Source organism: Euleptes europaea, chromosome 9 (genome assembly GCF_029931775.1).
Source record: "Euleptes europaea isolate rEulEur1 chromosome 9, rEulEur1.hap1, whole genome shotgun sequence".
Classification (NCBI taxonomy): Eukaryota; Metazoa; Chordata; class Lepidosauria; order Squamata; family Sphaerodactylidae; genus Euleptes; species Euleptes europaea.
The window spans coordinates 66,471,459-66,615,637 of NC_079320.1; the positions used below are offsets into that span (position 1 = coordinate 66,471,459).

General features: G+C 43.5%; 1 protein-coding gene across 1 annotated transcript; it reads right to left on the reverse strand.

Annotated features, from left to right (window-relative positions):
- Nucleotides 1-10,935: 10,935 nt before the first annotated feature.
- Nucleotides 10,936-104,481, reverse strand: KIT (KIT proto-oncogene, receptor tyrosine kinase). Its single transcript, XM_056855085.1, has 22 exons — nucleotides 104,459-104,481; nucleotides 100,208-100,533; nucleotides 66,347-66,595; nucleotides 54,432-54,710; nucleotides 53,754-53,890; nucleotides 50,355-50,514; nucleotides 46,001-46,190; nucleotides 45,187-45,302; nucleotides 33,799-33,913; nucleotides 30,797-30,990; nucleotides 29,009-29,115; nucleotides 28,700-28,826; nucleotides 26,881-26,985; nucleotides 25,951-26,061; nucleotides 24,819-24,960; nucleotides 23,710-23,798; nucleotides 23,215-23,342; nucleotides 20,235-20,357; nucleotides 16,052-16,163; nucleotides 15,867-15,966; nucleotides 12,845-12,950; nucleotides 10,936-11,096 (listed from the first exon to the last, which is right to left on the reverse strand). The coding sequence occupies exons 1-22, from the start codon at nucleotides 104,479-104,481 to the stop codon at nucleotides 10,971-10,973; spliced, it is 3,165 nt and encodes a 1,054-aa protein (XP_056711063.1). The 3' UTR covers nucleotides 10,936-10,970.
- Between the last annotated feature and the right edge of the window lie 39,698 nt (nucleotides 104,482-144,179).

The following is a 144,179-nucleotide window of genomic DNA, read 5'->3' on the forward strand; positions in this document are numbered from 1 at the left end:
TACGGTTGCCAACCTCCAGGTACTGAATTGGACAATACTGTTGCAAGATAAAAAAAGTGTAATAGGTATGAAAAACATGCATATAACACGTAAGTGTATATAAATAAATAACATCACATAGTATACATAACAGTCAATCCAAGGTTGATGTCGTCAAAGAAGAAAAGGTGAAAAGGGATACGATCGTTTCAAGTCTTCCTCAGTCCCGTTTAGTTAGTATCTTAACATGTATACTTGTTTAAATTGGAGCTTCTTGAGCAAGCTATATCAATCTCCCATAGGGATGAAAAAGGCACACCATGTAGAATTATTTCATAAATTCCTGAACTAGGATATCCATTCACCAATACATGGTAGCGCAGACAAATTCAACAAGTAACAACGTTCCGGAGCCAGATACAATCAGTAGCAGTCTGCACTTGCTTTCTAACCTTAGGTAGTGGTACAGAGGTGTTATTTTTTGATTGCTTAACCTCCAGGTACTGGCTGGAGATCTCCTGCTATTACAACTGATCTCCAGCCGATAGAGATCAGTTCACCTGGAGAAAATGGCTGCTTTGGCCACTGGACTCTATGGCATTGAAGTTCCTCCCCTCCCGAAATCCCACCCTCCCCAGGCTCCACCCCAAAAACCTCCCACCGGTGGCAAAGAGGGACCTGGCAACCCTAGTTCCCAATACTACCTTGACAAATGCTGGGAGATTTGGGAGGTGGTGTCTGGGAAAAGCAGAGTTTGGGAAGGATGTGATGTCCCTTCTGGGTGAGGATATTTCTAGAGAACTATTATGTGAAGGTTATTTTTTTTTCTCCTGCTCCTCAGTTTCTCAGAGGTAGGAAATTGGGGCTGGGGGTTGGGGACTGGTGATTCCCCACCCTGGGGGAGGGCAATAATTGGAAGGCCTAATTCCCATGCCTGACATTCTTGGGAAGTATGGCTGGCCTCTGCCCTTATTGTTAAATGTTTCCAGAATACTGATAAGTGATCTGGCCCAGCCATTCAGCTCTTCACCCTTGAATCCGGGATGGTGTGAGAAGTAAGGTTGCCTCCTTCCTTACATAGTGGTCAAGGGCCATTGCTTCCAGATATCCAGGCTGCCTTTACTGGGCCTTTACATTTAACAGAGATGAAAAAGCTAATTCTGGAGGACTGACTACAATGAAGTTGAAAAGCTCCCACTATAAAAGATCATGTCTTAAACCTTTGCTTCTGTTCCATATTTCAAGGCCATTCTCTGGTGCACATATTTGAAAGCTAGAATACAGGCTGTCGGAAGTGAGCCTACATGGATGCACCCACACCATGTACATGTCACGTCTGGTGGCCCAGAAGCAAACAGGCAAAGAAGACTAGGCTGGTCTAGAATGTCTTGGTTTGTTGAAGTGATGTTCTTAAGAAGTTAAACAGGAGTCAGCAGCTTTGTGGGACCAGATGGAACACGATTGGCTGCTTGGGTGCCCTGATCCTGCTGAACTGATAGCTGCAGTAGTAGAAGAAGAGTTGGTTTTTATACCTCCGTTTTCTCTACCTTTAAGGAGTCTCAGACCGGCTTACAATTGCCTTCCCTTCCTCTCCCCACAACATACACTTTGCGAGGTAGGTGGAGCTGAGAGAGCTCTGAGAGAACTGTGACTAGCCCAAGGATACCCAGCAGGCTTCATGTGGGCTAGTGGGGAAACCAACCCGGTTCACCAGATTAGCATCTGCCACTCACATGGAGGAGTGGGGAATCAAACCCGTTTCTCCAGATCAGAGTCCACCACTCTTAACCACTGCACCATACTGGCTTTCCAGTACCAGTCTTGTCATCTGCGGTTGTGGTGCTGCAAGACAGCAGAGGACAGACTCCATCCAACAAGCTTCCAGAGCAGGCTGAGAGTAAGGCACAAGGGCGGCACTGCTAGTGTGGCTGCATTTGCTGCAGTTGGCATGATGTACATAAGTGAGTTAATTCCTACTGTCAAATATTATGGCGTGTAGCTATGTGAAGACAGCAAGACTGTGAACCTGGCTGTATTTGGAGGTGTGGGAGTATACGTGGTCAGTTCTATGGTTATGGATCCAACGTTGTTGTCAACAGTAGTGATTGCACTGATGGTTCTGGCATGGGGTTTATACTAGCTTTTTCTCCAGCCAGAAGTGGATGCATGAAGTGGCCCTGTGACATGTCCATGCAAATACATTCATACATACGTAGGCCCATTTCCCACAAAAATGGAAATCCAGAGTATTGTGCACGTATGATCTAGTGAGGTGTAATGGTTTGAGTGTCAGGCTGGGACCTGGGAGACTCAGGTTCAAATCCCCACTCTGCCATGGAAATTTGCTGAGTGACCTTGGGGCCAGTCACACACTCTCGGGCTAATCCACCTCACAGGGTTGTTGTGAGGATAAAATGGAGGAGAGGAGAACGCTGGACAATCCTTTGGGTCTCCGTTGGGGGAAAAGACATGGGTTTACATTAAGCGAATAAATAAATAGAATAATTAAGCTGTGTTTCAATTTATCACATAGCTACATTAGGCAATGTGACCCACTGCAGTATTTCTGCCTCATGTCTGTGACTAGTTCTGAGTCCAGTTACTCCATGAGCCAAACACAATTTTATACACAATTTTTTTCTTTTCCTTTTTTAGTTTACTTTTTACTTTTTAAAACTAGGAGATAATTTCTGAAGATTGTCCGGCACAAAACTGAAATCAGGAACATCCTCTGCAGCTCCTAATTGCTGAAGTCCCCTGGAAATTGCTTTCTAGCATCTCAGTGGGTTTCCATAATAGCACCGTTTCTACTTCTTTTAGAGTTGTGAGATTGGAACATTTCTGCCTAACTATTGCTTTGAAAGAACAATAGAGGCATTTCTGATTTAAGAACAATTGATTCCTAGGGAAAAGCTCATTTAGTTGAATCCATATAGATGGTCAAAGGAACTACGTTCAGTACGCTCATGCAGTAATTCCAATGGAAACATGTACAGGGTCAGAAAGAGGGAGCAATCATGTTTGTCATCTACAGCAAAGGAAAATCGAGAATAGTTCAGTGTGATGCTCAAATGTTTTTCTACAGACATTCAAATCCTATTATGTGCCCATGTTTAGACTGGGAAAAAACTCCCATTAAGCAATGGGGAGATTAAGCAGAAATGATAAATTATCTATCGTCTGGGCATAGCCTCCTCCCAACCTTGTTGTTTTGCTAGTCTCTTGCAGTGCAATCCTAAGAAGAGTTATACCCTTCTAAATCCATTAAAGTCAATGAGCTTAGAAGGGCGTTAATTTTGTTTAGGATTGCACTGTTGGCTATTAATCTTCTAATATGGTGCCTTCTGTCTCCTCCACAAGAATGTTTTGAAACCCAAATGTCTTGTTCCCGCTTTTCACCTGAAAGTTGCTGTCTAGCTGAATGTCTAGCTGAAATACTTGGTAAGTGGCTTGACCTAGTTTTAGCAGATTAGTATTAAATACGTGCTAAATTAATGGTGATAATTGATTGCCAGTAATAGCCCCCAACATCACTGGGATATTAACAGGCATCTGAATTAGCAGAGTTGCAGTCTGAATTTCCCGAAATTTCGAATAGCTGCATTTGAAACTCAGGGTGGGATGTCAGGAAACCTGGGCTACCACTCAGAGCCGAACTACAACACGATTCTTTCTCAAAACGAATCTGAAGTTATTCTAGCAGAGTACATCCCAAATTATGGAGAGAGTTGTTTTACCATTTTAAAACTGGATCTGAAAAAAATGGGCTCCGGGTCAGTTTAAAGGTAAAGGTCCCCTGTGCAAGCACCGGGAAATTCCTGACCCATGGGGTGACATCACATCCCAACATTTCCTAGGGAGATTTTGTTTACGGGGTGGTTTGCCATCGCGTTCCCCAGTCATCTTCCTTTTACCCCCAGCAAGCTGGGTACTCATTTGACCGACCTTGGAAGGATGGAAGGCTGAGTCGACCTTGAGCCGGCTACCTGAAACCGACTTCTGTCGGGATCGAACACAGGTCATGAGCAGAGCTTGGACTGCAGCACTGCCGCTTACCACTCTGCACCACGGGGCTCCTCCGAGTCAGTTTATACCACAGTAAATTATCCTTTAAGGTGCCAAAAGTCTCATTGACTACTTCCAAAGCGGCGCTTCTGCCGTTGCTTTCAAACACCCCCCACCCACTTTTAGCATGCCCATGGTGTTATCCTTTAACTGTCCACTTTCTAGGTTTTCTTCGTTTTCCTCCAATTTTTCTCTGATTTTTGCTTGGATATTTGCTCCAATTTTCCCTAAGCCTGCTTTGCTGCAAAGTTTTTTTTTTTTTGACAGAAAGCAGCCCAAGTGAGTTTGTACACCACCTAGTCAGGAAGGTGCACATTTCTAAAGTTCCGACCCACGTCAGTGCCATTCTTCTTCCATCAGCACCTCATTTTCTCTGCCATGCCCCTGGAGGGCTTTTAGTTAAAAAATCCCTAATTGCTATTGTGCAAAAATCTTGTAATAATCTATTGCCACAATCTACTAGTTCCTCTGAGTTCCCGACATTCATTTTTTAAAAAGTAAGCCTCTAGACATTTTTATTGCAGAGATATAAGGGGAAAGGTACAGGCAGTTTTCATCCCGATTGCCTGGAAAGGAAGGGAAACTGCAAGGCAGCTGGAGTGGTCTTGGAATCCATTGGTCAACCAATCTTGGAGATGCTCTATGGCAGAGTGAAACCAGAATAGAGAATGGTTGTCATGCAGATGCAGCCCTGATTGCTTTTGCAGCTTAATGCAAGTGGCACAGAATTTTCAAGTTCAGCTGGATAGGCTGAATATTAAATATTAAAAATCATGGCAATTGTGACAAGACATACCAGACAACAGAAAGCTTAGTTCCTATTCTTATAACCTACAGACTACAAACTTTGTTCTTCTCCATCATGACCTGAAAAATCTGTTTCTTCCGACCGTTTTATCTCTCCCCCCGCTTTTTTTTGTACTGACCATCCTAAAATCCCTGGAGGATTTTAAAGTTTGCACACAGTTTTGTGACATTTTGATTGGTCGAAATGAAAAGTACTCCGTGACTTTTCTTTTTGCCATTGTGGACAACCTACAGTCTTATTAACCTGCAAAGGGTGATACAGCTCACTCGAGAGAACAGAAACCAACGGCTAAATTTGGATGCTACCAAAATGGAACGGCTGAATACAGGAAAGAGCAAACACGTCCCGGTCTCCACTGTCTCTGATTGCTGATATAACCTTCTTCACCTCCAGCAAATGTCAGCTGATGTCTGTCGGGGGGGGGGGGGAAGAAGCCTCTCTTGTCAAGTCTGACTCTGCTGTGGTTCTGGGCTGAGCCAACTTTGAAAAGCTTCTGGAAAAAGAGGAGGCCGGCTGGGAAGCTGCAAAACCCCCAGCCGCCTGGAGGCATCGCAACGGCATCAATCAGGATAATCTTCTACAAAGCCTGGGAAAAGATCACGAGGGTGGAATAAAAACGCTAAGGGGAACCTCCATATTTATCGTTACCAAATCTCTCTATTCAGAAGATAAAACATAATTTCTCCACTCCTTTGAGCTCTCCCCCTTCAGTTTTTGGTGTGACACCATTTGGCCTACATGGGGCTGCAGCAAGTACCCCTCTCACCAGTGAATGAGGTGCCATATCCAGTCCCCAGGGTTACCAACTTCCAGGTACTAGCTGGGGATCTGCTGTTACAACTGATCTCCAACTGATAGAGATCAGATCACCTGGAGAAAATGGCCGCTTTGGCAATTGGACTCTATGGCACTGAAGTCCCCTCCCCAAACCCCGCCCTCCTCAAGCTCTGCCCCCAAAACCTCCCGCCGGTGGTGAAGAGGGACCTGGCAACCCTACCAGTCCATATGGAGTAAACTCACAAGGTGTCCCACCTAAGCACCTTTGAATATTCTCCCACACCCATCCCATTATAGAAAGCTTCACGGCTCACAGTGCCATGAGTGCATGAACTTTCCAGGAGTTGCTCATGAATAGCACCAGGCGCATACCCATTGCTGCCGTGATGGTTTGTTGGAAGAGTGCACATCTGCAGCTACACTTCTGTAGACCACTGTAACTTCTAAAGCCCTAACAGTGTGGGACCATGTTACAGGTGGTCTCATCCCACAGAGATCTGCTCCAGCACTAAGACCATCATCAGAAATACGGTAGCTGGAGAGCCAGCAAGGTGGAGTGGTTAAGAGTAGTGGACTATAATCTGGAGAACCGGGTTTGATTTCCCACTTCTTTACGTGAGCGACTCTAATCTGATGAACTGGGTTGGTTTTCCCCCTCCTATACATGAAGCCTGCTGGGTGACCTTGGGCTAGTCACAGTTCTCTATGAATTTTTTCAGCCCCACTTACCTCACAAGGTCCCTGTTGTGGGAACAAGGGAAGGTGGTTGTAAGCCGTTTTGAGACTCCTTAAAGATAGATATAAAAACCAGCTCTTCTTCTCCAGAGCAGCGCATGGTCTCTGGAACCTTCTCCTAGGAACAGCTATTTTCATCCTGTCCTTGATGCCATTCTGTTGTATGCTTTTTGGCGAAATGTGAGGGTTATGCCCTGATTCTGAGTTCAACTGGTTAAAGACTTTATGACATTGAATAATACTGGTTTTTAATTTAGGCTAGGTATTTTTAAATCAATGTTTTATAATGTTTTTCATTTAATGTAAATAGAATTTACAGAAGTTGTAAGCAGATCAAAGAAAAAACTACCATGTTAAGAGACATATGGCCTTATTTTAGCAGAGTTTCTCATTCCAAAAAGAAAAAGAGACTACTCTTTCACAAACTTATCAGAATAACCGCTTGTTCATCCTTCTGCCTACTTAAGTTAATTTTGTAGGTAAAATGATGTTCCAAACATGCGTGATCCCTTTATGCTTTTCTAATGAACTACTATACATTGTCTAGTGGCTACAATTGAACTAACAACCAGTTCTAAATCATCTTTATAACTAAGTTGCAGAAGTCACTCGTTTTAGCAGTCTGAGGAATGGATACAAGACAAGCTGGAATTTTGAAATATAGGCTGGTCAAGGTAGACTCCACTCCATTTCACCTCATTACCTGGTCCTCAGCTTGCATTCTTCCACAGGGTATGCTAAGGTTTTAGAACACTTCCCCGTCAGTTTCTCCAACCTATCCTGAACTGGGGGCTCAGAATATGCTAAGGTTTTAGAATACTTCCCCGTTGGTTTCTCCGACCTATCCTGAACTGGGGGCTCAGTTGCTTAGTTTCCCGTTTCATAAAGTGGTGCACATCCCTGGCATTTATGGCCCAACTCAGGATATCCAGAACCAAACAGGTCATCTTCATCTTGCCCATTATCTCCATGAAAAGAACTGCTCTCCTCTCAGCTTGGAATCTGAGGAGCTTTGTTTCCAGTAAAGAGGGTGACCTATCTGGGGTCCAGAGCCTCCCATGTTCTGATCAAGGTATCCTCATTGCTTTATCGCAACAGGTAGTTTTGGTGGATGGTGCTCAGAAAAGCCACAAGTGGCATGCTGAAGAACCACATGTGCCTCCTGAGACCTACATGGTGGCGGGTGGAAAAGTGCCATCAAGTTGCAGCTCTAAGGTTTTCAAGGCAAGAGATGAGCAGAGGTAGTTTGCCATTGCCTGCCTTTGAGTAGCAGCCCTGGATTTCCCTGGTGATCTCCCATCCATGTACTAACCAGGACCAACCTTGCTTAGCTTCTGAGATCTGACAAGATCAGGCTAGCCAGGGTCATCCAGGTAGGGCAAGGCCCCCCTAGAAGAGTACTGACTGATGCATCTTCCAATCAACACAAAATAAAGCATGTTGATACTACAAAGTTAGTTCTCCAGCAGACAAAGCAGCCCCAATTTTTATGTTAGTTTGTATCAGCCTAGATGACTTCAATCACCTCATATCCTAAACATATGGCTTGGAAATCCCTTTGGGTTTTGATGGAATTTACTTCCATCTAAGGAACATTTTATGTATAGAGTCTGGGTTCCCTTGACCTGAATGAGGCAATCACGTGTCAGATGCGGGCCAATTCATTTCTCAAGTGCCTGGGACCCTGTTTTGGAAAATGAAGCCCATTCTCCCCACCCCCACACACGCTGCATTTAAAAGCAGGCCGATTCCAGGATAGAGGGCGGGATATAAATCTAAGGGGGGAAACCCTCAACTGATATATTCCCTGGGGCCAGTATTCAATTTGCAAGGCACAAAAGTGTTGTTAGTTCCTCCTCTTCCACCAAATATAAACAAGGTGTATCACACAAGCTCCCACTTACATGGCATGCTCAGTTCAGAGCAGATGTTACCTGCACAATGGAAGGTAGTGACTCAGGTCTTATCAGCACCATGCAAACATTGTGATGGTTCCAGGAAACAGAAGAACTGGATATGGCTAGTGAAAGTATATGACAGTAAGACCTATGAATATTTACACTTTTATTCAATCTCCTCAACAATGCAACTTTCAAACATCCACATATTTATACATACAGTCGCTGCATACATATATATATATTTATAAAAATATCTTTTAAGACTCAAGAACCAAAGGGAGTTCAGAAGACATTATTGCTACATCTCAGCATTTACATGAACCAACAGTATGAACAATAAAATAATCTAAAAATATCAAGCTGCTGCCAAGCTAACTTTTCAACCAAAAATTATAAAAATATAACTTTTGAGAATATTAAAAGGAAAAAAAACTTTCATTCCAAGTGCCCATGAAGTACCGCTGTGTCTACAATTATTACAACAATTTAGTCTACAAAAGCCAAGAAGTGTTTTTATTATCATAGCTAGGAGGGGAGGGGTAGATGTTAAGAGAGTGACCTCAATCCAGTGTGCATAGTCCGATGTGCACACGATGCTCAGCGCATGCAGGGACTTCCCCATTCTCAGAGGAGGGGATGATCTGTATTGTGCAATAAAACCTGGTACATGAATAGAACATTTCCCTTCACAGAAGAGAATGGAGACCCTCCCTCACATGTGGGGCTGGATCCAACTGTTCGCCTCAAACCCCACAGGCTTTGGAAAAGGTGCAACAGCATTAAATAACTCCAGTGCAAGTGTCTACTTTTAAACGACTGGCTAACAAATTTCTGTAGCTATAAACCCAAGCAACACGGTAGGAAAAAAAAAAGAATACCTATAGATCAGATATACAGCAAATTCGGTGTAACCTGGGGAGAACTCTGCCAATCTATTTAACAGTATTTGCATGTACAAATGTAAACTCAGTGAAGGAGGCTGGTATGTTAAGGCTAAACAATCAGGCACCGACATACTCATGTGCGCAGCGCAATGAAACAGACACTTCAGCGTTATCACCCCAAACGCCTCTTGTCGCTCACTGATGGGGAACGGAACAAACAAATGTATCTTTTTAGAAAACCAAGGGATCCTTAGGACTTTCTGCCACCTTTTTTTGTACTGAGGGCCAGCGAAGGTGTCTTTCAAAACAACAACTACGACGAAGATGTAGCATTTCTGTCTCTACACGCTTGCCAATATTCCACTTGGCTATGACATGAACATTCGCAAATTTTGAATCTTTTGAATACTTTAGTTTTCTTAACAGGGCTGCCTTCCCCTGCAATATCACAAGGGATGAAGTTCTACTCAGGCTGTGGCATGAGGGGCCCTCTCTAAAAAAACTGCGTCAGTCGAGCCAGGGAAATGAATGCAAGAGATGCTTTGGGGAGAACAAGAAAACGATCAGGCTGGTTTAGGAAACAAACAAACAAGTGAAAAACAAGCCTGTCCTTTGGAAGGAATGTAGCTTGTACCAAGAGACACTTTGTCTATCTGATCAAACTACGAGCGTAAGGAACATATGATTGTCCGTTTTTAACACAACTGTATGTATTGTTCCTTCCAGAACTAGATGATAGCATTTTCTTACACGCTGATCCAGATGGGAATGTATTTTGGCTGCATGGAAACAGCCACAACAAATGGCCCACTGCACACTTTGGGAAATGGATTCACAGACTGGCTTCCAGTGCGGATAACAGAAAACATGCACTAGGGCCGGTAATTGTATATGAATGTGAACCTCTGCATAAAATAAAAGCAACATGGGAACTGGTCTCGAACTTCTTCCCACCCTGTTCAGCCTAGAATGAAAGACACTGAAACCTGAATTGGTGTACAGGCGGAGGCAGAACTGCCATATGCTCTGGTCTCCCCTACAAGGTGGCCAATCATCTTTGATGATCACACTGAGATACTATTCAGGATCTCTCTGTTCCAGGATCTCTCTGTTTCTACTGGTACGTTCCACTCTAAACACTGTCTTATGCATGCATTTCAAAATTAACCAGTAATGGTAATTTGTGGGAAATATGGTTAACTGCATTTATTTATTTCCAAACACTAACATCATCTTTCCAGAATCCAAGAGTGCAACTAGATTAGCCATGGGAGATCTGTGATGAGGTCTTTAACTGCATTTAAAAGCAACCATGGAGCTTACTACACTGACAGAGTGTGCATGTGCTAAAGTCCCACCTCTCCTCGCACCTTGGCTCCAATCCACAGGATTCCCAAATGACTGCCTCTACACAACATTAAAGATATATTCAGTCCAGTCATGGGTCTCACATGTTTTGTCTAGTTGCTTCTGGGGCTCTCAAAATCCATTTAAAAAACTGTCATAAACACAACACTCAAGTTTTATTATGGTTATTTCTCCCTCCCAGATCCGGTCCCATGCTATAAATGCATATAACACAGCAACTATACACAGATTCTAGCAAACACAGCAACGACGACACTATAACTATGATGGGTAAATCGGCTTTTGCTTCTAAGCAGTATGTGATTTAAAATTAAAACAGAAAGAAAAGTGAAGTACTATGGTATTCCTTCTATCCTTGGTTGAGTAGTATATAAAATGAGAACAACAAGTAGTCATTGTGTGAAAAATGCCTAAAGTAACAGTAGATTCTCCATCCAGGCTAGCAGTCTGTCTTCAAGCTTCCTCGTGCATAAGTAGGGGCTGATTGGATGAAGCACTGCTGCCCACCGAGTTAATTCTCACCGAGTGATCTGTGCCACTTCCTTGACTGCAAATGTTACTTGTAACATTTGAATAACTCTGGAAAAATAAACAAGAGTTAATACTGAATGACTGCGCCCAACACCAAAACCAACTATCAATGCTTTTGTATTTATTCCAGGAGAGTTATGTGCAGGGGGAGACCTTGCTAGCTGTGGAAGCAGAGTTGATTTTTATACGCCGACTTTCTCTACCACTTAAGAAAGAATCAAACCGGCTTACGATCACCTTTTCCCTCCCCCTACAACAGACACCCTGTGAGGTAGGTGGGGCGGAGAGAGTGTGACTAGTCCAACGTCACCCAGCTGGCTTCATGTGTAGGAGCGGGGAAACAAATCCAGTTCACCAGATTAGCCTCTGCTGCTCATGTGGAGGAGTGGGGAATCAAACCCGGTTCTCCAGATCAGAGTCCACTGCTCCAAACCACTGCTCTTAACCACTACACCAAACCTGGCTGAGCTTGTTTCTCCTCTGCTACAGGTAGTTAAACCATGGGCATGCCCAGAGGTGTGAGCCAAAGGGTTGTAAAGGAGCTAGAAGGAAGATCCACTAGCAGAGAGAGAGGGGGGGGGGGAAAGGGAGACCTGTGCTGAATTCAGAAGCCTCTCCCTGCTCAAGTTTGTTTCCACTGTATTTTAATTGGGTTCATACTGGGGAGAAAAGTGAGAGGAACTACTAGCCATGAGGATTTAATGATTAATCTACACAGCAAAAGATATATTCAGAAGCTGGTTCTACCCCCCTCCTCCCAAAATCCACCCACTTATAATGAAGCACAAGATATAGCTTGGATCCAGCCAACTTTTTAGCTCTATCTTGGCCATTTCCCCACTTTATCCCAGCCTCTACACCACATGTCTTTTGTCCATGCAGGTTCCATGATGCCCAGCAGAGGCTTTTTGGTAGCCAAAGGGGACCTTTTCCTCCCTTTTAACCAGTGGAAAAGATGGCTGGACACAACCTGTAGCTTTTCTGAAAATTGTGATGGAATAGATTTTTCAGAAGAGCATCTCCGAAGTGGAAAAGTCAAATAAGGTGGGCTACTTTACATGGTAAAATAATAACAGTTGGAAGAGTAATATACACCATGTCCTGGAGAATGCTTAACTCCTTAGTGCCCCATAAATGATCTCCGCATAGAAGAAAGTTCCTGTGCATCAATTACTTTGCTTAATCCAAAAAGGTACTGTAAAGGGTAAGAACCTCCCATCCGCCGTTCAGTGCTCTTTGCTCCAAGATCTTTGCTGAAGCTATCTGCATTAGATGCCTGATGTAGTCAGAATTCTGACAGAACTCATTAGTTTATGGAAGATAGAGGATTAAATCCTTTGCTCCTAAGAGGTTACTGGAATAATCAAACCTGTTATCATCAACCCTCTTTTGGGGGAGTACAGCATAAGGGCAGTATGTGCATAAAGATCTGACATTTTGCATGGTAAACGACACCATGACAAAATGACAATACTATTTAAAATCACAATTAAAGGCACATGCCATCTAGCTTAATTCTGATTGTTCCCTCTACTTGTAAATAGCTAATGATGAGACCGTGCTCAGAAAAGCTTCTTAAATTGGGAGGTAATCTATCTCTGCAGCAAGAAGGGCAGAAATGTACCCAAGCGGTCTTTAAAGATCGCTTCATTTCATTTAAAAGTTTTATGCAACCAGGAAAGATATACAATGCAGATGGAACTGGAGAAGGAACATTTTACAGCGCATAACTGCATTACACAGGACACCCAACACTCCTCCCCTTCGGAAAGCCTGCCCGAAAGCTCAATGCTTACATGGTTTGTGGTATCTGAAATCTGCTGTTCGATCAGCTGCACGATTTGCTTAAAGGTTGGCCTCTTCACAGGATCCACATCCCAGCAACTCTTCATTATCTCATACCTGCAAATAAGGTTAGGGTTGATCAACTAAGGCATCACCGGGAGGTAAAACTTAACACTTGTATCAAAACACAGATGTTAATGAAATTCAAACCTAGGCTATTTTACTGCCTTCTGAACCTTTGTTTTCAAACAAGCCATGAACTAGCTCTTGGGAATTGCAAACACGAGGCTTTCAGGCAGGTGGGCCTCACCCTGCCCAAAAATTGTGGATGCCGTGGGTCAGGGTACACTCATAAGGGGCTGCCCTGCTAAACTGGGTAAAATTCTCTCCATTTCCACTGGGGGAGGAAGCTCAATGGCTCAAGCTCTCTTCTCCCTCTGGTCAACTTTTCAGGTGTCACGGAGAAGGGAGGAGGGAACAAGAGATCTGCCTTAACCTCTTGAGTCAGAATGACTAACAAACACTGGCCTGAGTCCTAGAAAGGAAGGGGGGTATAATGAAGTGAACCCCTCCCCCCACACACAAATCATTACAAATTTCCCAAGAATTCTTATTCTGCACGCACGAAGCTTTGTATAACTGCAACCATGGTAAATAGTTCTTACAGATAAGCACACAGGAGCACTTGGACCTCGTGCTTTTTCCATCAATGGAAATCCCACCTATAAACATCTCGTCTTCTTTTTTTTTTTTTTAAACCCCTCCCTAAAATCCATCTTTTGAGGGCTACCGCCACCCCTCACCTTTTTGGATCTTAGACTGCGCTTGTGATCAGTGGGTCCATCTCATTCATTCATTTAGATTCTATACCGCCCTTCCAAAGCTCAGGGCGGTGTACAAACCAATAAATATCACAACAATAATCAAAATTAAAAACCAACACCTATCCCAGTATTACAGTATTCAGCATTATGAGTCAGAGGAATTAAATTGGCCAACAGTTGTATTTGTAAAGTGCCATCAAGTCGCAGCCAACTTATGGCGACCCCTTTTTGGGGTTTCCAAGGCAAGAGACTAACAGAGGTGGTTTGCCAATGCCTTCCTCTGCACAGCAACCCTGGTATTCCTTGGTGGTCTCCCATCCAAATACTAACCACGGCTGACCCTGCTTAGCTTCTGAGATCTGACGAGATCAGGCTAGCCTGGGCCATCCAGGTCAGGGCGGCCAGCAGTTACACTGAGGGAAACAGACCAAGCTAGTGGCCTAAACATGGAGGAACGCCAGTTGGAAGAGCTCTGTTTTGCAGGCCCTGCGGAACTGAGATAAATCCGACAAGGCACGGATCTCCCTCGGCACAGCATTCCACCAGGAAGGAGCTGCCTCCAAAAAATGCTCTAGACCTGGTGGAAGACAGATGGACTTCCCGGAGTCCCAGCACCCTGAATAAACTGCTTGACGAAGAGCGGAGAGACCGCAGGGGAATACACGGTCCTTACCTTATTCCCACCCTCAGGGTTTTATCAAGCGCATCCTGTCCTTTTACATCTGTCCCTGACTGGTCAGGGACGGTGCCACGACTATGTGTATGTGTTTACAGTGCCTACCACACTGTTGGCGGTAAATAAACATTACAAGCTAGGAGAACATCCGGTTCAAAGACACAAGATCAAGTGATTGTTTATTATACAGAGCTACCGGGCTATGCCATCAAAGATCAGATTTACTCTGGGGGAATTCAAACTGGAACCAGCTAAACCTGGAATATAAAATTGCATCAAGCTATTATTTCTTTGTTCTGCATGAGATCACGATTTCCTTCACACAGACCAGAAAGAACCATGCATTTATTCTGCAATCATATGCGGCAGCTCAAAATCTGGTAATGGATATAAGTTTCTAATCCATATGGGTCTGCAAAGGTAGGGCAATGAGTGTGTGTGTGCGATGCCTGCTGAAATTTCAAATAATGGTGCTCCTTGTTTGAGGAGGGCTATCAGTAGTTGGGATGAAGAACAGAGGTGGAAAAGCTTTCCATCCCTGTACTTTCAAGCCGATGTATGTTCAACTCTCTGGGACCAGCCAAAGCAGACTTGAGCAAAATAAGCAAATATATGTAATTATTAAGGGGGAGGGCATAACTCAACTGAAACCTCAGATTCAATCTGAGCATCTCCAGTTAAAACTATGTCAGGTAAGCAGCGCTGCCAAGGCCTTCTTGGCCTGAGACTGCAGAGAGATTCTGCCAGCCGGAGAAAAGCACCCTCAGCTAGAGGGGCCAAATCTCTGTTGCCGTAAAAGGCAGCTTCCTGTGTTCATCTGCAAATAGGCTTAAGTGACACATTTTATACAGACCACTGTGCCATCGGCTGTATTGGCCAGGCATTATTGCCGAATCCCAAAAGATCAATGTTTTTGTATCTGTGGAATGGCTGCTCTGGAGGACTTAGGCCACCACCTATTTGAATGCCCTCTATATGTAGAACCCAGGGCTAAATTTCTTGCCGGGCTGGTTTCTGGCCTAATCATTTGTCCTAGTGCTGAGGAACTAGTATTTTTGTTAACAGATTCTGATAGGTTTGTTTTGTATGGGACCTCCCTGTATGCTCTGGCGGCAAAGAAAATAAGGTCCAATATGGTTGCTAGGAGAGCTGACCCTTTGAGTTGATTTTAATGGTTGCTTGGTCTTACTGGCCGATTGGGACTCCGCTGCAATTTTTAGTCATTATTATCTCAATTTATCATAGCTTCATTATGCATATTTATTACTAATCTAGCATTTTATTAACCTAGTATTTTTCCTTTTGTTTTATATTTGTGGCATTGTTGATATGTTTGTAATGGCCTAAGGCTATATGCAAATAAACCATTCATACAGACCATTGAATGTATCTTGTCTTGGTGCGGGATCCAGGTCACTCTGTTGCCAAATTTTGGTTTTGTTTAATTTGTTTTGTTCATGGAGAATATAACCTCCCCTTTAAACCCCCCCCCCCCAAGCTATAAATTAGAATTATCTAGTTTTTTTCTCTCACATTTCAGCAGGTGCAAATTCTGGGCTGAACATTCTGTATCCTTCCTTAATTCTTTTATAGAACTTGGAATCCACAGGCATGCCAGGGTAGGGGCTGCTTCCTGTGAAGGCAGAAGCTCTCTGTTAATAGATCATATCTCCCCCCCACCAAAAAAAGAAGACAAAAAGACTGCTCAAACGTCTTACCTAGCGAAAACAGCTCCCAAAGCAGTATTCCATAGGACCAGACGTCACTCTCAAATGTATACACACACTCAAAAATGCTTTCCGGTGCCATCCACTTCACAGGAAGCCGGGCCTTTGTAGACAAAGGAAGAGAAGATTAAACGTAAAAGATCCTACCATGTAAAATGTGAAATAAGCCAATTACTGGGGTTGTTTATTTTATCAACAACTGAACCCAGAAGCAAACTGAGAGATACCGCAACCTTGAAAACACTGTACTTAGATGCTGGCTGTACAGAATATCAGCCAACATCCTGACCCCTGCATTTTGCACTAGCTGAAATCCTCAAAGGCAGCCCCACGAAGAGCAGTAATCTGACCTGGATGTTATCAAGACATGTGTGACTGCAGTCAGGTCTATTTTCTCTAGGAACGGCAACTGTTGGCGAACCAGCTTAAGCGGGTTATAACTGATTAACCAATTACCTTTTACCAAAGAGTAGGTGCCTTTCAGGCAGCAGCAAATCATTTACAATTTAGATTGTAAGGTCCTACTTAGTATTTTCTTTTCCATTCTCAATTGTAGTAACAGTGTTTAATTTGAAGCTTTGCCCATGAAAACTGGTCTTCTCTGATTAACTGATTAAAGCTTAAGTTGATTAATATACCAATCAAGTCAGTTCTAATTAGTGCATAACCCAGTGAAAAAGTAATTTCTATTAGGGTACAAAAAATCTGTTTCTAAATATAATTCAAAACCCAGTAAAATCCAAATAAAACTGATCCAGTGTCCTAAAAACCTTGGTGACAGTGAAAATAAGTAGGAAACGCTAAGGAAGGCAAGAAGGCAACATAAAACCTGTCATCTCAGAACACTATAGAGATGTGCCATTACAGGTGTTAAATATAAGGGGTCTCAGAAAAGAGCAAAACCTTACAATAGCACTTTCCTCCCCAGTGCCGAGAAATTGGTTGCACATGATCTTGAACAAGGGGAAACGCAAGGGGTGATACAATATGTTTGACATAGCGCAAATGGCTACCATAATTTTTTTTGTGTGTTCCTGCTTGTGTAAGAACCCTAGCGCAAGCAGAATTTTTGGATCTAATCCATTGTGTGGATAGCCATATTATTACATTTAAAAATTAGTAGTGGTAGAGGTATTAATGACACCAGCGTTATCCCATAATGCTTATGTTTGAATATATTTTAAAAACTGTAATCCCTTTTCGACAACCACAGAGGAAAATTGGTTACAAATATAATTTAAAGCCTGCTAAAATCCAAACAAAATGAGGCTAGTATATAAAAAATCACACAACTAATTTTTTGTGCATTTTGAGAATAGCGCTAGTTAGTTCTGAAACAGAGGAGACTTTCAAAAAATGGCTTGTGATATAATATGAAGATTTCTTGTTCAAAGGAAAAAAATGTCATCACATTCTTCTTTGGTCTCACCCTTAAAACAGTCCCTACAATATTTGCTATGCTTTTAATGTTGTGTATATAGTTACTAGGCCCTGACCTGGATGGCCCAGGCTAGCCTGATCTCATCAGATCTCAGAAGCTAAGCAGGGTCAGCCCTGGTTAGTATTTGGATGGGAGACCACCAAGGAATACCAGGGTTGCTGTGCAGAGGAAGGCACTGGCAAACCACCTCTGTTAGTCTCTTGCCATGAAAACCCCAAAAAGGGGTCGCCATAAGTCGGCTGAGACTTGAAGGCACTTTACACACACACGCACATATAATTACTAAATGACCAGTTTAGATTTCAGATCAGTATACAATTCATGTTATGTAGCTACTTGATAAATACTCATAGCTGGTTTTGACAGACAGACTACTGGAAGGGAGCCCCCTCCAGACCCCATAACTCTGGACCCCTGACCCAGTCCTCACCAAACTTGGGGGTTCTTGCAAGGAGGGTCCCCTCAAGCCACTCTGAAAGTTTGGGACCTCTACCTGCAAAAATGCCCCCCAGGAGCTGTTCAAAAAAATAAAAAACTCCAACATGCAAAAAAAAAAAAAAAAAAAAACCCTCCATGCAACCCAATCTTGGGGGGGAAAATAGGGAAGGTTAATTAGAGTGACCTAGTTCTCAGGCTAGGTGTGAAAAAGGTGTGAAAAGAAAAAGAAGTCAATGCTAGGTTTTTTCCCACAGCTCTTGGGGGGGGGCATTTTTTGGGGTAGAGGTCCCAAACTTCCAGGGTAGCTTGGAGGGACCCTCCTTGCAAGAACCCCCAGTTTGGCGAGGATTGGGTCTGAGGAAGGGGGCAACCCCCCTTCTCCATTAAAACCAATGCAAAAAGTATGTATTCTGCATTACTGCTTTACTTAAGAATATGGCACAAAAGGCTTGGATTAGAATGCTTTAATGCCAAATAAAGGTGTGATTTGATTAGAATGCTAAAACTGCTATCTTTGGTCACCCAAGGGTGATCAAAGCGCTCTTGTTGTAGACTGAGGCAACGGCTTGCTATCACTTTCCAACACTATCAGAGCTCCCTTAGCATCTGATTTGAGAGTATGCCAGACACGATTAAGGGACATCTTCTGCCCTCAGTTCCTGACAGCTGCAGTCGATTCCTCTTCTGACTCTTCGAGGATTAGGCAACATCAGGCAACTAAGGACACCGAAACCCCCTAATCTAGACAAATGGAATGTAATTACTTAGTGCCCACCTGCAAGCTGTTGTCCTGACTTTAAAAATGCAGACCTTTAGCCTGAGAATTAAACCAGATCTGTTGCTTTTGTTTCTTTGCCTGCGCAGTTGCTATAAAGGGACTTTTGGTCACTAGTTTACATGAGTCATTACACTATAGCAATATACCTACTAGGTAAAGGTCCCCCGTGCAAGCACCGGGTCATTCCGTTTACTAGGCAGACTTTGTTTTACGGGGTGGTTTGCCAGTCGTCTTCCCTTTACCCCCACCAAGCTGGGTATTCATTTACCGACCTCGGAAGGATGGAAGGCTGAGTCAACCTTGAGCCGGCTACCTGAAACCAACTGCTGTCGGGATCGAACTGAGGTAGTGAGCAGAGCTTGGACTGCAGCTTACCACTCTGTGCCATGGGGCTCTTAATATACCTACTACTGATCTTTTAAAAGCTGGCAAAAAGCACTCTGGTGGTGAGGGGTGGATGGTGGATGCAAGGGGATACCACGGGAAATACCACCCCACTGGAACCTCCATTGCTGCTGCATTTGCCTCTGCATTTTTAGCAGCAACCAAACAACCGCAGGGAATCAACCCTCCCTGTGCAGAAGCAACTAAGGTTTAATATACTGGATTTTATCTGATTTTACATGGTTATTAGATACTGTGATTTATTTATTTTTAATTTGTAAACTGCTTTAGAACATAAGAACATAAGAAAGGGCATGCTGGATCAGACCAAGGCCCATCACATCTAGCAGTCTGTTCACACAATGGCCAACCAGGTGCCTCTAGGAAGCCCACAAACAAGACAACTGCAGCAGCATTGTCCTGCCTGTGTTCCAAAGCACCTAATATAATAGGCATGCTCCTCTGATCCTGGAAATAATAGGTATGCATCATGACTAGTATCCATTTTTACTAGTAGCCATGAATAGCCCCCTCCTCCATGAACATGTCTACTCCCCTCTGAAAGCCTTCCAAGTTGGCAGTCATCACATCATCCTGGAGCAGGGAGTTCCACATTTAACTATGCCCCCTTTCCCTAAAAGCTAATTTGAGGTTTTAGGGAAAAGGGACATAAAAATATCTTTAGTCGTTCCACAGTTCTGCTGGCCTACTTTTGCTCATGCCTCAGCAGGCAGCACCCCACATTCAACTTTGCAAGAAAAAAAAGTAGTGGAGGCCGTCAGAGGAAGGAACGCAGCCTTCTTTGCTTGAGCCTTGGATCCTTATCCTCTCAAGAGGGCGCTTCGATGAGTAGGTTCCAGCACACAGGAAGAGATTACAGATTTAATCAAGGGATTCAGTCAAAAGGAAGTTCACTTAAGGGGAAGTGTTTTGCAGTGACGGAGAGAACCCTTCCTTGTATCTTCCATCTGGAAGTCCAGCCCAGTTTGTTTCCACTCTTCACCTCCACCCCTAGTCTAAGCTGAGGCATGACTTACTGGGCAGAAGGTTGAGGTGTGATCCAGTGTTTAAGAGCTCAGAAAAGCTCTTCCCTATTGTTTGTGGAGACACAGGTGGCACTCAACTATACTTACATTTCCTTTGACCACGTAATTTGAGTCATTCCTGATATCTCTTGCAAGGCCAAAGTCACAGATTTTTGTTACGCGGCCATGAGTAAGGAGGATGTTCCTTGCTGCCAGGTCCCTATGAATGCACTGAAAAACAAAACAAATACACAGATGTACGCGAAATAAAGGATGATACAAAACAACTGTTGAGTGTCTTTGTTATTTTTCACTTGTTACGCATAACTGCTGATCTGTTGCAAAGGGGGAACCTTGTCTTAATTTAGTTGCCAAGGGGGAACCTTGTCTTAATTTATTTGCCAAAGTCCCAGTAAAATAGCAGGTAGGACTTTGAGGATAGGCACAAAGAACTGATTGGGCCAAGGTAACTACATCAGGATCCCACGGCCAGGAAGGCTACCTGAGTTCAGTCTCTCTACTACAATTTCTGACCTGGATGGCCCAGGCTAGCCTGATCTCATCAGATCTCAGAAGCTAAGCAGGGTCAGCCCTGGTTAGTATTTGGATGGGAGACCACCAAGGAATACCAGGGTTGCTGTGCAGAGGAAGGCACTGGCCAAACCACCTCTGTTAGTCTCTTGCCATGAAAACCCCCAAAAGGGGTCGCCATAAATCGGCTGCGATCTGAAGGAACTTTACACACACACACACTACAATTTAAGGAAGATTTACACAGAAAGAAGTTCTACTGAAACTAAGGGAATCTACTTCCAAGTAATGTCTTCTGAACTGGCGTGTCTTGATTACCTTTTTCTACTCTTAATTATCTTCTGTAGCATTATCTTCTGTAGCACTGCTGAGCTACACAGAAGAGGTTTTTTCCCCCTACAGATGTGAAGGCCCAGAAAAAAAAACCCTGAAAGGGTTTTTTTCCCATTTCCGTTTTTTTCAAGGGCTGTTTTCCAATTTTCCCAATGGCTAAATTATGTAAGAATATAAGGAGACTAATAAGGGGAAAGGTGCAGACTGTTTTTGTTCCCAATTGCCTGGAAAGGAATGTGGAGGGGAAGGTGCAAGACAGATGGAGAGATACCATTTGTATTTCGATAGTGTGCTTTAACACATGCGTGAAGAAAAAAACAAAACAACCTAGCAGCCTTGACAACCACACTCCTGAGAGTCAGTGTAGAGTAGAGCATGTGTGAAAGGGAAAATTCCTTTTGTGGGATCTCTATTGCCACTGCACATGTCTCTGCATTTGCTGCAGCTATGAAAGCAGCACCAAGAATTGTCACTGTTTGGAAGCAGCCGTACGTACCAAATCAAGAAACAAGCTTATGCACAGAAGAGTGGCTTCCATCTGAGCAAAATGTCAGCTCTCTGAAGCCCGTGGATATACAAATAAATGTTTCCAAATCACAAGTTCGCTCTTTCAGCAAGTGATTTGGATTTGAGAAAGACACTTGAGATAGTAGTATTTTGAAGGACATTCAAACAACATCTAGCTAATTTGTCCATAGTTACTTTGACACAGTATATGACAATGATACAGTATTATAATAAGGTTGAAAAATTAACATTGCTAAAAAATTTCACTCAGTGCGTTAGATCCAGCCAGCTTTCCAGCTGGTTAAAAAGGGAGGAATTGCCTTTGGCCACCAAAATGGTTATGCTGGGGTTCAGAGGAACTGACTGGACAAAAGCCGTGTGGGACAGGGGTCTGTAGTAAGGAGGGGAATTAGGTGAGATTGAGTGGGGAAAAGCTGGCTGGATCCAAGTATATAGCCAGCTTTAACAATGGTGTTTAACAGTGTGACCAACCAGACCGGAGGTGGGTAAAAGTTTCCTTTACAGAGTTGTAAGCAATTTGAAAAAAGTTTCACTGCTAATAGTTCATATACTAATTCCGTTGTCACATCTAGTAAGCAACCGATGCGGGCTTTTCAGGGCCATCCTAAGCAGAGTTACTCCTTTGAAGCCCACTGACTTCAGCAGACACAGAAGGGGGTAAACTGCTCAGGATCACACTGTTATAGCGCATTCCTGAGGTTTCGGCGTGGGGGAACGGCAGGGAGGAGGCACAGTAGTGGCACCTCCTAACCCGTTTCCCCAGCACCAAAAACTGGGGGAAAAAAGCCTTTTAGAGGCTTTTTAAAGTTTAAACAAGGCTTTTCGCCCCATAGAGAAAAGCAGGCGCAGCCTTGCTCTTCTCGGCGCCAGCGTTCTGGGGCGAAAGGGGACAGGAAGCTAAAACCAGCTCCTCCCCTTGGCCTGCCCTGGGAACACTTTCCGGGATGCCAGGACACCTCCCGGGATGCTGGTGCAGGCCTTTACGCCGGTGGGACGCCATCAGAAGCCCCCATCAGTGTCCTGGGGTGGCGCTGCTGCGGCAGCCCCAGAGACCGGCATCCGGGCCCTTAGAGCTCAGGAATGTGCTGTTAGGGAGTAATCTTAAGCAGTGGTTCTTGTAGGTTATCTGGGCTGTGTAACCGTGGTCTTGGCATTTTCTTTCCTGACGTTTCGCCAGCAGCTGTGGCAGGCATCTTCAGAGGAGTAACACTGAAGGACAGTGTCTCTCAGTGTCAAGTGTGTAGGAAGAGTAATATATAGTCAGAAGGGGGTTGGATTTGAGCTGACTCAAACCCAACCCCCTTCTGACTATATATTACTCTTCCTACACACTTGACACTGAGAGACACTGTCCTTCAGTGTTACTCCTCTGAAGATGCCTGCCACAGCTGCTGGCGAAACGTCAGGAAAGAAAATACCAAGACCACGGTTACACAGCCTGGATAACCTACAAGAACCAATGAACTCTGACCGTGAAAGCCTTCGACAATAATCTTAAGCAAGTCTACTCAGAGGCTAATCACATTTTCAACAGGGATTGCGGCCTTATTTTACAGCACAGTCCTAAGAACACTTTCCCAGGAATAAACCCCACTGAATAGTCTGGAGTATGATTCTGAGTACACCTGTTTAGGATTGCACTGTTAACATCACTCTTTATGAAGAAAGCATTTTCTGCCTTCAATTTCCAACTTACATTTTTAGCGGCAAGGAATCTCATGCCTGTTGCAACCTGGTAAGAAAAACTTAACAGATCTTCAATATCCAGAGCCAGTTCATCATCTTCTAAAATGGCAACAGTGATGTCCTGATTAGCAAATGATCCTAAGCAACAGAAGTGGCAACAATATCATAAAAGGGTTAATTATGGCTGTTTGGGAAGACCACAGGTATTCCATTAGTAGAGACTGATGCTGAATTAACACACACAAACATAAAATCTGTTATCAAAATGAAGTAATTCTGACCATATTGCAGCTATCCAACAGAAAAATAATTTTAAACTGCTGTATACATAGTTAAAAGTTTTGTGCCACCAAATTAGGTTTTATAATTGGTCATGTCTGGCTGGTACAGGCAATTTTAAAATTGAATCCCTTCCTTCCTTCCTTCCTCCCTCCCTCCCTCCCTCCCTCCCTCCCTCCCTCCCTCCCTCCTTATTTCTTATCAGCATTTTGGGATGTACACTCACCTGGCCTCCCTGGATGTCTTGAGGTTGTTTTGGCATGGATGATCTGAGATACTCCTGGCTTCATGTCCATGTATTCATTGATGCCATCACTGAAGGGAAGGAGAGGTTACTTAATATATGGGACACAACCAAGAACTGGCATTTACAAAGGAGTTGCCTATGTAGAAGACTCCAAAAGTGTCCAGGTAGTAAATAATTTTACTTTTTAAAGGAATAGAATATGACAAGATATGTCTGTTGTCAGGAAAATTGGGGAGAGAAAGCCTTGGGGGTTGGATTATTTCAATTGACTTCGACTTCTTTTAGTAGCACTTGGGCATAGCAGACAGAAACCATCCAAAACCACAACTTACTGAACTGATGGACAGATTTTTCAATCTAGAAGGTTCTACCATCAACTAGGGCATTAGGCATAGCTGATGGCATGAGAGGAAGTTCTTGATTGGGTGGGTAAGAGAACCTAGAATTGCCATTTTTCCTGTGAAAGGGAGTTATCCATCCAGATTTCCAATTATTCCTCAGTCTGAGACAAGTGAATTGTGACATGTCCTGAAGCATCCTGGCCTGAGAAATGGCAAACGAGTGAGCTTCATTTGACCCCACAAAATCTGGTTACTTGAGCAGCACAGAACCTAGTGAGGTAGTTAAGCTGGAATAGATGTCTAATTGGTTGTAGGATCCCTAAATAGAATTATAACCTTTATTAAAGGGTCCTTTCTAACAACAAGCTAAACCATAGGAGACAGAGACTTAGTCAAAAGCTTGTGGGCTTGGTCTTAAAAGAGAGCTATTTTATGTGATGGATATAGCACTATAGTTGAACCACAACGTTCAGTAATCAAAAGTTCACATGGCTGCAATGCAATGCTGGATAGTATTGGGCAAGGCCTCATCTTTCTTGCCAGCCTACCTCACAAGCATCCTGTGAAGCTAAAAAGAACAGCCTTATATCTACATACAGCCCTGAATTCCTTAAAGGAAGAATGAAATATATCAATAAAAGGATTTTCCCCCCTCACAAAATCAGTATAGATCTATAAAATACAAAAATACACAAAAGGTGCACTGTAGTTTCTTGGCAATGACAGCTAACATTGGCACATCTTTACCACATGCGTTCTTTTTGATAAAGCAGGTTCTTGTAAACAGCTGTTTCTTCGTGCTTTGGGAAAATAAAGGAATCACGTTTCCTTCTCAGAAAATTCAAAAGGTCACCATAGCAGCAGTATTCCGTGATGACCAAAGTGGGACCTGCAGATGCGGAGGAAGTCAGAAACGGTGGGTGAATTTTGAATCCTGGCTCAGGCATTTTTTAAAAAATAAAAAGGGGCCATTTCAAACAGTACTGTAGAGCAGTGTTTTTGGCTTGAAAAACTCGCAGTGAAATTACATCAGCAGCTCCTCTATTCAGAAGCTAGGCCCTACTTCCAATTAAAACGATGTCATTCCCAATTAATTATTTCAACACCCAATAGTACTGCACTGTTAAAAAACAAAGAAAACCATGAATTAAATAAAGCCTTGTGATAATGGCGCAAACCAGACACATCTGTTTCATTTTGGAACCCTTCCTGAAGGAAGTTATCTGTTCCAAATGTAAGCTTCTCACATTAATCCCTTTGATTCACTCCTGTTTACAGTAGGACTTCTCGCTCTTACAGTAATGTTTTGAAAACGATGTAAAATATTATACTCCTCAGCGTAATAGGAAAAACCATCCAGACAGAACGGCCTACTGAGACAGAAAGCTAGATGCTCAAGACCTTTTATACTAATAAAAATGAAATTCGAAAATGGAATCAAGCCGCCTTTGGTACGAATGTTTTGAGATCAAATATGCCTTTTCTGAACGCCTGGCTGCCTCTAAGTCATTTGAATATGTAATAACGCTGCGTGGTATTTCAATTATGGGATTCTGTACCAGTACTCTTTAATGTGGGTAGCTTTTTCACCCTTGGTTCACCAACTACATTTTTTTAACAGCAAAAAAATACGCTTAAGTTTATGCCAAGTGGGAATTACAACATGAGCCTAGACCCACTGCAGGAGCATGTAGGCATGCATAGCTTAATGAGGGGCTTAATGATTTGAGGACTCCCAATGGCTGAACTGCCAGCATGGAAGGAAGTGTCCTGTGGGAAACAGTCTTTGCTGCTCTCAAGACCCTGTGAAACCCTTGAAATAAAAAGAGACTCTACAGGTGTGCACACCCAAACTCGAGGGACATTCTGAAAACTGTACCTCCAACAGTGCAAGCTCCAAGCAGATTCACGATGTTAATATGGTTGCCAAGGTAACTTAACACTTTTAGTTCTGACATCAGGGCTTCTCTTTCAGTGAAATGGGCACTGGCTGGAAAGAGACAGAAGGGACACAGTCATGGTGGTATAGAGTTGAAGAAGAACCTGAAAGATCCAGAATGAAGCTTACTGGGAGACCTGTCACAATCTCTCAGTCTAACTAACTTCCCAGGGTTCTTCTGAGGAAAAAATGGCATAGAATGGCTGCCCTGAGCTCATTGAAGGAAAGCCAAGACTAAAAATGTATAGATATGCAGAAGTATGGCGACTGAAGCTGTGAGCAGAAGGAAGCTGTTAATTAGCATACAGTCAGATGCCTTCAGATTGCCCCATCCCATGCTGACCTCCAGCTTCTTTAAGCTCTTCCAACAAAGCCCTGCTGAAGAGTTCCTGGGCACACTGAAAATGACACTTCATAGTACAACTCACTCCCAAAGGAGGCCTGCTTGGCTCACTTTGAACACATGAAGCTGCCTTATACTGAAGCACACTCTTGGTCAATCAAATTCAGTATTGTCTACCCTGACCAGCAGCGGTTCTCCAGGGTCTCAGGTAGAGGTCTTTCACATCACGTACTTGCCTAGTCCCTTTCACTGGAGATGCTGGGGATTGAACCTGGGACCTTCTGCATGCCAAGCAGATGCTCTACCACTGAGCCACACCCCCTCCTTTTCAGACAGGAAGTGGCTGTTTAAGATGGACTGCAGAACCTATGCTGTAGTTTGCTGTGATGGTAACTTGTCTTTTGCTATTGTTATGTTACTGCTTGGTTTTTAATCTACTCGTAAGCTGTTCTGGGACCCTTTTGGACATCAGTGTTAAGAGACAAATGTTTAAAATAAGCAAATGAAACAGAAATCCAGGGACTCACGTTTGAGCATTTTTACAGCAACTCTGATTGCCCCATCTGGTTTGGACAAACCGTAGGCGGTCGCTTCAACGACTTTCCCAAAAGCTCCAGCTCCAAGGATTTTACCTAAAGCATTTCCATAAAGTATAAAAAGAATAAGCACAACAGACCGGCAATGTGATTCGTGATGTAAGAAAGTCCATTTTTTTTTTGAAGTAATCTAAAACTGGGATAACTAAGGTAAGAACCACAGGCACGGTCCTACCCACTAAGAGGCCATTTCCTCCATCATGAACGGGATAACAAAGTTGTGCCAATTTATGACAATGTGATTCGTGATGTAAGAAAGTCCATTTTAATTTTTTTTGAAGTAATCTAAAACTGGGATAACTAAGGTAAGAACCACAGGCAGGGTCCTACCCACTAAGAGGCCATTTCCTCCATCATGAACGGGATAACAAAGTTGTGCCAATTTATGACAAGAAAGGAGAGTGTTTATTTGTCTAGAACTATCATGTAGCACATTGTTATTTGAGGCTGGGGTATACATGCCCGTCGATACCGCTTCTTTTCACATCACCTCCCATTTTAGTCTTTACCCACTGTACAACAACTTGCCACTCTGCTGTCCCCACGTCCTGTTTATCTGATATCTGTCCCATGTAAATAAGCAGTTATATATTACAGGTATCTACAACGCCATGCTACTTTTAAATATCATGGCTCTGGAGCATCATGGTCTGTGGGACATACTTTAGAAGGGGTGTTTAACCGGAGGGGCAGATTTTGGTGAAGAGTGTTATCTTTAATGTGGATTTTCTGCCTTTTTTTCCTAATCTGTGGGTAGCAACAGTGAAGCACTATGACATCCAAGACTAGTTCAGGGATGACACAGCTCCGGTGAAAGGCTGTCTGGTCTAGGATTCCCTCTAGGAAGAAACCTAGCTTAGCCTGACCCTGCCTTAATACTGCCAGAAACAGAGGAAACAGAATCCTTAAACTCTGGCACCAGAATGCGTTATTCACACATATTATGGTGAACATAGTGGTCAGGGAGAAGGAGGAGGAGAAGGAAGAGAAGGAAGAGCAGAAGGAGACAGAGGAGAAGGAGAAGAAGGAAGAGCAGGAGGAGGAACAGAAGGAGAAGGAGGAGAAGGAAGAGGAGAAGAGTTGGTTTTTTATATGCCAACTTTCTCTACCTTTAAAGGAGAATCAAACTGGCTTACAATCGCCTTCCATTCCCCTCCCCACAACAGACACCTTGGGAGGTAGGTGAGGCAGAGAGAGTTCAGAGAGAGCTGTGACTAGCCCAAGATCACTCAGCTGGCTTAATGTGGAGGAGTAGGGAAACAAACCCGATTTACCAGATTAGAGACCGCCAGATTGGAGCCAGCATGGTGTAGTGGTTAAGAGCGGTGGTTTGGAGCGGTGGAGTCTCATCTGGAGAACCGGGTATGATTCCCCACTCCTCCACACGAGCGGCAGAGGCTAATCTGGTGAACTGGATTTGTTTCCCCACTCCTACACATGAAGCCAGCTGGGTAACCTTGAGCAAGTCACATTCTCTCAGTTTCACCTACCTCACAGGGTGTCTGTTGTGGGGAGGGGAAGGGAAGGTGATTGTAAGCTGGTTTGAGTCTCCCTTAAGTGGTAGAGAAAGTTAGCATATAAAAACCAACTCCTCTTCTTCTTCACTCATGTGGAGGAGTGGGGAATCAAACCCAGTTCTCCACATTAGAGTCCACCGCTCTTAACCACTACACCAACACTCTGCCTGTTGATTCCTTTTCATTCACAAGTGAAATTTTTATACATATATTTCAAGAGTACGCAAACTAACCCAAGCTTAGCCGGTTTCTAGGAAACTCCCACTTGTCATCATACGGAAGCTGTGTAGGGTCTATGTAAACATAGTTGTTTCCATTTATTTCGTCAACCACTTTCCACTGAATTTCATACTTGGGTTTCTGAAAAACAGGTCAAACAAATCTGAGTGCTAAAACTGGGCAAAACGAAAACAGTTGCTACAGGGGTGTCCCCAGTGGGGTGGGGTTCACAAAACAGCACATGATTCAGCCTGGAATGAGAGTGAATTCCACAGAAGAAAGGCAGGACAGCAATGTAACAACAGTGAATGCTTGAGTCTTACCTGGAGATATTTGTACATGAGAACCATAACGGTGATGCACATGATTCCTGCTGCTACCCCAAAGCCAATTAACAAGGGAGTGAAAAGGGTGTGGGTACTGATTTGCTCTAGAAAAAAGAGAGACAAGAAACGCCCCATGTAAAATGCTGTGCAAGAAAAACCTAAAATCAGCCTGCCCTTTTATTGTTTTTTTAGTTTGGAAATTAAAGCACTGAACTGGTAAGCGTAGATGTTCTTGCAGAGGTTGGAACTTCTGACAGGGCACAAATGCTATTTAGTGATCAAAAGAATATTCCACTGGCAGTAGAAATCATAACGTCGCTCTCAATTTCCTTTCTATTGATGTCAGTGCACTTTTACAAAGCAATGTGAACACTGCTTGTGGGTAAAATTGTAGAAAAGCAGCAAAGAAATGGCAAAAGAAACTGTAATAAAAGGGTTAGATCCTATGTTGCACATGGAGTCAGAAATTACACAAGGGGGGGGGGGAGAACAGGGAGAAACCTCTGATAGAAGACAAAGAAAAAATGTGCAAAGCACCAGAGGTTACAAGGCGTTTATCTAATAACTTGTAGCTACTCCCAAAAATTTCAAAATAGTAGTAACAACAAAGATTCAAATAAAATGCAAAACATATATTACTGTATACAAATAATCAGCAAACGCAAAAAGCAAAAGTGTTGATAATATAACATAGAACCACAACAGTGACAGGTCTTCCGGCTAGTATCCCGTTTCAATATCCTTCTTCGGACTGTAACCTTGAAATTCAACAACAAACAGAAGTAGAACTAGTACAAATGTCACACAATAATTACATATGCAATTATTGTGTGGTATTTGTATTAGTTATACTTCTGTTTGTGGTTGCATTTCAAGGTTACAGTCCGAAGAAGGATATTGAAATGGGAAACTAGCCAGCAGACCTGTCACTGTTGTGTGTTTCCAAAGCACCTAATAGAACAGGCATGCTCCTCTGATCCTGGAGAGAATAGGTATGCATCATGACTGGTATTCATTTTTATTAGTAGATTGTGCATCTTCCCCTTCTCCCTCAGATTTCCCCCCTTCTCACTCCAGAAACGTTTCTTAGTGGGGTTGAGGGACTTGTGTGCATTAATAAACTGGGCAAGTCAGGCAGCTGCAGTGACAAAGAGGAAGAGGGGTGAAATGGTTTCCTTTCTCATCTGTGAGTGCAGGAACCAAGCCAAAAATGAATTAGAGAAAGGCTGTTACCGCACTAGGTATTCCCAGCGATGTATTAAGAGTGTGAAAATGTTATAAAAAACATTGCTTTAAAAGGGTTTTTGGAGGCCACAGCTAAAAAATGGTTGGAAGACGTCTTCACAGCTAAAGGGGCCAAACAAAGTGCGAACAGTATTTTTTATAACAGTTTCCAACTCTTAATACGTCGGTGGGAATACATAGAAAGTGTGAACAGTATTTTTTATAACATTTTCAAACTCTTGATGCATCGCTGGGAATACCTAGTGCGGTAACAGCCATTATCTAACATAGGAGGCATCACAGTGAAGAAAGTAAAACATAACATCTTTCCATTCAGACTTATTTCTCTATACATCTACATGGCTCTTTTCAAACTCTTTCTTTCCCAAAGAGCTTTCAGTATACATTTCAACAAATGAGGTATGAAAGGTAAACAGAGAATGGGGGAGCTGCAGCAGGTGAACCAGGATTAATACCATGCTGTCAGTCAGGCAGCATAGTTGAACAGATCAAAGCATTAAAGGCCCTGCACCCAGTTTCAAAGATTACGCTGGCCCATACCTTTAATTGCAAAGTTGAAAAAAGTCGAGCTGCTGGCAAAGTCGTTGGAAGCATCACATTTGATGGTGCCATTGTTCTTGAACGGGCTGGCATCCAGGGTGCTTTCAACCAGTATATTTCCAAAGGAAAGGAGGGGAGGAGCACTATAATTGAGCTTCACATCCACTGGAGACATTTTGGCCGAATCTGAACATCTGGATGAAACAAAACACACTTGGATAAAACCTCATTTGGTGGATGACTATGTAATGTGTCGTAGAATCATAGAGTGTTGATGTCTCCTAAGGTTACTGCCTTGTACTGTCTATGCTGCCAATGTACGGGGGGAGTGATTTCTACTGATACTCCACCCCTTCACACTGCAGACCTCCATTTTGTCCCCTATGCTGTTCGTGGGGGGGTCTGTGGATTTCCAGGAACAAAACTGGCAGTGGACTGCAAATGGAGAGAGATGCAAGGAAGTCCCGCTTCATGAGCTCCACTCTACTTGAAGATCTCATAGGATAGAAGGAGTGTTTTTACACAATAGACCACATATTTTAAAACCTTACTTTTCATATCGTAGCTTGTGGAAAAGTACGACATCAGGGTTTGCTGTCTTATCCTATGTCTGTTTTAAATATTCTACACTGCAATGGTAAGCAGAGTTACACCCTTCTAAGTCCATTTACATCAGTGGGATTCCAAGGGTGTAACTCTGCTTAGGATGGCATGGTTATTGACCTATCATGGTTATTGACCTATCACTCTGCTTAGGACGGTATGGTTATTGGCCTATCATACTTAACAAGGAAAATGGTCAACAAGGAAATGCTCGCTGCCTATTCTAACAAGTTATAATGATTTTTTTACAATGGTCCAAAGATTCCTATACTTAAGGACAGACCCCAGGGTAGCATCTATCCGGGATGACCCACCCCCCACCATTCTTTAGGTCAAGTCCTACTTTCAACCAAAATAACAATGGTGCAATTTACCTGGAGGATCTCCTTCCCAAGGAAGTCTCATCAACATTTTGCAACAATTCAGCCAGCTTAAAAGGGCTGCATGAAACACCTTGCACACACACAACAAAAAAGGTTGCATAGAACCAGCTGCTAAGCCTGGAGTCCCTGATCTGTTGCAAAACGGAGTCTTTATTTTCTTGGGGGGGAGGGAAGGAGGAGGAGGAGAAAGAAGAAAAAGAGTTGGTTTTTATATGCCAACTTTCTCTACTACTTAAGGAAGAATCAAACCGGCTTACAATCACCTTCTCTTCCCCACACCAGACACCCTGCGAGGTAGGTGGGGCTGAGAGAGCTCCAAGAGAGCTGTGACTAGCCCAAGGTTACCCAGCTGGCTTCATTTGGAGCCGGGGAAACCAATCCGGTTCGCCAGATTAGCCTCTGCCGCTCATGTGGAGGAGTGGCGAATCAAACCAGGTTCTTCATATCAGAGTCCACCGCTACAAACCACCACTCTTAACCACTATACCATGCTGGCAGCAGCACCATACAAGGAGGTAATTTGGGGTTAGAGTCACTAAGAAACACAGCACGGGATCCACAAGGGCAGTTTCATTTCCCTTACATCAGTACACACTCACGTAAGTAAAAAGGAAATTGGAGGAGTTGAGAGAGAGACATAGAAGGAGGGAGAGTTGGTTCTACTTTATTACCATCCACAATAACACTTTTGGGCACCCACTAGAATCTGGGGGTGGGCAAGATTGGCCTCCCTCTATTAAATGCAGTTCCTGTTGCAGATGAATTTTTGGACTTGTATTAACAAAGCTCTATGTTCAATTTTCACTTCATTTCATTACGACAACTCGAAATCACTTTTGGATGAGGTGTATTTCCTGATTTTAGCTGCTTTGCCGCTGCTGATGAAAAATGCATTTTTCAAAAGAAAACTCAGAGGGGAAAAAATAACTTTTGAAAAATGATTCAGAGAGAAAATGTATTATCTTCCAGCAATAATGCCTGGAATGCTGACAAAATAAGTGAGTATTTTATACTCCTTGTTTACAAATCCTCTACCTGCATGAAAGGACATACAATCTTCTTAGAAACTTGGTAATTACCTTTGTAGTTAATTTCCCACCCCCAAGCTTACAAGACACATTTACCATATAATCTAGTGTGTATAAATGGAAATCTAATTATCCTGAGTCCTGGAAAATTGTGTTATTACATGATAAATCCAAGAGATAATAGCCATACACAGAAGCTATTCTGTAATTGTCATTCTACAGGGTTCAATAATTAGGGCCAAGAACAGCCTAGTTGTAAGTAGGTGTAAGTCTTTTGAAGTGCAATTTGGCCCTTAATGCCTAGTCATAAATTATAGTGGCTATTTTTTTTTTTAAGAGAGAGTAAACAACAGAAAACCCCACTGTAAGTAAGCCTACTTACGTAGTAGAAGTTAATAACTGGAGGCCCTGGAAGTTAATAACTGGGGACAAAATTAGCCCCTGGAAGAAATCCAGCTGCCCCCTGGCAGTGAACAGCTGCAGGCAAAAAGAGGTGTGGGGAACAAAGCATCGAAACTTGCGGGCAGCCCATTTGAGAGGGGGTGGAGAGTAGAGGCATTGGCCTATCACCTCCCCCATGCTCTCTTTTAAAGTAGCCTCCAGGAAACCTACTTTGCCGACCAGGACTGCAGATAATATAAAATGTATGCACAGCTTGAAAATTAAGTGGCTCGTTTTATTAATGTTGCTGTAACTAACATCTTGTGTGTGTAAAGTGCCGTCGAGTCGCAGCTGACTTATGGCTACCCCTTATGGGGTTTTCAAGGCAAGAGACCGTGGTTTGCCATTGCCTGCCTCTGCATAGCAACCCTAGTATTCCTTGGTGGTCTCCCATCCAAATACTAATCAGGACTGACCCTGCTTAGCTTCTGAGATCTGACAAGATCAAACTATACCATGCTGCCTTCCCTCCCAACTAACTAAAAATTAACTAACTAACATCTTACTCAATGTTAAAGTACATGCCAAAAATTGATCCCCCACTCACCTTGGCTCAGCTGGCGGGCAAAAGTACCAGTCTATTGTAGGTGCAGGATACCCAGCTGCTACGCAGTGGAACATGCCATTGCTAAGTCTGTCCAAAGACAGAATCTCTGGTTTGGCTGAAAACAAACACATGGGAACATCGTCATTGCCCCCCAGTTTATTCATTATTGCACATTCCTACTTTGCTCCCATTTCAGCCCGGATACTTGAAACAAGTTGACTGGTGTAGGCCAGAATGGAGGAAGCTGCTCAAGCAAAACCGAGAACTAACATCCATTTTTGTAATTCTTAGCATGTTCATAAAAACCATTTCACACACTTTGCCTCACCAAATCTTGTTAATAATCATTTACGGCTGGAACCACAATCCACAGCTGCCTCATGCGCTGAAACCCCAACCGCTGCTTCTCTTCAGCAAAACCGTCAGCAGCAGGGAACGATTTGTAGAGAAGAGGCATCAGACAGAGGAGGGGTACGAAACCATTCTATCATCTACTGCTTACCCCTGCAGCTTCAAATTTTCCTCCAGCCAGGCAGCAAACTTGTGCCTAGAAGTCTCGCTTTAAAAAAAAATAAGGAGGAGTTGCAGGGCAAAAATACCAAGGAAGTGACGAAGCGCCTCTCCTACTAATTCTGGGCTGCAAATCACCCTTTCTTTGTACAAATCTGGTATCTGTGGCCTCAGTAAATGAAGCGGCTGCAGAACACGTAGATCCAGCTTAAAGTATCATTATACCCATGTTACAGATGTAACCGAATAACAGTAATTTGGCTAAGATCACCAAGTATGTAGAAACTTAGGGGTTATATCTTATCGTTCCACTCAGCCTTCTCAAGGCACAAGTCTCCCACTGGAGGAAGAACCTATTCTGCTTGCGGTAAGCTCCTTGTGCCAGCAGAAAAGTCTACGCTTAGCTGAACTTGAGTGATACAATGCATCCCCATAACCCTTCCGATCAGTTTCATACTATGTTCACTTCTTATCTGCTTGAATTACCAAAACTGGGGATTCAGGTGGACCCCAAGACCTGCTTGTTCTGCTCACCTTGTAGCATGAATTGAGGAAATGTAAAACAATTGTAAAAAAGAGGGGAGTGGACATGTTCATGGAGGAGACGGCTATCCATGGCTACTAATCATGATGCATACCTATTCTCTCCAGGATGAGAGGAGCATGCCTATTCTATAAGGTGCTGTGGAACACAGGCAGGACAATGCTGCTGCAGTCGTATTGTTTGGGGGCTTCCTAGGGGCACCTGGTTGACCACTGGGTGAACAGACTGCTGGACTTGATGGGGCTTGGTCTGATCCAGCAGGGCTTTTCTGATGTTCTTAAATATCAGGGAAATTATTAAAACGCCATTTTTAAAAAGAGGTTCTCCTTAAAGTGAAATGAAGATTAATGGCTGTCTTCTCTGTTACATGGCTAAAATACACATCTCTAGTATTCGGTTTCCTTTTCCAAGACATTATGCTTTGTTTTATTACATTTGTTTTAAGAAACTGCTTCACTGCTGTGTATAAAGATTAGTATCTGAGCCCAAGGGAAGACAGCAGCAATAAATAGGATTTACAGACATTTATTCTAGCTGACTTTGATAAAGCATTCAGAAGAACAGGTATACCAAGGAAAGAATTCTGACAAACTTTTCTATAACATCCTGAAAGGATTTATTTAATGGAAGAGTTGGACAGCTTTAGTAGGAACGGAAGCCAAGACAGGTTAAAAAAATATGCCTTGACATTCAGATCCATTCCAAATCCGGAATTACAAAAAAAAAAAAAAAGGGGGAAAAATCTAGTGTAACATAGTGGTAACAGTACAATATACAAGCCAGGAAATCTCCAGTCCAAACCTTACATCAATCATGATTTCAATGAATGGCCTTAAAAGAGTTTGGGTTCCTTTCTGCTTTGTAATCTGGGCATATATTTGCCTGCTTTGTAGGTCTGTTGTAAAGATTACTAACAATGTAATCTACACCAAGGAAGTCTGCTTAGGACTGCATTGTGTGTGCGCACATGCGTGTTTGTGAAATTCTTGAGCATTACCACTAGGCGTTATAACTATATCTGTGGCTATTACAAACTCATAACCACATCTGAAGTATTATTAAATATGGAAGCAAAGGCTTTATGAAGCTCCAAATGACTCAGGTGATGTTTACTTCCTGAAATGGTGTGCGGACGCAGTGGATCCTCTACATATCTCCCCCCCTCAACTGTCCACAACCAGACTGTGTTACAGGAACTGAAAATATGAATGTAGGGTATCAGTCAAAACATCAAACCAACCAACCTCTTTGCAAAAGGGGCAGGACTGATTTACAACATGACTCAACTGAGTATCAAATGCAACAATCAAACACACCCTAGTCAAAGGGAGAGTAAAAAAAAAAAAAAAACAGTTGAAAATTCTTTTATTTATTTAACTTTCCAACAGCACTCACTAACTTCCCTCAATAACTTTGACTGTCAAGTGACTCTTGCAGCCTAATCTTACACAACTGCAGATTCAAAAGGTTTCATGCAAAAGCTAAACCTGGTGACCGACACAAAATGCAATGAGCAGAGTTGTGAATACTCCTGGTTAGCCCCTTGACAATGGCACAGAACTCTGGGTGGGTGCAGAATGCTAAGTCACTTCAACCTGTTTTATCACACCTTTTGAATTCCAGAAGCACCTCAGACAAAATAAGATGAGAAGACACAAGCTGGAACTGGAAGAACTAGTGAAGCGGGGAGACCAAGTTTTACATTGGCACACAGCTATGAGGAGGAGGAGATGAAGAAGACGACGAAGGACTTTCTCTACCACTTAAGGGAGAATCAGACCGGCAATCACCTTCCCTTCCTCTCCCCACAGCAGACACCCTGTGAGGTAGGTGGGGCTGAGAGAGCTGTGACTAGCCCAAGGTTTCGCAGCTGGTCTTATGTGTAGGAATGGGGAAACCAACCCAGTTCTCCAGATTAGTGTCCTCCGCTCATGTGGCGGAGTGGGGAATCAAACCTGGTTCTCCAGATTAGAATCCACCGCTCCAAACCACCGCTCTTAACCACTACACCATGCTGGCTCTCCTAACAAACACAACAGGAATGCATGCTACCTGCAATCCTCCTGATATACATGGTCACCATTTTGTGTGAAGAGAGACAAAGTGCCTATTTTTATGCACACGTTTTCCCTTTTCACACAATATGGTAACCATGCTTGTTGGGAGGACTGCGGGTAGCACTTGCTCCCATTGCCCATGGCTGGAGCACCAAAACTGACCATCCAGATATTAATAGTCTTAATATTCTCTCTCACTCAGAATAACCCACACCACAGGGAGCTGTAAGGAAAAGAAGAAGAAAACAGTAAAAGCTGCACTGAGTTCTTTGAAGGAAGGCTTCAATAAAAATGTAATAGATAAATCATTCCTGTGTTGATGAGTATTTTCGACTATTGAGTCCAAAGATGACCAAATGGAAGCCTATTCACAATGCCTATTCTCCAGGTTTGTGATGACCCTACCAAATGGTAATCAACACGTGAGCAAGCTTCTGCCTGCTGTTTCACATATAAAGGGGAGAGACACATTTTCAAGTGGTATCCCACACTTGAACTCTATCCCACACTTCGACTTCCTTCTCCCATATGAACCTACCTGTTCACTCTGGGCATCTCTGGAGGCCCTGCTTTGGTGGCCCTCGCCCTCTGAGGATAGATGGGTGGCAACCCAAGAGAGGGCTTCCTTGGTTGCGGCACCAAAACCTGGGAACTCCAGCACCAAGGAGATTAGTCTGTCTCCCTCTATCAGCTTCTTCTGCCAGCAGATGAAGACTTTGGGGGTTACCGCACTTTGTATTCCCAGGGATGTATTAAGAGTTTGAAAATATTATAAACAATACTGTTTGCACTTTCTATGTATTCCCAGTGATGTATTAAGAGTTTGAAAATGATATAAAAAATACTGTTCGCACTTTGTTTGGCCCCCTTTAGCTGTGAAGACGTCTTCCAACCATTTATAAGCCGTAATATCAAAAACCCCTTTTAAAGCAATGTTTTTTATAACGTTTTCAAACTCTTAATACATCGCTGGGAATACAAAGTGCGGTAACCCCCATTGTTTTGTCTGGGCAATAACAGTTATCGGCTCTCCTCTCTAGTTCTAGTATTGTATGTTGATCTGTTTTTATTGAATTATTTTATAATTTTTAAAAAATTGTTCAAATGTCATCATGTTTGCCACTTTGGGGACCGTGATCGGGTGGAAAGGTGGCATAAAATGTTTTAAACAAACAAAAGAATCTGTTTGGATTTTATACAAAATGCTCTGATCATGCCAGAGTGGATGCTTTCTTAATTTGTGAAACATTTACTACCAACGGATTACCAAGTTTATTCCTGGAGCCTGACTAAGAGGAAGCTGAGCTGTGTGGAAAAACACCCTTCCAGAGAATAGTGAGCCCAAAGGTGGGCCATAGTGAGCCCAAAGGTGGGCTATCCATGGACTTATCTATCACGATTTCCCCGTTCTGAGAATTCTACTTCAATACAAATAATTTTAGAATGTATACTGTTAGATCCCTCCAGGGCTAAATTTATTTCATTCTGTCTTACAATCGCCTTACACTCTGCAGAACAACACAGTGAAAGGATTTTTTTTTAAGCAACGTGGAAGGAAATAATTAATGTCGCATGCATTTTGCAAAGAGGGAACCGCTGTTGTAGATGCACCTGAAGTGCCAGGATTCCCAAAAAATGTTTGTAGGAATGGGTACGCATGGGATCTGATGCAGTGAACCAGGCTTAGGAGAAGCACCAGATTGGGGGGGGGGGGAAGCAGAGGCGCACCGTTGCAAGCAGTTTTGTGGAACACTTCTCCCAAGAACACCACCACCCTGGTTTGCTATATCGACCAGCAGCAATCACAGTGGTGCATTAGGTATCACAGGGATTGCAGGCGTCCATGCATCTTAATCCCCACGTACATTCCGCAGGACTAAACTGATTTGAATCCAAGTGCACTTGCCTTTACCTGGCTTTGGAAGTACACTTACAGTGCAATCCTATGCAGTTACTCCAGTCTAAGCCCACTGAAATGAATGGGCTTAGACTGCAGTAACTCTCCTTAGAATTGCACTATTAATAAGATAAAACGCCAGTTTTTATTTATTTGTTTACTTCAATTTATGCCCTGCCTTTCTTTCCCCAATGGGGGCCCAAAGCAGGTTGTATTGTTCTCCTTTACTCCATTTTATCCTCACAACAACCTAGTGAGGTAGGTTGAGAGTTTTTGACTGGGCCAAGGTCCTCCAGAAAACTTCCATGGCAGAGTAGAGATCTGAACCCGGCTCTCCCAGATCCTGGCCTGACAATCTAACCAGTACACCACACTGGCTTAACTAAGACGAAATTGTACCCAATGCTGCATTTTTACCCACTGTGCATCAGCAGAGTTTTTTATACACGGGGTCACCCTAATTAATTTGTTTGGGAAATATAATATAAATCTAAAAAAACCCCAATCATTAGGTTCTACCAAACATACATGCACATATGAACAAACTATCTCCATTAACAAGTTTAACTAGCCAATGCTACAATACAAAAGAAAAGAAAAACTCAGTTGTAGCCATTCTCTAAGGCACTTTGCATAAAGATTGAGAGCCAAGTGCTAACTGTTCTGTTTATGAAACTGTCACTGAAGTTAATGAGAGTTTTGCATATATATTCCCAGGATACCATTTCTAATATTTATTCATCTGGCAGCAGGTACCTAAATCACATAACAGAACCGGAAGGCTTCTCACGGGGAAAAGTCTTCCTTAACTTAGAATAGAATTTTTACATGTTACATTCAAACCATTTATTGAACAACCACCCCTTCATCATCGCTGATCCTAGGATGAAAGCAGAAAGACAAGAGTGGTTTGTCAAAAAAAGATTCCTTCAACTCACTGATTCCTGAATGTGCAAATAAATCGGAGGTTGTCATCCCAGATCAATTGGTCATGTAAGAAAACCGTCTGTCTTGAAGTGGAAAGGAACATTGGCACTGACCATGAGGGTTCCTTATGCTCTGAAGAAGGGAAAGCATCTTTACATGAGTGATTCCCATCAAGTAGGCAGGACTAAAATTCTTCTAGACTATCTCCTGGGTGGAGACAACCACTTTCCTCAGTTCAGTAACTCCCAAAACAGTATTTTTTACTAAAAATACGAAGTAAATCATTCAATGTTTTAGGAAAGATGGAACATGTTGGGACAGGAAGTGAGAAGGCAATAAACTGGGGAAATGACAGTTTATCAACCCCCAACTTTAAATCAGGGTGGGACAAGAGGATCCCTTACTCAGAGCAGAAGAAACCCTTGTGGTAAATGCCAATTTCCTTTCTCGCTCTGAGTGGGAAGGCATCTTGATGTCCAAAAGCAGTTGTATCCCGTATTGGGTGGGGAAACTGGTCCACCTGCCCACTCACTGTAACACCCTCCTTCCGAAGACTGCATCAGTTAAGACGAGGGTGTTCATTGTGTAGTCTCTTCTGGACAAGAAGTCTGGAAGAATTTTACTAATGCCTCCTTGATGGACAAATGGGAATCACCCATGTCAAGATGCCCTCCCGCTCAGAGAGAGAACAAAGAAGCAAGTTGTGCAGTAGTGGGATCTACATGATGGAAAATCCCAAGATTCATGGCAGCATATTAGGACAGGGAGTACTACTCACACCAATGACCCTGATTTGCACGTTACATGTTCTCTAAGATACTCAGGTTAATCTGTTATAGCAAAACCATTCAAGTGCCCAGAGGCACCTTATCTGAGGGACCGCCTCCCCCCCTATGCTCCGCCACGACAACTTCTACTCATTGGACCAGGGCCACCTGCAGGTGCCACCCTGAAAATGGGCAAAATCAGCAACTACCCATAGATGTGCATTCTGTTGCGGCCCTCCTTATGGAACAGCCTGGCTGATGAAGTCAGGAAGGCTCCTGCTCTCTGGGATTCCTGCAAACTATGGAAAACTGAATTATTTGGGGGGCTTTTTTACCCAGGTAATAGAGCTATACTGTAACAAAATGGTTCAGAAAGATGCTTTGTTAAAGTTACAGGGGCTGTGGACTATACTACTGTGTAGTATGTACTGTCTGTTGCTGTACAAACGATCCTACTATGTGATTTCTGCACTGCTTAATGTGTCACGTTAATGCTTAAGCCTTGTTTCAGCTCAGTTTTCAGATTTCTGCTTGTTTTCAGATTTCTGTTATCAAAACCTTATTGCTTTGTTTACTGGATGTCTCATCCTGTCAGTTGTATTTGCCTTACTCTGTGTAATCCAGTTTGAGCCTCAGTGAAAAAGGCAGACTATAAATAACATAAATAAAATAAATAAAGACTAATACATTTACAAGCTTTTAAGGGCCCACTTGACCAGATGCAATCATGGTAAATGATGGTAAATAATGGTAGGTAATACATCCTTGGCCACTGGTTTTTGTTTTTTTTTAACCAAGATTTTATACAAGACCAAGAAACGCTAGGGACAAGAACAGGATAATGTGGTGTAGTAATTTGAGTGCAGGACCAGGATGACAAGACCTGGGTCATTAGGTGAGCTCAGGACAGTCACTTTTTCTCAGCCTAACAGGGGAGTTGAGGGGGCAAAACAGAGGAAGGAAGAACCATGGACACCACCTGAGTTCCTTTAAGACAGGGGTGGGGAACTTTTTTTCCGCCAAGGGCCATTTGGATATTTATAACATCATTTGCGGGCCATACAAAACTATCAACTTAAAAATTAGCCGACCAAGCCCCAAGCAGGCAGCTGCCCTGGCTGACACCCCCCCGGGGGCGCGGGCAAGCAGGCAGGCATCCAATCAGTGGCGCCAGTCTTAGATCCTTTTGAGCTAGAGATCTGCCAGGACCCACGAAGGGCCAGACCAAATGATTTCGCGGGCCTTAAATGGCCCCCGGGCTTGACGTTCCCCACCCCTGCTTTAAGAAAAGACAGGACAAGCAAATGCAACTGGTTGGTGTGTCATAATTCTGTGCAGAGCACAAAGGAATCTAGAAGCACTGTAGTGGCGGACTAGTAATCTGGAATCTTAGGTTCTAATCCCCACTTGTGCCATGGAAGTTCTCTGGGAGACCCTGGGCCAGTCACACTGTCTCAGCCTAACCTACCTCACAGGATTGTTGTGAGGATACAATGTAGGAGAGGAGAATTATGTAAGCTGCTTTGAGTCACCAATGGAGAGAAAAGGAGGGCATGAATAAAATATAAAATAAAATATAAGACTAACCAAAGTTGACTGCAGAAGCTACAAATGCAGCAAAAGTTACAGAAGATTCCACACATGGTTGTCATGCAAGATTAAAAAATTCTGGAGCAAAGTTCATACTGAACTTAAAAAAATGTTAAAAATTAAACTTGCAATGGATCCTAAAAATATGTTGCTAGGAATAGTGCTAACTGCTATGGTGAAATCTTCGAAAGAGTTGTTCAGATTTATGACCACAGAAGCAAGAGTGGTGCTTGCTACAAAGTGGAAGACAGAAGATTGTCTGGATAGAGAAAAACGGAAAGCTAAATTAGCAGAGTATGCAGTGATGGCCAAGTTGACAAATCAAGTGAATAAAAGACCCAGCGAAGAGTTCCAAAAGAATTGGAAATTGTATTATTTTGCTGTTTCGTAAAATGTGTATAAGCAAAATTGAAAATGGTTAGATATAATTTTATACTGAAGAAGTAAACAACAGCAATTAATGTTTAAAGATAAGCTAGCACTATTGTTAAAATCAGATCAATATTTAGTGAGGCAAGCTTTATTATGTAATTGAAAAAGTATTAATATTATAGAGAATGAATGAGTAAGCAAAAAGTAGCATATCTATTAAGAAGCTAGAACAGTGTATAATAAAGGGAAATTATTGAAATGGTATCAAAATTCTATATGTTCACCCAGAAAATGTTTATTTTTTCTATTTTTCTGTTTCATGTTTGTATTGTATGATACTGTTTATTGCTTTTCGGTGTACTTTATTTTTGTTTGTATTCTTATTGAAAGAAATAACTAAAAAAAGTTGTTACAGGAAGAAATGTAAGCAATATAACTTTCTGAACCTAAAAATACGCATGGGGCAGAAACACACATAGTTAATAGTAGACCTACAGTGGATCCTTTTTTTTTTTTTTTTTTTTTTAAAGTCTTATATTCCTCCCTTCTTCCAGCCAGAGATGGGCTCAGGGCGGCTAACACCAGATAAAACAGCATAAAACATAACAAAAACATATGAATTTCCCCAATTAAAACCAAACAATCTCTAAAGTAAAGGCAGAAGCTGCTCATTTCCGGCACACAGGGGCCAAACCAGGCCCGGAAAGCAGTCAGGGACCCCTACTCCAGAGCTAATAAAGAACAGCAAGGGGAATAGGGAGGGAGGCCAGCTATGTTGGAAAACTGTTGCTACTCTCAACCTTAGGCTAGGGGGAACATCTCAGTCTTTCAGGCCCTGCGGAACTGTGTTAAATCCCACAGGGCCCTGGTCTCATTGGAGAGGGAGTTCCACCAGGCTGGGGCCGGGGCCAAAAAACCCATGGCCCTAGTTGAGGACAGCTGGACACTCTTCGGGCCAGGGACCACCAGCAAGTGCATGAGGGAAGTGGGCCAAGTCCACCATGCTTGCCCCAACTTCTTTGTATAGCTGAAATCTCTCTTTCTAATGGGCTTTGAGGCGGTGCAATGGCATGCCAGTCCTACTGCCTATGACGCATCTATTCACTGCTCACTTTTGGGCCCCATGCAAATGTGTAATGCCCTTTCTGTTCCATATCAAACAACAACTGCTTCTAATGCAACAACTTGCATCTCTGGCTCAGTGATATCAACTGTGGTAACAGTGCCACAACTAGCCCTTGTATCCAAGCCGCACACTTAAAATTACGGCAGTGCATGCGTTTGGGTTTTGGGGTGACAGTTTCCTCTCCAGGGGATGCTAGTGACGAACATTCATATCACCACAGCCTCATCTTAAATATTCATTTGCCTCTAGTAATTAGGAGGGAAAAGAAACTAGTAATAAAAGTAACGCAAATTGTCTCCATAGAGCTAAAGTGAAGACCATTGAGATGTTGAAGAGGGAAAGTGACTTCTTCAGGCTCTCTTTAAGCATGCCTGGAATCTGTCTTGATAGTAGCTCCACAGCACTTAATAAACTAATGAAATTACAGATTTAAAGCACTTAGTGGCTGATTATTGACAAGAGGATGGAACTATGCAAAACAGCTTAATGAAACGTTCAATAATTAATTTGTTGTCGCTGGAGCAGTGAGCAATATATACAGCCATTAGTATCTTTTTTTTCTGATTTTGGGCATAATGAAAAACACTGGTGTGCATCAAGCCAGCCCCTATAAAACAGCTCCCAGGATGAGTTTTGGAACAGAAATCAGTACCCAAGCTAGTTAGTGCTGGGATACATTTGAATCAATTATTTTATACAGTCCTCTGAATACTGATGAAGATGTCACCAGGAGAAGAAGCGGAAGAAAGCGGCTTAATAAACAGAGTGCTGGACTTGGACCAGGGAGACCTACATTCAAAACTCCACTCACGGATGAGCGTAAGAATGTAACAGGTAGGCTGCTGAAGCAGAACAGTGGTCTATCTAATCCAGCATTATGTTTCATGGAGTGGCCAACAAACAGAAGAAGAAGAGTTGGTTTTTATATGCCGACTTTCTCTACCACTTAAGGAAGAATCAAACCGGTTTACAATCTCCTTTCCTTCCCCTCACTACAACAGACACTTTGTGAGGTAGGTGGGGCTGAGAGAGTTCCAAGAACTGTGACTAGCCCAAGGTTACCCAGCTGGTTTCATGTGGAGGAGTGGGGAAACCAATCCGGTTCACCAGATTAGAGTCCACCGCTCTTAACCACTACACCACATTGGTTCTCAGAGGGCGAGGGGCTACTGTCCCCTGCTCCACACTGTTATCAAGAGCTGAAACAGTGGTACCCAGCAGGATTCCCCCCCCCCAGTGACATTTATAAAAGTTTAAAAAGCTCCAAAATAGTGCTGTGACCACTTGTGGACTCAGGAACACAGTATCATCTAGTTAGCGCTAAGCCATAGCTAACTCCAAGACAAGAATTGAAAGGGAGGGAAAGGAGTGCATGTCTTCAAGACTACCCCCAATTTCTAAATTCTGATGGGGGTCATATCATATCATAGAATCATAGAGTTGGAAGGGAGCATACAGGCCATCTAGTCCAACCCTCTTCTCAATGCAGGTTTCATTTGTTTCGGCAATGAGGTGCTGTGATAAGTTCCATATGTGTTTTGTTTTCATAAAACACAACAATTTCTGCAATGAAAAAAGCACTGCTCTTTTCTACTCACTCTTCACATAGACATTAAATGCTACAGATGAGGTGGCATCTGAATTAGACACCAAAAATGTGTAAACACCTCCTTCTGTTCCCTTTAGTCGAGTAAGGTGAAGTTCGCTGGAATACCTACAGAATAAGAAGAAGAAACAAATTCAGTTCTGTTACTCATGTTATCCACAACATATGCTGATCTGGAGAACCGGGTTGGATTCCCCACTCCTCCACATGAGCGGTGGAGGCTAATCTGGTGAACCGGGTTGTTCTCCCACTCCTGCACATGAAGCCAGCTGCCTGATCTTGAGCTAGTCACAGTTCTCTTAGAGCTCTCTCAGCCCCACCTACCTCACAGGGTGTCTGTTGTGGGAAGGGGAAGGTGATTGTAAGTCGGTTTGATTCTCTCTTATGTGGTAGAGAAAGTTGGCATATAAAAACCAATTCTTATTTTTTTAATAAACTTTTTTTTTCTATCCCACCCTCTCCTGGCAATGCTGGGCTCAGGGCAGCTAACATCATAATTAAAATCCAATAAATACATTTAATCGTAAACAATAAATACTATAACAAACACTGAATCACAAATTTACTCTGATTTAATCTAACCTAAAGAGCCAAAGTAGTTCCCTGCAGGGAGAGATGTCCCTACAGCGACCGTTAGCTAACAAATATCATGCTACAAGAGGAGAAGGTGGACCACAAGCTAACAGTTTAGGTTGGAAACATGTCCAAGAAAGAGAAGGGCATAAGGAACCGATGGGGAACAGTTAAAGAAACAAAGGTAGAACCAGCCATCCCAAAGCTCATTTGGATGTACTGTTCTATATTACCTGTTTTTGCCTATGCTGGTCATGCGGACAAAATGGTCAGATGAATTTTGCAGCGTTTTATTCATATACATCCATACTTCTTCTTCCGGTTTTGGATATGCTTCATACTCCACTGTTAAATCCAGATTTTCTCCATCGTTGACAGTTACCGTCGTGTTCGTTGTAGATGATAAAATGACATATCCTTTACCTGGTTGGTTGCAACATGAAAAGTTTAAAAAGTATTTCACCTGTAGGCTTTCCAGTTTTTTTCTGTTGTTTTGTGTCTCTGTGTATATGTGTGTAGATTATCTGTGCGTAATTAAATCAAGGTCAATGGGATAAGGAAACTTTACCGATAAAGCAGATTATAAATTTCCACCTGCAGAAAACTGATTTTATCAGTTAAATGAAAATCTGTGAGTGCCCAGTGACATTTTACTGAGTGAGGTGAGCAATAACTCTGTGCTGGATAATGGATCTGGATCTAGCCATTCATTCCAGGGAAAGATTTATATTAAAATGGAAAAGTGTAGATGTTTCACTGGATTTACATCTGATTTTTTGGGGGGGTCTGTATCAGAAGGCAGTTCACAATGGAAAAAACAACCATAAAATACAATAAACAGACCTATAAACAGAGAGTTAACAATAAAATCAGCTCTGCAGAAGCACCCTCAAATTAATCTAGGCCGTTTGGGGCTACTAATATTTAAGGACTAGCACCTTGATTTGCACCAGACAGCTAGCAGCCAATGGAATTTTTTTCACACCGATATCACACGTTTCTATAGTGTTTTGGGGACTCTGCCCATAGTATTGACAGGTGATAATAAATGCAGTCCAATACAAGAAGAAGAAGAATAGAATCATGAAGAATCATAGAGTTGGAAGGGAGCACCAGGGTCATCTAGTCCAACCCCCTGCACAATGCAGGAAATTTATAACTACCTCCCCCCACACCCCCAGTGACCCCTACTACAAGCCCAGAAGATGGCCAAGATGCCTTCCCTCTCATCATCTGCCTAAGGTTATAGAATCAGCATTGCTGACAGATGGCCATCTAACCTCTTCTTGAAAACCTCCAGGGAAGGAGAGCTTACCACCTCCCAAGGAAGCCTGTTCCACTCAGGAACTGCTCTAACTGTTAGAAAATTCTTCCTAATATCTAAACGGAAACTCTTTTGATTTAATTTCAACCCATTGTTTCTGGTACGACCTTCTGGGGCAACAGAAAGCAACTTGGCACCATCCTCTATATGACACCCCTTCAAGTACTTGAAGATGGCTGGTTTTTATATGCTGACTTTCTCTACCACTTAAGGGAGACTCAAACCGGCTTACAATCACCTTACCTTCCCCACAACAGACACCCTGTGAGGTAGGTGGGACTGAGAGAGAGTGACTTGCCCAAGGTCACCCAGCTCCTCAAGAGAGGAGGAGGAACCTGTTGATTTAAACACCCTTCCCCTCCCAACCTGAAATTAACAAAGGGGAAGAGGAGTCTCAGCCCTTCTCGGGAGGTTACTCTAAGACCCCCTCCTGCATTCTCTGGTCCTGATCCAGCTGCAACTTGGTGTCCTCCTCATGGACCTACATCATCTAGAAATGCTGCAATGTAGCAGCTAGGCTGATTTTATTCCTCTCTTATGTGTAATAATGCCATCTATGAAGCAGAACGATAGGGGGAAAAACTTTTTTTTCCTATTACGTATAGACATGTTCAGAATACTTCGGCTAATTACAGTACATGAATATGCTCCTAATCAGTTTAGCACTTATGGTAATTTTAATATTTTAAAAGTACTACATGTTACAGAAATCCAACACTCTGTTTTTTTTTTTTCCAGGGAAGCATGTTAATAAACAGGGCAACGTAAGCACTTTGGAAAGCTCTTGCTGGGACTAATCTGTGGAGCGCGAGAGACACAACGCGACAAGCTTTCCTGTGGAACCTGGAAAATAAAGCTGTCCTATGCTAATGTTCTCTTTTGGCTCAGTGCAGCACATTTTAGGGAGCAGCTTCTCCCAAATGTTCCTCCCATGTTTAAGTTAGCATTTAATGCATTCCATCTACTTTCCATGAATCATGCAAGGAGAGGAAAATGCATGAAAATGCGCAGTGCCTTTTAGTTGTTCAATTTAACTGGTTCGCCGCCCCAAAGATGCCCACCAAACCCTGCCCTTGTATGCTGTTCTTTATAATGATTTTCTGAAAGGCTTTTGAATGTTAGTATATTTTCTTAGTGGTTTTTTATTCATATTACCATGGGCACTGTCTCAGCAGGGAGATGATCTTCACTGCTTTTTGTTGTTGTTAATATACGTTTTTATTCTGCTTGTTGTTTTAATGTTCTTACAAATTATTTTCTTTTTAAGGACTGCTTGTAGGTATGACACCATGAACATTTGGGGCGGGGGACAACTTTAAATATTTATCAATAAGTAAACCAAACAGGAGATTTCCACTACAGCCTTTATACTTTGACATGTCATCTTCTTTCCATATCAATTTACATGATTTCGCCAAGAATCGGTACCTTCCTGCAAGGGGGCCATTCTATCAGAAAGTCTCCTATTATTATATTGTCGAAGGCTTTCACGGTCAGAGTTCATTGGTTCTTGTAGGTTATCCGGGCTGTGTGACCGTGGTCTTGGTATTTTCTTTCCTGATGTTTCGCCAGCAGCTGTGGCAAGCATCTTCAGAGGAGTAACACTGAAGCACAGTGTCTCTCAGTGTCAAGTGTGTAGGAAGAGTAATATATAGTCAGAAAGGGGTTGGGTTTGAGCTGAATCATTGCCCTTCAAAAAGTATCAAAGGTAATGTGCTAATCATTGTCCTGTAAGTATCAAGATAATGTGCTAATGAGGGTGTGGTAAGTTAATATGGAACCATTGTATCCTGAAGTGATCTGTTAACATGTGAAATCCAAAGCTAATCCGCATGGCTATTGTGGACTGTAGTCTTTGTTAGTCTGGAGGTTTTCAGGACAGGAAGCCAAGTCTTATTCATTCTTAAACTCTCTTCTTTTCTGTTAAAGTTGTACTGATGTTTATGAATTTCAATGTCTTCTCTGTGCAATCTGACAAAATAGTTGGTAGAATTGTCCAGTATTTCAGTGTCTTGGAATAAGACCCTGTGTCCTGTTTGTGTCAGTCCATGTTCAGCCACTGCTGATTTCTCAGGTTGGCCAAGTCTGCAGTATCTTTCATGTTCTTTTATCCTTGTTTGTATGCTGCGTTGTGTGGTCCCGATGTAAACTTGTCCACAACTGCAAGGTATACGATATACTCCTACAGAGGTGAGGGGGTCTCTTTTGTCTTTTGCTGATCGTAGCATCTGTTGTATTTTCTTGGTGGGTTTAAACACTGTTTGTAGGTTATGTTTTTTCAAAAGTTTTTCCATCCTATCAGTGACTCCTTTAATAAATGGCAAGAATACCTTTCTTATGGGAGACTGTTTTTCCTGAGTTTTGTGATTTTTGTTTGGTTTAATGGCCCTTCTGATTTCATTTCTGGAATAGCAGTTTGCTAGCAGTGTGTGATTTAGATTATTAATTTATTCCTTGAGAAACTGTGGTTCACAGATCCGTCTTGCACGGTCCATTAATGTTTTGATTATTCCTCTTTTCTGTCGGGGGTGGTGGTTGGAGTTTTTGTGTAAGTAGCGATCTGTGTGAGTTGGTTTCTGGTAGACCTTGTGACCTAATTGAAAGTTTGTTTTACGGATGACGAGGGTATCATCTCCTATTATTGGCCCTGCCAAGGTAGTCATGTTATTTATACACATGTATTCTGTGCAGTGCCCTGACCTGGATGGCCCAGGCTAGCCTGATCTTGTCAGATCTCAGAAGCTAAGCAGGGTCAGCCCTGGTTAGTATTTGGATGGGAAACCACCAAGGAATACCAGGGTTGCTGTGCAGAGGAAGGCACTGGCAAACCACCTCTGTTAGTCTCTTGCCATGAAAACCTCAAAAAGGGATCGCCATAAGTCGGCTGCGACTTGACGGCACTTTACACACACATGCATTCTGTGCAGTAGTTATTTCATATAGGTACACTGTGAGACAGCATAGTGCGTTTACATTGACAGTATCATATAAATATGGCATGACCATCATCACCTTTATTATGGACTGCTGTGCTATTTCATATACAGAAAACCCAAATAAAGGTTCTTTAGCCCAGAGGGATCTTGTGTTTTCTGAGATAAATTTATACAGGTTGCAAACCTGGGATTTGACTTTTCAGCAGAACATTTTGAATTTACTACACATGTTTCAAATCCCCCCTCCTCTGCACTGGGGAACAAAGTTCATGCAGGTATCTACCCCATGACTGTGAAATCTTACACAAGTTAACTATTACTATTTACCTACTACTTTCAAGGTTATAGTGGCATTGGATGTTCCAAACTGGTTTCTTCCTTGGCACAGGAACACTCCAGAATCATTAACTCCCACTGAACGGATGCTCAACGTTAATTTTCGTTCATATTCAAAATCCCCCATATTCTTGCTTTTCCTTGCAACATTCTGTCGGCAAGGGAGAGAAAAAAATTAACATCTAAGATACAGCGTACACAGCATCTTTCTCAGAGAAATTAAAAATAGACGTAATTATAACTCCGCCGTATTAATATTCATAACTTAAAACCAGGATAATAAGCCATCGTGACAAACCTGTCACTGGAACCTCTCCATACAAAACAGCAATATTCTCAGGGCTCAGTTTAGAAAAAAAAGAAAAGAAACGTCCTTCCCAGAGCTGTACTCACTTCCCTTCTGTGTTTTTTTTTCTCTCTCTCTAATTTCCTTTCTTTGGATACTCTCCTACATTCTTGGCCTGCTGCCTTCTATTCCAGGAATAACTAGAAAATCAGGAGACGTGTCCTGCTTAAGGGCTGTGACGTTTCAGGGCATTTTCCTACATTACCTCAGCAGTGTGGAAGACGCTTTTCTGCATCAGAAGACTTGGGTCATGTGAGAGGAACAAGACAGCCACAACCTCATGACAGCACCGCTTCCCCTGCCATCACAGAACAGGAAAGCCTAGTTTATGAAGCAGCCGGGTCACTGGCTCCTCCCACACAATATCAAATTTCTGATGCTACTGAATAGGCGCAAGAATGAAGGCTTGCGCGCCACTAAGATAACGTAGGAAAGGTTAGTTTCAGGTGGGTAACCCTGGTCTGCTAGATTTGAGCTCAGTCGCACCTTAAAGACCAGCACGATTTCCTTCCCTTCGTCAGATCACGACGATGAAAAAGGGAGATTTGACTCTCCAAAGCTTACAACCCTGGAAATCTTGCTGGTCATCAAGGCACCGTTGGAAGAGTTAGGATTCTAATTTCAAACTAACCAAAACAGATCAGCAAGAAAACAAAGTTCCCACTTAATGGGAGTTTCTTAATTAATTCAGCCTAAGGGCACCCAGTTCGCTTAACTGTGGTTGAGCGTTAGTGCTGATGATCTGCTTGGGGAGGGGGAGAGGAAAAACATTTCCAGGAAGGGAAGGGGCAACAGGGAGGACGAGCACATGTACCTGGGGCTGGCACCCGATTTGCTAACCGCGGTTAGCAAGGAGCCACCATTGTGTCTGCAAAGGTCCCCTTTGCAAGCACTGGGTCATTCCTGACCCATGGGGTGACGTCACATCCCGACGTTTCCTAGGCAGACTTTGTTTACGGAGTGGTTTGCCAATGCCTTCCCCAGTCATCTTCTCTTTACCCCCAGCAAGCTGGGTACTCATATTACTGACCTCGGAAGGATGGAAGGCTGAGTCAACCTTGAGCCGGCTACCTGAAACTGACTTCAGTCGGGATCGAACTCAGGTCGTGAGCAGAGCTTGGACTGCAGTACTGCAGCTTACCACTCTGCGCCACTCTGTACCAGCCCATTAAATACGTATCCTAACAACAGCAAGATACGTTTTTTATGTCTCACTTTCAAATTTAGCAGATTGCTGCTAATGATATTTTGAAAAACGGAGATGAAAGTATTTTAGTAGCTTTTTTATTCTTACATCCAGCATGAAAACAAAGTTTTCAGATTTTTTTAAAAAAATTGTGTGACCTTGGAACAGTCCCAAAAGCACCATCTCCAGGCCCCAGAGTTGACCGCATGCTATTGAGACTGGCTTCACGTTGGTGAGGGGGTGAAAACAATTTGCCAACAGAGAAGCACTTAAGAGGCAGAAGCTCTGATGCTACCAATGGATTAGCTGGGAAAGGCATCTCTCTCCAGGGGCCCCAGGGAGAGATTACCAAGGACGTATTTGTTCAAGAGCGTATGATTTATCTAGCACTGCATGGCCACACAGCTCCTTTCTCTGTGCACACATGAACTGCTAATTATATATTCCAAACGCTGCCATTAACAAGAGAGGACTTGTCAATTAACAGTGGGATTGCGCTCAACAAGGTTAGAAGCACCTTATTGAGAGTTCTTCCTACACAGGTCAATTTAAAACCAGGTCACTGCAAAGTTCTAAGCCACCAGCGATTCAGGGCTCCATAACGCTTACTGTGTTGCATCTGAATCCCTTGGGTGGATCTTTCTGGCCCTGGTTTAGTGCCTCTGCACCTCATTGTGTCCTTCTCCCATCTGTTGCTTGCTGAACAGCTGCAAGAGGTTGGGACCACTTAAGAAACCTCCTGAGAAATCCAGCTTCGCAACAGAAATCGCATCCCTTGCAGTCAGCGGTGTTGCTGATGTAGGGCTCCAAGATGCTCTAGTGCGTTCGGCTCTCTATGCCAGCTTCCCTTCAAGAATCCTGCCTATATTTCTGCCTGACCTGCTTCCATGCCTGGTTTCCTCTTCAGGAGAGCCAAAATCAAGTGCAGCAAGCAGCTTCCTGGAATTGTGGTCATGGCTTGCTTGCCTAGGGCTCTTGAATACATGAACACACACAAAGCTGCCTTGTACTGAATCAGCCCCTTGGTTCATCAAAGTCAGTACTGTCTACTCAAACCAGCAGTGGCTCTCCAGGGTCTCAGGCAGAGGTCTTTCACATCACCTACTTGCCTAGAACTGGAGATGTCAGGGACTGAACCTGGGACCTTCTGCATGCCAAGCAGATGCTCTACCACTAAGCCACAGCCCCCCAAATGCAAAAAGATTAGCTAGGGAGCTCAGGTTCCATGTTTGGGGCTAGCTGTGGCTCATGATGCTGTGAGAGTGAATGCCTCTGGCATGTGAACATCTGGATTAGTGTCCCATTCAGTCAGCAATGCAAACAAGCACTCCATGAATGAATGAATGAATGAACGAATGAATGAATGAACGAACAAGAAGACACTGACAAGAACCATGAGACAGTCAGGAGAGAATCAAAGAGAATCAAAGCAGGAGATGAATGAGGATAACACAGGGAAGACAAACTGGAGCCTAGAACTGCAAACAGCTGAGGTGTCTGCTTAGCTGCTCTAGACTTCTGATGAATGATGTTAACTGAAATGAGTAATGGGATGTAGGTAAGAAGTCATGTGGGTGGAATCCACTAGGTCTCTCAATCGGAGGGGAAAATGGTGTTTGATGACATTTCATATAGGCTGTTGCTGAGGAGAGTGCGTGGGGCAGAAAAGCTAGCAATCCACAGAGGCACCACCCATTTGAGGCTTGTCAAGGTTCCTGCTCTTGATAATGACACTTCTCAGGAAAAATGTTTTGTCACAATTAATGAAGTATACACCCCCAATGCGATCCTGTGGGGTTTTTTATTGTCTTTTCTTCCAAGTACATTAGTTAAGACTGATGGGGTATAATGAACTCACCGCATTGCCTTGAAAAATCCAATTAGCGTGCAGAGTGCTATCTACATCCCTGATTGTACACGTGACTTTAAATTCTTCACCTTCTTTGAGAAGCTGGTTTGCTTTGGATAAGGTGATGACTGGAAGGGATTTGTGAACTGGAAAACAATTTAGATGTGCATTATTTTACATTACATGCAGGGCCTCTGGGAGGGGGGGAGAGAGGGAATCAACAGTTATTAACCTCCCAATAAATATCAGTCTTCCTAGAGGTACCTTAAACCTCTGCAAATGTATAAGGTTGTGGTTTGATGCACAGTACATTTCTTTAGTAAGAGTACAAAAACATTTACTAGTGCTGCATAACATGCACAGATGAGCCTGCACAATATTTAATTAGGTGACAATGAAAGTACAATCAGGAAACTCATTCCATGACAATGACTGTAAGGTTATGACCCATGGCATGGGCATCCTGTTATGGAAACTGAGTGTACTATTAGGGAAAAAAATAATTACCTAATTATTTTACTCTTGTTAATGGGCAAACCTATGGAAAAGCATAGAAGTAATACTAGCTGCCTATGCCATAGGGGGCTGGGGGAGGGGGTAGTGACGGAAGCAGAAATCTGATGCGACAATAGGGGCAGTTGTTATGACTTTGCTAGGTATGCTGGTGCAAATGAAGGTGTCTGTTACCTGCTCTCACAGACAGATAAATGAATTCCGATGTTCTCTCAACTCCATTTTGCAGTGCCACACACTGGTAACAGCCATGAAACGACCTTTGCACATTTTTTATTGCGATCCCTTTCTGAAGATCTGGAACTATCACCATATTCTCAGGCAGAGGCGTTCCATGACATTTCTTCAAAGTAAAATTTAAAACGCTTGGATCAGTCACTGCGCAAGGAATAAGCGTATCGTCATCTTCCTTCGCAAAGACGAGAGACTCGAAAAGGAACAGGTGCTGCGGGTCTGTAAAGAAAACAAAAAAATCATTTCTTGAAGATTTTTATATTAACGTGTCAGTATTCGCATTAGTGTCTGAAAAAAAGGTAACAAGAAATAGTGAATAATCCTTTAACCTGTTCCGCAGGACAGAGTGACATATTTAACTGTACCCAATCCACTCCCTACAATTCCTCCATGTTCTCACAAACAAGTGTAAACCATGTTTGCTTAGGCATGCAGAAGGTCTCAGGTTCAATCCCCAGCATCTCCAGTTAAAGGGACTAGGCAAGTAGGTGATGTGAAAGACCTCTGCCAGAGACCCTGGAGAGCAGCTGCCGGTCTGAGTAGACAATACTGACTTTGATGGACCAAGGGTCTGATTCAGTATAAAGTAGCTTCATGTGTTCATGTTAAGAGCAACTGAGGCAGAGGTGGGGGGGGGAAGAGGAGAGGCGCACGGAGCCAACCCGGGAACGCGAGCTAAGGAGAGCTGCCCAGCATACCCTCTCCCTCTCCAGCGGGGACACACCGCATGGAGCCACAGCCAACAGGAGCAGCAGTCTGCCACCCACCTCTGCATGCCGCCGTGGGCAGGTGCCTCCCTTTGCCCCCCCCCAGATCTAGCCTAGATTAAGCCCTTTTTTAGATATCACAATAGATTGAAAGTGAGCGCTACCGATAATCCTCTGGATATGTTTGGTTGCTATGTGGTATGAACAGGGGCAATATATTTACTATGTGTGTATGGCCTCAGTATGCATGAAAATAAGGCCTGAAAAAGCCATTGGTTATCTTGCACGTACTGGCAATGTACTTACATATTAAATACATGCTCTGTGCCCCTGTTCATACAATATGGCACCTGTGCATATCGGGAGGATCTACGTACAGTTAGTAGGCTCCCAGAACGTGAGACTATGACGGATTTACTCTGCAGGAATCTTTCCAGTGGTGTGTCTGACCTGCATCTAGCTCACCCTAGCTCACTCAACTAGCCAACAAAGGTTCCTCGGGGAAAATCACAAGCATAACATGAAGACCTCACAGGCCTTCTGCTGTTGTTGGTCCCCAGTATCTGATATTCAGGGGTGCATTACTTCCGAATGTGGAGCATCACACAGTATATAGCTTGTAGTGTCCAGTCATCTGAGGTAACTATGCATCTTTATTATTGTTGTTGCTATTACAGTTCTTGTTAGAGGCCTAACATTCAGATCTATAATCTGTTAGTGAATATTCCTGTTTTGGGGGTGGATTTCTGGTCAATGCAAAACTACAATTCTATGAGCTGTTAGTGACAATATGGACCTTTCTCAGTTCAACAGAGCTAATGTGATATGCTCCCACTGGTGTCGAATTTTACAACACTACGGAGATGACTTTTTGTTTTCAAATTTAGGCAATTAAGAGCTCAGCACAAAACAATTCATCAATTTTTAATCATTATAATCCCTTGTCTGATTGAAAACTAAGAGGGAAAAAACCAACGAGATGTTTCTCGGTGCCTGTCACCAAAATATTATACATTTCTACTTCAAGCATACCATGGATATTGTGCCTCGAAAAAAGAGTGGAAGAACTCTGTGAGTGGACTAGCAAATGGCTTACCAACTGGACACACTCTAGGCCTCAATGAGCCTTCCTGCATTCTTCTCCTCTACATTGAAATCCAGTGTGTTGCAACGGTTGGAGTATTGAACTAGGGTCTCAGAGACTCAGGTTGAGTCTCTGCTCTGCCATGGAAGTTTGCTGGGTGATCTTGAGCCAGTCAAACACTCTCAGCCTTACCTACCTCCAAAGATGTTGTTGTGAGTATAAAATGGAGGAGAGATTAACAATATTGTAAGCCGCCCTGGGGTCTCATAGGGAAGAAAAGTGGGATATAAATATCCAAATAAATAAATATAACTTTCCCCTCTTGTAATCTTCTGTTGGGTTTTCTGATCTTTCTGGCACCCCTTGATCAGTTTTTGTGTTACAGGGTAGTTTCAGTGGTTAGCCATGTTGGTCTGCAGTAGAACAATTCCAGGTCCAGCAGCACCCCAGAGACAAACATGAGTTTCAGGGTATAAACCTTTGACAGTCAAAACTCCCTTCGTCAGACACAAGTACAATTAGAGATCTCTGAGTCTTTTTATCTCAGACAGAAGGTGGAAGGGGTATTGTAAAGAATGTCACTCTGACAACACAATAACCAGACCTAACAACACCAGCCATATCACCTCAGGTTTATTCACTTGTCCATCTTCCAACGTTATGTCATCAAATTCCAGCAACGCCTTCCACTCTCTACATTGAACAAACAGGTGAGTCCCAAAGCAAAAGAATAAATGGACATAAATCCAACATTAACAACTACAACACTAAAAAAACAGTGGGATAATATTTTAATCTTCCAGATCTTTCCACTGCTGACCTAAGAGTGGCAGCCCTCAAACAAACAAACAAAAATTGAAGGGGAAATTACAACGTGAGATTGCTGAACTTGAGTTAATTCATAAGTTCAGAACAATGGACTCCCCCAGGGCTGAATAGGGACCTGGGATTCTTATCTTACTACAGGTGCTAATTTTCTCCTCCCAAGCATTTCCCCTCTGCTCTAATCAAGCTGATTATAATATAAATTGTACTTTTTAATCCTTTACAAGCATTCTTTACAACACCCCTCCCAACTTCTGACTGAAATAAAAAGACTCAGAGATCTCTATTCATACTCGTGTCTCATGAAGAGAGCATTGACTCTCAAAAGCTTATAACCTGAAATTTCTATTGGTCTCTTAAGGTGCTACTGGACTCGATTCTAAACGTTACAGCATGTTCATGCTATTCTTGCAAGCAAGTCAGTTTCTGGGGCCCAGGATTAAGCCAAAGGAACAGCCTGTTCAGCGCAGTTACTTGGATGTCAGATGCGCTCCCAGATAGCTGACTGCTTCATGGAAATATGAATCGTCTTTCCATGGAGAACTTTTGCTAATAGTGCCAAGTATTGTGTTTATGACATGGATTTACAAAAGATACTATCAATAGGGAAATATTGTGTTTTTTACCCAAAAGAGACCAAGGGGGGGGACGGACATCACAGAATTCTTACTTTAGTTCCACTTTCATTTGCTGAAATCTAAGTATGAAATGTAGCCTTCAGAATTAGATTTGCATATTAAACTCATTGCAAGTATTAACTTTCCCCCATCTTTTTTCTCAAAGAGGATTCTTTTGGAACTTGTTCTGTGATCAGATGTTTAATCCTCTTTAACAAAACAGAACTTTAATAGAAGTTCTTAATTGGTAACACAGGCTTATTCGAGCTGTTTCAGTCCTTAAAATTTTATCTTCAAAATTCTATTAACACACTACACCTTAATCCACATCCATGAGTGCATTCTGATGAGCACATACAGTTTCTGGGGAAGCACTATTCTCCAGAGGCAAAAAGTAAAGCTGTCTCCTTCACTAATGACAAAGTCATCTCATGTAAGAGGCCCTTTGTGTTGGCATTAGGATACTTGTAATTAAAAGGAATCTCTGGATCAGGGCATTTCTCTAGAATAATCTCAGTAAGGTAAAGCAGACTGGGAAAGGACTGATTCCTGTGCTAAAGGCGTGGCATAACTGACCCTTCCCCATGTATAGTTCTGTCTCACAACACCTCAGCATTGCAGAGATGATGGAATCATGGCGAGTGGCAGATAGTGCAAGAGGTTCACACACCACTGCATGAAACGAGGTGAACAGGAACATCCCACATGATCTTCCCTGGTTAGTTCAGCCACAGCTAAGTAGTATCAGTAACCAGGTCTCATGAATACGGTCGAGACTAAAGCAGATGATCTATGAGATTTACAGTTTTACACAAATGCAACTCCACTTGCCCTTCATGGTCCTCCAGAACCAGACTACAGCTCAAGACTACTGCAAAACAACAAACACACAGCTTCATGAATGAGAGCAACTCCCAGACACCAGTGGAGAGTACTGGTAGGTTTTGGTGCACATGGCTTTACAGAGTGGAAGTAATTCAAAGACAACCACCCAGTAGATGGAGCATGATGGAAGAAGATCGGCTCAGATCTTTAACAGTTCTACAGAGAATACACGACTGATCATCATAACACATGGCAGAAAAGACAACCTCTGGGTGGCCATACAAGTGAGCAGAAATGAAATGCCAGAAATCTTAAAATAGATGAATATTCTTTGCTAGATTTAAGTGTGGTTCACATGTGCATGTTCATCACTTGGTGACACATCTGTGAATGAAGCACCACAAAGGACCACCAAAAGACCTTCCAAACTACACAGCGCCAAAACAAAACTTTCCTGTGGGGGAATTCATTTAATTGCCAATTGTCTACTGTTGAGAAGTCATGAGAAATCAAGTGTGCTTTACATGTGTGAACCTGCCCAATGAAGTTACTAACAAAAGACAATGGAAGTTCTGGCAAAATATACAATTGGCTTCTCTTAATGCTTCCAAAATCCCTTTGGTATGATGAAAAGTCCACAAAACAGCCATCTTTGTCACCAGAGGACCCATTAAAAACCCATCCTGCAACTCACTTTATTTCATGTACCTCTCAAGGGAGGATCTGTCCTCACAGAGACATCTTTCCCATCTACTCAGGGAGCTCAGCAACAGGGATACTCATGTCTCAGAGGGATTTCTTTAGAGCCATGTTGCCTGATGCCAATCCCATTGGTAATGTTCCAACAGAGGTACCAGAGCCCAGCTCTATCTAGAAGCCTTATTCTGACTCAGAGTTCTGCTTCCAACCTCAGATATGCAGTGGCCGGCTAGGGTTACCCAGGTTCAAAAAAAGAAAGCACGTGCTCAGGGGCACTTTTGACGTTGCTGTTAATTCTTTAATGCTGGAACTCAACCCTATGATTCAAAAAAGGTACCAGGCTTCACATGTCAGAGCCATCAGGCTAACTGAGCAGTTATTAGCTGAATCTGGCTGCTGGTTCACATATGCCTGTTGTGTGTATTATTCATTTCTTTATTTATAGTCCCCCTTTCTCACTGCGACTCAAGGTGAAATCACACAGTGTAAGTCAAATACAATCAACATGATGAGACATCCAAATAAACAAAGCAATATGGTTTGGATTTCAGAAATGGGAGAACAAGAAGAAATTTGGAAACGGAGCTAAGACAAAGCATAAGTATTAACATGACACATTAAACAATGCGGAAATCACACAGTAGGATCATACTGACAGCAACAGACAGTTAGTACTACACACAGCAGTATAGTTTACAATCCCTATACCTTTATCAAAACAACTTTCAGAAACATTTTGTTCTGGCACAGCCCTAATTGCCTGTATAAAAAGCCCTCCTGAATCATTGTTTTGCATAGTCTAAAGAAAGCCAACAGGGTGGGAGTCTTCCTAACCTCATCAGCCGGGCCATTCCATAATGTGGGGGCCACAACAGAGAAAGCACATGTACAGGCAGTTGTTGATTTTGCCCATTTGCAAGGTGGTACCTGCAGGAGGCCCTGGTCCATTGAGCAAAAGAGTCCTGGCAAAGCATAGGGGGAGAGGTGGTCCCACGGCTATGAGAGGCAAAGAAACTGAAGGGCTTTGTATATAACTGTCAGTACCTTGAACTGAGCCTGGTAACTCATGGGCAGCCCATGGAATGACTGCAAGATGGGAGTAGTATGCTTGCCCCACCTAGCTCCTGATAATAACCAAGCTGCAGCTTTCTACCCCACCTAAATTCTCCAAGCTGACCTCTGTTTGATCTCTGTAGAGTCCATTACAGTAGTCTAGGCTTGATGTTACCATGACAGGGATCCAAGATGCCTGATTGGCAGGGTCATGATAGGAGGCCATCTTCCAGACTAGACTGAGTTGGAAGAATGCATTTATTTTTTTTTGGCTGGGGCTGCTGTTGCATTGACTTGTTTCACCAACAGCAATGTTGCATCCAGTATAATTCCCAGTCTTAACTGAGTCAGAAAACATCAGCTGAACCCCATTAAAAGCAGGACACACAAGTGTCCAATATTTCCACCTTTCCAACCAGCACCACTTCTGTCTTGTCTGGGTTCAGTTTCAACTTGTCCATTTTGAGCCATTTAACCACAGCTGTCTACCATATCACCAAAGGATTTGGACATATTAATGACATTCAGTTTCAAAGGTATGAATTATTTCTCCTAAAGGCTTTAAATAGAGGTTGAATAATGTGGGGGGGGGGATAAAACTGCACCATGTGGAACCCCACACTGAAGTTACGTAGGTCTCCAACCCTCTGAGGCAGGTCCATGAGGAACAACTTAAACCGGTCCAAGGCACATCCCGATACCTTCTTCTGCTTTCAAATGCCTCAACAGAATGGCATGATCTACTGCAGAGGTGTCGAACTCATTTGTTAGGAGGGCTGGATATGACATAAATGATACTTTATCCGTCAGGGCCATGTGTACCAAAATCAATCAATCAAACAAACAAACATCACAAAATGTAATGCCGGGTACTGAAGATGCAAACTTTATAGGAGACACAGGCAAAGTCAATTAAAGGCATTATTATTTTTTACTTAAAATACAAACAAGCATACAGTGATAACACTCTTACAGTATTTTCCTTTAATTACCATTCTTTGATAAACTGACACCTCTTTGCTCTGAACTACTGCATCAAAATCTGGAGTCAAAGTCTGTGCTATAGCAATTTTGAGTGGGTACTTTCTCTGCAGTGGCACCCAAACAATGGAGGTACTACTCAAGGGAAGTTCACTCTGACACAGTTGTTGCTAGCCTCAGATTCAAAAGAAAAAGAAGTCCTATGCCATCAGACAACTGGTATCTGAAACATGTCTGGTAGTTGCTCTCTGCTTGGTTTTCAGCTGTTTGGGCTAGCTGATCCATCCTTTTACTTATTATATATTTTTCTGGTTTTTATGAGGACTTTATTTTATTTTGTGGATTTTATCTGGTTGTGAGCTGCCTTAATAAACAAATACTGTTCTGGTCAAAATATCTTTTCCTACGAACCACTGAGATAGTAAGTCCTCTGTAGAATTTGACTGCTACAAAAATAGAAGCAAATATCCAACTGGATTACTTCAAACAACTAGTGAAATTAAAAAAAAAAAAAATAACATCTTTTCCACTTTTTGACCCACACAGTTACACAAACTGGGTTACCATAAAGTTAAAATTGTGCAAGCTAAATTGTATAACTATCATTAATAAGTATCATACGGAAAAAACCCAACTCCCTTTAAGACCCAATCCAAAATCGAACAAATTGCAGCCAAGGAAAGAAAAGGGAACCCATCAACACTCAAAGTTCAGCCATAAGAAACAGTTGACCACAAAAAAGCCTCTGAAACAGAATGTAAAAACAGCCATCTGACAATTAAGATTTATTTTTTTCCCAGCTTTGAAAATGAAGAGCAGCTGGACTGTTTGAATTAAAAGAATAAAAGGGAAATAATGTGTTTGTTGAGCGTCAACGGCACTACTGCTCCTCTATGTTTTATTGTCTTTAAGCTATATATGAAAAGCAGAATCTACCAGGCAAAAACCTCAAATGGGGAGCGGGGGAGGCCATGCAGAGTAGAGTCCGCATCAAGGCTGTCTCTTTCCCCCTCCTCTGTGAGCACAACGAAGTTCATCTCAGGCTGAACTGCAATAGCATTCCATCTTTATTATTACAGCCCAAGGCCGGCATAAAATACAAAATATATATCCTATGATAAAACTATACCGGTCCTACTTACAGCATCACATCCGTGCTGATTAATCTGAAGATTTACCCATAAATCCTTTATTGCTGAATGGCAACAAGCAGCAGGACCGGGGCGCCTGGACCGCCCCCAGCAGGGGCATGGCAGCGCGGTGTGAGAAAAAGGAACACTAGAAGGGCACAAAACTTGAAGCCTGCAGTGGATTTGCTGTGGCAGAAACTTTGGTGGCCGGCTGGATTGCAGGAGCTTCTGCCACAACCCAGACACCTGGTCTTTCAGGCTTCTGACCGGGGGGGGGGGGGATGGGATAGGGCGTACGGACCAAAGAGCATGAGAGGGGTCTGCCACCAAGAAAGCAAAAGCGATGCCGTGATTAAAAAGAAGGGGAGGGGGGAAGGCGAAATTCAGAGAGACTTCGAAGTGCAGAGACCAGGGCGAGGCACGGCTCAAAAGCCAGAAGAGGTGGGATGCCTCACTCTGCACCGAGGAGGTCGAAGCTACCCAAAAGCTGTGGCTGGGCACACGCAGGTGTCCCTCTCCCTCCAAGCGCCTCTGTGTGGTAGTTTGTGCCCCACGCCTCTGTGCATGCTGCTCATGCCAGCAGAAAAGTTGGTTGGATCCAACCCTGTGTCTTGGATCCAATGATGCTGAAGCAGAGACAGACTTAGCGCAGTTCTGCTTGCACAAGATTTTGTGCAACACATAGCACTTTCTTCCGTAAATATTACAGTGCCCAGAAACTGGTTGCAAAAGATCTTTCACCAAGTGTAAACACAAGTGGAGATACATTAACTTAGTGCAAGTGGTTACCAATATCTTTTTCTTGAATTTCTGGTTTCCCAAGAGCTCTACTGCAAGTATAAATTGTGTGCTGGGCCCACCCTATGACTGCAACGCCAACCAATTGCTTGTGTGTGTGTATAGGCCATCATTGATTTAACACTAAGGTAAAGGTCCCCTGTGCAAGCACCGGGTCATTCCTGACCCGTGAGGTGAGGTCACATCCCAACGTTTACTAGGCAGACTATGTTTTTACAGGGTGGTTTGCCAGTGCCTTCCCCAGTCATCTTCCCTTTACCCCCAGCAAGCTGGGTACTCATTTGACCGACCTCGGAAGGATGGAAGGCTGAGTCAACCTTCAGCTGGCTACCTGAAACCAACTTCCGTCGAGATCGAACTCAGGTCATGAGCAAAGCTTTGGACTGCAGTACTGCAGCTTACCACTCTGTGCCACGGGGCTCCGATGTAACACTAGACATATGAAAATTCTATTAGCCAATATCCCTTCAAATGCAATGCCTTTCAGTAGAGTTAGTTTATACATCCAGATGCCTGTTGTCAAATGTCAGGCTTGTCAGATCAGGAATAAACAGCAGAGATGCAAAGGGTTCTACTCAAAACGGGAGGTTGTTATATCTCAAGGAACATCTCTGATCTCTCTGTTAGGGAGAGTTTCATCGCTTATTCTTGACCCAACTGCTTATATCTGAACATGGACTGCCAGTTAAAATCACATCTGAGGCTCTGCTACGTGTGTATATTCTGATGTAAGGTGGGTGGAGGCCAGGGACAGGCCCTTCTCTGCACGGAATGCCTTTTGTACAGTCTGCAGCCTGGCCGTTTTAAGTCTTAGGCCCCAGGTAAAATCCTTTTTATTTGTTCAGGCACTTTGTTAATGTTATTTCTGTACATGTGTTATTTCTGTACATGTGTTTATCATCTAACTGGTTTTATTGATGCTCCATTTAACTCAGTGGTTTTCAAACTTTTTCCGACTGCGGCCCCCTTCCAACCTTGTTTCCTTCCTTTGGCCCCCCGTCCTACTGGTAGAAAGGTGGCTATTTAAACGTTTTGTTTGTAAATAGCCATGGAACAAAGAAGCATAAACAGCCACACAAAACGCACACCTGCAGTTCTTATTGGGAGACTGAAATTTACAAAACAAATACCCCACAGAAAAGGAATACAACCTGCTAATAAGCAACAATGTTCACATACAAGGGAGAACAAAGCCTCTACCACTGTTTTCTATTTTCTTCACTTCTGTTTTCTTTTTTCTTTTCTGCTTTCTTTTCTCGGTCACTTCTGTTTTCTTCACTTCTCACTTCCCTCTGTGGCACCCCTAGTCTTGTGCCGTGCCCCCCCCCCCCATTTACACAATTTTCACTTTGTGGCCCTGTGAAATATCCTGGGGAGCCCCGGGGGGGGGGGGCATATGGCCCCAGGTTGAGAACCACTGATTTAACGGATTTCACTGACTGCTCTGATTAATGGTTTTAATGCTACTTGAGTGACTTGAGTGTATTGATTTTATTGCATATCGATTCTTAGCAGCTTTGTAACAAATTGTTGTCAGGGATGTTGATCTCACTGTAAACTGCTTTGCTCAGTGACCACTCAGCTGAACAGAACTGAGACTCAGCAGCACCAAGCATCTGGACAACCTCTAGTTCCCCTGCTGGTCCATCCTGCTGGCCAATGCCAAGTACATCACATGGCAGCCCGGTGGCACACAAAGTAATTCAGATCATCCATCCGCAGAGCATGGATGCACAGAATTTTAAAAGCTCTGTCTTTTCCAATGCCGAAAATAGGAAATGGAACATTTTGAAAAAGGTGCCCCATGTTGCACTGGATGGGGAAAGCATGTGGCTTCCAGAGGACAGGAGCAATGAATTTGCACATCCAAGAACCATTAAAAGCCCCATGAACATGTAAGAGGAGGAAAAAGAAGGAGGAGGAAGAGTTGGTTTTTATATGTCAACTTTCTCAATCACTTAAGGAAGAATCAATCTAGCTTACAATCTCCTTCCCTCCCCCTTCCCACAACAGACACCCTGTAAGGTAGGTGGGGCTGAGAGAGCCCTAAGAGCTGTGACTAGCCCAAGATCACCCAGCTGTCTTCATGTGTAGGAGTGAGGAAATAAATCCAGTTCACCAGATTAGCCTCCGCCGCACATGTGGAGTGGGCAATCAAACCCGGTTCTCCAGATCAGAGTCCACCGCTCCAAACCACCGCTCTTAACCATTACACCACACTGGCTCTCAGGACGACTGGCGTATTATGAGGTAATCGCCTGACCACCCTAAGATACTAGCTTTCCCTTCATAGCTGTTTCCTAAAACTCAGGAGACCTTTACCACAGGGTAAAAGAGACACCAGCTTGAGCTGAAGGAAGCATTAATGGTTTTTCGCCTGTAAATGTTTCTGGTTATATGAGCTCTTTTTAATCACTAGGTTGTTGCTACTCTGTCATCATCTGAACCTACTCTTTGGAATTTCCCTTTACAATTCTTAAAGGCATGGATAGGCAGGTCAAGATTAGCCTTTTTCTTTCCTACCCTGTATCTCTTATTAAGGGCGTCTTCATATGCTACATTTTCCAGTAGGTTAGCATGTTTCTCTGAGAAGGTGACTTCCAAAAATCATTCAAAAGTGAAGACTAGCCCAATGATGGCCAAGTGTGAAGGTCCCATTGCATGTGGTAGATTCTGTACAGCTTTAAAAGCTGCCCAAGATTTGCTACTCTATAAAGCTTTCCCCACTTGTATGTTTTTTTTTAAAAGGAGTAATGAAGGAATGAAATGCTTCTGAGAGTGCTTTCAAAAGGGATTGCTTGAAAATGGTGCCACCTTCAATCAAACTTCTCACCAATCTAGAGCAATTGCTCTTGGAAGTATGAATGTACACCACCCCCTTTTGGGCACAGGTATGCTCCACCACACTGCTTGTGACATTAAATGGTGCCCTCCTAAACATTTATGCAGGCATCACATCTATCCTGTGATATCCACCACCACGGTGGGATAGAGCTGATCTGAAGGAACACTTTTTTATGTTGCTTAGCACGCAAAGAGTTTTACATAAGTACGCAGTATGAACCACCACCTCAAGCCAGGCTACATTTTAGAGAATGTCCTCTCAGAGTAAGAAGGGGAGAAAACAAAAGTTTACCTTTAACATAAACATAAATGGAGCTGTTCAAGCTCTCTCTGTTTTTGCACGTATATGTTCCTGTGTCTTTGGCTCTTGCACTGGGTATGTATAGCTCCTTATTTTTTGAACTCTTTGGGAATCCCGATGGGTCCGTGTTCTGAAAATCCCAGGTCACCGGGCCATCATCATTACACAACAACTTTAATTCTTCCCCACTATTCACAACTAAAGTTGACGTCGTGGGGATAATAGAAGGTTTTGTGCCACCTGTCAAAAATAAAATGTGGTGGTTAGTGTGAGTTCATATCCTTTGTTCTTCTTTCTAAAATATCATACTATATATTCTTTTTTTTAATGTATTTGTTTAGAATATTTCTACACCCACCCTTCTTCCAAGCACCTACGTACCAAGGTGGGTCCTTTTACTAGTTTCCTAATTCCCTGGCTGCTAACTAAATTTTCTTGGCTAGTTTGTTATTTGAATTTATTATTTATTTACAAAATGTATACCCTGCCTTTCTGCTCTCATCTGGGCCACCAAGGCAGCTAACAGATTAAAAGCACGCATAATAAAAACATATCTTAAAAACTAGTAAAGCCAAACAAAAACACATAATTAAAACTATTAAAACCATAGCTAAAGTGCACACAAAAAACCATAAAAACAACAATTAAAACACAGGGCAAGGAGGAGGGATCACTGAGCAAATGCCAGACAAAACAAAACAAATCTTCACCCACTGGTTGAAGATGGCAACAGAAGGGGACAGATGAGTCTCCCTGGTGAGAAAGTTCCAGGGTTTTGGTACTATGACCGAGAAGGTCCCAACTTATCTCAGAAGGCGGAAGCACCCAGAGCAGGGCTTTAGAAGATGACCTCAGTGGATAAGTAGGTTCATAAGGAAATATGTGGTCCTTCAGGTATGCTGGTCCCAAGCCATATATGGCTTTAAAGATCAACAGCACCTTGAATCGTGCCTGGAAACAGATGGGAAGCTGATGTAGATGAGCCACAACGAGAGTGATATGTTCCCTATGACCCGCTCCAGATGTAACCAGGGCATGCACCAAGGGGCTGAGCAGCAGCCCCCTAGCACCATCTTCTAAATTCAACCCTCCAGGAATTTTTATTATTATTACAATTATTACTCCAGTCATGTCACAGTCCCTCTGAGCTCTGTGTGCACACAAATACACACACACACACACACACACACACACACGACTATTATGGAGCCATTTTAGGCCTGCCAATAGCCCAGAGAAAAAAAAGGCCCTACCCCTTTAACAGAGACTTGATGGGATGTTATTTTCCAGGTGATGTTGTTTACCTCCATGATATGAAAAGCGTCGCCTGCCCACTTCTATACATTAAGCCTCTGTTAAAGGGACACATTTTTTCCCACCAAGTTGTTGGCAACCCTAGCCCATTAGAATCTGATGGTAGACCTGACTAATTCTACATAAGTCTGATATTAAAGATCAGCATGGTGGCCTTAATCCAGAAAAAGTTAGTCATGCCCAAGTCTCACTGAAATCAAAATTAGCTGTCTCATCTTTGGATTTCAAGTGCCTACTGGGTTTTACCACATTTAAGTCACGCATACATAAGTTGCACATACAGAATGCTGACTGCATTCTGGAAAGTGATTTTAAGCCATAACAACTTAAATATTATGGTTTGCTTTGCATATATAGTCTGACAGTAAGGTCTCACAAGCCAGGTTCATTTACTGTCCACGCTTCAGTTGCATGAATCACAACCTCATTATCTCATACTGTGTTTATACCAATTACCACTCCGACAGAAATGAAAAATTATGCAAGGGCAACCAGACTTGGCTTAAAATGTGCTAATCTGATGGAGATGGTAATAATATGTCAATTAATTATTTCTTTTCAAAATTGCTATTTCTCTTGCTATTAGAGGCAATCTCACCCAGCTCAGTCTACAAACAAAGTTTGCATAGATTATTACGCAGTCTCAAATTTAGTTATCTCCCTACGTCAGTGGCTCTTAGAAACACAAAACTGCATTAAGATTATGTCAGGTAAACATTCCAGTTACTGACAAATCAAAAGTGTAACAGGATGAGGCAAAGAGGGAAGTTTCTCCAGAGAGTCAAATCAAGCTAAACTGTAGAGAGCCAGCCAAATCGATAAGCTGCAAGTGTGCAGGACTCGTATACAGAGACCTAGATTCGAATCCCATCCCCTTGCAGAACCACCCATTCATTGCATTCCTGAATGCACGCATAAAATTATCTCACGTAAAGCAGCCATATGGAAGAAGTAATGCCAGATCACAGGGTGAATCTGGCCACAGTTAGTTGGATCCAACCAGATTTTCTGCTGTTGAAAAAGGGAGACTAAAAGGGATGACCAAAAAGTCTATGCTGGATCCAACTCATAATTATCCCCTTTAAAGAAACCCATCTTATATGTTACTTCCCTAAGCAACTTCAGCAAGGTATGAAGCCTGGTAACCTTGGGTCTGTTCTCAATTTAACCCACCTGACAAAGTCATCATGAGTCATTAAAAAAAACGCACCTCAAGCTCATGAACACCTTGAACTCCTTGGAGGATTCAAATGTGATTACTTATAACTCTTGTCTATTCACACTGCACACATGAAGCTGCTTGAGAAGACTGATTCATCTAGCTCAGTAGGGCCTATTCTTGCTGATAAGGACACTCCATGTGAGGGGTCCCCAAGTGTAGCAACCATGAGCACCATGGTGCCTGCTCATACCTTTCCTGGCACCCACCAAGCAACCACCAGGGCTTCTGACTGGCCACTGGAGATCTGAATGGCTGAACAGATTGAAAAGTGTCCTATTAAACAGAGCTTCTGCCTGAAATTATCAAGACTTGCCATTAGCATTATGCAACCCCATTCCCTAACATTTTGTGGGGGGCTCTGTCTCCTGCATAAGCCATTATGTGGTTACATCAACCACCCTATGTCAGAATTCCAAAGGTGTCCACAAGCTCAAAAGAGAACCTTGGATACTCGCTGTGAAGGTTTCTTCTGCTCTGGGGTAAGGAGAGCATCTTGAATCTGGGTTATTCCCTCCCAGCTGCTCAGGGAGGCAGGGCTAACTAGTCATTTCCTGTCTCCCACGGAGGAAACCCTAGAGCTCAGTTTGAGTACTTCCCAAGCTAGATCAATGACAGGAAGAATATAACAAACACAGAACATCAACAAGAACAATAACGAGAACAGGTGGAAACACTGTTATAACGTAGAAAGGTTTTGGATGACAGGGAAGAAGGAACTGATCTTGGGTTAAGGTTAGGCATGTCACCTGTCTTCCTTTATGCCTGGTAGCCTGAGACAATTATTATTATTGGTTGATAACACTTCGCCATTTTCCCTGTCCTGCAACTGCTTGAAGCTGTATTCCTTCTCTCTCTTATTCTCTTTTCTTTTTTTCGGGGTGCATGTGTAAGATGCCCTCCTTTCCTCAGAACAGAAGAAACCCTCACGGTGAGTATCCAAGTTTCCATTCTTGCTCTGAGGAGGAGGGCATCTTGAATCTGGGACTCCCAATAGCAGTGGCCCTCAGCCTGGGTGGGCATTATTCATCATACACCACCTGTTGAAGCACCCTGCGTCCAAAGACAGCATTAGCTAAGGAGAAGGAGTTGTGCTTGTAGTACCTGACAAAGGTCGATATGTAGGAACATGTGGCTGCCTTACATATTTCTTCCACTGAGGCTTGATGGTCAAATGCTTCATTGGTAGCTGTTCTTTGTACTGAGTGCGCTGTGATGCCTGGTGGAATCAGAACGTTGCTGGCCTTGTAGCCCTGGCAAATACATTGTCTGATGTTGTAGCTGATTGCTCACCTGGACATCTTCCATCCCTTAATCTGCGCCATTAAGGAAATGAATAAACAGTCCATTTTTTTCTTATTTAATGTAACAAATGTATATCCTGAGGGCCCTCCGCAAATCCAATGTTTGCCAAACCTTTTCTTTGGCACGATTGGGCCGTGGACAAAATAATGGTAAGTGAATCTCTTGACTTCTATGAAAGAGGGGAACAAACCTTTGGAATGAAGGTGGGATCCAGCCAGAGCACCACTTGGCCTTGTAAAAATGCATAGTCCTTTCCTGGCTATTAAGACTCCGATTTCTGAAAACCTTCTAGCAGAAGTCACTGCAGTTAAGAACAAGGTCTTCATGTGAACCCATTTGAGAGGCTCTTCCCTCAAGGGCTGCAATGGTGCTGTGGTAAGAGCTGATAGCACTACATGTAATCTCCATGAAGGAAATCTGTGAATCACGGGGGGGGGGGGGCTGGTCTGAACCACCCCTTTGAGGAATTGAACAAAGTGGTGGTGCCTAGTTAGGGAGACTCCTGCTATCTGGGGAGCCGCTACCTGGTGATACAGAGTAGATGCCTTCAGTTGTTGACAGACTCCATCCTGTAGGAAAGACAGGTACAGCCCAATACTAACAGGGGGTGTGTGAAAGCAGGAGCTGGCATGACCTCTGCACTGGCGTTAGTGCCACTTGCACCGGCTAAAGCGGCACTAACACAAGCTTCGGGGAGCCATGTGGCACCACCATGCTTGGGAGGAAGCACAGCCTCACCAGCAGTGTTTTCCCGGGGCTGGGGCTCATGCCAGCGTCAAAGGGAATGTTCCCTAAGCCCTTTCAGCCTGGGAACACATCTTTTTGCAGCAGCCGAGTTACGCCTACCAAAAGGTGTAACTATATGGAACTATACGGAGAGTTCTATGCGGTTTTCCTAAAAATTACTTATTCGTCTTGGTGTACTTGGCAGCAAGCCACTCTGGAGGTGGTGCCATCCTCGGGCACTCGTTAACCTCCCCTCCTTAGGAATGGGCTGTAACTGTCCCAATCCCAGGTTTAGTCGGTTGACATGCATATGCTGGCACCATCTTGTGAAGGCTTTCCAGGTAAAATTGTATATATGTCTGGTGGACATTTTCCTGGAAGCCATGATGGTTACTGTTACCTCTGATGAGTAACCTAGTTCGAGGAGCCTTTCCCTTTTAACAGCCATGTGGTTAGACGAAGCCAATCTGGATCCCGATGCCACACTGGGCGCTGCTGGAGCAGATTTTGGCTCACTGGAATATGCTATGGCGCTTGTAGGGATAATTCCATCAGAGATGGGAACCACAGTCTGCAGGGCCAGAGGATACTCGATGCTGATCTGGTGGCCGTTGGAGCTGATAATCCTCATGGGACCCTTTTCATGCCATTTTTGGGCTGTGCAGTTTGGCGCTTTCGTTTTAGCAACACTGCTTTTTCCTACATCTCTCTCCTCTCTGCCCTTCGCATGCTCCCCTCTAGCCGTGGAAGACAGCAGCATTAGGCCTGCATCCTCTTCCAAGAGGAATCCATCTCCGCAGAGTTTCTCCTGAGCTTCAAGGTCCTCCAGGAAGGGGGAAGGAGGTAAGAGAGAAGGCGCAAAAGCACACAAAAGTAAAAGAGCTTCAAGGAGCAGAAGTGGGAGCGAGAGGAGACTTCTAAACCTGAAGCAGAAGTGAAGGTTAGAAGTAAAGTTTTTTAATAGCTGGTGAAGAAAAGAGTATAACTGCTCAGGAGAAGCTTTCTTCATGTGCTCCCTATCTAGGCAGGAAACAAACTGAGCTCTAGGGTTTCCCACACAGGAGACAGTAAATGACTACTTAGCTCTGCCTTCCTGAACAGCTGGTAGAAATAACCCAGATTCAAGATGCCCTCCTCCTCAGAGTGAGAAAGGTTGAGGACCCTTGCTCTAGGTTCTCAAGCAAAGAAAGGTCTTCCTCAATATCTGTTACCTGAGATTCTTCAACTGGGGATTCCAATTATGGAACCTGGAACTTATTGCAGACAAACCAAGGGCTTTCATACAGAGCCAAAGCCCCTCCAAAATGTGTTTATTACATTCTCCCATTCTTTAGAGGAAGTTTAATATTTGTTTGCAGGGGTTCTAGGCCATTTCCGAGCTACTTTCCAGCAAGCATGCATGCTATAAAAAACGATTAAGTCTACTTATGGTTCAACACATACATATCTTGAATTTACTGCTTTGACATCTACAGGGAACAATAGCCTTCTTCATTCTGCACACCCATGTAATTGCTAACTCATACATTCAAAGGTTACCATTCTACTTACAATGGATCTTCTTGTTTAACACACCATGCAGAGTACTCAGTATACAAGCATGTCCCCTAACTAAGTCACAGGGTGTTTGCAACTAGACATGTGTCCATTTATACTCTCCAAAAAGGGAAAACTGACAAAGAACACTGAAGAACTATAAAGCAACCAGCTGAATTACCTGTTTATGTAGTGAAAGTCATGAAGTCTGAAAGATAGACATATGTCAGAAAGCACACCGAGAACTTAGCCAGTCGTGCCAATTGTGTAGGCTAATTCATGAGTTATAAAGTCTTCCTATCCCTCATGTGTCCACCACAGTTTCTGACAATGGGCGAAAACGCATGGTTGCTTTAGCTTCCTTTAATCCTTGTTTAAGCCAGGATCGAACGCATGCGTTTTGCCTAATGTGCGTTCGATCCTGGCTAAAACAGGGATTAAAGGAGGATAAAGCAACCGTGCGTTTTCGCCCAATCAGACATACTCCAGGAACTGCTATTTGCCCAATTGGAGAAACTTACACGCTACTCATCAGTTTCCCCAACAGAGCACACAACAACTCCCCAGGACATTTCCCACAGGGAGGAAAGCCTAACCCTCCTCCCCACACTCTGTAGCCCTGATGCAAATTAGGCCCACCTGTGCCTTGGCTATAAGTTCTGAGCATGGAACTCCCAGATCGCATCTTTTAACTAGACACATGGGGGGCACACACAATCCCTTCCTCTCCCCATGGCACCTTGTGAGGTAGGTGGGGCTGAGAGAGTTCGAAGAGAACTGTGACCAGCCCAATGTCATCCAACAGGCTTCATGTGGAGGAGTGGAGAATCAAACTTGGTTCTCCAGATTAGAGTCTGCCACTCTTAACCACTACACCAAAACAGCTAGTAACAATTATTTTTGTGGTCTAAGAACTTCTGTGGGCTTCCTTGCACGGCTAGTTTACTGAATATTTTCAGATACGAATTCCCTCCCCACATTTTCAATGGCCAATAGAGGAAAAAATATGGTGGATCTATCCCATCAGGGTGGGTTCCAGGTTTTGAGGGGGCCTGGGCAGGACCAAAAAGGCCCTGGCCCTGGTCGAGGACAGCTGCACATCTCTCGGGACGGGGACCACCAACAGATTTTTATCAATGGAGTGTAATGCTCTTCGTTTAGTCCTCTATAAAATAGCTAGACTGTCATTGTGGAATGTTGTCCTTTCCCTTCCTTGATTATAAGATTTTCCATTTTATTTACAGTTCGTAACCATAGCTCGTCTAGGTTCATTGTATCACCATTTTTCTGATGTGTTGTTAACTTAATTAATACATATATTTCTTCTACTTTAACCAACCATTCCTCTATCTTTGGAGTCGTTTTTTGTTTCCAATGTCTGGCAAAAGTCATTTTAGCAGCAGTTATCATGTTTAACCCCATAGGCATCATTTATCTTTAGTTAGGTTAGGGGCTAAATTTAACAAAAGTATCTCAGGTTTACATGGGATATCAATCTCCATTCCAACAGACAGATATTTCACTATTTCAGTCCAGAACGTTATAGCTCTCTCACACTTCCACCACATATGAATGAAGTCTGCTTGTTTTTTTATCGCAGTACCAGCGACTATCGTTCATTGATTTGTAGATTTTACTTATTCTAATTGGAGTTAAATGCCACATATATACCATCTTAATTAGATTTTCTCTTATTTGCAAGCTAATTGAGAAATCCAATCCCTTTGAAAAAATATATTCCCATTCTTGATCACTCAATGGTTTAACTAAGTAAATGTTCCATTTGTCCCTATAGCCTAATGTTTAATTTAAATTTTCTTTTACTAAAATTGCGTACATTTTTGAAGTTGAAACTTTATCTTGAAGCATTAATTTCTCAAACTCAGATTTTTCTCTAATTTTAGTTAATTCTTTTTCTTTTAAATTATTCCAATACTTTTTCATTTGTAAATATTCTATAAAGGTAATATTAACTTCTTTCTTATCCAAAACTTTTTCTAGAGGTTCTAAATTGTTATTATTATTATTAATCTAATAATGATAATCATTCTGTTTATCTGTCTTTATTCTCCGAGGGAGTTGGGATTCTGGATTCTCGGCTAAGATGTTCCAAAGGAAGGAAGACAGTGGGGGTTTTAATGCTTTGATTGATTAATATGACTTTTATATTCTGTAAGCCGCTCTGAGCCTGGCTTTGGCCGGGAAGAACGGGGTAAATGGAAATAATAAACAAACAAACAAACAAATAAATAATACAGATGTTTCGTGGCTCAGCGGCACCAGTAGCATTCAATTGCACTGGTGTCATTCAACAGTATTTATGAGTCCTGCAACTTAATACTGGCATCTTTGCTTTGCATTAGAAACCCACCTGTGCTACATTTTGTTGTGTCTTTACACATGACTAGCCAAGGATAATGTTATCAGAGGTAGTTATCACCTGCATTTATCATTACACCCAAGAAGGTGCTTTTGAAACATCGGGTACCTGATGTTCCCTTTTACACTCTCAGCACAGTTCTCGGTATCAGAGGACAAGGGAAAGAACGACCACAATATCTATTCACTGTTTACTGTGGCATATACCTGGAAAGGTTTTCACAAGGAAGCTTCCTTTCTTCACTGAAAACAAAGTAACTTTGTTGCCACAATTAAACACAACTGACATCACAGGCTAGCAAGGTTGATTAAAACAGGTCAATTATCCTTCGCCATTGTGGTTCCTGAGCAAACCATCCTAACACTCCGCAGATCAATAATAGTTTCTTGGAAGCTCTAAAGCAGGAGGAAGATAAAGGGACAGGATTAACAAAGGCTCCGCTGTTTACCAAACGGGACACTCACACCATCTGTGAAGTTAATGTGATAATGATAATCTCTCTCTCTCTCTCTCTCTCTCTAAGCATTAATCTCTTTATCTTCAAAATTCTGAAAAGCAACAAGCCAACATGCAAAGGCAAAAAGCGGAGGTTCTTCCTTGACGGCTCAAATTTGAAAAAATAAACAAAAGTATTAATAAAACATTAACCTAGGGCATGGTTTATCGATGTGGCCAATGGAGGTTTTACACACAACCATGAAGGCGCAGTGGTGGAACAGGCAGGAAAAAGAGGCCTTGAGAACTGAGATATAGCCAAGTAGCAGGAATGACACCAGGGCTGCTTTAAGACATCACTAAGACATGTGCACAAACCCTGTTTGTTCCTGGGATGGAGAAATAATGATTAGAAACTAATTTCAGCTAGCCATCATGTACAAATGCAGGAACACTGAGTTAACTGGCAGGACTGACACCAGCTAACTGGCATTAATTCCCCCACCTCCAAAAGCAGGGTTCTAAGCCTGGATAAAACTGGTTTAGAATCTCAGTTTATGGGGGTGGGAAAGAGCTAACTTTGGTTATCATGTGCACCTGCCTTTGTGTGTCTCAGGTAACCACAGTTTCGAACCAGGATTCTTTCATCACTCTCCACATATGCAGGTAAAAGGGAGGACTAACGGATCTGTATGGGAATGGCAGCATGCTAGGTTCCATGTGCATGATGATTTAATATTGGATTATCTATTTAGGAATTTTTTTCACCCTGCTTTTCTCCTCCATGGGGAGCTTTGAAAAATACACTTCAAATCAACAAACAGAAAAGGGACAATAAACTACATTCTGGGCTCGCCCTGGGACCGTTGTACCAGCTCCCTTAAGCCCACAGGTTGGGTGCTATGGGCTATTGGGTGCTATGGGCTAAGATCCAAGGGCCAAGAGCACTTTGGCTCTTGCTTTTTGGCTCTGGCCAAAAGGCTCATGCCTCTGTCCATGCGCATTTGTAAAGTGCTGTCAAATCACAACCAATTCATGGCAACCCCAGGAAGGAGCTTTCAAGGCAAGTTGCAAGCAGAGGCGGTTTGCCTTTGCCTTCTTCTGCAGATGCTTCCTTGGTGGTCTCCCACTCAAGGACTGACCCTGGTTAGCTTCCGAGATTTGTCAAGATCGGGCTATACCATGCCACCTCCCCTCCCCTCTGGCCATGGCCAAGCTTAAATACTTCCCAAAAAAGGAAGGAAAACAGAAGCTCAGTCTAGATATTATGCTGGCAGAGATGTTCTTAAAAACTGTAACATCTGAATAAGGCCCATATGGCTGCAACAGGGAGAAGCAAGAGCAAGAAAGAAGCCAGGAAGCAGGGGTCCAAAATCCACATTCAGCCTGCAGTGAAAATGAATGACACGTCTCTCATGAAAATAACTGCATTGGATGTAATGTAAAATGTTATGAAAATTCTGTATGAACTTCAATGGCCCAGTAGAATACACCAACAATTATTCATCAGCCAATCAGCAATTATCTCTAAGTTGTAGTTAAGACACACCTCCACAGCGACAGGAGCATTATACTTTAATTCGGTATTCAGTGAAACTGACACAAGACATCAAATGCAGCTGTTTAAAACTTCATGTACCACACAGCCTTGATAATATATAACTCTCTAGCTTAAAAAAAGACTACATGTGAAGGCTAGGGCTGCACAGTTCTTTAGCACATTCCCATAAAATGAGAAGTGTTGAATGCAACACGCAATGGCCCATAGCGGCCCCCTATGCTCCTTCCTGGTTAAACCAGAAAGTGCCAAAGCAGGATTACAGCTGAACATCAAGAAGACAAAAGTAATGACTACAGGGGAATTACACAGTTTTAAGGTTGACGATGAAGAAACTGATATTGGTAAAGACTTTCTATTTCGTGGCTCCATCATCAACCAAAAGCTAGACTGCAACCAAGAAATCAGGAGATTGAGAATGGAAGGGCAGCCATGAAGGAACTAGACAAGATTCTTAAGTGTAAGGATGTGTCACTGGCAATCAAGTTCGGACATTGATCCCCAACCCCTAACTAGTACTCTGGCCTTTACAAGCACTTAACTTTGGGAGGACCGCACCCGTCCAATTTTACTCAAGTAAATAATGCTTACTGAAAATATCTGTTAAGTAGACTTTGAATAAATGTACTAACCTAATGCTGCTTTCTAGGATGTACATATTCTTCTTCTGCTTTAACAAGCTGCTAATCATCTAATTATTCCCCACAGTTAAAATTTTTTGCAACCATTATACATTTAAATATACTAGATATGAAATAATTAAATCAGAACAATTAAAATGGATCAAAACACACAGTAATGGAAAATTCATTATTCTAACAGGTTGGAAGTTTTATTTCCTCCATTCAAAATAACTTTTACTGGACAATTTGCTTAATGGCTTAGAATCCCCTCCCTAACTCTTCCACAACTCATGTTTGGAAGTACAGTAACTTTTCTGTTGTTGTTACCCAGCTTTCATTTTAAAGAAATATCTTACATAACATGCATTGAGGATGTGAGCTGATGTTTTCTATATTTCTGTAAGAAAGCAGCCCTGCTAAAAGATGCACAAGGAACACACATAGAGTTCTTCTCTAACACTCCGATCTGAATCAGTTTAGAAAATACCAAACTGAATAAAAAAATGTCGCTTTCTTGGTAATATGAATGCTAATTATTTCAAAGTCTGGAAGCAATTCAATCAAGAGACTGAAATTTCATTAAATATATCCTGATAGTCACCTAAATAAAGGCTACAGAAAGGGGGGGGGACAGCAATAACGGCATAATTTATTCTACTGTTGCTGTTTTGTTATCTGGAGTTTTCTCCCCTCTTAATATCTTATTTCAAGAAAAATGCAACAATGAATAAAACATGCAGATTAAAATAATCTGTGCCACTAAACTGAGGACAAAAGAATGCTAATGCTCTGGAGTCGATAATGGCTGGCCTGAAAGGGGGTTTCTGCTCACATACCTGTTCTCGCAGCCTGACTGAGACCACAAAAAGAGTGGGGAGAGGACATCCAACACATGGCTGGTAGACTTCATTCAGTTTAGTGGGTCACCAAGTCGAACACACTTGACTTATACGTTTTGGGACTGAGTAGCATAATGATAATTTGACCCATATTTATTAGTCAATTCCGCTATGATTTCTTTTGTAAACAAACTTATCATTTTTAAACAAAATACCAGTCTCGTCTAGCAACACTAAATTCTCTGTAGTCTGAACGTGAGAAAGGCCATGCCGGATCAGACCAAGGCCCATCAAGTCCAGCAGTCTGTTCACACAGTGGCCAACCAGGAAGCTACCAACAAGCAAGTGCAGCAGCACCATCCTGCCTGTGTTCCACAGCACCCAATAGAATAGACATGCTCCTCTGATCCTGGAGAGAATAGGTATGAATCATGACTGTAGTAACCATTGGACTCACAGATCTAGCTACTTGGGTGGGGGGGAACTATCATCTGTCTGGAAACAGTTCTGTCTCTTATGTAACTAAAAAAATGGTGGACTTGACATCAATCCATATGCTGTGAGCACAAATACACAGAAACCAGTTTTGTTTCAAAGCTCTGGCCGTGGATTTGCTTTGGAATCATGGAGATCAGAATCCAGCCTGTTTCTGAAGTTGAACTGTTTAAAATATAACGAATTTAAATGCTCTTTGAGCTAGCCACTGAGGACATCTTTGTAGCAAGTGTCCATTTGATTTGTTCCTGTGACACAGTCAAAAGGCACTACTATTCTTTTAGTTTCAGAAACTGGCAAGTCGTTACTTTGGGGAACGGACATGCAATTCATGTCTCCTTCTCAACCTCACCTGCAAACTGTAACTCAGTACTTTGCACAACTCTGTGGACAGTACAGTTTTGTGGGCTTCAACTAAAGTAAATCTGGAACATCCCTATGAAAAACTTCTCCAGATATGCCTCGGCTTGCAGCCGTGATACAAAAGAACTGCTAGATAGTGGGTGCAAAGGACATTTTCCAAGCTTGTACTTGTTACAGAGTCCCCAAACTACCCAACTTCTGGAAGAGGTCAATCCAAATTAATACAATGGTCCCAATTAAAGATAAGGAGAAATGCTTGGTTTCCCTCCCCAAAGGTCCAATGGAAAATTGATAACTCCACTGTACTCTGCCCAAATACACAAACTGCCTCTTTTTCTTTTGCACACCCCAAGGCTTGCAGCACGATAGAGAATAAATGAAATCACTGGCCCCTTGCCAGGCCTGCAAATATCCAGTGTAACATGGGGAAGTTTGTTATCACCGACCTTTTGGCACAACAAAGAACTTACAACATGCAAGGTAGAAACTTCCCTGGGATGATCCTAGGCCACACTGGGCCCTTAATTTACTTGCTATTTCCAAAATATGTCCAGTACTTGCAATTTATCACCTAGAACAGGGGTGGGGAACCTTCAGCCTGCAAGCCGTTTTAAGGCCCGTGACGTCATCTAGCGCAGCCCACAGACTCTCCTGCGGAAGCCGCCGCCATTGCCACCGCATGGTCGGTGAGCGCATGAGTGTGTGTGAGGGGGAAGCCAGCAAGGCTTCCCCCGAGATTGTCTGTGTGGAGGGGGGGAAGCCGGCACGTGCGTGTGAGTGAGGTGGAAACTGGCAAGGCTGTCTGTGCGTGTGTGTGTGTGGGGGAAGCTGGGAAGGTGCCACCTGGAGAGTGTGTGTGTGTGTGTGTGTGTGGAAGGGGGGAAGCCAGCAAGGCTTCCCCCAATCCCCGGTGTGTGGGTGAGTGTGTGTGTATGTATGGCATGGGGGGGAGGCCTCTGCATAGCCTCTCCTAGGGTTGCCAACCTCCAGGTGGTGGCTGGAGACCTGGCAACCCTAGCCTCTCCCCCCCCCACCGCCAGGAGATCTATACCTGGTATGCCCCCCAAATGATGTGATAAATTTGCAAATGGCCTTTGGCGGGGACAAGGTTCCCCACCCCTGGCCTAGAAGACCCAGGAAAAGACTGAGAAAAGATCTGCTCTGCCCTGTTGTTCTTTTAAAGCTTTCAATTAATAGGAATTTTCTTTGTGCTGCTTGGCTGAGAGCTTCATTTATGTATCATTATGTGCTCTTCCTGGTCTATGTTCTTTTTCTAGACAAAACCAAGCTTAGTAACATACTGGGGGGGGGGCGGTAGCTTGAGATATATTTCATTACTCAGAAGTGGTTCATATTAAAGAAAAGGATGGTGACCACTGATCTAATAAATCCTTGGCTCCATTCCAGAAAGGGTCCTGTTTCCATTACAGTCCAGGAATCTCCGGGGGGGAATTAACCTAAACGCCCTAAGATATTAGTAAGTCTAGCTAAGGGCTATGCAGGGTCCCAGATAAGCTCCTCCCACCTCTTGCTGGTCTCATGACACTTCAGTGGCCTCAACAACTGGCTTGACAGTTGAAGCAGAGCAGTTACCATTCAACTACCCCATAAAGGTACTTCAGGTAGTGTTTAGGTGACAATTGAATACCCTATTGGGGTAACCTTGGTGGGTTGTTAAAAGCAAATGTTTGATGTTAAAAGCAAAGTCGGCATTTCTTTCTTCCATAATAAGGTGAAATGTTGAGGAGCAGGAAGCCCCAAGATCCTGTGCTATATAAAGACTGCACATGGAGGAAGCATTCACTAGGTAGAAGAATATGCAATCGATATTAACAGTGAGATACATGAACTTTCAATACATTCTGTCCTTTCCATCCAAATTCTTAAACCCTATGACTTTCTCAACAGTTGCTTTTGAAATAGCCAGATGGTACTTTGCCATCAAATTAACGCTGCTCTACTTACATTTCAGTTTATCTGAACTTTTCATTTCCTCGAAAAAGATTTCTTGAAAAGCCACCTCTAAGTGTGCTTTGCAGAAGATGTTTAAGGTTTGATTTAAACATAAGGCTGGTCGAGGCCAAAGAAAGACAGCACTCACACAGTGTCTGGTTTAAACTGGACCTTATGTGTGTAAAGCTGCTCTGTGTGGGTAGCAGCTCAACTTAAACTAGATATTGTGCGAATGCCATCCCACAGGTGGATACCTTTGACTCAGCCAAGCTCCCCTTTAAAACAGGTCAGCAATTAGGACCAACAGTGCCTTATCCCTTGGGCTTTATGTTTCTAGCTGGTCTTTGTTTCCCAGAGCTCACTTAACGCCCTGAGGAAGATATAGTCTCGGTTGGTTGTATTTTGCCAAGCTGAAACTCCTTCTTGCAGGAAAGAAATGCACATCCAAACTGCTTTGTTGTCTCTCCTTCCAACTAGTGCAATTAAATTGTCTTGCTTCCAAGGGGAAACATCCCACTAGCGTGAATGTTGAAAAACTTCAAAATTTCAGAACAGATACAGTTCAGAACTAGATTCTTGCAGATCAGAACTAGATTCTTGCACTCAACATCCAAATAAGTCAGAATTTAGAGTAGTTTTCATTCTGTCTTCTTTTAATGTCCACTATTCAGTGTTATAAGTATGGCTCTGAGGTTTGCTTAATGAAAATTTTCAATGGTTGAGCAGTTTAAATAAGTGAATTAAAAAAAAAAAACTCCAAAAACAGAAAGCCGGCATAAACACACGCAAACATTCTATGAAACTCCAGTTCCCATATTCTCAGTAGTTACATGATTAATTATGTATTCAGGTGATAAATGCAACACTAATCATAGGGGAAAACGCCAACTCGAAAACACATGCGGCTGATTATGTTACTGACAGAACATAATCAGTTACGCTGATAATCAGTTTATCTAAATCGTTATAGTAAAATCACTACAAAGTTAAGCATAGAACTACATGTTCTTTGTACCTGAATCTTAAAAAGTTAAAATATTTCTTTCAAAAGAACATTTATAAAGAATCAACATAATTGCTTTGGGGGGGGAATACTCAGATTTGGCATCTATTTTACAACCTGTTCTGGTACAACCCAGAAGAGACAATTATTCTCAGGAATTGCATTCTTATCTTGAACATTATCAAGTGATTGCAGTTGACCTTACTTCCAAATGACATATGCTTAAAATCAGGATGTCAACAGTTTATTCCCACATTATGTTTCACCAAAATAAACCACCCAAAAAAAACAAAACTGGGATTCTGGTCAAACCCTCGGTTCCATCTTGGTAAGATGATGGATTGGATCCAGACTAAAATTTCCACTAATTAGAGTTATTTCTATCTGCAGAACTTTCTTCCCCTGCCCCTCACTGCAGCCCACTGATCTCCCTGAAATGCTGCCTCAGGAATGGCATGAGAGATAAATTGGGGGTCTGCAACAGGAAGAGGGGAATTTGTGGAAATTACCCCACCTATTCTGTTCATGGAATATTTTTTATGGATCCAGCCCTACATATAGAATACAAGGGGGGAAATGAACCACCTTTCATATGAAGAAATACAGTTTGGGATTTTCTTTAAAACTTGAAAGAAAAGACAGGCATGGGGAATCACAAATTGCAGAAAACTATAATATTGTAAGTTATGCAGAACCTCAAACATGAGAAACTATTCTCTTACTGTTACAATACAAAGTTATCCATGAAAATTGGTACATTGAAGTTTTAGTTGAAAATACATCCAATACATCCAATGCGGGTCGACCCTAGCGGAACACTGACGGACCCATTCCCAGTCCAAAAGGGGGTAAGACAGGGATGCTTGCTTGCTCCCTCCCTGTTTAACATCTTTATCAATGATTTGGTGCCTCGCCTCAAGAAGGGAGCTAAACACACCCCTATCTGGCTGGCCATTCCATACCACTTTTACTATATGCGGATGATGCGGTTTTGTTGGCGACATCCGAAGTGGGATTGAGGTCTACTGTTAATCTCTTCTTGGAATATTGTGACCAAGAAGAACTTACTGTGAACTATGCCAAGTCAAAGGTTCTTCGCTTTTCTGCCACCAGAAGAGGTTCTCAGTTTTTCAAGGTTAAAAATGGACAGCTAGAATGGGTTTCCACCTTCCGCTACTTGGGCATTGTCTTCAGTTATAATCTATCTTGGTCTGCCCACCTGGATCATGTGAAGAAGACATCAAGATCCACTACTGCAATGGTGACGTTTTTTCAAACCAAGGGGGCCAAACATATTCCATCCGTCATTGAAGTGTTTAATGTGAAGGTGGTCTCCCAAATTCTGTACCGAGCAGACATTTGGATTTCCGGTGTTGATGAGAAATTAGACTCCCACTTGAACAACTTTCTCAGGAGAATTACTGGAACTCCCAGGTGTGTTGCTGGGACAGCCCTCCGCATGGAATTGGCCCAACCCTCGATTGAGGCATGTGCGTGGAGGAGAGCAATTGAGCTTAGGTTCAAGTTGTCTGACGCTAACCTTCCGTCCCAGGCGGGGTTTCTCCATCTTATTCTCAAGGATCCGGCCCCCAACCCTTGGCTGACTCTTCTAGCGCAAAAATTAAAAGTATTGGGACTTCCAATTTCTACTCCCTCTGATAATCTTGTGCCATCTCAGTCAGTGGCAATTTTGAAGAGGCTGAAGGAGTTAGATTGGGCCAGAACGGTTGCGAGGGCCAGACGTACTTGTTCCGGTTTGGTGTTGGGGCTCCCTCCACCAGAGAAGCTTCCAGATTTCCTTACTACGGTTCCAATTTCTTCACATCGTCGGGCTTTTCTTTTAGATCGTCTAAATGCCTTTCCATCTATGGTCATGTTGGGCAGATTTAGTGGGATACCTTACCCAGATCGTCTCTTCTTATGCAATACGGGTGAAATTGAAACTTTGGACCACTTGATGCTCCATTGTCCTTGCTGGTCTCAGGACAGAGAGGTTTTTATTGCTCCAGTTCTTACTAGCTTGAACCTCCCTTCACACGCCTGGGTGTTGCCATTTTTGCTTGGCAATTTAAACAATGGTTTGGTAACATCGAATGTGGCTCGTTTTTTGGCCAGAGTGGTTGCACTTAAGAAGAAAGAACTTTCAATGACTACCTCTGGCAACTTTTAGTCAGTTCGCTCCGCCCCTAGTTTATTTTAGCTAGGAATTTTATCTATCGGGCTGACGCCTGGTTTTTAGCACTGTTAATTTAATATTGTCTTATGTTTACTATGTTTACTACGTTTTATGTTTCCTATCCTCCTTTTGTGTTCCCCATCCCTCCCTCTTTCCTTGGTCAAAGACTGCGGTCATAGACCTAATAAATTATTATTATAATACATCCAATACATACTTAATTCATGGAATACATCTCTACAGGGTACTGTGTACGTTATTTGCATAAATGTCTGAGAACAATTAGAACATACTTGAGCCAGGTAGGTGCACAGATTGTAAGCTAAAGTATCATTAAATTAACAGAATTTAAGCATATGAGATTGTAGCCATTAACGTTAGGTCTTTTGGTGGCCCTGGACAATGGAATCCACACATGCAATCTCTAGATTTAGATCAGGTATCTCTTAAAACAAATACAGAATACGAACAACAGATGGGTGGGCACCATCTTCATGGCCTGTTTCATTCTAGACTGAACATTTTTGCAAGACAAAATGCTAAGTTATACACCACAGTATCATAACCTAGCAGGACGTGTTGTACAAACACAGCGATGTCCCCAAAAGCCATCTGTTAAAAATGTTTTATAGGAAGGATTACTGTAAGCAGCTAGTTCTGAGAAAACACGAGGATGTCTAGAATCCAGGAGCAGATGAGCTGCACAACCTGTCTTTCTCCTAGTTTATTAGTGTGTCAATCCTTCCCACATGACTTTTTACAAGGTAACTCCTTCCATGTCTTCCAAGCTCTGAGAAGTCAGCCTCACATGGTCAGCTGATTCATGGGTTTTTAGTAGACTTTGTCCCACAGGACAAATAGTGGAAATCAAATGTCACTACTGACCTAAGGGAATAAATCTAGCATAAATCTTTCTGCAGAGGGACCACAACAGAAGCATGGTTGACAAGATGAGCAGGGCTGCCAAAGTGACAGTGCTGGCCCTGATGACATCATGGTTAGCGGTGTACATGTGAATTTGGCTGGCAAGAAGGTAGTGGTTGTACAGAAGAATGCTGGGTGAGTCCCTTGACTGTCAGGCATGCAAGCAGGACCTGATGTGTAAAGGAACATCCTGATAATCTGGTGAAGGTGGAAGAAAAATTAAATATAGGAGTTAGTGAGATAAGCAGCCTTCATCAGAAGCCCAAAAGAGATATGATGAAGCCATGGAAGGCCTGGAAAAACCAGCCAATTTCAAGGAAAGCAAACATTCACCCATGTAACAACCAAGGGGGCTGGATCTCCTTAGGTGTGAAAGAAGTGACTGGTGTGGTTTGAACCCTCCCCCTTTGTACTGATAGGTGGCATAAAAGGAAAAGCAATGGGGTTTTGATTTTGAGATGTAGGAAATAAGCCCCTTCTTCCTCGTTCTGGGAACTGGGCTTGTCTATGGGCAGGGTCCACTTCCAGAAGTGACCCAAGTAAACTCAAAGTAACCTCCAAGTACAAAGGCCACACAAAGGTTTGCTCCTAGAAGGCCTCACAGTCCTTTCAGAAATAATGCTTATGCAAGATTTGATTATGTCTCTGAAAACATATCCATTTTGACTACCAGATCCATCAAAAACAAAGCACAGGAGTTATATACAGCCCAGGTATAACTCAGTAGTCTTGTTCAACCATGTGTTAAAATCAGATATTCAGAAAAGTTGTGTGAAATGTGCAGACCTATGAATGGGTTTGTCATATTCAACTATAATTTGAATACAAATCCGAAGCATGCGTATGACCAAGCTCAACTGGGCTGAAGGAAGGGAGGGCTTGAAGAGGGGAGTGGACATATTCATAGAGGAGAGGGGTATTCATGGCTGTCAGAATGGATACTAGTCATGCTGCATACCTATTCTCTCTAGTATCAGAGGAGCATGTCTATTATTTTGGGTGCGGTGGAACACAGGCAGGATGGTGCTGCTGAACTCATCTCGTTAGTGGCTTCCTAGAGGCCCCTGGTTGGCTACTGTGTGAACAGACTGCTGGACTTGATGGGCCTTGGTCTGATCCAGCAGGGCCTTTCTTATGTTCTAAGGAGAACTAGGATTTGGCCCAATCGGAAAGAAAAAATGAGAAATGGGTTAAACATAAAGCATATCAATGTATCCTGGAGGCGAGGGGGAGAACCCAAAGGGAAAAAATACACATCTGTAAATAAACGGCGAGATTTCACTAGACTCGCGTGACACACAATTTTTTTTTAAATGCCTTTCAGGATATTAAGAGCGAATTTCCTCTTGTCCTTTTAAAACAGCGGAAGGAGGCTTGAGGAAATGAGTCAAAATCCTGGAAGATGTTAGTACTGCACTACAAAGAAAAACAACATCTGTAAAACAGTGTGCCAGTGTGAAGGGAACCACGTGGGATGATGCTTCTCAGGGAAGAGTAAAAATGACAGGAGGACAAAAAAAAAAAGCGCTGAGTTATTAACATTATCTGGCTATAAAATTTACCTCAAGAATTAAGTGTCATGGATTGTGGTGTTTGCGTTTGTGTGCTGATAATGGCTCTCCAGCGCCTTTCTCCCTCCACCTTTTACTACTTCCTCATTTTCTAAAGGTAATTTTAATTCATCAGACTAATTTTAAATAGTCTGATGAAATGAAAGATTTGTTTCCTGAATATTTTTTACTGTCTCAAAGGCTTAAGAGAATTCAAATTATAACACAGATGAAAGTACTGAACGTTGTGCTCTTTATTATTAAGCCAGCCCAATATTATCATTATATTAGGTAGGTATTTTATGATCACTATAAGAACATAGTCATCAATATACGTTGCATTTTACCAAGTGACATCAAAAGGGTCCCCGCCTAGATAAGCTTTCAACTGAAGACTCTCCAGGGACGAGGCAGCGGAGGAGGAGGAAAGCTGGCTTCATGTGTAGGAGAGGGGAAACTAATCCAGTACACCAAATTAGCCTCCGCCGCTCATGTGGAGTAGTGGGGAATCAAACCTGGTTCTCCAGATCAGAGTCCACGGCTCCAAACCACTGCTCTTAACCCCTACCCCACGCTGGCTCTCACTACACCACGCTGGCTCTCCCACGCTCGAATGCAGAGGGAAAACCGGAGTCCAGTTTAGTTACACACAGTCAGCTTTAGCTGCAGTAGAGGATGAGAATTAAGGGGTCATGATAAAAACACCAAGGGGTTGTGATAAAAGCTTCCTCAAGGGTTCAGACTAACAGCAGTTTTTATTTTTATGCCGCATCGCTTAAAAGATATCCTATATAAACAAAGTGTATAAACTTGTGATGGCCAAACTTTTGAGAAGTGTGCTACAAAGTGTGACACGATGCATGCTACAGTTATTGCATAGCCATATGACTACTTTCACAAAGCATTGCCTAGTGTCACTGATGTAAGAGGATTGAAGTACTACCATATCTTTTGCTGTTGCATGTTAATCCTGACAGCAGTTTGGGGGACAACGTTTAGAACATACCTGCCCTTAAATGCTGAAGGGAAGAGAGGAAATCGTCAACAACTCAGCTCCCAAAACAAACAGAGAAAGAGAGGAGAGCTCTCAGGTAAACAGTGAGGTTGAACCAATTATTTAGAGAAAGCATACCTGAACTCTCTTGCCCTGTGGGCTGACAGGTGTTGGGTGTGTTGTGGAGACAGCTTTCTTGCCTCTGGGCAGGGGGAATATGCCTTATGTTACCCTACAGTTGACTGAAAGACTCAAAGCGGATGAATTCTGACAAGAGACATGTCCATTCAACCTTGGCTGAAACCTGAATGGGATCTGGTTGGGGTTACATGGACACAAAGAAAACCATCTTCACTGGGAGATTGCCCTTAGACTCGCAAGGCTCAAGGCAGTACCATCTTGCCTTACCTCCTCATTCCCATTAGGCTGGATCCCATTTATCTTTCCTTTCGTCCACACACGTTGCACAGGGGTCACTGGGCAGTGCAGGAGCTTGTTGGTCAGTCATCCTCAGAGGCTGTAAATCCTCTCGAGGGAATTCCACAAGTGAGCAACGGGAGCCGTCTCCAAAAGCCTGCCTGACTGTACATCTTGATCACAACAATGGGCAAATATTCAACACAGGCAGAAAGCGGGCTTGGGTAGGTGGATGCGCTTCTTTTTCAAAAGCAGGAAATGGTCAGAGACTGGGAGCAAGGACAAGTAATGACAGGTAATGACAGGCAATGACAAGTAATGAAGCTGGTGGTTGTGACTTCGAATGTTCATTTAACCTTGGCATATTTAAAATATCAGTACTGGTCCACAGGTATTTGAAATGTTTTCAAGCCTTGGGCAGAAAGGGAAGAAATCATGCTGCCTGAGTGAATACCTCAAGATTTCGGTCTGAAATTATTCTGTAAAGCTGTGAATTGAACACTATATTGTGTTAGATGACACCACCTCTGAGCACGCCCCTGCAGAAGCCTGTCATGCTCCTTACGTGGCACACAAATAAAAGGAAGCAAAATCAAGAAGACAAAAAAAAGCAGGATGCTGAATGGAGTTTTGGATTCCACCAAGAATCTTACTTGCCCCAGAACTCTACAGACTGTGGGTGCTGCAGGTGGTAAATATACTTCTGTTTGCCAGGAACATCTTGGGAACATGCAAATCTACTGCACCATGTGCTTTTAAAAGTTAACACCTATTGCATAACTTTACATGGAATAACCTTGTACATTTATGTAGTAAAAAGACTTTGATCACTTCTGCTGAAAAGCAATATAAAAATGCAGGAAACAGGCAAGTTAAGCATGCAATATAGGCTCATATAATACCATGCTAACTTTCCAGGATGCCTCATGCATCTGAAGAAGTGCGTATTGGTTTATAAAAGCTCACTCTGTAATAAATGTTAAGTTCTTCATGTTCCTCTCTCTCCTTTGCTATGACAGTAACACAATGCCTCTTTACGATTTTCACCAGTGTCCCATGCAACACACCAGGAAAAGTGAATAAATTCAGATGCAATCAAACTGTTGTGATAAGATACCACAATGATCACATGAGGCTGAGTTATACCGATTCAGACCATTCATCTAATAAGGTCAGTATTGTCTACTCTGACTGGCAGTAGTTCTCCAGGTTCTCAGGCAGAGTTCTTTCACATTCACAACTACCTGGATCCTTTTTTAGCTGGAGACTGAACATGGAAACTTCTGCATGCAGTGTAGATACTCCACTACTGAGCCTCAGCCCCTCTCCAAGGTAACAGATGGGGCAGACCTACTGCTAGGTCTCTCGTATTTTGTTCTTTTTCTTATCACTATTATGGCATATTTACCTTGCCCTGCATCCAAGGGGATTGTGATTATCGAAATTCATCATCACAACAGCTATTCCAGGAATGCAAGGCAGAGAGATGGTGACTTCCGCAAGGTTACTCAAACAGATCCACGGCCAATTGGGTTTGTTTGTTTTTAAAGTCACCACTGAAGTTTTAAAATACTTATTAAACACAAACAAAATGCTTTGGAAAAATAGGAGGAACTTTAAAGGAAAGCCACCCTATATATGTAAAAGGAAATGACTGTAAGGGAAGATCGGAATCCTACTCATAATATATAAGGGAGGGAAACTGTAGAGCTGAAGGCGTCAACAGCTTAATTTCCACAGGGAAGGTTGCGCTTAATGTTAGATTTGGTGCCAGTTCTCCTCTATTAGAAAGAGCGAAGCAGAACAACAAACAAAGACTGTAAACCTAATGTAAATGTCTGCGTATGTTTACCCAAGAAGGGATCCATTAGGGCAGTGTGTCTTCTGTACTGTGTGCTTCTCCTCAATATTAATCCAACATGTCACTCAGAGCAAAAACAAACAGTGCTCTCTTTTGCAAGACTCCATGTTCGAATACAGTTAAACAAAGGAATGGGAGACAAAAATAATCATTCCCACTTTTCTTGTACATCGATGCCTGAATAGGTTTGATGACCTTCCTCTTGAGTGGTGAGACTGATCTGTTTTCCCAGGCTTTTCCCGAGGAAAGGAACATCCTACAGAGACCCGACAGAAATTTCTAGGGACATCACAAGTCTGGGGAAAGATTTTCAGCACACATGCCCCGACCTCCTGGATTATACCTTACATTTTGACATAGGTCTCTATTCAGAAACTTCAGCTGGGTCCAAAATATACCAGCTGCTGGCAAGGTTCTTAATTGTGTGTAAAGCGCCAAAATGTTGCAGCCAACTGATGGCAACCCAATAAGGCTTTCAAGACAAGAACTAACAGAAGTGGCTTGCCATTGTCTTCCTCTGCATAGTGGCCCTGGTATTCCCTGGTGGTCTCCCATCCAAGTACTAGCCAGGACTAACCTTGCTTAACTTCTGAGGCCTGACATCAGGCTAGCCTGAGCCATCCAGGTCAGGCCTCTTAATTGGTACATGCCATATTAAGCACACTTCTTAAAGATTTTCACTAGCATCCACTTCATTTCTAGGTCCAACTCAGAGCGCTGGTGTTGACCTTTAAGACAAGGTACCTGGTACCTGAAGGACTGCCTTCTTCCCTGTCAACTTGCACGGCAACTGAGGTAATCAATCAGGCTTCCCTCCCTTTGTAAGTGCGTGTCCAAAGGACAAAGAACCTTTTTGGTGTCTGCATGCTATTAATGGAATCTCTCCCTGACAGACTTCACCTGACGCCATCCATGTCTGTCATCCTTTTGGCTCTCGCAGGGCAAAGTCTGACTTCTTGTTCATGCGCTTAGTAACTGGTCATTTTCCCCCACCCCATAGCTTAGTGGTAGAGCATCTGTTTGGCATTCAGAAGTTCCCAGGTTCAACCCCGGCATCTCCAATTAAAGGAATAGGGAAGTAGGTGTTGTGAAACACCTCTGCCTGAGACCCTGGAGAGCTGCTGCCAGTCTGAGTAGACAATACTGACTTTGATGGACCAAGGGTCTGATTCAATATAAGGCAGCTTCATGTGCTCACACTCCTTCAGTTAAAAAAACAATAAAGCTGTGATCTGGCTTTGTTATGGCACTGCAGTTTCGCTCCTGCACTATTTATCTGTACCACTGTGTTTAATGATTACATCAACTATTATAATTTTGTTTTCATGATTACCATGAGCTGCCTTCAATGTGTGTCAGACAGAACGGCAGCATACACACTAGAAAAAATTATTAGTCCTAGTAATGGAGATAGAACAGTTTTGAGGAAGGGGAGGTATATGCAGAAGTACATAGTATGACCAATAGACATCAGAAAAGCAATGCCCATAAGAGAACAAGTAAAGAAGCCAACAGTGACTGACTCCTTGCTCCAAATAATGCTTACAGCAGGGCTGCAAAGCCTTATTTAAAGGGGGCATTCAACTCTCCCACATATTCACTTGCCTGCCCTGCTCCTGAGAAGAAGAGTTGGTTTTTATATGCTGACTTTCTCTACCACTTAAGGAAGAATCAAACTGGCTTGCAATCAACTTCCCTTCCCCACAACAGAAAACCTGTGAGGAAGGTGGGGCTGAGAGAGCTGTGACTAGCCCAAGGTCACCCAGCAGGCTTCATGTGGAGGAGTGGGGAAACCAACCTGGTTCACCAGATTAGCCTCTGCCGCTCATGTGCAGGAGTGGGGAATCCATCCCGGTTCTCCCGATCAGAGTGCACCGCTCCAAACCACTGCTCTTAACCACTACACCACGCTGGCTCTCCTGCCCCTGCTCCTCCCACCTACCCCACCACATGCCACCTCACAAGTTACTGTGCTAAGCTGTTGTTTAACAAAACTGAGTATGAGAGTTGTTGAAAATGTTAAAAATATAACCTTGTGTAGTTTGTTTGGATGTTAAGCTAACTGTAATATTGGCATTAAATCTAATAGTTATAGCTCTGAGGTAAATACCCAGATGCTGAAGGCTTCCGTGATCAATTGGGGTGGCTGAAGGACCGAAACAGGCATTGACCGGTATCCTGTACCACTACCAAAACGGATAACAGCCTAACTTTATTCAAAAGAAAGAAAGAACTTAAGAATATTATTTTATGCCTCTTTGCAGTTGTATATAATTTTATTTTTGATGGTATACTAGGTACATGGTGAAGAACATTACCATGATGTATTTATGTTAACATTATGGAATTAATAATGTGATTACAACATATATCTCATACCAATTATTTGCAAATATATAGATTATATACCCTATAAGTTGTTCATTTTTTAAGAATAAGCCTACAACTGTAATCTTGATTACTACCACTATAATAATGAAGGCAGCTCTGCTTCTCCCCCTTCTAGTTTTCAAAGGATAATAGTCCCCAGCAGTCAGCAAGGAGAAGTAGGACTTAAACCTTGCAGGGCAGGTGGCCCCATACTTCCCCAAGTCAAAAGCAGGGCACCGCTGAAGGAAGTGAAGAAGAAGAGGAGTTGGTTTTTATACCCTGCTTTTTCTCTACAGTAAGGCATCTCCAGGAGGCTTACAATCACCTCCCCACATACACACCAGACACATTGTGAGGTGGGTGAGGCTGAGAGGGCTTTGAGAGAACTGAGATTTCTGAGAGAACTGTGACTAGCCCAGGGTCATCCAGCAGGCTTTACATGGAGGGGTGGAGAATCGAACTCGGTTCTCCAGTTTAGAGTCCACCGCTCTTCACCACTACACCTCATCACAGGTGGATCCTGCTTCCGCTGCTTTCAGCCACAAAAGATAGGGGGGGTAGCACTCCTCAAAGAGAAGTCACAAGAGAATCACCTTACCAGGCTGGTTCTGCCCATTTGCATTGTGGGTCTACAGAGGCATGCCCTCCCTCTCAACAATTACGTAGGCGGACACCTGTGCGCACAGAAGCCAAACCTGCGCCATGCTCACATGACAAGCTGTGCCTGTGATGATTGAAGCTTTTCTCCCTCTCTCATACTAGAATTCGAGGTCATCTGTTGAAGCTGGAGGGTGAGAGCTTCAAAACAGATAAAAGGAAGTATTTTTTCACACAACACATAGTTAAATTGTGGAACTCCCTGCCCCGGGATGTGGTGATGGCTGCCAACTTGGAAGGCTTTAAGAGGGGAGTGGACATGTTCATGGAGGAAAGGGGTATTCATGGCTATTCGTTTAAATGGATACTAGTCATGCTGCATGCCTATTCTCTCTAGTATCAGAAGTGCATGCCTATTATATTAGGGGCTGTGGAACACAGGCAGGACAATGCTGCTGCAGTTGTCTTGTTTGTAGCTTCCTAGAGGCACCTGGTTGGCCACTGTGAGAACAGACTGCTGGACTTGATGGGGCTTGGTCTGATCCAGCAGGGCCTTTCTTATGTTCTTATGAAGCTGCTCCCTCATGCAAACCTGCGCTGCTGGTCCGTAAGTGTAGACCATAGCTTTGAGCAACTGAGTTGTTGCGCTGCAGAGTCTGTCCGGAGAGGGGCTGTCCGGAGAGACAAACAGAGAGAGAAGGTGCTGCACAGAACAGGTGCAATTTGCTTCTGGCAATCTTGTCAAGAGCAATCGCTGCTTGCCTTCAGTGAAAGGAACATTACAAAGCCGGGTTAGGATTACTACAATTTGTGATATGTAGATGCTTTCTCAAGCAACATCCAGCAGTCAACACTGGTTCCGAGCAATGTTTCAGGTAAGGGATTGGATCCAGTGGGTCTTATTCGTGGGAGGGTGATGCCAGCAGAAGGGGGGGCTTTAACCAAACAACCTAATTGCATGGATTAGCCGGTCTGCCTGATCCCTTTGACTTTCAACACACTGAGTAGAACCTTAGTCAATTAATTGCCCTTTGCAATACCATATGACAATTTTGTAGCTCAAGGCAGATCTCTGGATGGAAACAATGCAATAATATATTAAGCAATTCCAGCAGCGCACATGCATGCATGCCACAAATGAACACTTAAAAGAAAGTGTGAACTTCTCCACACCAGGTGTCAGTGTGTAATCCAGTTCAATTATTTAGGCCTTCCTCTGTCAACACAGCATTGCTGACATGATCTAAAAGCAAAGCATTTGCTTCAACCTTTACTTAAAAGGCTGTTTCCAAGCATTTTTTTGCTGGACAAGATTTTTCTTGTTCTCCTGCTTACTGATTTAAATAGGCTTAACTGTGATTTAACCTCCCCTGGTTTTCTCCAGCATTCCTTATAGATGTTTCAGCGGCGTCCAGTGAAAAGTAAGGGAAGATGAGCACAACCTCTCTCTCCTCCTACCACCACCTGGCAACCAAGTGCTATGAGGAAAGGTGGAAGGAGCTGGGCATGTTTAGCCTGAAGAGGAGAAGACTGAGAGGGGATACGATAACCATGTTCAAGTACTTGAGGGGCTGTCATATAGAGGATGGTGCCGAGTTGTTTTCTGTTGACCCAAGAAGGTCGGACCAGAACCAACGGGTTGAAATTAAATCAAAAGAGTTTCCGTCTAGACATTAGGAAGAATTTTCTAACAGTCAGAGCGGTTCCTCAGTGGAACAGGCTTCCTCGGGAGGTGGTGAGCTCTCCTTCCCTGGAGGTTTTTAAGAAGAGGTTAGATGCCATCTGTCAGCAATGCTGATTCTGTGACCTTAGGCAGATGATGAGAGGGAGGGCATCTTGGCCATCTTCTGGTCACTAGGGGTGTGGGGGGGAGGTAGTTGTGAATTTCCTGCATTGTGCAGGGGGTTGGACTAGATGACCCTGGTGGTCCCTTCCAACTCTATGATTCTAACTTCAATCCAATTATAACACTTTGCTGCGATACAACAGATGCTCCCGGCTGTCTGGTGATCTAGCTGAATGCAGTGTGGTCAAAAACCATCAAAGGTCACATATAGTTGAGAATGTCTTTACTCTTATCTCCAGCCTCCACCATTATCACCACATACTATTTCTGGCTACTTCTAAGCCAGAAAGAAACTCTGCTGGTAGCTGCTAGTACTGTCACTTTGCTGGATCAGACTAGGGTCTATTCAGCCCAGCATTTTCCAGTAGGACCCAGCAGGGTACCTACAGAAGCTCCCAGCAGATCACAATGGAGATGGTTATTCTCTGAGCTCTTCCCCCCCCCCCCTCTGCATATTTAGATTTTTTTTTTATCATTTCTGGACATAGCATTTTTATTTAGCTGGCAGGTCTTATAATCATGGACAGATCTATCTTCAACTAATTCTTTGAGGATAATGGAACCCCGCTGCCAATACTTCTGCTGTCTCAACGCAATGTCCTGGCTTTCTCACAACAGTGGTTCAATACTGAATTGTCGCACAGCGTAATTAACAGCAATCTATAGGCGAGTCCTACACACGCTCTCTGGACCAAGCTGCTAACTTGAAATCCTACCCACACTTCAAAACTCCTTCCTACAATGCTGTTTGTGCTCGGAAACTGACTGTTGAGTAGACAACACATGAGCCTGTGAATGAGAAGCACATCCGTGGGTTTTGCCAGCAAAATACATGTGAGTGGTGGCCGGTTCAGTGCTCAGTCCCTCCACTTGTATTCACCCTGTGGGCAGATTATGCTGTTTATGTGTGTGTGTTTTTACTTGCACAGAACAGACCACTGAAAGTATCTATGGAGCGCCCCTTACTTCCAGGGCAATGGTTTCAGAACTGGGATTTAAACCGATAACGCATATGCAGATGTATCACTGCATATCACGCTGCAACAGCAGGTACTGAACACAATGCAACAAAAGGCAATCAAAAGAGAGGGGTTCATTGCAAGGTCAAGCATGGAGACCAACAGGTGGGGACCAAAAGCAACATGTAGGCAAAATTCGACTGAGTTGTTTAATTAATAATGGCAAAAACACTGAATTAGAAAGCCTTATGCTATGTTAAGCCACATGTTTTGCGGTCAAGTCACAGCTGACTTATGCTGTAGGGTTTTCATGGCAAGAGACGTTCAGAGGTGGTTTGGCTTTGCCTGCCTCCGTGTCACAAATCTGGTATTCTTGGAAGTCTCCCATCCAAATACTAGTCAGGGCCAACTTGGGGGGGGGGGGGGCTGTGGCTCAGTGGTAGAGCATCTGCTTGGCATGCAGAAGGCCCCAGGTTCAATCCCTGGCATCTCCAGTTAAAGGAACCAGGCAAGTAGGTGATGTGAAACACCTCCACCTGAGACCCTGGAGAGCTGCTGCCGGTCTGAGTAGACAATACTGAATTTCATGGACGAAGGGTATGATTCAGTATAAGGCAGCTTCATGTGTGTTCATGTGTGAGAACTGACGCGATCAGGCTAGCCTGGGGCTATCCAAGTCAGGGCGTTAAGCCACATAACCATCCAAAATTTTAAAACACAGGCAAATATAGAATAAACAAACCCATCTACATTTTAAAAAAGAACAGACACACGTCTTTGGTTTCCTCTCGGCTGGAAAGAGCCGGACAGCCTCAATCTCGTGAATACTTCTGTCGCTTCTATATTTTTAAAGATCACTTCAACCACAAAGACATTTTGTACTGATTACAAGATAGTCTCAGAACAGAAGAGCGTGAATCCACGTTCCCTCATTATGACAGACAGGTATCCTAAGCCAGCTTGCTAAAAAAAAAAAAAAGGATGTTTAAAAAGTCTTATTACTATAGGCAGATTTTTAGGTGTTCAGGACCGGGAACGGCAAGCGGTTGCTGAAGTCTCCTCTCCGTGGCAAATTCTGTTATTGCAGTCTGCCCTGCATGTGGCAGCATAAAACAGTGGACTGTGCAATAACACAGTGGACTGTGCGTTAACACAAAAATGTTTCCACATGTTAAGATATTTTAAAAACTGCACAAGAGCACTTATTTGCACGGCAAAAATGCTTACAAGTCCAGAATTCCTATTAAAGCAGTCTGGATTGAGCACACTTAACCTCACTTTCACGTTATAAGGATTTTGTAACTAGAAACTCCTTTTTGTACAACATTTAATATTCTATTCATGCAGCAGCTTCTTTGCTACAGTGTTCTAACTGGGATCTTTGCTAGCTGCGGTCAAACTTTTGCCTCCACTACTCGAGAGCCAGCGTGGTGTACTGGTTAAGAGTGGCAGACTCTAATCTGCAGAACCAGGTTTGATTCCCCCACTCCTTCATATGAAGCCTGCTGGGTGAGCTTGAGCTAGTCACAGATCTCTCAGAACTCTCTCAAACAAACCTACCTCACAAGGTGCCTGTTGTGAGGGGGGAAGAGAAGGTGATTGTAAGCCGCTTTGAGGTTTCTTATGATAGAGAAAAGCGGGGTATAAAAACCAACTTTTTTTCTTTTTCTTCTATTCCGAAACATTTTTCCCAGTAATTTTTGAGCATCCTTTTTTTGCTGACTAGCAGCTTGAACCTAAACACATTTGTATGTGTTTAGAGGGAGCTTTTGGAAGTATTATGTCTCCTATTTAGAATAAAATCCAATCATTGGTTTGTAAAAAATAATTGCAAGTTTTAGTAGTTCGTTGCAAACCAAGACCTGGTTCCCAGTCCCCGCTCTGCCATAGAAACTCCCTAGGACAGTGAGTCTCTCTCTCTCTCTCTCTCTCTCTCTTAGACTCACCCACCCTCACAGGATTGTTATTATAATAAAATCGAGAAGGAGGATGTTGTATGCCGCTTTGGGCTCCCAGTGGGTAGAAGAGCAGGGTATAAATGAATAAAAATAAATCACTGACTAATCAATTATCTTTCACCACGATTAAGTGCAGTCAGTCCCAGAGGACTGTACAAAAATGGGTAAAATTCAGCAAGTGTCTTCTTCATGGTTCTTACTGCAATGTGACTGAAGAGGCAGGGCTTCAGTCGGCTCTGAAAATGCACTTACCATATGTAAAGTCCACAGACTGGAGGCTAAACAAACGTACATTAGCTCTCACTCTGTTGTTCTGCCCTGACCTGGATAGCCCAGTCTAGCCCGATCTTGTCAGATCTCAGAAACTAAGCAGGGTCAGCCCTGGCAAGTATTTGGATGGGAGACCTCCCAGGAATACCAGTGTCACAACGCAGAGGCAGGCAATGGCAAACCACCTCTGTCTTGCCTTAAAACCCCCACCAAGGGTGGCCACAAGTCAGCTGTGACTTGACGGCAACCCCCCCCCAAAAAAAATATTGGTCTACAGTCAATAATTATCTTGGACGCTTCCTATCACCCACAGAGACTTGGAGAAATATCACCTTATGACAAGGGGGCAACGGCGGATCTATCCAACCAGCTGCAAACATTAACCACAGGAATGAACCAAATTTTATTATGTACCAGCTCTTAGTTGCACATATCCTTTCCCATGATCAAGTTTAGCTCCTGGCAATGTTGGCAGACTCTCAAAAGGCAGCATTTGCGATGGCATGACTAAAGCTGGATCCCTGTATGCGGCAGCGAATCCATATGGCCGGTTGAACATGGACATGAGCAAGCACTCAAGCGGTGACTACACACCTGTTGCTGGGGGGGGGGCTGCTTTGTAAACCTAATAAATGTGTGCCCTGTTCATTTGGTTGACTGGCATTTCTAAGATCTTTTTCTCAAACGCAATGCAATTCATTTGACATCCTAACAAACCAGCAAAGCAATGTTTGGGGAGATGTTCTCTTTCCAGAGTTCGCCCAGTTGCCAAGTCAATTCCTCCCTGACCCTGGTTTCAGAACCCCGCACCGCCACTTGAACCTAATGCCCAACAATTTTATCCTGAGACTGCAATCCTCCGCACGCTTTCTGGGTAGCAAACCTCACAAAATCAAGCCAGACGGGCAACTGCAGAACCATGCCAAGTCGAAGAAGGTTTGCACATAAGTCACACCCACCGACTGCAACCCAGCTAAAACTTCCACTTAAATGTAGTCAAGGTGGACGCAGGTTTTACAAAAGCACCTCGGGCGAAAACGCATGGGAGGTTTTTTCTTGGATTTGCCACTCTCTAAATGCACATTTTCCCCATCTGAATTCTCAAAACTCTGCATGGGGGGTGGGCTTGTTGTTGAGTTTTGAGAATTTGGCTGGGGAAAACGTGCATTCAGAGAGCGGCAAATCCAAGGCAAAACCTCCCGTGCGTTTCCCAAAGGCATTTAGCCCAGCCCAGCACTCGGAGGCGGCCAGGGCGCAAAGCGAGCCCCGAGCGCCTCTCCCGGGGCTGCGCGTCGGAGCGGAGCGTAAACGAAAGCGCGTCCCGGCCGGAAAGGCGGCGGGGGGGAAACTTCACCCCCACCCGCAAATTAAAGCGGCGCTCCGTCCAATCGAATAAAGCAGGGGTGGGGAACGCCAGGCCCGCGGAATTATTCGGCCTGGCCCTTCGCGGGTCCTGGCAGACGTCCAGCCCGACGTGGAAGACACCCGGCCCCAATGGAGCAGGCGACTTTTTAAGTGGATCGTTTTGGACGGCCCGCCGCGAATGGTGTGATCAAGATCCTCCCGGCCCTGGGCGGAAAACAGGTTCCCCACCCCTGGAATAAGGGTCGGGGGGTGTGTGGATTGGCCAGGTCTTCCAAGCCAGCCCAGTCGCGGAGTCCGAACCGTCCGCGCGAACTGGCCCGCACTCCATTCAAACCCTCCGCCCCCGCAGGTTGCAACGGCGCCTCTCCCCTCCTTCCCCCCCCCCACCACCTTGATCTCGCCTCGAAAACTCCCCCCGGGGCGGCCACGAGCCAGCCTCGCCTCAGGTGGCCTCTGCGTAACCCCAGGCGGGGAAAGCCCATACCCTCCCAGAAAACATTCTTGCTAGTCTTTACGGTGCTACTGGACTCTTGCGCTCACGAAAACCCATACCCTCCCAGAAAATATTCCTGTTAAGTCTTTACGGTGCTACTGGACTCTTGCCCTTTTCTACCCAGGCGGGGAGCGCGTCTTCTCCTCGCTGACCCGCCCCCCGGGCCGACCTCGGGGGAGAGCCTCCCAAACGGCCAGGCCGGCGCGCCCCTCTCCTCTTGCGCGCGCCCATGAGGGGGGGAAACAGGTTTCCAGGTGAAGCCAACGGGTCTCCCCAACCAACCAACCAACCAAGAAACGGCCCCGCCGCCGGGTCCTCCCCACCTGTTGCCGCGCCCAGCAGCGCCAGCCACGCCAGCCCCAGCGCCCAGCAGCCTCGCATGGTGCCTCCGGCGTCGGGCTCCTCGCGCCGGGCGGACCTGCGGAGCCGGAGAGCGCGCGCGCCGCGGAGCGCGAGGCAGACAGCGGCCCCGGGGTCCGGCTCGCGCGGCCGCGCCCTCCTCCGGCCACGCCTCTCGCCTCGCCCCGCCAGCCAATACCCGCGCTTTCGACGCCGGGGGCTTGTTTGGGGCGGGGGGGAGAGGAGGCAGCCTGGCGGCGGGGCGCGCTTCCCTCTTTTCACCGGCGGCTGGAGAAAGCGTTCCCTTTTTCTACGGGGATTTTTAAAAAGGAATAAAAAGAAGCCCGACTTCTCCCTGCCAAGTTTTATATGGGAATTTTAAAAAATGAATAAAAAGAAGCCCGACTTCTCCCTGCCAAGTTTTATATGGGAATTTTAAAAAATGAATAAAAAGAAGCCCGACTTCTCCCTGCCAAGTTTTATATGGGAATTTTAAAAAATGAATAAAAAGAAGCCCGACTTCTCCCTGCCGAGTTTTATATGGGAATTTTCAAAAAATGAATAAAAAGAAGCCCAACTTCTCCCTGCCGAGTTTTATATGGGAATTTTCAAAAAATGAATAAAAATAAGCCCAACTTCTCCCTGCCAAGTTTCCCCAAGCCTCTCAAGAAATAGATTTTAATTTAGAATATATTTTTTTTGTTGTTTTATGGCAGGGGAAAAGCAGAAATGCAAAAAAGTGCCTCTGATACCATGAAAGCCACCATGACTTCCACGCTGGCCGTCTATAAAGAAAACATTTATTAGAACTAGTAGAAAAGGGCAAGAGTCCAGTAGCACCTTCAAGACGAACAAGAATATTTTCTGGTAGGATATGAGCTTTCGTGAGCCACAGCTCACTTCTTCAGAAGTGAGCTGTGGCTCACGAAAGCTCATACCCTACCAGAAAATATTCTTGTTCGTCTTGAAGGTGCTACTGGACTCTTGCCCTTTTTTACTACAGCAGACAGACTAACACGGCGACCCACTGTGAATAATTTATTAGAACTGTTGCCGTTGGAAGATGGAGGAGTGTTTTGATGGCGTGCTCCGCGGCGTGAGGTCATGAGCCTAAAGAAAACCATGTTCAGAGCAAGCCAGACCTTTGGTGCGCCGATGCCTCATTGATGGGGGAAAAAGAGAAATGTGCACCTAGCCCCCACTGAAATAAGTGGGAATTAAAAGGCTCTTGGGTTGTGCCAGATATTTACAATTGCCGTTCTTTTTATTTGTATCAAATGCTGTATGTTCCAAAAGAGCGGCCAGTTCACAAGACCACCAGCCTGGCATGTCATGAATCAAATGAATCAAAATGCTCAGTTCAGCTTGATGTGCAAAGTCATGTATGATAGCTTTATGCCACGTGCCAAAGCACTATAGGCTTGCTGCACCAATGCAAAGTGCGGGGAAGTAAACATTGGCCAGTTTGCAAGCCTTGCCACCATACGTCTGCTACATAACATAGCTGTTGTTTTTTTTTTTAAAAAGAGAGATTTGAAACTTTATGTTATTTGATGTTTGCTCGTTGGGTCGCTTTGACTGCCTCAAAAGGAAGGTTGAGTGATTGGATGCAGAAGAAGAAGGGTTGGTTTTTACATGCCACCTTTCTCTACCACTTAAGGAAGAATTATACTGGCATACAATCACCTTCCCCTCCCCACAACAGACACCCTGTGAGGTAGGTGAGGCTGAGGGAGCTCTAAGAGAGCTGCGACTAGCCCGAGTTCACCCAGCTGGCTTCATTTGGAAGAGTGGGGAAACCAACCCGGTTCACTAGATTAGAGTCCGCCGCTCCTGTGGAGGAGTGGAGAATCAAGGCCGGTTCTCCAGATTAGAGTCCACCGCTCCAAACCACCACTCTTAATCTCTACACCACACTGGCTTCCAGATTTGTTTCCTCTTCTGTTGTTTCATAAGAACATAAGAAAGGCCCTGCTGGATCAGACCAAGGCCCATCAAGTCCAGCAGTCTGTTCACACAGTGGCCAACCAGGGGCCTCTAGGAAGCCACAAACAAGACGACTGCAGCAGCACCATCCTGCCTGTGTTCCACCGCACACAAAATAATAGGCATGCTCCTCTGATGCTAGAGAGAATAGGTAAGCAGCATGACTAGTATCCATTCTAACTGACAGCCATGAATACTCCTCTCCTCCATGAATATGTCCACTCCCCTCTTAAAGCCCTCGAAGCTGGCAGCCATCACCACATCCTGGGGCAGGGAGTTCCACAATTTAACTATGCGTTGTGTGAAAAAATACTTCCTTTTATCTGTTTTGAATCTCTCGCCCTCCAGCTTTAGCAGATGACCCCATGTTCTAGTATTATGGGAGAGGGAGACATTCTTCAGAATGTCCCAAAGTACTCTCAAGTTGTAGTTTCAATAAACAGAGAGATTTTGGTGGGGTGGAGGGGGCAGGTTTGAGATAAAATTGCCCTTGCCCCAAGCAGTGTTTTAAGAGCATTTGTTGGTTACTTTTTTATATCTCACAATAACTGTAGCAAGATTAACACTGCAATCCTATCCAGAGTTACTCCAGTTTAAGCCCATAGAAACGAACGGGTTTAGACTGGAGTCACTCTCTTTAGGATTGCACTGTAAATCTTGTTCCTGTTGTAAGCTACGGATTTGTGCCTTTGGCATGCGTACGTAGTACATAAACTCATCTAATCATTTCTAAAGTGTTTTCAAACTGTGTTCCTAGGAACCCTGGCGTTCTTCAGAGGTTTATGAGTATTTCTGTAGCAATAAGCTCCCCAAGGCACTTTGTTTAGAGTTACGGATCTTTCCCTGTAAAATGTAACTGCCAACAAGTGCAAACGGCACATTCTCAGCGCATGGTGGCAGGCACATAAGTCTCATAAGTCTGTTGGTGCTCCATGTAGATTAGGAGGGCACGCTGGAATACAACACTTCAGATCCTCTTATGAATTGAAGATTCTTCAGCAGCTATCCAGGTAGGAAGGGTTTCCCGAAAGTAGGAGAGTTGAAAATTCTGGCATGTAATAGCAGTTAGCCAAGATGTAGCTAGGCACAGCAGTGTATGCCTACCCCTTTCATACAGAAAGCAGAAAGTATTAGTGGAGGACCAACAGCGAAAGGAGCTTGTGGGCATCAAGTGTGGACATTTTAATCACACACACATTCACCCCTTGCCTTAGCCTGCAGCTCCAACCTCTTTTGCGGTTCCCAGCTCACTTCCAATACCAGAACTGGTCCCACTCCACCTCCACAGGACAGAGACCTACATGATTCTATGGCATCTGGTCCTTAGTCCCTAGTCTGTGTCAAAAGGGTGGATGTATCCATAAAAACTAGGGTTCCTTCTTCGCCACCAGCAGGAGGTTTTTGGGGTGGAGCCTGAGGAGAGCAGGGTTCGGGGAGGAGAGGGACTTCAATACCATAGAGTCCAATTGCCAAAGCGGCCTTTTCTCCAGGTGAACTGATGCCATGGGGCAGTCCCTGGGGAATGAGTCATCTGCAGAGGAGGAACTCTACCAGGAGAATTCAGCCCCACTGGAGCTGCCTCTGACCTTGCAGCCTGATGTGGGGCCAGACTCAGCACAACCTTGCGAGGAAGTTGACAGCCCCTGCACAGGACTTGCAGTCTGAAGTCGTGGCAGAATCACCCCCACCCTGCTCAGAGCCTGGACCCAGTAGCCCAGCTGTTAGCCCTCAAACTACTGATTTACCAGAGGCATCAAGGGCTGACAGGTGGAGGCAGCAACAGAGGAGAGCTTTGTTGGCTAAAAGACATAGTGCCCGGCTGGAAGCATATTGGCATTTGCTAGAGCAGCAGGACAGCAAGTGTTCACAGGATGAGGATTGACACAGCATCCACACGGCAGAAAAAGAACATCTGAGCAGCTCACAGATGAGGAAGCAATACAGTGCTAGATATTAGGAAGAATTTTCTAATAGAGCGGTTCCTTGGTGGAACAGGCTTCCTCAGGAGGTGGTAAGCTCTCCTTCCCTGGAGGTTTTTAAGAAGAGGTTAGATGACGATCTGTCAGCAAAACTAATTCTATAACCTTAGGCAGATGATGAGAGGGAAGGCATCTTGGCCATCTTCTGGGAATGTAGTAGGGGTCACTGGGGGTTTGGTGGGGGAGGTAGTTGTGAATTTCCTGCATTGTGCAGGGGGTTGGACTAGATGACCCTGGTGGTCCCTTCCAACTCTATGATTCAGTGCATACCTGAGCAAACTGTTGACTCCCATGCCTGAACTATTCTCTGTGAACATAGACCTTGGACTGGATATTTGGACCTATGACTCTCTGTGACCCTCAACCTTGGACCGCCTATCTGGACAATGAACTGTAACTCTAATTGGCAAGTACCGGACTCTGATTTCTAGCTTTGACAAATGGACTTGATCTTTTGACTCATCTTTAAACTCTTTCCACTGGTGGCAGCCACTTGTAGCTCTATCTCTGAGACTCTGTAAGCTGACACCTGGGAGTTGGCAGCTAGCCAGCACAACTGATCTCTATTGGCTGGAGTTCAGTTGTAATAGCAGGAGATCTCCAGCTAGTACCTGGAGGTTGGCAATCCTAATAAAAAACCTATGTTAACAATCAGTGCAAAGCACTGGTGGAGTGACCATTTAACTCACAGGGAAATTTCCAGCTGGGCCACTGCCCTAGAGAAGGCTAATGGTAGCTATGCCCCATCAGCTCTGCCGGTGCCTCTGGGGCTGCTTGGCTCATAGCTGTCATTGGTAACCAGGGTCAGCTCATGTGTAGGAGTGGGGAATCAAACCCGGTTCTCCAGATCAGAGTCCACCGCTCCAAACCACAACGCCACGCTGGCTCTCCACTTAACCACTACACCACACTGAAGTACTGGCTGGTAGGGGCTGCTCAGCTGGGTTTGTTCCAAGGCTGTTGTTGGTTTCCAGTCCACTGCTGGTACAAAGACACACACACACAAATCATCTCTCCATCCACATAATTAATATTCCAAAAACAGCATATCGTCAACTCACTGAAGAATTTTAAGACACTTGCCAAAGGAAATCCATACAAAGATCCAAAGAAAGGCAATTTATTCAGGGCTGTTTCCCTGCGGTCACCCCCGCTGACTGCGTGTTTTGGGGCTTCCTTTTGATTATGCCTTCCCCGACCATCTGAGGTCCACATGTTTCCGCATGTTTTGCCCGTGTTTTCTGACTTCTGGCTAAAACAGCATCCGGAAAACACAGGCAAAATGTGTGAAACGCACAAGGGCAGTGAGGGGAACTCTGAAGTATGCATGCATAATTAAAAGGAAGCCCCAAGCAGTCGGGGTGGGGGGGGGAAAGGGTGAGTGCGAGGGCAACCGCCCTGCATAAATAGCCAAAGAGACATTATAGTTCATTAACACTGCAGCTACCACTAGAACAAATGAGAATTTCACTTTCCTTTTTGAAGGTGTCAGCTACTATATAAAAAAGTTGCCAGTAATGAGATATTTGAGTTCTCGTCTTGCCCCAGATTGTTTTTCCCCCACAGAAGTTAACAGTCTTATCCCATTGGGTCTGGCAAAAACAGAAGTCTTGCCTTGTGCGTTTAAAATGGCTATCGTGTTGTTGCTTTGCTAGTTTTCATCTTTGACAGTGAATCTTTTCTGCCTGGTGGATCTATCTCCCCCCCCCCCTCTGCAAAGCAGCACACATCTACTGGTGTTAGCAGCAACATTTTCATCAAAGAGTATACTATGGAAGCCCATTTCGCATAAAGCTCAATCTCTTGGGGAGGAGCACACAAAACTCTTACAAAATGAGATGTGTGTGTGTGTTTAAGAGCTCTGACTAGCCCACATTTTGTGGCTGTTTGTCCTTGATTCTGCGTGATGATTACCTATTCAAAATCTGAGGAAACCATATGAGATTCCTCTCTTTGAATATTGTAATCCTGACCAAGAGCGACATAATCACAATGGAGCAGATCATTCCTCCTCCTTGCAGATATCTGCATTACTTCTATAATGTAAGGCTGGAGTCAAGCCATTAGGGGAGGGGCTGTGGCTCAGTGGTAGAACATCTGCTTGGCATGCAGAAGGTCCCAGGTTCAATCTCCGGCATCTCCAGTTAAAGGGACTAGGCATGTAGGTGATGTGAAAGACTCTACCTGAGACCCTGGAGAATCACTGCCAGTCTGAGTAGACAATGCTGACTTTGATGGACCAAGGGTCTGATTCAGTAGAAGGCAGCTTCATGTATTTTTCATGTTTTCATTCAGTTACTTATATTTTGTCTTTCTACACACAATACAAAATAATGTTGCGAATCACCACACCTCACCTTTCTGAAAGCTTGCTCTTTTAGAGAATGCCTATACACCTTGTGTCTAAAATGCAGCCCAATCCTTCAGCCATAACACATCAATCTCCTGTTTCTGTTGCCTGAAACTGCAACAACACAGGAGTTGTCAAGCGCTTGGTAAACCACAAAAAGGGCTAGTGAACTTCATTCTGTTTGGAGGGTCATACATGAATCATCTTGACCTGCTTTCAAACAATATTGAGGCACTAAAACTGTCAGATATCTCATTAATGTGAAAGCAAAACCCAAAAAACATCTATATATCAGATGGTAAGATCTCTTTCCTTAGGTTCCCCCCCCCACTCCTAAACACAGTGTGTACAGTGAAAACACCAAAGTGAAGTAAACATAAGTAAAAGAAAGCATACAAAATCTAAGTGGTTTGGGTACTGCACTGGGAGTGAGACTCAAAGTTTAGAGCAAAGTTGAAAGAATCCTCCCTCTTCAGACCATTAGAATCATAGAGTTGGAAGGGACCACCAGGGTCATCTAGCCCAACCCCCTGCACAATGCAGGAAATTCCAAACTACCTCCCCCCCCCCCCTCACACACGCCTATTCCATGCCCAGAAGATGGGGAAAAATCTCCAGGATCCCTAGCCAAACTGGCCTGGAGGAAAGTTGCTTCTTGACCCCAAGGTGGCGATTAGCACTACCCTGGGCATGCAAGAAGGGGCCACAAGAGAAAAAACACTGAAGGAAACCTTCCTGCCCTCCCTCTCATGATCTGCCCATGTTTACAGAATCACATTGCTGACAGATGGCCATCTAGCCTGTGTTTAAAAACCTTCAAGGAAGGAGAGGTTTTCAGGTCTGCTCATTCTTCTGAGCAGCCCTAAAAACCAAGCAAGCTTACCTAGGAAACATGCTTTGTCCATACAAGCATACCTAATATGGTTGCCAACCTCCAAGTACTAGCTGGAGATCTCCTGCTATTACAACTGAACTCCAGCCTATAGAGATCAGTTCACCTGGAAAAAATGGCTGCTTTACCAATTGGGTTCTGTGGCATTGAAGTCCCTCTCCTCCCCAAACTCCTCCCTCCTCAGGCTCTGCCCCAAAAACCTCCCGCCAGTGGCGAAGAGGGACCTGGTAACCCTACTTCTAAGGTAGAGTGTTGCAATAAGGAAAAGCCCACAGACTCCTTGCTCCCAAATCAGTGGAGTAAAGAAGAATTCCAGCCATATCCTAGCCAGCTTCAATAAACTCCTTGTGGGGAAATAGATGCTCCTGCACGAAGAAAACCTCAGTGAATTTACAGCGGAAGAGGTATTTCACATATAAACAACCATCATGAAAAAGTTTGAAATCATACCCTCAAATCCCTCTGGAAAATTGACTTAAGGAATGCATTGTGTTATGTTCCGCACAAAACCTTAACTGGTGAAACAGCTCTCTGCGTCTGCAGAAATGAAAGAGGCTTTGTTTGATAATGCTAAAAGGGGATCTTCGAATTGATTAGTGCATGCATGTAGCTCGCTTGAAATTTCATAACTCTGCGGCTGGTTTACGCAGGATCGAAAAGGGGGCTGCGCTGAATCAGTTTTGCTTTTTGAATAAAAAAGATGGTCGTGGAAACTGCTTTTCCTCCAGCGATTTGCTTGGCTAGTTCAGGTATGTTGAGCATTACACCAGCAATGGACATCTTGTCCGTGTGAATGGTCTGTCACAGATTTAACACCAGAGACAGAACGGAAGCACAGTGTTTTCCAGTGGAGGCTGTACACAGAGAAGCCAGTTGCAAACGGTTCTGCTACCAGCTGTAGAAAAAGCGAATGATTTGCATGCTTGGGCGAGCTCAGTCCATAACTTATCACTCAGTGGCTTGTAGGTGAATATGTAAACAGGCTTCATATAAAAGTCTTTTGTCTAAAGTGATGATGATGGTTCTTAATCTGAGATGGCCATTTTCCAAATGCAAGTCATGTTGCCCCCATCAAGAGAAAAACGTGCATGTGTGAACCTCCCCTTACACTTCCATTGCTCAAGGCCAGTTTTAATTTAATATGGTTATCTGTCTGCCTATCTACTACATTTTTATTGTATCTATCTGTATATCTCTGTGTGGGTGTATGTTAAGATTTACTCCTCCCCCCCCCCAGGTTTCCACAATTTACCATTAGAGAGAGCCGGCGTAGTGTAGTGGTTAAGAGCAGTGGTTTGGAGTGGTGGACTCTAATCTGGAGAACCGGGTTTGATTCCCCGCTCCTCCACATGGGCGGTGGACACTAATCTGGTGAACTGGATTTGTTTCCCCACTCCTCCACATGAAGCCAGCTGGGTGACCTTGGGCTAGTCACACTCTCTCAGTCCCACCTACCTCACAGGGTGTCTGTTGTGGGGAGGGGAAGGGAAGGTGATTGTTAAGCCAGGGCTTGAGTCTCCCTTAAGTGGTAGAGAAAGTTGGCATATAAAAACCAACTCTTCCTTCTTCTTCTTCTTCATTATGACTGCTCTCTTAATAAGGAAGAGTTGCAGGTTGATACAATGCAGTACAATTAATAATCTATATAATAAACGATGTAATTAATAGTGTACCATTACAGTGCACATTTCCAGGTCATGTGTGATCAAATAGCTCTCACTACTTGTTTCAAAGAGGCCACATCCAAATTGCAACAGATGTACACAGGATCCACAAATAATTTCTCCGGACTCAGTAAAATCTTGCAATATGCCTTGCCTGCACATACACAATCTTATTGTGTGTGTGTGTATATAATCCCAGATACCATGAGCAAAAACACTCTAGTTTATTGCTTACATGGCATTAATAGACCAGATCATCATAATCAACTTGAAGCCCACACTGAGCTCTACTGAACCTTTGAGCCCTAGTGAAATGTACCTGCTTTCCCACACACTAGGGTTGCCAGGTCCCTCTTTGCCACCGGTGGGAGGTTTTGGGGGTGGAGCCTGAGGTGGTCGGGGTTTGGGGAGGGGAGGGATTTCAATGCTACAGAGTCCAATTGCCAAAGCAGCAATTTTCTCCAGGTGAATTTATCTCTATCGGCTGGAGATCAGTTGTAATAGCAGGAGATCTCCAGCTAGTACCTGGAGGTTGGCAACCCTACCACACACCCCTCCACACCCCATCATATTTGTACATTCTTAAAAAGTGTTTGAAGTAGACAGGTAGGGAAGACCCTCCTATCAGCAGCTGAATAAAATCTGGATGAGTATTTGTTCTTCTTTGCTCACAGGTAATTACGGCCTAAGCCTGTCTGGAGGCATGAGCAGAAGGCAAGAGCCAAAGGGCTGTTATCCTTCAACTCTTAATCTCAGGGTTGTAGCCTAAAGCAGGGCAAATGATCTGCTAAAAGAGGGGAAAGATTGGCTTTGCACTCTAAAGCCTTTCCGCCCCCTTTTTCCTGTTTGTTTCTAATGTCTTTTTTTTAGTGTAAGCAGCTTTGGGTTCCAGTTGCCAGGTTGCCCCTATAGCAACCTCCCACTCCTGGAGTGGCCTCCCACTGCTGCTTGATGTAGCTGTAGGAGAAAAGTGGTGGTGGAGAACTAGCATTGGACAACACTCTAGGAATTTCCCAAATTTCTATGGTAAAAGCCATAACAATTCAGAGAATTCCTAGAGTGTTGCACAATGCCGATTTCCGCAGTCCCTGTCCCCCAATGCTGCCAGAGGTGGCTGGCTGAGGGATGATAACCCTACTTTGGGTCCTCACTGGGGGGAAAGAAAGAAAGATTTGTTCATTTATTAATAACACTTCCATCCTGCCCTTACATTTTGCAAGGGTTAGGTCCAGCCATGTTTTGATTACATCAAATAAATATTTTAAGTAAGTTCAATTAGTCCAGCCGTAAAGCCTGCAGAGACAAATTTACAATGGAGAAATCATTTGACAGTTTCTTGAAGGGGGCCAGCACATCCCCACCCCCTGGCCCCCATTTCTCACTACTGCTCCTGTGGATGGTGGGAGAAAAATCATTTTTAAAGATTTCGATCGCCTGACAGCACCATGTCTCTGTCCCTCCCCCGACTCCCATTGGTTGCCACCAGCTGGAAACCCTAGAAGGCCCAATTCACACTGTATCTTAATTGCATGACTACTATTTCCTCATGACTTTTCACAGGTAGTGGAATCAAGTGGATGGAGTCAGTAATGTGGTTTCTTCCCACTGCAGCGCTTGAGAAGGTGCAGAAAAGAACAACCAAAATGATCAGGGGACTAGAGCAACTGCCCTACGAACAGCGGTTAAAACGCTTAGGGCTGTTTAGCTTGGAAAGAAGGCGGTTAAGGGGAGACATGATAGAGGTCTATAAAATTATGCATGGTATGGAAAGAGTGGGCAGGGAGAGGTTTTTCTCCATCTCTCATAATACTAGAACGCAGGGTCATCTGCTGAAGCTGGAGGGTGAGAGATTCAAAACAGATAAAAGAAAGTATTTCTTCACACGACACATAGTTAAATTGTGGAACTCCCTGCCCCAGGATGTGGTGATGGCTGCCAACTTGGAAGGCTTTAAGAGGGGAGTGGACATGTTCATGGAGGAGGGGGCTATTCATAGCTATTAGTAAAAATGGATGTTAGTCATGATGCATACCTATTATCTCCAGGATCAGAGGAGCATGCCTGTTATATTAGGTGCTGTGGAACATAGGCAGGATAATGCTGCTGCAGTTGTCTTGTTTGTGGGCTTCCTAGAAGCACCTGGTTGGCCACTGTGTGAGCAGACTGCTAGACTTGATGGACCTTGGTCTGATCCAGCAGGGCCTTTCTTATGTTCTAAATGTCACCAAGTTGGAAGAGGTTGTTATGGAAAATGCAGATATTGTTGAAGAGACATGGGAAGAAGGCATGGGGAAAGGAAAGACCTTAAGGACCACCTACTCCTTTACGAACCTGTCTGACCACTATGGTAATCTTCAGAGGCCCTGCTTCAGCTACCCCTACTTTCTGAGATTAGGCAGGTGGCAACCTGGGAGAGGACTTTCTTGATCATGGCATCAACATTTAGGAATTCTGTTCCCAGGGTGATTGGTCTGCCCCTTCTGTAGCCATCTTCTGCCAGCAGGTGAAGACTTTTTTTTCCTTCTGGCATTCCCTCAGTTATTCTTCCTTCCTAACCAATGTTTTAATTGTTGTTATTATGCTTTTCTATGTAACTTAACTGTTTTTAATTGTTTTAACGATGTGTGTTGGGGGTTGATTGTAATGGTTTTAAAATGTGATTTGATCATGCATGTTTTAAATTGTCGGCTGCCTTGGTAGCCCTTGTGAGGGCAGAAAGGGTAGGATATGCATTTTGTAAATAAATAAATAAATAAATGCAAATCAGTGCTAAACAGGCTTACTAATGTTTTATTTCGCAAATACTGGTTCCCTAGCAAGGTCATGAGATGAGTGCAGGTAAAGCCAGGGTGGATCTTGCAAGTCAATGGCTGAACAAGGACTTTGCTTGGAACTTTGCAGGTAGAACCTAGAAGAATGTAGCAGGTTATGGTTGGTACTTGAAGAAAGAAGACCCCTATGCTAACTGCCTGACAAAACACAGTTTTATTGGTCAGGTAAGCAAAACACTGGCCAGTTGCTAACTCTGGTTCTATATTTTATAATAAACTTTGTTTCCAGCCAGTGGATATCTTGACTTTTCTTTGGATGAGTTTTGCAAAATACAATTTGCTCTGCCGATCATATCTTAATAAAAAGAGGGGGGAATGCCACCTACATTTTGGATGATGTGATGTATATACTTCAAGATATGGTTGTGCTAGGAGATACCAGAAATTTTATAAGGAATCTCATTAATCAAATTGTTTATTATTAATATCAAAATGCCTCCTTTATTGTAGTTTCAGGGTTTGAAATAGGTACTTTTGTACTGTGGTATCCATTTTGTATGGCTTTTCAACTATTTTGAGCAGCTTAAAAACACTTTTTTCCAAAAACGAGTCTCTAATTCCTGTGTCCAATCAAGCCAGGCAGCAGTGGATATTTTCCCCCCTTTACACTAGAATATAATTTTGTGTGATTATGACAGAGAAATACAATACAAAATCATGAGATGGGGCTTTGAAAAATCAGATTACTGTGAAATGATGGCTGAATCTATAAACAAGCAACACTCAGGAAATTCAGGAATGTAGCTACCGCTAAGTCTATTTTCATATTTTATATGCTTGTAAACATATCAGGTATGTTCACAAATAGGCAGCGGGAATAGATCAGTAGTGTGAACCATTAGCTTTTTTAATTTCCTGACTTCAATGTTATTAAATGTTCAGTGTGTGTATTTCATATATACTATATTTGCTCTGGAATTTCCAAAACACCATAGAGGATGGCATATCAGTAATCAGGAAATGGAGAGGAGAGGAAATGGAGAAAGGTCTTGCTGGTTTGCTAGTAGCAGCTAAATTCCTTCAGAGATGTGTTTGTTTCTCCTATACTTACAGGTATTACAGCCTGGCCGTGGCCCCGGGTATGACCCCTTGGGTGCAAGTTGAAGGGTAAGAGTCCACTGTCTAAGGGGCTTTTAGCTCTTAATCTTGTGCTAGAAAGCTTGCTGGACCAGGAGTAGCCCAGGAAATGTTTGTGGGGTTGTTGTTGTTTTGCTTGCTTAAATAATAGGGGAGAGGCTGTGGCTCAGTGGTAGAGCATCTGCTTAGCATGCAGAAGGTCCCAAGTTCAATCTCCGACATCTCCAGTGATGTGAAAGACCTCCGCCGGAGACCCTGGAGAGCCGCTGCCGGTCTGAGTAGACAATACTAACTTTGATGGACCAAGGGTCTGATTCAGTAGAAGGCAGCTTCCTGTGTGTTCAATATTGTATGAATTGGCTGTTGTATTTGAGGGAATTTTCTGTAAGCTGCTTTGGGTCCTTCTAGGGAGGAAAGCGGCAAAGAATGCCCTAATTAAAAAAGCAAGGAAGCTTAGGTTTTATGGAGACTCATGTTTAGGGATGCCAGCCTCCAGGTGGGGCCTGGGGATTCCCCAGAATTGCACTTCATCTCCAGACAACAGAGATCAGTTCCCTTGGACAAAATAGATGCTTTGGAGGGTGGACTCTGCAGCATTGTACCCCACTGAGGTTGTGCTGGCTGGCTGCCAACTCCCAGGTGTTGGGTTACCAGGTGTCTGGTTACCGGAGAGAGGCTTCCTTGGAAATTGGAGGTTACAGAGGGGAGCTAGGGAAAACACAGTCCAGAGGTCAGGATGCCAGAAATCAGAGTCTGTTAACGTGCCAACTCAGAATCCACACACGTAGTCACTTAAGCCGGTCCAAGGTCAGAGAGAGCGTTGATCAGAGTGGGAGTTAGTGAGTTGCAAGGTACATCACATGTTGCTTCCTCATCATTTCCCTGCTCAGCCCTCTTTTTCTACTGTGTCTGCCTGGGATACATTCCATCCTGCGAGGAGTCCCCATTTTGTTGCTCTATCACGCACCGGTATGCTTCAAGTCTTGCGCTGTGCCTTTTAGCAACTAATGACTTCCTCTGTCACTGCCTCCACCTGTCAGCCCTTGACTCTGCCTCTGGTGAGTCAGCAATTTGAGGGCTCACAGCTGGCCTACTCGGACTCGGTTTCCTGCAGGGTGGGAGTGATCCTGACCAGACTTCAGACTGTGAGTCCTGTGGAAGCTCTGGGGGATCAGCAGCCTGAGAGGTGCCTGCTAGGCTACTATGCTCCTCACACGGCTGGGATGGGTCTGATACCACTTCAGGCTGTGAGGCCTGATGCAGGTCCAGAGGGGCTGATTCCTCCTGGTGGAACTCTTCCTCTGAGGATGGCTCATTCCCCCAAGACTGACCCACGATAGAGGTCCCTGTCCTCCCCAGGCTCCATCCCCAAATATCCAGGAGCTTTCCACCCTGGATCTGGCAACCCTACTCCATCGTGCCCTGCCAGTGACCAGGGGGGACCTGGCAACCCTACTCATGTTGAAGGTGAATTGACTATGGCAGCATTCAGATGTCTACCCTAAGCCTAAATGGGCATGAGTCCAGTTTCCAGCTTCTTGTTGGGCTCTCATGCACCTGCCTCCTCCACCTTTCTCACACATAGTACAATGACAGAATCCTGGTTTAAAACTAACTCTGAATCTCCATGATTCACAAATGCAGATACATGCAACTTACCCATTGCTAGTTTTACCCTTATATACTGGAATTCTATTTTTTTAAGAATTTTTATTATTTTCCATAAAATCATATCTAAGCTTTTCAACAAATGTTCAAAAATAACTCCATAAACATTCTTAACAAAGTATAGTGTTGAAAATATATCATTATTAGGTGATTAATAAATGAAAACTTCCCCTTCATCCTCCATCTTTCTATTTACTTGTTTAGTCCTTTGCATTTAGAATTCTAATCTTAATGTTATTTTATATTATATCTAGTAATAATCTGCTTGTTGCATACTAATTTCTTCATTACAATCAAGGAAAAATATTATATATCATTTACAGATTTTAGCTATTGAATATTATATGTATTTATTAAGAAGACATTAAAGATAAAATTTAGTACATTATTGGTAAGTAGATTAGAACAAAAAATAACCTTGTAGTTTTCCCAAGTAAATTTCAGTTTCACAGCTATACTGGGATTCTAAACCGGGATTAAATGTTGTTTTAGAATCTTCTTTTGGGGGCAGGGGAGTTAATTCAAGTTGAGCCATATGCTTCATTCATTCATCATGGGTAATCAGTAGGGTTGCCAACTCCAGGTTGGGAAATTCCTGGAGATTTTGCAGATGGAGGCTGGTGGAGAGCAGGATTTAGGAAGGGGAAGGATCTCAGTGGGGTACGATGCCATAGACTCCACCCTACAAAGCAGTCGTTATCTCCAGTGGAACAGATCTCTGTCATCTGGAGATTAGTTGTAACTCTGGTGGAGCTCCACCTAGAGGTTGGCTTGGCAACCCTAAACCAAAGTAGATGAAGGATTCTTTAATTGCACTCTATGTGAAAAGGGAGGGAAGAGGGAGAAATGTATAAAATTTCAGCAAGAAGCTGGGTTTGCACAAACTCAGGCTTAGTATCAGCTTGATGGGGTGTCTGAATGTAGACTGTGTTACCCTACGTAATGACGTAACTGGTAAAATCAGAAATGTGAAGTGGGGGGGAGAAGGCTTTTTTGTTCTTTGTGTCTTCCAGTGTAAAATATATTAAAACCACCACCAAAACACAACACAAGCTGGAGAACCTTGACCGAAACATTTGATGTAAGAAGACCCACCGTTTTTCTTGGATTCGAAAGAATTTGGAAACACGGCAATCTGAATTTGACAAAATGGGTTCTGAAAAACATTCGGCACCATGCAGATTTGCATATTGGGGTCATTGTCTCTCCTTGGAGGTTTGTATGCATTTTAGATAAGGTTCCTCAGTCATTATTTTGGTTTGGGATCTCTGGGAAGAGATAAGACTATGCTGATTCCTTTGGGTCTGCTAGCTTGAACTCGATACCATCAACCCTGAGGTGTTGTTGACAATTGCAGGTAAAGGTAAACAGAGTTAGCATGCTGCCTTTCCATTGGAAAGGCCTTGCTGAAGGTCTTCTCATTTCACCACAGATACTGACAAGAAGCAGGGAGTGTATTATGTCCTTAGGAAGAAGAAGAATTGGTTTCTATATACTGACTTTCTCTACCACTTAAGGCAGAATCAAACCGGCTTACAATCACCTTCCCTTCCCCTCCCCACAGCAGATGCCCTGTGAGGTAGGTGGGGCTGAGAGAGGTGTGACTAGCCCACGGTCACTCAGCTGGCTTCATGAGTAGGAGCGGGGAAACAAATCCAGTTCACCAGATTAGCCTCCGCCGCTCATGTGGAGAAGTGGGGAATCAAACCCGGTTCTCTAGATCAGAGTCCACCACTCCAAACCACCGCTCTTAACCACTACACCACACTTAACTCTTCCATCTCAGTTGCCTGAAGATAGCAGGTCCTCTCTTCCCAGCATTATTATTTGTTGCTATTCTGCCTTATTTGTTTATAACAGACAAATGACTTTCCCAAATTCTCTCCCTCCAATCATTTTGGAACTGCAGGAGGAAAATAGTTATCAATATGTAATCCATACCTTCTGCCATTTAAAAAGGTAAAGGTAGTCTGCTGTGCGAGCACCAGGTCATTACTGACCCATGGGGTGATGTAGGGTTGCCAGGTCCCTCTTCGCCACTGGTGGGAGGTTTTTGGGGCAGAGCCTGAGGAGGGCGGGGTTTGGGGAGGAAAGGGACTTCAATGCCATAGAGTCCAATTGCCAAAGCGGCCATTTTCTCCAGGTGAACTGATCTCTATCGGCTGGAGATCTCCATCTAGTACCTGGAGGTTGGCAACCCTAGGGTGACGTCACATCCTGACATTACTAGGCAGACTATGCTTACGGGGTGGTATGCCATTGCCTTTGCTAGTCAGCTAGGCTTTACCCCCAGCAAGCTGGCTACTCATTTTACCGACCTCGAAAGGATGGAAGGCTGAGTCAACCTTGAGCCTGCTACCTGCGCCCGATTTCCGCCAGGATTGAACTCAGGACATGAGCAGAGCTTTGACTGCAGTACTGCAGCTTACCACTCTGCGCCCGGGGCATTTAAGTATATTTTACTTATTTATTTAGCCATTTATGCCATACCTTTCTCCCCATCTGGGGACTCAAAGCAGCTTCCAAAAGAAATTCAAAAAGACACTTTCAACAAACAGAAATACACACACACACAGTGTTTCAACATCCCAGGCTGGCGTTGGTTTCAGTAGTCCAGCTTTCTGAGAAATCAAATAAGTACTTTTAAAAATTAGGTCAATGCCTGAGTAACCTTGGAAGTTTGGGGGATACAGAAATAGTCTCTTGTTTTTTTATTACTGTGATAGACTTGTATCTATTCAGTGAGTAAATGTTATTTCCCTTTTTCTTTTTAAATTTAAAATCTGTAGTGTCTCCACTTCCCCCCCCCATCCTGGATTGCTCCTGTAACTCTTACAAATAATGATGATTTCATAATCATCTCCAACTCAGCCTTTTCAAGGGTTCATGTGATTCTGATTACTAAGGAAATTAAAAAGTAAGAATAGTTTTGTCAGCAGATTGGGCTATTCCTTCCTTCGCTATACCAGGCTGAGGAACTCTTGGTCATATATCATCATATAAAGAGCATGGGGATACTCTGAAATTTATGGCTTGTACACTATTGTCTGGGTTTTTTTTTTTTTTAATGCCAGAAGGTCGCTTCTGTCATTGCAGGGGGTAAATTTCCACTGATCCCTCTTTCCCACTGCAGATCCCCACCTGACCAATATGCTGTTCATGAGGATCCGCTGGCCCCCAGGAACAAAGTTTTTGGGGCTCAATGAATTACAGTGGTAGAAGAAGATGTAAAACTCCCGCTCTGCTCCACTAGTAGACCTTGGGCGAAAACACATGGTCGCTTTAGCCTCACTTTATTCCCTGTTTCAGCCAGGATTCAGCCAGGATCAAACGCATGTGTGGATCGAACGCATGTGTTCCGCCGAACGTGCATTCGATCCTGGCTAAATCCTGGCTGAAACAGGGAATAAAGGAGGCTAAAGTGACCCTGCATTTTCGCCCCTTGTCAATTACAATCCTGAGTTTTTTAGGCTGAAATCGACAAGCAAAAAATTATTTCCTTGTTGAGGGACAGAAGGAAGTTCTGCTGGTATCAATAGTTCAGCTGGTATCAATAGTATCATCATCACCATCTTTATTATACAGTCAACCGACCTTGGGCAGCCCATTCCTGAGAGGGAGGGCTGAGCCGATGGCTGGAGGCAGCGCAGCCGGGCCGCCTCCAAGGGAGGATTCAGCCCCCCCTCCACTGAAGCCGGGAAGCTGTCCTTACCTGTGAGCCCCATGGAACAGCTCCATAGTATTCCGAGGGGCTACGCCACCTAAAAAGGTGGCATAATCCCAGGTAAGTGCAAAGGGGGTGTTCCTGGCCTGTGCCAGCATCCTAGGGCTGCACTGTCTCAGTAGTGCAGGGAGGCCAGCGCAACGCCTCGGTGCTGGCATCCGGGCCACTCTTGGTGGTGCAAGTGGCCCATGTGCCAGCACAAGCCGCCCGGACGCCAGCGCAGGCCCTTGCGCGCCTCCTGTGGACTTTCGCCCACCCAGCTCAGGAACGGACTGTTAGTAATATAGTCATTAAAATAAATTATAGCGCTTGAACATGTTTGGTTAACAGAGTTCTTTCGGTATCAATGGCGACATTTAAAAAACAGTAATTATTTCAGTTCACTTTTCCCAGCAAGGAAAAAGGCAACTAGCCTAGCTCTTCTGCTGAAAAGCCTAGGAACTTCGGTCAAGAGCAGGGCAAGCATGCTTCATCTCTGACTCCTTTACAGTAACTACAAAACAACAATAAATGGTTTACAGTCTCTCTCAACCCTGCCCCACAACAACACAATCAGCATTTGTAGGGATTTTCTTGTAATGAGCCTCAAGGATTGCTGATGGCAAAACATCAACGAATGTTAAAAACTCTCCTATACTGTATTTACTCAAAAGGAAGCCCAGGTTTCTTCTTAGGCAAGCTGCCCAGAAAAACAGGGGGTTGACATTTGCTTATAAGCTACAAGTATATGCTGTAACAAAGAAAACTGTTGTATAAATTTTTTTTTAGAAGGGTTATCTTACATTCAGGGATGTCTTCCTTACAAGTAAATATGGTATTTTGGTACACTTAAGAAAGTAAGGAGCATCCACATCTGTAAAGGCACCATATGCAGAGGTCAAGTAACTCATGCTTCTCTTTTGCCAGATTAGGGCAGTAATGTATGGAGGAAAGGAGAGTAGGGGGAGACATAACAGAGGTTTATAAAATTATGCATGGCATGGAGAGAGTAGAAAAGGAGAAACTTTTCCCCCTCTCCCATAATACTAGAACCCAGGGTTATCCACTGAAGCTGAAGGGTGAGAGATTCAGGGCAGACAAAGGAAGTATTTCTTCACACAGGATATAGTTAATTTGTGGAACTCACTGGTACAGGATGGCTGTCGACCTGGAAGGCTGGAAGGGAGCCAGCACAATGTAGTGGTTAAGAGTCATGGTTTGGAGCGGTGGGCTCTGATCTGGAGAACCGGGTTTGATTCCCCACCTCTCCACATGAGTGGTGGATGCTAATCTGGTAGATTGGATTTGTTTCCCCACTCCTACACATGAAGCCAGCTGGGTGACCTTGGGCTAGTCACAGCTCTGTTAGAGCTCTCTCAGCCCTACCTACGTCACAGGGTGTCTGTTGTGGGGAGGGGAAGGGAAAGTGATTGTAAGCTGGTTTGATTCTTCCTTAAGTGGTAGAGAAAGTCGGCTTATAAAAACCAACTCTTCTTCAAAAAGGGAGTGGACAAATTCATAGAGGACAGGGCTATCAATGGCTACTAATCATGATGGATATCTCTTCCCTCCAATACCAGAGGTAGCATGCCTCTTTAAATCAATTGCTGGGGAGCACAGGCAGGATGACGTTAGTACAGTCTTCCTGCTTGGGGGCTTCCTAGAGGTAGCCAGTAGGTCACTATGTGAAAAGAATGCTGGACTAGATGAGCCTTTGGTCTGACCCAGCATGGCTCTTCTTATGTTCGTATATATGTCACAGCTACTCAGAGAAAAAAATGATTTGATTATATGCATATTTACAAGATGCAAAAAAAGCTTATGAAGTTAGTTATATCCTGTACTAATAAATACATATACATTATTGGAGGGAAAGCACACATAGTCATTGAGGACATGGAAAGACACGGCAAACACCTAGAGGGCATTTCTATCTTATCAGTATAAGAAAGCAGGAAAACGAGTATAAATGTCAGCGAAGCAATAACCCAAATCAAAAGAGCAAGCATTGTGTTTTAAATCTTACGGAAAATGTGCTAAAGATTAAGTTGCATACTAATAAATAACACTGTGCATATCTGAAATTGGAGATGTGTAAATTATGCCCCAGGAAAGGAAAATGACATTAAGCAGTTTTAGGCATAAATTATCATCTAACTAGAGCATTCTTCTACTGATCCATCTTGGAATGCCTGCCAGTAACCTAAAAGGGATATCATATCAGTTTAGGATCTTTTTTTTAGGGTGGTCTTTGTTTGTTTGTTTGTGTAAAATATACAAAATGGAGGCTGGAGGGTCAGATTCTGCAAGCAAACTGATATCGTAGAATCCAAGCTTGCGTCCAAAAGAATCAGATGTTAGGGATCCCAAAACAATGTGTACAAATGCTATTTTATCCTATTGTTTTCAGTAGAAACAGTTTGGATGTATAATTTCATTACAGCTACCCTTTAATCATTTCTCAGAACTGGGCTGTGTGAATCTTGTTGTCATCTTAACAGCAACAAATACTGAAAAGGAACATACATTTGCTGTTTTGCCATTTATAAAACTGATGCTGTTATCTGTAATTACTTTTAAGTTGTCGTTCTAAATTACTTCGATTTTAAAACGGCTTTACCCGATTCATGGGATTAATTTGTTGATCCTGATGGGGAAACTAAATTTGCTAGCAAACATTATCATAAAACGGAGTCATGGGTGACAGTGGTGACTCTTCTTGGATATTCTTCATAGCTGAAAAACTTGGGAGAAGAGTATTTGCTCTAAGCCCTGCTTCTTGCCTGTCAGGGCCCTGTGAATGATAGGTTTGCTTAAAACCCTCAGAAATTGTTTTTCACACAGGAGTTTTAAATCAATCAGTACCTAAAAGCAGCATATGTCCTTGATCATATCTACACAGTACCTAGGATTGCCAACCTCCAGGTGGTGGCTGGAGTTCTCTCCAGCTATTACAGCTGATCTGCAGACAACAGAGATCAGTTCACCTGGAGAAAGTGGCTGCACTGGAAGGTGGACTCTATGGCATGATACCCCATTGAAGTCCCTCCCCTCTCCAAACCTCGCGTTTCTCAGGCTCCATTCCCCAAATCTCCGGTTATTTCCCATCACTGGCAACCCTAACAGCACCAGTCCATACCTAGACACACTATTAATGTCGAAGTCCCAGTTTGCATAAATGGTGAATCCATGTAATGTCAGCCAGATTGCAAGACCAGAGGCAGATTTGTGCAGCCTCAAGGCTATTGTGTAGTGGAACTCAGGAAGCAAACGCCAGGCCAGAAATGTGTGCCTGAAACCTATAATGGTTAGAATACTACATAGTGCATTAACAACATTGCTTTGTTGCAAATGTTCAGAGAGAAGCTCAAAGGGGAGGCCATGCTAGCCTGTTGAACCAAAAAACAAGAAAGAAGCACTTTTTTTGTCTTGAGTGTGGACAAGTCTGGCAGATGGCGTTCGAATCTGGCTGGGATCACCTGATCAGGACAGACACAAGCTGGGTGGATAAACTGTAACACGATGTTGCCATGATCTTTAAGCCTCCATGTTGTTGGTCTCTACCTCTACCTGTCTCTGGTCTCATGACCACTCCAGTCTGATGCTAAACCCCAACCTCTGTAAATCTAGTTTGGGGTAATTTGCAGAATAAAAATAAGTGAGCCTGCCAAAGGACAGGTAGGGCGCTGAGCACCCAGCTTAATCGCATCATAGCTATGAAGGCAACAGCGTCTAGCCTATAAAGTATGTCGTAAGTACAGGGAGAAGGTCCTGGCACAGTGGAAGTCCTGAGAGGAAGATAACTCAATCACGCGCACGTTTAGAGTATTTTAGTTCAGTCAAAGTGTTCTTAGGCTTTGTTGCTTTGCCGTGTTCTTTTCTAACAAAAGAGGTCTTGCCAGCATCAGCCTTTAATGAACAAACTACACTGTTTTGTTTGTATAATTTAGCTTCAGTTTCTGGTTATGAGTTGACCACCCCTCCCACCCCTCCTCCTAGCCCCAATCTTTCCCTCCAGCCAGTGTGGTGTAGTGGTTAAGAGCGGTGGTTTGGAGCAGTGGACTCTGATCTGGAGAACCAGGTTTGATTCCCCACTCCTTCACATGAGCAGCGGAGGCTAATTCGGTGAACCAGATAGGTTTCCCCACTCCTACACATGAAGCCAGCTGGGCGACCTTGGGCTAGTCACAGCTCTCTTAGCCCCACCTACCTCACAGGGTGTCTGTTGTGGGGAGGGGAAGGGAAGGTGATAGTAAGCCAGTTTGATTCTGCCTTAAGTAGTGGAGAAAGTCGGCATATAAAAGCCAACTCTTATTATTATTATTTGGAAGTCTTTTCACACCAGGGAACTGCATAAGTGCAATCAAAATAATATCAGTTATGTATTGCTGATATAAATTTTCTGTTTCCAGTACTCCAGATCATAGGCCATTTTCCCACTTGCCTAGGAGCTTTCTCTCTGAGTTTAAGTTATCCTTTAGAATAGTGTAACACCCCTTTTATTTAGTTAATTCCATATTTAAATATGTATAACCTGCCTCTGGTTTATGGTTCAAGCCAGCTTACAAAACCAAATGTAAAACATACAAGATTAAAAAACAACCGCTAGTTCCCCTCCCCCCGCACAAAAATACCTGCAGCCTACAATTCCATTAAAAGCCCTAGCAAATAAAATAATAATCTTATAACACTTCCCAAAAGCTCTGCTGGGTGGTATAACATGGGTGTAATATTGGAAGAGAAGTAACCCTTTTTTTACTGCTAGCTCTACCATTGGAACACTCCTTTAAATGGGTTCTAAATCATGTTTGAATAGATTCCTTTGAGTTCTTCTCCATTCGCACTCAAGTTGATATCTCTATTACCTTCTTTTCTGTAGGCCATCCTTAAACCATGGTGAATATACATGAAGGTGCCTTAATCTGAGACAAACTGTTGGTCTATCAAGGTGAGTATTGCCTACTCTGGCTGGCTGCAACCATCCAGAGCCTCAGGTAGAGGTTGCTCACATTGCTTGCTATCGGATGCTTTTAATTTAGGAGATGCCTGGGATTAATCTTGGGGCCTTCGTCATGCAAAGCAGATGCTCTATTACTGAGCCACAACCCCTACCCAATGATAATGACATCTGGGAGCTACCACCCCTATTCTTCAGCAGAATAGCTGGGTCAGTCAACTAAATCCCCTAAGGCTGCCTGGAAATCAAATGGAAGATCCATCTGTCTTTCAACTCACACCATCTTAATGGGTCCTCCAATTGTGCAGAAGCCTGTAACAGTCAAAAGTCTCATTTTAACTTGATAGTGATCTATCTATGATAATGGAGAACGTCCCCAATTTGATCTGAAGGAAAGTTAATTGAGAGTGCACCAGTGACATAAAGGTAAAGGTCCCCTGTGCAAGCACCGGGTCATTCCTGACCCATGGGGTGATGTCACATCCCGACGTTTACTAGGCAGACTTTGTTTACCAGTGCCTTCCCCATCCCCAGTCATCTTCCCTTTACCCCCAGCAAGCTGGGTACTCATTTTACCAACCTTGGATGGAAGGCTGAGTCAACCTTGAGCCAGCTACCTGAAACCAACTTCCACTGGGATCGAACTCAGGTCATGAGCAGAGCTTGGACTGCAGTACTGCAGCTTACCACTCTGCACCACGGGGCTCCTGCAACATACACGGAGTTTTATACATCCTGAGGTAGGACACTGGTTATGATGGTTGCCCTGAACTCATGAGTTGATTTTGGCATGAAAAGTGAAACCTACCAGGAATCCTGGGATATCTCAATGCCACTTCTGAAATCAACTCGCTCAACTTAGGCCGGTAGACAAAGCAGTGAATGCTACACCAACAAATAATTCATGATATATCTTCCCAATGAACATAATTTTATGAATCTGGCTGTGTCTCAATTAGTAGGAATTGGTCTATTCTTATGGTTTCCCTGAGAAATTTGATGGGTGATTAGGGACATAACAAAAAGGCTGTAATGGTCCTTAATGGCTTGAAATCTCCCTCCAGCTTTGGAAATGTGCCTTCAATTAGTATTTGGGGGTAAGGACAGCAAGTCAGTTCCATTTTTAATTTGTACACACAAGCAGAAAGAGGGGTGCGTTTTTAGCTGAAATGGAGGCAGCCCGGGGCTACAGGAGGGGAGGGTGTGGCCATTTTGTTGCTATGGGGATATAAGGATGTGGACAGACTCGAGCAGGTGCAGAGGAGAGCAGTAAGGATGAATAGGGGCTTGGAGAGAGACCAAGCCCTATGAGGAAAGGCTGGGGGAGTTTTGAATGTTTAGTCTGGAGAAGAGGAGGTTGCGGGGGGACATGATTGCTCTCTTTGGGCAAAAACACGCGGTTGCTTTAGCCTCCTTTATTCCCTGTTTCAGCCAGGATTCAGCCAGGATTGAACGCACGTTTGGCAAAACGCATGCGTTCGATCCTGGCTGAATCCTGGCTGAAAAAGGAAATAAAGGAGGCTAAAGTGACCATGCGTTTTCGCCCTTTAAGTATTCGAAGGGCTGTTACTTAGAGGAGGGCAGGGAGCTGTTCCTGTTGGCAGCAGAGGATAGGACTCACAATGGGTGAAAACGCACGGTCGCTTGAGCCTCCTTTATTCCCTGTTTCAGCCAGGATTCAGCCAGGATCCAACGTATACGTTTCACCGAACGTGCGTTCGATCCTGGCTGAATCCTGGCTGAAACAGGGAATAAAGGAGGCTCAAGCGACCGTGCGTTTTTGCCCAATAATAGGTTTAAATTGCAGGAGGAAAGGTACCAGCTGGATATTAGGAACATTTTTTTTACAGTAAGAGTTGTTCGACAGTGGAATCAGCTACCTAGGGAGGTGGTGAGCTGAGCTCCCCCTCACTGGCATTCTTTAAGCAGAGGCTGGACAAGCGCTTGTCATGGATGCTGTAGGCTGATCTTGCATTAAGCAGGGGGTTGGACTAGGTGGCCTGTATGGCCCCTTCCAACTCTATGATGAATTGGATACAAAAGCCACGACTTTGGTGTCTGTTTTCAGAAGTCTCTTTGTTCTCATGTGGAGGAGTGGGGAATCAAACGCGGTTCTCCAGATCAGAATCCACCGCTCCAAACCACCGCTCTTAACCACTACACCATGCTGGTGTAGACCCCCAAAAGCCCACTGTTGGCATGGCAAAGAAAAGCCCTCTAGTGGCATGGCATCTGTGCGGAGGTGGCGATCAGAAAATGGCACTGGTGTGGGTGGTACCTTCAAAATGGTGCTGGACGAGACAGACACATTTCCCCATCTAGATGGCTCGCTTATGTGCTTGGACAGCATTCTTTCTAGAAAGAGCAAACCAAACTGGATTTGAGAAAAAAATGCACTAAGGATGAGGAAAGCCTTGAAAGTGGACAATTAAAGGACAGTGCATTGTTGTATGGATGTTTATCCCCGCTCGGCCATGGAGGCTTGCTGGGTGACTTTGGGCCAGTCATACACTCTCAGCCTAATCTGTCTCACTGGGTTGTTGTTGTTGGAAGTGAAGGGCTTCGCGCTGTCTCTTAACCTCAGACTCCAGCAGGGGACAAGACTAGTGAGTCAGAGAGATAGAGGGGACAAGACACTGGGGCATCCTTTCTCTACTGCTCTGACCTATCCCTTTGATGTGTAGATTGCAACTCTTAGGGAAACTTCCTTCCTTCCTGCTTCTTCCTCACCTGCTCACACACACACTGCACTCTTCTCCATCTTGCCACCATGAGGGAAGGACGCATGTCCTGGATCTCCCTCCATCCTAGTTAGTTAGAATAGATAGGCAACTATACTTTACTCTAGCCTATCCAGAATTGGATTTCCTACAATAAATGAAGTATATTAGTTAAATAGACAAAAGGCTCCTAGCAATTTGTTCTTGGCACACACACACAGGTTTGGATTGGCTTCTCTGCACACAACAGCCTTTGTGCACTCTGCTAATGTAACAGGGATTTGGGCATAACAAAGCTCCCACAATCCAACAGTTGTGATGATAAAATGGAGAAAAGCAATGTAAGTCACACTGGGGAGAAAGGTGGGGCATAAAAAGGAGAGAGAGAGTAATCAACATATGTATGTAGCCCCAATATATTGCTACATTGGGACAAGTGATTGGAAGGTTGAAATCTTGTTGGCTGAAGAGGTGTTTTTTTTAAAGAATGAGAGCACAGAAAGGAGGCTGTTATCTCAGTTGCTCTAGATTTCAAATGGTCAAATTATCAACAATTAATAACATTTCCCCTGAGCAGCCACTGGATTTTTGTAACTTGATGCAAATAATCATTCTGGTTGCCATTAAGTCTTGAAGCACTTTGCATTGCAGTATATATTTCTGTAACTTCCTGACTAATACATGTAACATTTCAGTAGGCCAAGTGTGAAGCATGACAGAAAATGATTAAGGATCACAATTCCATGTTTTACCCAGTGCATGTCGTCATATTCCCTTTGCTTCTAAGAACCACATTTGAAACTACAGAGATACAGGCCAATTTTCATTATCTTTGGATGTTCAGCAGTAGATCATATGAATGAATCTTATGCATGCAAATTTTTAAAAGCAGCAGCTCCTTACAGAATATAGTGCAGTTTTTTTCCTTTGTGCAAATTGAAAGGACGACAATATTAGCAAAAGTAAGAGTCGCTCTTGTATATATTTCCTTCAAGTATATCACACAGTGCCTCACCATGACTTATTTTCTATACCAGAACATGCATTTAGAACTGGATGTGCCTGTGGTGTTTAATCTGGGATGGCTACTTCAGATTGTGACTTGATTTTGCAATCCCTGATGTATATGCAGATATACCTAACCTGAGTTCTAGGAAATATTACTGATACAATGAACCCAGCTGATGTATAAAAACATTTACTGTTCGTTTCTGAGTTTCTGCTCTTTTTACTACTTAAGAAAGGAGGTCTCTAAACCATTTTATTGGTCAGCTTGGAAGGAGGTATGGCTTCCTTCCTTCTGAGTAGTTCTGAGTAGTTTCAAGGAAACTACCCATTTTGTCTTGATTAACACCACTGTGGGGGGCTTACACAATGTGGGAAAAGGGCAAGAGTCCAGTAGCACCTTAAAGACTAATAAAAATATTTTCTGGTAGGGTATGAGCTGTGGCTCACGAAAGCAGGAGGCTGAAGTTGGTTCCTTATTCCCAGTTTGTTCCCTATTCCCAGTTCCTTATTCACATTTCCTAGTTCCTGAATGATTTTGAGGACATTTCAAAAGCTCTGCACCCCAAGATATGGATTGGACCACCACACATCATACACCCCCACATTCAGGGGACTGTGCCCTTCGAGATGGCGCATGCTGGGTCCTGGTCACGAAAGCTCATACCCTACCAGAAAATATTTTTGTTAGTCTTTAAGGTGCTACTGGACTCTTGCCCTTTTCTACTACTGCAGACAGACTAACATGGCTACCCACTGTGAATTATCAATGTGGGAAAGACATGAAGAATCAAATAAACTCCCATCTTCCCACTCAAATGGACAGGGAGGCCAGGTGTCCTACTATTGTGAAAGACCTCCCAATATTGATCTAATTCCATGCTGTCGCTCAGCAAGGAAGAAGAAGGAGGAGGAGGAGGAGAGTTGGCCAACTTTCTCTACCACTTAAGGAAGAATCAAACTACTTACAATCACCTTCCCTTCCCCTCACAACAGACACCCTGTGAGGTAGGTGGGACTGAGAGAGCTCTAAGAGAGCTGTGACTTGCCCAAGGTCACCCTGCTGGCTTCATGTGTAGGAGTGGGGAATCAAACCCAGTTCTCCAGATTAGAGTCCACCATTCCAAACCACCGCTCTTAACCACTAAACCATGCTGCCACCATGCTGGCATCACACCAACACATTATGTCACTTCCAGCACAAAACTGGAGTGCCGTCATCCTGTTGGTGTGATGCTCTAGGATGCACTCAAAATTATATGTTTAACCATAGAGTTTTATGTGCATCCTAGAACATCAAGGCCACAGGATGATGTCACTTCCAGTCCAGTGACACCGTGCATTGGCACAATGCTGGATAGTTTGTCTCTGCTCTCCAAATTCTTCAACTGTAGGACTAGCCCTGGCAACTCTACTAATGGACCCCTATTTGTATACTATTCCTTCAAGCTCCATTTGCCATCTGTCTGGGTGTCATGTGATTTTTATTTCCTGAGAATATAATGTTGGATTTACATTGAAGCTGAGCATGCTCAGTTTGTTTTAGAAACCAGATGTGACATCAGTCTGCTGATATATAGTAGTTTTGAGGAGGGAAGTGTTCTTCAGGTTGGAGATTATTTTTTACTATGATGTGTTTCACAAATCTCCTTGATCTGACGTTTACTGGCAGTCCTAGATGACCTTCCTTGAAATATGTTTTACTAGCTCACAAGGTCCCGGATAGTCAGCTAAGAGATCATAAATACTTAGGTAAACAAAGAACTCTTTTTGGGATGACTTGTCTGCCATTGAACAGCATGAAGGTATGAGTCACACAATGAGTATTTGTTATCATCTTTTTGTGTCTCATGATTTTATACGATTCTTGAATTTAAAGGGATTTTTAAAAAAAGAATAAATATATCCAGGACAAATCCTCCCCCCCCCCGCCCCATTAATGTAAAGCCAGTTTCATGGTATGGGAGAGAGTCTCATTATTTTTCTGCCTTTAGGTTATCTTTTGTGATATTGTACGAATGTTAATATTAGATGGAAATAGAAGCATATGGGTAAGGAAAACTGTTGTTCTACAGAACACATTATTCTGAGACCTGAGAAATTACACTTGTCCTTAGGGTGCCATTTGTATAATTACAGACATTTGGGAATTCGGTATATTTGCATATGAGCCAGAAGTTCATCAGAGGCCTTTAACAAACAGATGGCCGTGCTGGATGTCAGTGGAATAATCAGCTCTAGCGAGATGTAGATACCATCTATAACTGAGAAGAGCTTATGCAGAGAAAAGCATAACATGACATGGAAAATATGCATGATGTGACATCATTTCCTGTTAATTGCATTAACATTTCCCCACCCCACAGCACTTTATTGGCCGACACTTGGTGGGAGGCGTAACATGCCAATGTGACAATATCTCATAACGTTTTTTACATGACTATACTTTGCATAGGAGAGGGGAGGGTGACATGGCTCAGTGACACCCACCATGGGCCAGTGACATCTATATTTATTAATGCATTTACATTTATAGCCCGCCCTCATTCCCGGCCAAGCCGGGCTCAGGGCAGGTAACACCAATTGGCAATAACAGTGTAATAAAATCATAAAACCTCTCATAATACTTTAAAAGAGTGAAACAATAATAATTCGCATATAAATAACAAGATGGTGCTCTTCAAGGCTCGGCAGAGCGGTCAGCATCCCCATAAGATAAAAACAGCAGTGGGAGAGGAATAGGGAGGCCAGCACCAATGACAACCTGCAGTTGCCCTCAGTTATAGGCCTGGTGGAATAATTCCATCTTACAGGCCCTGTGGAACTCTTCAAGGTCCTGAAAGGCTCTGATGTTACTCGGAAGGGAATTCCACCAGGCCGGGCCCAGGGCCGAAAAAGCCCTGGCCCTCGTTGAGGACAACCGTGCACTCTTAGGGTCGGGGACCACCACCAAGTTATTATTCATAGAACATTAATGTTCTTTGGGGGGTGTACCAAGAGAGGCTGTCCCGAAGGTCCCAAGGTCCCAGACTATGTAAGGCATACTCCAGCTGGAGCCAGTGCAGTTGTCTCAGCACTGGTTGAATATGTTCTCGCAGTGAAATTCCTGCGAGAAACCTCGCCATGGCATTTTTCACAGCTGGAGCTTCCAGATCAGTCTTATATATGTCTCCTATAAGTCATAATTTGGGCTTCAGTGGTTCCCACAAACATTTGTCTAAAATGCCAGCTTCCAAGGTGTAGTTGTTTATGCTTCAGACTTTGCAATTTGCAACCCTTCTTAAACGTAATTTGATGAAACTGATCAGTAACATGTGCTTTTTCCCAAAAAGTTTGAAGCAGTTATTGCTTTTTCCCTATCTTTATTTTTTTAAAAGACAAAGAAAAGCCTGGTGGTGATGAAAAGTCATAAAAAAGTGAGATTGTTTTGACTTCCCAAATGTATATGCCTGTACACTTGCATTCTAGGGTTGCCAACTTCTAGGTACTAGCTGGAGATCTCCTGCTAATTCAGCTGATCTCCAGCCGATAGAGATCAGATCACCTGGAGAAAAATGGCCACTTTGGCAATTGAACTCTATGGCATTGAAGTCCCTCCCCTCCCCAAACCCTGCCCTCCTCAGGCTCCGCCCCCAAAATCTCCCGCCGGTGGCGAAGAGGGACCTGGCAACCCTATCTCCAGCCGCATAGACAATGTGCCTGCATAGACAATGTATTTTAAAACAATTTTGGGCAGAATTTAACCCCCTCAAAGTCTTTTTTTAAGAATGTCAGATATTTCTGCAAACCTGGGGTGTCCCCCAAATTAGCAGAAACATCTGTTTTGGTTAAGTGTGGCTCCAATCCACAGATTTAGATATCCGCAGATAGGAAGCTCCCTTGGGGAATAGTATATAGATATTTACATACAGCAGTTACCCAATCTAAAGTTAAACAATCACATTACCAGTATTCTGTGCTTCTAGTTACAGTTGTATTAAATGTTCACCATTTTAGATTTTGGGGTTAAAAACAGTGCTTTCAGGGAGTAGAAATATTTTATAACGAAGCCTTTGATTTGTGAATATTTAGGGTTTTTTTAAAGCTGTTTGCTGCTATCCCCCTCCCCCCCACAACTTCTACTGGTCTACACCATTTCCCCCCTGCCTATTTAGGGCTTTTTATCCCTTCCCAGAATGATCCCAACCAAGAAGCACCATGTAATGAAATGTCATGATGCTGGGTATCCAGTGAGATTTGGCTACAAACGGATGTCACTGAAGGCAAATAAAACCTGGTTAGAATGAAGGCAATGCTTCTTAAGAAGCAATCCCCCTAGAATTTCTAAAACAAGAGATGTTTTCAACACTTACAATAATTTATGACAATCATCCCCTCCTTCAGCTAGGCCTCACATATCATATAAACTCATATATTAAGCAATTATAGAATTATCCAAGGAGGAAATTTTTAGTCAAACAGTGTACTCTTTATTGTTTTAAGATATTGAAAGGAACAATAATACCACTGTTGAGGCTGTATTGAGATCAGATAACAGGAAAAAAATATTTGCATAAGTCAGGTAGGGCTTAATGGCAGCAGGATACTGGTAGCTGGTAATGCCAGCAATGCAAATATAGTCAAATACTGTCAACAGATGAATAAAGGCCAGTAACGGGTAATCTTTGTTTAATCTGGATCTTTTCTCACAGTCTCTATTAAGATGTCAGCCAGTGGAATTCTGCTCCAAAATAAATAAGTTGTGTTTGTCTGTTGCATTTCAGTGATACATTAGAAAGAGTATACATTAAAACAGCTATTCATGCTGAGTTTTGTTATTAAATTGGAAGAAAAGCTTGTATCCCAAATAGGAAAGTAAAAGGCTTGTTCTACTACTTGCTTTGGGGTACACTGATCCCTAAAACATAAGGAAAGTAGCCACTATACTATACTAGCTCCTGGCCTAAAATGAGATTCTACTCTCACTCACCATGTAGCCATTCTATATAAAAAAAATTAAAAATGAAAATTGGAGAAATTCCAATCCTGCAGAAAGAATGGGCAGAAAAACAGGTTCAGCTTCTATTACAACTAAGCAGAAAGACTGTCAAATGTAGAAAGCGGGGAGAGGGGACATACTGCTTTACTTTTTCTTTTATTATTGTTATGGTCTTTGACCAGTAAAATGAATATTCACATATATAAAACATTCAAATGATGAAGAAAACAATTAGGGCAATACCGGAAGACTAATTCATGATAACAGTAAGACAGTTTTACCACTTGTAAAATTCCAATGACAATGGAGTCTATAAATAAAGCTATAAAAGCTAAAATAAAAATAAAATACAGTAAAATATGAATATAAAATTTGAGTTCTTGTAGGTTATCCGGGCTATGTAACCGTGGTCTTGGAATTTTCTTTCCTGACGTTTTTCCAGCAACTGTGGCAGGCATCTTCAGAGTAGTAACACTGAAGGACAGTGTCTCCTTCGACAATAAAATTTGAGATTTAAATTCATTTAACATTTTTGCCTTTGTACTTGCAGAGTATATACAAAAGCACAGAACTTAGCAACATTACTTGTGACCTGTGAATTTTCATCAGAGGAGTTTTTTAAGTCGTGTTTTTTCAGAAGGACCTGGGATTTTCTTTAGTAGAGGGTAAATAATCTTCATTCACATTCCACTGTAAAAAGGACAACAACAACAAAAACACATGTTCTCGAGTCTCTACTTCCCCAAGTTATGCGTGAACACTTTTGCTCCGATAAGTGGATCTTTTTGTACCTGTAGGGTTGCCAACCTCCAGGTAGTAAAACAGGAAAAAAGAGCACCTCCGTGCTAATACCATAAGGTTTGGAAACTGGCACAGGAAAAATTCAATACAATGATACAAAAACTGTATTGTGTTTCAGAACAATTCAACAAGTACAATGGACTACAAAAAGTGACAATTTACAAATATATACAAAATATACAAAATGTATTTGATGCAGTCAATAAATAGTACAATCTTCTTAGTATATATATGTAGGAAAAATTATTTGAAAAGTCCATAAGGTACATGTATAAATGATCACAAAGTCTTCATAAAGCATGAAGTGGAAAAGTCTTAGGAGTGGGCATAGCTCTATGGGAGAGCACATGCTTTCAATGCAGAAGGACCCAGATTCAAGCTCCTGTAAAAAGATATTAGGTAGGTGTTAGGAAATACCACTTTTCTGCTTAGGAGTCTCTGTTAACCAGAGTAGCTAATACCAAGCCCAACCAATGGGCTGACTTGGTAAAAGGCAATTTCATTTATGTTCAAGTGAAATGAATGAACATCCATAGATACATGGAGAGCCAACGTGGTATAGTGGTTAAGAGTGGTGGACTCTAATCTGGAGAACCGGGTTGGTTTCCCCACTCCTACACATGAAGCCAGCTGGGTGACCCAGGGGTAGTCACAGTTCTCTTAGAGCTCTCTCAGCCCTACTTATCTCACAAGGTGTCTGTTGTGGGGAGAGGAAGAGAAGGAGATTGTAAGCCGGTTTGATTCTCCTTAAGAGGTAGAGAAAGTCGGCAGATAAAAACCAACTCTTCTTCTTGTTGACTATTTGAAATGACTATGGGTTGGACCCAGCCAGCTTTTTCACTTAGTCTTATCTAATTCCCCACCTTATTATAGGCCCCATCCGTCATGACTCTTGTTCATGCAGGTCCCATGATCCTCAGCAGAGCTTTTTCGATGTTCAAAATGGATCTCCACCTCTTATTTTCATCACTGGAAAAAGCTGATTGGATCCAACCCTATATTTGCTTGAACATGAGAACAAACCCTTAGTATTAAGAAAACATGGACTAGATTGATGTTGATAAAAGGCTGGAGACTCATGGGATGCTGGAAAGCACTTAATTGATTTGTCTCAAGTAGAGCTGAAATGAAGTTGTTCTCAGAAGTTCTCCTTGGTTAATTATGATGCCAAATATTCTCCCAGTGTCCTCTGAATATTTGCTTGTTTGCTGAATACTCACCAAATACTTCATAGCTATATTTGTTTTATATAAGCTACCAAATACTAAATGCCAACTCTTATATTTTGAAATATTAAGCAATGAAATAAAATATCATCTACAGTGATTAGTATTTCACGGTTGACTGGATATCACAGGTTATCATAGTGCTGTCTGCAAATAAATAAATAAATGAAAAGCTGTGCAATCCTGAAGGGTGGTGGTGAAGCGCCATAGGAGCCAGTATAACCCTGCACCAGCATCTATGCCACTTTGCCCCATGATAAAGTGGCACGAACATTGGCACGGGGGCACTTATGCCGGCATCACGGAACAACGCAGCAGTACGGGCCTTGGCTGCTGACACTGCCTTGCAAGCAGCAAAAACCCGGAAGCGGGTGCCCACACCGGTGTCGGGGGGCGTTCCCAGGGGAAGAGCTGATGTTGGTCAGCTTCCAAACCCATTTCGGCCCAAAAATGCCCCTCTATGCTGCAGCGCTGCTACACCAGCAAAACAGCTGGCAAAACCCTGTGAAACTCCATGGAGGCGTTTCACGGGTTTCTATTTTTAAATACTTTATTTTGTGTATTTTCCGGCCCGGAAGCCTCTGAGGAGGCAGTGCAGCTGCGCCATTCCCAGCTGTCAACTAACTCCCCCCCCTTTCAGGAATGGGCTGTCCGTCAGAAGTGCTAGACTTGACATGTTTTGTGGTAAATATTACTCATTGAAACTGGTAGTGATGACATAAGAAAATTCTGAGAATTCTGAACATTTGTGAATTATAATTTCAGTTCTTATTTCAGTCATTTGGTGCATCTCATCTTTTTGAAACCAGTTTCTTGTGATGATATCTTTTATCTGTTAACGTTAAAAGACAAAAAAAGGTTTCATTTCCAAAAAGAATCACACAAAACTCTTCATGCCCATCTGAAGTGTTCTGTGAAACCCAAAAGGCTATCCTTACAGGAAGTGTTCCTGTAGATATCATCCCTTTATTTAGTTTTGCATTGCTTATTCCCCAAAATGAACACTGGGAAAACTTTCTTAATGTTTCTTAAGTGCAATAGAAGATAAGAGGCTGGAAGTTATTAACCACAATGACATATTAAACAAGACAGCGGTGGGATGTTTGGTTTTACCACTATTCATGCATCATAATAAACATCTGCACAAATGAAATAATGTTATGTTTTCAATTAACTGCATGTTATGCTGCAGATGAACACATGAACACACGAAGCTGCCTTGTACTGAATCGGACTCTTGGTCCATCAAAGTCAGTATTGTCTACTCAGACCAGCAGTGGCTCTCCAGGGTCTCAGGCAGGGGTCTTTCACATCACCTACTTGCCTAGTCCCTTTAACTGGAGATGCTGGGGATTGAACCTGGGACCTTCTGCATGCCAAGCAGATGCTCTACCACTGAGCCACAGCCCCTCCCCAGATGAGTGCCGTCTAGGCAAGAGAGAGACTCCTTTTCTTGGGGAGGGCACTTTATTTTTCAGTCAGTGGTTTGCAGGCCAGAAATAAGTTTTTCCACCAAACAGGCCTCTTTCCGAATATTATGCTTCACAGAAACATAATTAAAATATAGACATAATAGTGATGTATAGAGTATTTTCTTATAATTCCATATTAAATTGGCATGATTACAGAGGGGCCATGGCTCAGTGTCAGAGCATCTGGTTGGCATCTCCAGCTAAAGGATCAGGTAGCAGGTGATATGAAAGACCTGAGACCCTGGAAGGTGGCTGCCAGCCTGATACTGTCCTTGATGGACAACTGGTCTGTTTCAGCAGAAGGCAGCTTCATATGGTTCGCATGGAAAATCACACCACAATTACAACTGGGCAAAGCCACCAGTGACCAGATATAATAGCAAGAAAACCAGGCCATTCCTTGCCAAGACCATACTGGAATCTTCCATTCCAGATTCATCCTTCAGATTCGTCATGAATGCATTTTCCTCCAATGTTTTAATATGATCAAGGGAAGATCAATAGAAGTAATATGAGAAACAGCTTCTTTTCCTCTGAATGTTTTGCATATCAAATGTGGCATCTAATTTTTCCAACTCAGGGAGACAAACGGGATTATCCCTTGTCCAATATTCCATCCAACATGTTCAGCAATGTATTAAAAATCATAAATATCTGCATGCCCCATTATGATAAAGCCGACACGATAAAGTTGATAACAGTGCCATCCTAAGCAGAGTTACACCACTCTAAGCCCCTTGGTTTCAATTCACGCATTGTTTTGTGTTCTTTTTGTTCCCTGGTAAGACGTTCCACAAGCAGTCATTACAAGAGTCGGTATTCATGTGAGACGAGAGTGCTGGAAATGCATAATGTTTCCATAATATCTGGTAATTTGTAATAACATGAGTTGAGCATGCAAGCCCTTGGAAAGGCAATGCCAATCTTAACTCAGTATCACTCCTCAATAGCAAAAGGAACCCCAAATTAACATGTGTGGCCTGGTAATTATCTCCAAAAACTCAGTCCTTTCTTTCATTTCCTTTTTCTGACACAGATACATACATGCAGGACACTTGCCCTTGGCAGCCGGTAGGGATTCTTGCATTTCTTAGATTATCAACTGGACAGCACTGCTCATTCAACAAGAACCTGTAATCATCAAACTTGAAAGTATCCCAGAGAGAAGGTCACCTCTTAGCACAACAGAACTGTATATTTAGGATTGCCAAGTGCCAGGTGGTGGGAGTTTGAGTGGTAAACGGCCCCTTGCGATGCGTTTACACCCAGAACTGCCGCATCACAAGGGGCCTTTTACCATTCAAACTCCCAGTTTGAGTGGTAAAGGTCCCTTGCGATGCAGAACTTCCAGGAGTAAACCAGAAGTGATGCGATCGCGTTGGGGCAGTCGCATGCACGTGCGATCTTGCTTCACTTCCGCCCCAAAAACCTCCCGCTGGAGGAGAGAGGGGACCTGGCAACCTTATGTATATTCCATAATAGTTTGAATATAGAGAAGTTTGAAAATGAATCACAAAGAACTCTCTAAATCACAAGTGACTGAAGATGACATGGGTTCAGCTAGACAATACATGTGACATTGGATTGCAGCACGTGGTATCCCCCGAAACAGGGCAAACAGGGCCTCTTCACTAGGGTCGCCAGCTTCCAGATACTAGCTGAAGATCTCCCGCTATTGCAACTGATCTCCAGCCGATAGAGATCAGTTCACTTGTGAAAAATTGAGGTTGAAGGCAGAAATAAAAGAATTAGAAGCAAAACACACACATACACAAAACTAGGATCAAAGAAGACAAATAATGACTTGGAAAATAAAAGGAAAGAACTAGATATTATTGAAATAGATTCTATTACTAAAATACTACTGTGTGTGAAATAGAATCAAGAATTTGGTAACAAGAGTTGAAAGCTACTAGCAAGAACTTTTACAGCTAGTTCCTGGGGCGGGGAGGGGGGGGGACCATGGCGGCTGGGACAGTGCAGCTGAGAAGCCTCCTCAGAGGCTTTCTGGCCACCATGGAGGGAAAAAATGCCTTTTTCCCAATATAAAAATCGGGGGGGGGGGGAGGAGACTTTATCCCCCATAGGGGAAAGCGGTCCTGCGCCACCCAAAAAGCTGGTGCAGGACAGCCGGCATCCCAGGAGGTGTTCCTGGGGTGAAGGGGGTTTGGAAGCTGCCTAAAGGTAGCTCTGCCCCTCGGAACACCCTGGGAATGCCTCCCAGGATGCCGGTGCAGGGACTTTTGCCAGGAGAACATCAGCGGGCGGGGGGGGGCGTGCCATCATCCGAGGGCCACCACGGTCCAGAGGGGCTGGTGTAAGTGGCCCCACGCTGCCGTCCGTGCCAGTTTGCACAGCACAAGTGGCATGGACGCCGGCATAGGTGTCATGCTGCCTCCTAAGGCGATTCAGCCCCCCGCCTCAGGAATGGGCTGTTAGAAAACATAAAAGCAGAAATAAAATAGCAACAGCTGAGACAGTTATATTCTTTTGAGCATTTGGTTACTTCTGTCAGGTCTGGCAAATTTTACTCTGCTCTCATGTGAATTTTAAGGTTTTTTTTATTAGGCTTGCTGATTTTATATTAATCTAGGGCCGTTTTGAAATTTTGTGCCTGCTCTGGTCTTTTACTATGTGGTTGCTCTGTTTTATATAATTTTTCTCTGTTCTCTCTCTCTCTCTCTTTTTTAGTTATTCTTTGAATGCTGTTTGGTTCTAATTTCTGCTTTTCTATTGTTTTAAAACTGTTGCAAGCTGTTCTGAGAATACTACATGTGCGAAGTGGATCTTAAATAAATAACAGCGCGTTCCTATGAAGAGTTACCTCAGTCTAATCCAACCGAAATCTATGGCCTTCCACTAGAGTAATGGCACATAGGATTGCACTGTCAAAAACAAATAAACCAAACAGTTTGCATTTATATGCTTGTGACTGGCAATGGGAAGTGAAGTCCATTGATTTCGCTACACCTTACTTGCATGTAAGTAGGCGAAGATTGGAGTGTGTGGTGTATAATTATGTCAGCAACTGAGATAGCCACAAAAAAGCTCCCCCCGGCGGGGTGCTAATGACCGTGGCCAGGACAATACAGGCTAGAGGACTGCAAACTTATTAAACTGCATTCAACATCATTGTGCTCTCACGCACCTGACATTCATTCATGCACCTGGCTGGCTGCTTTCTGACAAATGACTTACTCTAGGCTGTCAAGCAGCCTTTCATGTGGCTGGCTAGTTATGTCTTCAAGCCTAACAGGCCTTCGAAAGAAAAAACAGTAGCAAATGGGGTTACCAAATGACTCCAAACATGTTTGAATTCATATACTCAAATAATTTTTTTAAAAAATTATTCCTGGGGGATTAAAATAATAATAATAAAAAATCTAGCTGTGCTGGCCACTCTGACGACAGTTCTACAGAGAAGCAGAAAAGTGGGTAATAGCTGTTATCGCGGAACTGCATGATATAAGGCTACAGGACATTTATGACTGCCTTTCTGATCAGAGGCTGAGCCTTGAGAGAGTTGCAAACTCCCATTGCATTTTGTCTTTTCCCACTTTGTAGGAGCAACTATGGCCTGCCCAGATATATCAGTAGGGTTGCCAGGTCCCTCTTTGCCACCGGCGGGTGTTTTTTGGGCGGAGGATTTGGGGAGGGACTTCAATGCCATAGAGTCCAATTGCCAAAGCATCCGTTTTCTACAGGTGAACTGATCTCTATCAGCTGGAGATCAGTAGTAATAGCAGGAGATTTCCAGCTAGCACCTGGAGGTTGGCAACCCTATCTATCAAAAGTGACAATGGGTGGCAGAATGCCCGTGTCAGCCCTTCTCTATTGCTTCAAGATTCCCCTGTCCTTAGAGATGTCTGAGCGTGTTGGCACGTCTTTGTGTGAATTGTTGGGTGAATAAAAGTGCCATCCTAAACAGAGTTACACCCTTCCAAGCCCACTGATTTCAATGGATTTAGACAGGTGTAACTCTGCTTAAGATGGCACCTGTTGTGTTTTGGTGTACGTTGCCGCCAAGTTCAGTGAGAAGTTGAGAGATATCAGGGGCACTTACAAACAACTCCAAAAAATGCTGAAGGAGTTGGAACTGGGGGACTGAGAGATGGGAGTCCATTGAGAGAAACAAACAGATCATAAAAACCAGCAATGAAAATGGATGAACCTCAATTGCTCACTATGACAACATACTAAAACAAAATGGAACAAAAAGCATTTTTGGTCATTGCTGTTTAAAACTACTCTGCAGTCCCGGAGACATCATTCTTACTTTCAGTAGTAGATGGCATCTAAGGATCAGGCTGGTTGCCGAAGGGGGATTTATGCCAGCATAGATCCAAAGTTAGCTTTCAGATATAAAAGATGGGGGAAACTCTTGGTTTTCCCCACCTATACCTTAAACAATTTGCTCTAATGTTTCTACTTCCTTGCCTTTCTTCTTGAACATGAGGAACTCAAACATATTACTAACCATTCTGTGGTTGACTAGTCTCCATCTGAGACAGGATGTCATTAAAAATGTTGGGATTTGGAGGCTGAAACCAAGGTAATAATAGCTCACAGGATATACCTGCCATTCAGGTTTCAGTGTGGTTTTTTTTTTTATTTGTTAATGACCTGCAGCTTTATAGCCTTTTCTGGACTTTTGGTGAATAGAAATTGGCTTGGGGGGGGGGGCATCTGAGTGTCCCGTTACCGAAAGGGTGCAGGGTAGGGTTGCCAGGGCCCTCTTCGCCACTGGCGGGAGGTTTTTGGGGTGGAGCCTAAGGAGGGTGGGGTTTGGGATGGGGAAGAACTTCAATGCCATAGAGTCCAATTGGCAAAGCGGCCATTTTCTCCAGGGGAACTGATCTCTATAGACTGGTGATCAGTTGCAATAGCAGGAGATCTCCAACTAGTACCTGGAGGTTCACAATCTATACATCAATATCCTATGCTTGTAAGGTTAAGGCAGAAAGTTCTTGCATAAGTTACACCAATAGTTCTTGCATATAATATTTCCAAAAACGTCAGGTGGGTGTGATCGGAATGCAGTCATAAATTATTGGAGCTTGAATAAGATTAATGTTTTAGGGGACTGAGGAAGAACTGAACACAAGAATTTTGAAACCATATCCCCTTTTTCTACCTGACTTCAGAGAATATTCCCAACCATCCACCCCTACTTTGTCCTTTTCATGCATAAATCCCCCCTGCATTCCTTCAGTTATTCTGAAACCAGCCACTGAATGAAAAGCAAGGTGTCAGGAGGCGGGTCATAATGCTGCAAAAGTGACACTATAAAGCATATTGCTTGAAAATGTAGGAAGACACAACTCCTACTACAAACCCTGCTAAATAGGGAATCCATGCCCTATGAGGAGAGACTTAGGGAGTTGGGTTTGGAGAAGAGAAGGTTGAGGGGAGACATGATAGGCATGTTTAAATATTTGAAGGGATGTCATGCTGATGAGGGAACTAGCTTGTTCTCGGTTGCTCCAGAGACTAGGACACGGAGTAATGGATTTAAACGAATAGAAAAGTGATTCCACCTAAACATTAGGAAGAACTTTCTGACGGTGAAGGCTGTTCGATGGTGGAATGCGCTGCCTCGGAGGGTGGTGGAGTCCCCGCCTTTGGAGGTCTTTAAGCAGAGGCTGGATGGCCATCTGTCAGGAGCGCTTTGATTGTGGGATCCTGCATGGCGGGGGGAGGGTTGGGGTCACTGGGGATGTGGGGGGGAGGTAGTTGCTAATTTCCTGCATTGGGCAGGGGGTTGGACTAGATGACCCTGGTGGTCCCTTCCAACTCTATGATTCTATGATTGTAGATTGTTCGTTTTGCTCCACTAGACATATTCCAATTTTTACTTGCTCCCCTTTTTGTTTCCACACAGTACTCAGTCTCCAGCAGTCTGGGGTCTCTCTGTGTTTTTTTTTTTGAAAAGCTCCCATTTTGTGGCTTCACCTGCGGGGCCCCCATTAGGGTTGCCAACCTCCAGGTGGTGACTGGAGATCTCCTGCTATTACAACTGATCTCCAGGCGACAGAGATCAGTTCACCTGGAGAGAATGTCTGCCTTGGAAGGTGGACTGTATGACATTATACCCCATAGAAGTCCCTCCCTTCCCTAAACCCTCCCCTCCTCAGGCTCCACTCCCAAACCTTCAAGGATTTCCCAACCCATAGCTAGCAACCCTATCCTCCATCCATGACAACTGCTTCATGCTACTTGCTGACCTTATTTGGACACCCAGGAAATCCTATTTAAAAATGGGGAGGGGGGGTGATGATTTACATGTATGTCCTACCCATTAATATGAAAATAGTCTTTCAAGTGTGATAATGAATGCTCTTCTCACCTATCACAGTTGTATTGTGCGTAGGGTTGCCAGGTTCCCAGTGGTGGCGGGTAAAACCCTGCCAATCCACCGGTCTGCCCATTGACCAGCTGAGGGCCGGTGGCCAATGCGGGCACAAGCGCGATGTGGACGCTCTGGCAACCTCACCTAAAACTCTATGGAAACCATAGAGTTTCAGACAAGGTCGCTAGAGTGTCCGCGTCACTTCCAAGTAAACCCGGAAGTGATGTAAGTGCATTGCGCGGGCTGTGCACGCGCACCGCAGCAGACGCGCACTTGCACGTGTACCGTGCACCGCGGCCCAGCAAAGCTCCCGCCGGTGAAGGTAAGGGGCCTGGCAAGCCTAATTATGCAGCCTACCAGTAAATGACTAATACAGAGGATGTCTATTCCTTTTAAGAGAGATGGATGGTGCCAAGCCTGATTCGTTATCTGATCTATAATGGCAAGTCCTTTGCCATGGTAACACCTCAAGAAGTTCTGCTCTGTCTGTGGTTCAGAAACCCTCATGACACTTAAAGAAAACCAAAGTATGACACATAACTGAACCGTTAAACTAGAGGATATTTTTGTCCTATCTTTCAGGAAATCAGATTAGGGACTATTCGAAACTATACTGTGAGATGAGTTGTGAAGTTGAGTCAATCCATGGTTGACGTGTTGTACAATCTACTCTAAAAACGTCTAGATATTAGCATGGATATGTCGAGAAACTTGGTTTGCCTAGTTCAAGTGGGGCCTCTTTGATTATGGCTGCCATAGTGCTCCAACATTCTTAGGTTTAATTTCTAAAGATCTCTTTAGCCCTTTTAACTGCAGAGACATAAGAGAGCTGGCATAGTGTGGTGGAAAGAGTGTCACACTAGGACCTGGGTAGGGTTACCAACCTCCAGGTAAGGCCTGGAGATCTCCTGGAATTACAACTTTATCTCCAGACTACAGAAATCAGTTCTCCTGGAGAAAATGGTTGCTTTGTTGGATGGATGCTATGGCATTATACCCTGCTGAGGTCCCTCCCCTCCTGAAATCCAGCCTTCCCCAGACTTCGCCCCCAAATAACCAGGAATTTCCCAGCCCAGAATTGGCCACCCTAGTCCCGAGACATGGCAGAGTGTGGTTTGAATCCACGTGGTTTGAATCCACCCCCCGCCATGGATGCTCACCAGCTGACCTTGGGCTCATCACAATCTCTCTGCCTAACCCACATCACAAGCTTGTTGTGAGGATAAAGTAGAAAGGAGGACAACCTGTGAAAATCTGCTTTGGGTCCTGATTGGGGGGAAAGCGAGATTGAAGGACCCATAAGAAGAAGAAGAAGCAGAGTTGGTTTTTAATATGCTGACTTTCTCTACCACTTAAGGAAGAATCAAACCGGCTTACAATCACCTTCCCTTCCCCTTCCCATAACAGACACCCTGTGAGGTAGGTGGGGCTGAGAGAGCTTTAGGAGAGTTGTGACTAGCCTAAGGTCACCCAGCAGGCTTCATGTGTAGGAGTGGAGAAACTAACCTGGTTCACCAAATTAGCGTCCGCCCCTCGTGTGGAGGAGTGGGGAATCAAACCCGGTTCTCCAGATAAGAGTCCACCATTCCAAACCCCCGCTCTTAACCACTATACCACGCTGGCTCTCATTATGTAATATTTATTTTATATGTATATTTATATATTTATTTATATTTATATTTTATATTTATATTATTATTTTATATTTATATTTTATATAAATAAATATAAAATGAAATAATAAGGGGAAATGCGCAGAGAATATTCTGCCCAGTGGTTAATAAGAAGCATGGCAGTTCTCACTTTCTAGTCTTCAACTCAGCGGGTGGGTGTCATGGTGTTGAGGAAAGCACAGAAGTCCTGTTTACCATCCCTGCAAGTACTGACCAATGAAGGACACAACTCAACTCAATAACTAGAAGTGTTTGGCGTGGGGGTTTTCCTTGCCATTGTAATATTGAATTGGCCAGAATCTAGCATTGAACAACAAGAGGTATGACTTCCTTTCCTCTGGATTTGTCATGTTTCCAAGAACCGGGCCAATGATTTCAAATCACCTTTTCTCTTAAAACAGCTACCAGGCTGGTAGCTTTCCCTGAACTAGAGAAATTCTACATAAATTCATGCCACACACTAGTGACAGTAATCCTAGTTGTCATATAAGGATCCCGATGATACTGGATAATCTAAATTCTCCTATAATAATAGACCCTGTGAAATTGTAACTAGAGACTCCCCAATGTTTTCCCCAGATTTTTAAAAAAATGTTTGACTATTAGAACCACAATGAGAGCCAGC

Excerpts from the sequence above, each read along its gene's own strand:
- KIT (XM_056855085.1), bottom strand. The coding sequence starts at position 104,481 with ATGGGAGTCAACAGTTTGCTCAG. Across the intron at positions 53,891-54,431 it reads TTATCTGTCTGTGAGAGCAG|TTCACAAATCCCTTCCAGTC; the intron begins GTAACAGACACC and ends ATTGTTTTCCAG. Across the intron at positions 26,062-26,880 it reads TGCTGTAAAAATGCTCAAAC|CCAGTGCCCATTTCACTGAA; the intron begins GTGAGTCCCTGG and ends GTCTCTTTCCAG.